The sequence below is a fragment of the Lissotriton vulgaris genome, chromosome 5 (genome assembly GCF_964263255.1).
Source record: "Lissotriton vulgaris chromosome 5, aLisVul1.2, whole genome shotgun sequence".
In the NCBI taxonomy this organism is placed as follows: Eukaryota; Metazoa; Chordata; class Amphibia; order Caudata; family Salamandridae; genus Lissotriton; species Lissotriton vulgaris.
This window is the reverse complement of record NC_141693.1, coordinates 813,839,117-813,983,295: the sequence shown is the minus strand read 5'-3', so window position 1 is coordinate 813,983,295 and position 144,179 is coordinate 813,839,117. Positions and strand designations below refer to the sequence as shown.

Sequence of the window (144,179 nt, the reverse complement as noted above, 5' to 3'; positions counted from 1 at the left end):
CTCTTGACATGTGCACACAACTATATTAGACAATTTATATGCGCAAACTTTAGCAATTCTATTCCCTTTAAATTAAAAAATTGGGAAGGGGGTACATTAATCCTAAATACCAAAGTAGTTTATTAAATACAGCACACGTTAAGTTTTTGCGCGTGGTGTTTCAGCTATTTATCAGCAGCGAATGATTGCTTAAAAACAGTGCTCGGAAAACCTAATGGAAAGTTGGTAATCGGATGTGTCTACTCCTCACAGCACCTATGCAAGAAGCATGTGGGGCGCAGCTGGCTGCTAAGAAGGAGGAATCAGTCAATAGACATACTTTATGTTACGAGGTGAAATGCCCCATGGGCATGGCGGCAGGAGGAAATCTTCACGTTTGGGATTTCTTAACGTGAGGGAACAAAAAAGCGGCGTGTCGGTATTAAGTTCGCCATATCGTTATAAAAGAATTACAAGGCTCTGGGATGAAACCAAAATGCGACTTACTTGGCTCCAAACGACTCCCTGCTCGATCACCTACAAGCGGCCACATCCGCCGCCCGTTACAAACGACGCGGAATGGAGGCATCGGGCCTGTCTTACTCTAGGGAGGAGGTGGATGCTATTCTCAGTGATACTTCTCTTTTTGCGGACCCACTAGTCGCCCAAGCCATATCCCAGACTACTGACTGGGACAAACTGGGTGAACAAAAGAAAAATAGAATCAGAGCAATATTGCATGGTACTATGATGAAGGAATACCTCAATAACAAAATGGCCCCTAAGGGACAAACTGGGTGAACAAAAGAAAAATAGAATCAGAGCAATATTGCATGGTACTATGATGAAGGAATACCTCAATAACAAAATGGCCCCTAAGGGACTTTTGGTCACCAATGCCCCACGCATTTTTCTAGAGGACAGTGTATTCAGGAAAGAATGGGCACAGATAGCCTGGCACTGTACGCACGACTGGGCTATTCTCATCATCAAGACAGCTATGCGTCTTTCTGAGGCTTTATTAATAGAGATCCAAGCCACAGAAGCCCATATAAAAGCAACCGTCACAGGTTACAAAAAGAAGCTTGACGAGTTTAATAAAGAGCTTAATGAATACAAAGAAAATCTTGCACAGTCTAAAGTAGCCAAATTTCAAAAAGATTTAAAAAGGTGGTCTTATGACAAAACGTACCCCTACGCCAACCAAGATTACGTTCCCCCAACTCGTACCAATGACGACCCAGATACTACAGCCGATTCGGACTCTAGTAATTCAAGCACTGAAAGCAGAGGGAATAAACAACGAGGCAGAGGCAGGGGTAAACAAAATCACAACCAATACAATCAGCATTGGTTCCCCTACCCACACCAAGGACCTGGAGTTTTCCATCCGAATCCCTTTAACCAACCACCTATTCCACCACACTTTGGTTGGAACCCACATTTTGCTCCCCCTCCACAACAGTTCCATCAAAATATGTATCCTCAGCCTTTTTTAGGTTTTGGCCGGAGAGGCAGGGGGAAGAGAAGAACTGGCAATCAGGTACACTGGGGTCCCACAGAAACAGTGGGGGACAATACACGGAGCAAGGCTCAAGATCATAGGCGTGGGCGGAAAATCCGTTCCGCTCGCGGATTTTGCGGATTTTCGGGAAATCCGCAATCCGCGAGATTTGCGAATTTCCCGCAAAATCCGCAAATCCGCGAGCAGCGGATTTTGCTCGCACTGCTCGCACTGTTCGCGTGAGTTCGCGCCCCGCGAATAAGTGCCAAATTGCAGAAATACGATCTTAGCAAAACTGAAAGTAACTACTTACCAGGTTCAAAAGTTCAGGCTCATCATTAGTAGCCATTTCCTGGAGTGCTTCCTGAGGGGCCCCTCCAGAGTTCAGTTGCCAGTTGAAACTATTATGTGACCCTGCTCTGAACCTCAGAATAGTTACACATATGCCACAAAGGTCCTGAATTACAGCTAAGGGAGACAAGCAGGAGCCAGGCTGGAAGTTAAAATCCATTAATCAGCCCCTAATTCATTATTGTCAGTTGGGGCAGGGCAGGTGTTGTAACTAATTTTGCAACAATGAAAGCACTTAGCAAGTGCAAAAGATCACTAATCAGGGCGCACTAAGGAAGCAGGTGCCAGCTAAAAAAATATTCTGTGACACATGAATCAGCCCCAAATTAATTCAGGTCACTTGAGGCAGGGAAGGTGTGCTTTGCTTTGCCGAAAATAATGTACACTGGACAACCAGAGGGTGTGGTGATGAAACAGAGGGTGGCATGGGTGGGCCAGAGGGTGGCATGAGTAGTCAGAGAGTGGCAGTGGTGACAGAGAGTGGCAGTGATGAAGAAGAGTGTCCCAAACAGGCTGGACACGTAGAAACAACAAGTTCGCGAAACTTGCGACCCGACAGGTAAGTTCGCAATTTGCGAAAGTGTACAAAACCCTCGCGAACTGGCAGAAACACGGGCGAACACAAAAAAAAAAAAATCCGCAAATTCGCGGGAATTCGCGGATTTTGCGGATTGCGAATCCGCAAATCCGCAAAATTCGCGAACGCGAGATCCGCAAAATTCGCTCATGCTTACAAGATCAGAGAGCCGGACCGAGCAACCAATAAGCCTGATAACAAACCTATCCAAAGTGACCCTAACCACAGACGAAATCTCAGTGTTAGAGAAGGGACTTGGGTTCATACCCACCCCTCGCCTGGATCGTTTTAAATTGAAATGCGAATTGGGAGAGTTTTTTCGGAAACTCAGATTAAAATCTTTTTTTGAACATCAAGATGCACAATTTCCAGCCACATCGGGTGACACTCCGTTTAAAAAGAAATCTAATTTCACCCCTCCAACACACCTGATACCGGCCGACATCATAACCTTTGAACAGGCGGTATTTCGGGAAGTAGAATCTTTGACTGAACCTACCTCATTCAAAAATTTGACAGCAGGAGAATTTAAGGCTATAAAATCTCTGCAAGAGAATCAAGATATTGTAAACAAAAGTGCTGACAAGGGGGGGAGGTATAGTGATCCAGGATGCCACGGCTTACGATGCAGAATGCAAACGGCTCCTAGGGGATACTACTAGTTACACTATACTGCAACAGGACCCCTCTCCTTTTTTGAAGGATGAGATTCTGGAACTAGTTTCAACCGCAGAAAGAGATGGATATATCACTAAGCAAGAAGCTGATTTCCTCACCAACTCTGAAGAGAAAGTCCCCTACTTTTACACTCTTCCCAAAACCCATAAAAATCGGACTCCACCTCCGGGAAGACCGATAGTGTCAGGGATTGGGTCCCAGTTGGAACCACTCTCTAAGTATTGTGATTTTTTCTTCAAACCTTTAATCCAATCAACTAGTACCTACATCAAGGATACAAAAAGTCTTCTTTCAATGTTACTAAATGTGCAACTTCCTGAGGAACCATGCTACCTAGTGTCCTTAGACATTGAAAGCTTATACACTTGTATCCCGCAAGACGCCACTTTGAAAGTTTTGGCAGATATCCTTGACCAAACTACATGGTCGTATAATACCTCTAAGACCTTTGTGATGGACTGTGCTACCCTGGCTTTAAAACGGAACTTCTTTCAGTACCAAGACACCTTTTTCTTACAGAAGACTGGCACCTCGATGGGCAGTACATTTGCCCCCAGCATAGCTGGGTTGTATGTTTACAACTTCGAGAAAACCCACATCTTAGCTAATTCCAACCCTTATGCTCTCAATGTTATCCTGTGGCAGAGGTACATTGATGATGTGCTTTTAATCTGGAAAGGGTCGGAGGAAAGTCTGCATTCCTTTTTTGATTGGGTCAATACTTGTGACCCCCATTTAAGATTCACACACCAATATGATCTCAATTCTATTGTCTTCCTAGACGTTACCCTCACAAAAACTGGTAATCGACTAACGAGCAAAACCTACTACAAACCCACCAGTAGGAATAACCTCCTCCATTTCTCTAGTTTTCACCCGCGTTCACTACGCGAAAACCTCCCATTCGGCCAATATCTACGAGTTCGTAGAAATTGTAGTGACACCCGGGATTTTAACAAACAACGGATGACCTCACAAATAAACTAGAACATAGAGGGTATCCTAGAAAAATCCTTCAAAAGAGCCGCAAGAGAGCGAGAAATAACAATAGAGAAGCTCTTTTGGAAGACAATGAGAAGGAAAGTGAGTCTGAGGTTCCCCTTACCTGTGTAACCATTTACAACAACATTTCTAACTTGGTAAGTCGTTGCATTGGTAAGCACTGGCAAATCCTGACTAGTAATGGAAGAAATTGGCAGAAACCACTCTTTTCATATAAAAGAGATAGGAGCCTGCATGATGCCTTGGTACATACTCGTCCGAGAACTAGCCAACCTACACAGGACACTTCTGTTTTGAATGCTTGGGGTTTGCCTTCGGTGAGTGGCCATTTCCCCTGCGGGGGATGTAGTGTATGCCATCTTACATCTACCACTAAAACACTTCAATTAGAAGAAGGCGAAACATGGCACCTACGAGGCCACACTAACTGTAATTCAAGTAATGTCATCTACTTGATTACTTGTCCATGTGGCCTCAGATACGTAGGGATGACCACCAGAAAAATCAAGACTAGAATAGGAGAACATCGTAGCAACATCCGATGTGGCAGGAACACTACCAAACTGACTGCCCATTTCCTAGAGCAGGGTCATTGTCCAAATGATGTCAAATGGTTCATAATTGAACAGTTAAGTACTAAAAATGAAGGTACTCTATACGAGAAGGAACAGCGATGGGTATATCGCCTTTCAACCCATAAATATGGCTTGAATGATGAAATACCATGGGGATCAGTTATGCGGAGATAGGAAATCAACCATCACTGCTGATTAAGTAGCTATAAAGCAGTCCATGTCCACTTACCTTTAGGGTACTGAGACCATGAACTAAGATTCCCTCCCCACATCATGGTCTGCATTGACTATTAAGTGACCAGTATTCCAATACACTGTCCTCTATGTCTCTTTTTTAACCTTATGCGGGTTTCTTTTATTGTGTAAATTTACACTGTCCTCTACTGCTGTTTCTACCCCTATGTGGGTTTCTTTTACTGTGTATATTTACATTTGACCCCATTTCACTGGGTCCCTTAAGGTATCCTTACGCTACCCTATGGTGTCGTTCTGCTATCGTGTAAGTTTACACTAGACCCTTATTTACTGGGCCCTTGGAGATATTTGTTATTTGGCACTGTTCTCCGTTTCTGTGCCCGATCACATCTGTAAATAGACGGGCCCCTTTAAGATCATGACCAGCCTTGACATGTGACCACGTACTCCGCGTCACACGCATCCCGCCTCTTTCTGTGTATTTCACCCGCGGTTTCATTCCGCGTCGTTTGTAACGGGCGGCGGATGTGGCCGCTTGTAGGTGATCGAGCAGGGAGTCGTTTGGAGCCAAGTAAGTCGCATTTTGGTTTCATCCCAGAGCCTTGTAATTCTTTTATAACGATATGGCGAACTTAATACCGACACGCCGCTTTTTTGTTCCCTCACGTTAAGAAATCCCAAACGTGAAGATTTCCTCCTGCCGCCATGCCCATGGGGCATTTCACCTCGTAACATAAAGTAAGTCTATTGACTGATTCCTCCTTCTTAGCAGCCAGCTGCGCCCCACATGCTTCTTGCATAGGTGCTGTGAGGTGTAGACACATCCGATTACCAACTTTCCATTAGGTTTTCCGAGCACTGTTTTTAAGCAATCATTCGCTGCTGATAAATAGCTGAAACACCACACGCAAAAACTTAACGTGTGCTGTATTTAATAAACTACTTTGGTATTTAGGATTAATGTACCCCCTTCCCAATTTTTAAATTTAAAGGGAATAGAATTGCTAAAGTTTGCGCATATAAATTGTCTAATATAGTTGTGTGCACATGTCAAGAGCTCATAAATGTAAATACATGTTTGTAAGGGTCCACAACTTGGATGTCTTTTTTCACTTGTACAGATTACCACTGTTTCTCCTACAACAAGGATTGAAATTATTATTGGAGGAAGACTTTCCTATAGGAGCATCGACACTGTCAGGTCGTATTGTTCTTTGTAACCACCACGTGGTCAGAGCACTTTAGCGTGCCTTGATCAGTGAGTGGTGTCATACCTGGTCCTGATGAATGCTGAGCGGAGTAGGGCTCATTAAGCAGAAACATGTTGACCATTTTTAGTTCTGTTTTTTTCACTTTACTAGGGGACTGATTGGTTCAAACTCACACAACCTCTCAATAGTCCGAAAATTATTATATTTTCAACACACTGGTTTTAATAGAGTTAGAGCTACCCTCCTATTAAAATAATTTTGAGGAGTAGTCCATACTCTTTTTAACTCACTTTCACTTTCCCTAGCTAATCATGAGAACCCAATGAAGACAACCGGCTACCAGTGTTCTACTGGGGCCTGAGGGTTCTTTTTAGCCAGGCCTTTGAGCACGTGCACTCTGCCTTCTTCTACTGATATTAACAATCCTTTCTAATAGGCAAGTAGTGCTTGCTTAAGTTCTTTACTAGCCTACTGTGTTGAATGTTTGTATTAACACTCTCTCGTTGTTTGAAATAAAATTCAGCAATGTGCACCCTATAATTTTCGAACTACTTGAGGTTGGTTTCTCCGATTTTCTCTTCATCTGGTATACGGTGGGCAGCAGTTCCAAGTACGTTCTTCTGCAATTCATGGATACATTTCATCTCATTTTAAGATCTGCATCATTTTACAAGGAGTTAAGTCTGCCTCCGTTTATGAACACAGTCCTTCATCTGTTCCTGACAACGGTGTCTACTTCGTTTATTTTATTTTTTTGTTTTATGGGGGACTGTATTTAGATTTTCATATGTATTGTACATCATTATATAAGATGCCTTATTACTTTTATGCTTAATTGTACATGGGATTTAAAATGCTTTCTGTGGTATCAGTTTTTAATTCATTGAATATTTTACATGTACAGTTAATATGTTATTTGAACATTCTAAAAGTAACTGTTCTATTGTTTATGATTCATTTTTGGGAAGCTTCATGAATTGAAGTATACATTTATTAGCCTGTGTTCTTCCATTTTGGAATGAATCCATATCTTACAATTAATTTAGATATTGCCTACTATGTGACCTTTTGTACATGATTTTAATTTAATTTAGTGTTATTTTATTTTTTTGTTTTATGGGGGACTGTATTTAGATTTTCATATGTATTGTACATCATTATATAAGATGCCTTATTACTTTTATGCTTAATTGTACATGGGATTTAAAATGCTTTCTGTGGTATCAGTTTTTAATTCATTGCATATTTAACATGTACAGTTAATATGTCATTTGAACATTCTAAAAGTAACTGTTCTATTGTTTATGATTCATTTTTGAGAAGCTTCATGAATTGAAGTATACATTTATTAGCCTGTGTTCTTCCATTTTGGAATGAATCCATATCTTACAATTAATTTAGATATTGCCTACTATGTGACCTTTTGTACATGATTTTAATTTAATTTAGTGTTATTTTATTTTTTTGTTTTATGGGGGACTGTATTTAGATTTTCATATGTATTGTACATCATTATATGAGATGCCTTATTACTTTTATGCTTAATTGTACATGGGATTTAAAATGCTTTCTGTGGTATCAGTTTTTAATTCATTGCATATTTAACATGTACAGTTAATATGTTATTTGAACATTCTAAAAGTAACTGTTCTATTGTTTATGATTCATTTTTGAGAAGCTTCATGAATTGAAGTATACATTTATTAGCCTGTGTTCTTCCATTTTGGAATGAATCCATATCTTACAATTAATTTAGATATTGCCTACTATGTGACCTTTTGTACATGATTTTAATTTAATTTAGTGTTATACGTTATCTTATGAGCATGTGACTTTCCACCTTTACTTAAAATTTATTTCACGTGGATTCGTCACCTACACATTTTAATGTATTATGGTTTTTTTAATTATAGTACTTTGCATGTGACTTGCCACCTTTACTTACATTTCTGCTGTGGATTAGCCACCTACATATTCCTATCAGTATATTGTGCACACGTTACTTAGTAGGAATTGTAATTAAGTTAAGTATGTCTCGTAGTAGATAGTACCTCTTGTGCTTTTCATTTTCTCATTTTTTTAAAAATTGATTAAATCTCTGTTACCTTCACCATGCTAGATTAGCCAACTAGTATGTCCTGTTGGTGGCATAGAATTCAATCCAAAGTATGTATTGAAACAATCTCATTTCTTTATTTTATTTAAAAAGGGGGAAGAGGTGGTCATATTGGATTCATTTATGCATTTATTGAGACTTTCAATTTTTACAATGTATGTTTCAATTTTAGAATGACCTTACTCTATGTTTACATTATTCATTTGTTTGCGTCCCTTAAAGGGGGAAGATGATGTGGTATTCTGGTTTGGATGCCATTTACCTTCCCTACTTACCTGTCTTGCTGCTTAGCCTGTATGGATGAATGGTGGAATGTTGGAGTGTGTGATGTAATGATAGAATGTGTGGGATGCCTGCTGGATGGATGACAGTTGGAAGAGAGGGCTGAGCAGCAAGAGAGCTGCTCCTGGTGGGACTTTATTGATCCTATGATTTGGACTTATAATTAATCAATAAACCTTCTTTAAACATCACATCTCGGCTAAAGCCTATTTTATTACAGAGGGGGAGTTCAACTCTCCACTTCCATGCAATATCCCTCTCTGCCCATTCATGGTGCAGATGCTCCTGATCACAGGTGTCAAGGTTTCAGATTGCCTTGTGTGACATTTTCAAAATTTCAGTGTAGGTATGAGTGACATTTCAACAACTAGGAGTGACATCAAGTAATGAAGACCAGGGAAACAAATATCAGAAATAACAGACATGCCAAGCGGCTCCCCCCACACACAGATGCTGCCTGTGATTAACTTTAAAGGTATTGGTATGATTTTCTGAACTCAACATTATAAGCAAGGGCCTTTACATTTAATTAGAACTGTACATTTAAATTCAACTTTAAACTCGAAATTATTTAGTTGCAAGCGTGACTGGAAAATCAATAAATATTTGTGCATCAGACACAAAAGCTAATATAAGCTGCTCCTTGAGTTGAGCGGTACAAAAGGGGGTGGTGATGGACGGAGCATCTGAACGAATCAAACACTCACACCCAGTCAACAGATCTGGGTTTAATCCATCACCGTTCTTTAGCCCACTCTGCCACCCCAGTTCAGACATGGCCATATGCAAATCAGTCTGACCCTGTGCCTCATGGGAACAGACCAACCCGAACTGCCAAGCCATGCCTTCCCTGGACCGGAAACAAGCTTCTGAGGACCGGTTTCTGGCATTTCAGCCGTCTTCAGCCCGGCTTGCTTGAATCCAGTGGTAAAGTGAGCAAGGGACTCACATCTGAGCATACCCTGCCAATTTATGGCAAACAAAGCGGTACAAAAGGGGGTGGAGATGCAGCACATAAGAAAACTCGTACCAGGGAAATCACTGGCTACACATAATCACAATAAATATCTCGTTAGTTAGTATTTCAGGCAGCTGCTCTATCTTTGCACGCAGATACTGACAACCCAGGGAAGTTTACTTAACACTCTCAAAGCTGACACCCGTTTACCCCAAACAACAAACATCTGCTGAAAGAAAGTATTTTTTTGACCTCCTGCCCCTGTGGCAGCTTCATGCTTTTCCGACAGGGCTCGTTAAGCAGTGTAATTAGAACAATAGATGCGCACTGCCCCCGGGGTCTGGTGTGCAGCCTCCCACTATTTTTAACCAGTTGCACGGACCTCTACCCACCCAGCACCTACCACACAGTAAAAAAAAAACAGGTACTCCACAGAGAAACCGGTAACTTTTCATTTCAAGCGCCGACTCCATCTCTGAAGAGCAGGACGTCACCACAGGAAAGGAGAAGGCCAGGGGGAAGCAGCACAGCCGGGATACTGCAAAGGAAAGGAGAACGGCACTAGCACCCCCATGCGGCTCTTGTTTTCTCTACCACCGCGCCAAATTGCCAGGCAAACTTTACAGCAATTAAATCACAGCGTGGCATGTGTTAACTAATAAAAACAAATACTGCCTCTCAATCCGGCAGCACTTACTGATGTCAATTCACGGTCGAGTGAGCTGGGGTCAGTTGCATGGCCAGGGTGGGATCCACTCCACGCCGTTCCAACCACCTGCCCCGGCGACGATGGTGAGCACTTGGCTCTCAACCTAATCTCCTTTCCCTGCCCCCGCCGCGTTTGACTGTCACTCCCCATTGACCTTTGCTTAATTAGGTCTAACAAGCTGTTACTGGCCGGGCACTGATTTAAAGTCCGTTAAGCTCGTGTATTGGGGCCGGGGTGTCTAACTTGGTTCCATGTTGGCGGGCAAGAGAAGAACTCGGAGAGCTGCGAGCTGCCACACCTATAACCTTAAGAAACGGCGCGCACCGCGCTACTGCTGCAGTGCTTATGTTGCAGCGCCCCTACGGAAATAATTTCTAAAATCCTCATCAACTTTCCCTGAACTCATAATTATCACATTTACTCATCAGTGGGGCCCATAGTACTAATTTCACTTTATGCACTTTCTCTCTACTTCATGCATTGGTGTGATTCAAAGGAGAGCGGCTGCATCATAGCGGAGTGTCTATATTCAGTTAAGCTATTTACAGAATATACATCTGCAGTTTAAATTATTATACCATGGTTCTAGTGTTAAATCAGTTTGTTTAGACACACCACCATTAGTTTCGATGGATCATGCTAGTAAAAATTAGGCTAAGGATGAACAGGACCAGCTTAATTCTTCATTTATCTAATTTTTATTTAGCAAAGATTCTTTGTCATGACTTATTTTATTCATGCAATTGTAAAATATACTGAATTTAGGTTTATTAATCAATAAATCTCAAACATTTAATTTATTAAATGTAAGCTCAGAAATTGACATTTATTTAGATTCAAAGGACACTGTTATTTAAGAAAGAAGACATCATAGTTCCCAAGTTCATCATTCTATTTCCCTATCTATCAACCTCACCTAAAAGACTCTATTCCCATTCAGGCTAAGTTCAAAATCTCAAGACAAACGGCAAAGTTCCTACGCATCAGGAATCAATCAGAATTCCGGCAGCATGTCAGGATACATCAGAAAAGAATGTTTTTTACCTCATCGGAACGCCTTCTTTTATACCCTTTTTAGTAACTAAACTATCTAATTTTCTGAAACATTTGGGGTCTCAAATGCCTCTGATTGGTCCAACCAAGGGGTGGATGAGCATAACCTCATCTCAGCTTCCGAGACTTCAGCAATTTTTAAGCTCGATTTCATGCAAACGTCCATTTTTCTACAGGCCGCAGAGGCCCATTTGGGAATTATTATCGAAACAAACACAGATAGATATTAATTGTTGAATTAAAACCCATTCTGTTTACCTCCCCCTTTACTAAGATATTCCTGTTAGTTGTTACCTAGCAAAATAAAGCACAATTCTGCAGGATTTTCTTCCCCATCTCCCAGTTTCTGCCACAAATAGACAAACAGAAAGCACATCCATGCCGCTTTTGGGTGAATTTAAAGCTGCTTGTTAGTTTAGGACGTGACAAAATCACTTTATTAGTTAATTATGGTTGCAACATAAGCAAAATTCGTTTCCCACGTGTACTTGTGTAGGTGCAATTTTACTCTAGGTTGATTAGTATTTCAAACCACTCAATTAGTTCATGTTACTGTTATGGGAGAGTGATTTTATGAGGGGTATACAAAATTTTGTTTCTACTCTCGCTCCATCAACTCCCCCCTTTGGTGATCTTATCACCAAATCTCCCACAAATTTTTGCAAAGTTTAATACAACATGTTTCAAATTCTTCAGTTAGTATTAGTCTATCATTTTGTTTCATCTATCTCTCTATTTCTTTTATACGCTATTGATTGAAATTATTCCATCTCAACATCTTCATTTTCTCGTTCTCTATCTTGTCTTCCTTCAGTCATCTTCTTTATTGATCTCTTAATATTTCTCTTTTTTCTAATCATGCAACATATTCTTAATGTTAATATCACTATTGCTATAACTATCACTGGAAAAATTACCTTACCTATACCTTACCTATAATTGAACAACCAATCTCATGTAACCAATATTTAACTGCTGTAAAACTTTTACCTATTTTTCCAAGAACACTATCAACTTCCAGTGGTTCAATTTCTTTATGCAACTCTGTAATATTTCTAATTTACTTTTCAATGTTTTGACTTTTATCTGGTATGTACATGTAACAGTGCTGTACATGTAAGGTTCCACAAACTCCTCCCTCTTTTGCCAAGATTATGTCAAGAGCAAGGCGATTCTGCATCACCATAGCTCTCATAGCAACTTATTCAGTATCTACCATTAAAGATCCTCCTGTAGTATCTGTTGACAATCGATCTACTATCATTGACAACTTTCGAATTTTGTTTGAATTAAAAGATATCCCCACCATTGGTATCAGTGCTGCAAAAATGTCACCAATTATTTCAGCTACACTCTCTCTTTTTCTACGTCTTAAAAGTTTACCTATCTGATATGTTCCTCTAGTACTTCTATCTACATGAAAGATTTTTGGAAAGACCAAGCCAACATAGCATGTCCCGTACCAATGATTTGGCAATTTGTAATAAGCCTTATTTCCACAAATAAAATATATCCCAGGAAAAATTGGATCGTTACCACCTTTAAACCCCCATCCCCCAATTATACGATATGTATCTTCACATTGACTCGCTCCCACAAAGTAATTATCATACACAGTATTGTCCCTGCGAATACAGAATTTCCCTAAGGATGGAGTGTCTATATTTATAGCATCATTCATATTCTGGCCATTCAATTTTTCATCCTCAGCTTGCCAAAACTCTGATTTGGTATGTCTCATTCTTTCATTTCTTTCGTACATAGCCCTCCTTTCTTCAACCATATTTAAAAATACGTTTTCTTCATTCCTCATCTTACAAGTCAAATTATGTCTAAAGGCATATTCGTGTGTCAATTCCGGCGTTACTAAGAAAAATTCTCCCATTACTTTAGCTGACTTGACCTTATTCAATGCATTATCAAATTTCAGCTTCGCAAAAATATCATCAGAATTGGAATAATAATACTCTAATTTCCCTGTGTTATAAAACAAACTTTCTATTACACTACATGTCACACCATATGTAAGTGGAAGGTGGTGATAGGTCACACCTTCTGAAACAGATGCTTGTAATTTCACACACACGTAGCAGGCGCTAGCATCCATAGTTCTAACATACTCAGATAGCAATCTTGAAAAAGTATTTCTAGAGAAATCGCTAATCGATTTATCCTGGTGAATTTCTAGTCCATATACTGGTGGTTTATCAGTTTTAAACTCATTCTTAGTCACATTGGATTGTAACTTCTCAAAATCGTGTCTAAAAGGAATAATAACAGCTAAAATCAACCATACTAGAATTAGCAATGCAGTGCATATCATTGACATTTTGCAACATTTTCTAAAAATTGAACACTTAGTAACTTGTTCATTAGTAGCCTTTTATTTTACCTTTATTCTCTCCTCACCAATATTTCAGTATGCAGTCATAATGCTTTTTCAAGTCTAATTTGTTTTCAATTCTTCGCAATCAGTATTTCCTTTACATTTCAATCTCAGTTCCTTTTACTCACTTTCTTTTTCCAGATCTATAACATGGAAATTCTCTTGGCTGCTTCCTACTTCTTCTATAGGAGGCAAAATTATATATGTCTATTCAGGTGATATGTATTTCTGATCTGGTCTTTTTACTCTCTTTGGCCTTTGAACTACTTCGATTTTCCTTCCCAATGATTCTTTTTTACTTGTTATCTCATTCACTTGATCTTCTGGTTTCCTTGCTTTATTACCCAGCTTGAATCTCAGTCCATCATTTTCTTTAGGCCAATTGTCTCCTGTTCGAACTTTCTTTGTCTTTGGTTCTGTAGGATTATGTTCCACTCTCCAAGCTCTTTTCCTAGAACTTCTCCTTAATTGTGCTTCATCATCACTGTCATCAGTTTCACTTTCTGTATTTTCAACAGTTTCATTTACGATGACTTTTATGATGTCTGTACCATTTTCAAAATCAAGTTTTTCTTTACTCGGCAGTTTCACTCTGTTAGGATCATCTCCATAACTGGTACTTGGAATCTCATCCTTGTCGTGAGTTAATTCCGCTTTTCCAGTGTCAGGACTTTGGTCCCTATTCTCAGAGTTTTCTGACTGCCTTTCAATACTTTCTTGATTATCAGTTTCATCTGTATTTGGTCCAGTACATTCACTGGTTTCAGTTCCTACCAAATCTCGACATTCAGGTTGATATTCAGAATTTGGTATTTCAACAACTTCACCTGCTCCTTCTGATGCAGAACTGGTATCCGATACTTCCAGATGTCGACGTTCCTGTCGAGCTTCAGTATCTGGATTCTTCTTCTGAGTCAGAGTCAGTTGTGCTTTCACCTTCGTATGGATCTTCAGGTTCAGGTACACGGATGGTGTGGCTTGCGTGAACCCATCTTTTGACTCCAGCACACTTGACTGCAGTTGTGCTGACCAGAATAACTTGCCTTGGCCTCTGCCAATGAGGTACCAAACAGTTTCTTCTTCGATGTACCTTTATCCGAACCCAGTCTCCTGGAACTAGATCATGAGCTGGTTCTGTTTCTTTCGTGTTTGATTCAGTTCCCACCTGATGGAACACAGAAGTTACCACGTCAGACAGATTTTTGCATAATCCAGTACGATGTCATCACTAATAGTTAACAGTTTATCAACTGGTACAAATGCCTGCCTCATGACCCTGCCCATCAAAATCTCATGTGGACTCAATCCAATCTTTTTGTCTGGTATACTTCTTAGGGTCATCAAAACAAGGGGCAATGCATCCGGCCATTTCAGTCCTGTAGCCAAACACATTTTTGCAATCCTGTTTTTGATTGTTCCATTCACCTGCTCAACTACCGCTGAAGCTTCTGGTCTGTTAGCACAATGTAGTTTCTGGGGAATGTCCAGTGCTTCACATATCATCTGTAGCAACTCATTCTGAAAATGTGGTCCACAATCTGTTTCAATTGTTACTGAAAAACCGTACCGTGGTATGATCTCACTGAAAAGCAATTTTGCAACAGTTACTCCATCATTTCTCCTGGTAGGGAAGGCTTCAACCCACCGAGAGAACAAACAAATAATCACCAAAGATATCTGAGTCTATTACAAGTTGGCAACTCAATGAAGTCCAACTACATTTGTGTGAATGACCTCCCTCCTGTCCTATGGTTCCCAAACTTACAACAGTTTTCCTGTTTGGATTGAACTGTTGGCAGATTAGACATCTCTGGCACAAGCTCTCAGCAATCATCCTGAATTTTGGATTGTACCAGGTTTGTCCGAACAACCTAATCATTGCATCCCTCCCAATATGGGCTTGACCATGGTACATTCGGGCCATGTTGGAAATCATGGTGTCAGGCATTACTGTTCTTTCATCTTTATAATCCCAGATTTCCTCTTCCTCTCTTTGTCTACATCCTGCTTTTAACCAAGTATTTTTCCCCTCTTCACTGGCTTCTTCCTGCATTTGCCTCACTTCCTGCCAAGTTTCAACTACTGTGGTTAGCATTAAAGGACTTGAAACATGTTCTTTTTCCCTGTCACGATTTACAGATGGAAGATTTCTAGCACAGTATTTTGCAATGGAATCAACATACTTATTTTCTCTAGTTATGTAGTCATCTCCTCTCTTGTGCGCGGCACATTTAACCACAGCAATCTTGTCAGGCAGCTGAATAGCATCAATCAACATCTTCACAAACTCAGCATTTCTGATGGTGGGTTCTGCAGAGGTTAAATAACCTCTTTGGGGCAACACTTGCCCATAATCATGAACAACCCCAAATCCATACTGACTATCAGTCACTATGGTAACTCTGATTTTATTGTGTTTTTATCTAGGAACCAGATTCAATATTACCATTTTATGCCCTTGTACGGCTATAATCAATAATATCCATATAATGGCATAAGAATCAGATCCATATTTCAGTAAATCGCCCTTTCAGTCCAAGACACGGCAAAAGCTACTTCCTTAGATTCCTAGAAAGCACAACGAGTTCTTTCAACACACCAAACCTCCAGCAACCTGGGAAATCCCCATGTGCTTTGTTTTGATTTGTAATAGAACTCCTGCGAGCACTGTAAGAACGGCCAGTTCTTAGTGACATCTTTATTGACGTCTTATGTCCAAACCTTACGTCAAACTTGGCACCTTTCAGGTATAAATATACCAACGTTGCCTTAAGCAAACACACGGTGGTGGTTTTGGAGCAGAGCAGCTATCTACTTGCCGAGAGCCCAGCAGACGCGAAAAGCCCACGGACGCTGCCCCTCCTCTTTGACGCGCTGAGAAAGACGTGTCTTTTCTCCTGCCGAGAAAATCCAGCTCTGGCGTTTCCAGCCTACCCTTGCGGGTGACTGGGATATCGAGTCCTGAGAGAGAGATACCAGACCCCCTACATTCTATTCCCAAGGTACAGTGCTGACTAAACCCTTAGAGAGAATTCTTGAGTCAGATTATTGGCAAAACCAACTTAACTTAAACTGCTCCTTACTTACTCCTTCCCACGTATTAGGCTTAGGTCAGGAACACCGGGGTAGGGGTATTTTAGAAGCACCAGTTGAGCACGTTAGCCAATGTATATATGTATGTATATATTTTATCAATTTTATCCATTTTAAAGTGTCTTATGGCTAAGAAACCATATCAATGCTTTTACAGTATTGTCTCAAAATACTCCTTTTACTGTACGTACTTTACTTTATATTAAGTATTGCAATTGTGGCAATTCATTTCTCTTGCATGAGAAGGAAGACTGCTCAATAAATAATACCTTTTATTGAAAACGCCTGTCTCTCTATTCTCTGCACTCAGGTGACACTAAGAATGCACATCTGACTGAGTGAAATAGCTGTCTATTGTTTTCACACGACTCTAGAGATTTACTCTTATTCTGCGGGAGCAAAGTTGTCATGTTATATGGTTGTCGGAAGCTGAATCCCTTCTTGTCTGAGCCAGGGAAGCTGATCCCTTCCTATTCATTCAAGAAAGTTTCCAGTGACCTCTGAGCTAGCTGTCGCAAACCTAAATTAAGTCTAACATAGTCAGTAGAGACCTAGAAGACATCAGTCTTATGTCTACACTGCTGTTTATGTTATTCCAATGCGCAGAGCCTATTGGGAAAATAGGAACTACACTACATGGCGCCCAACATTTGGTAAGGTGATAAAACTAACGCAAGACGTTAGAGTAACTGAGTTGTGCTTTTTCACACAGACCCTTTTTCCCGTAAATACTCCAATAGACGTCTGGAGTAGGTGAAAGGTTAAAATCCGCCGGAACTTAGTAGGAAGAGATTCCTATGTAGAGTTTTTGGTTTAGTCAACGTTGAAGGATACAGTGTTCCAAAATATTGTGCACCTAATCTTTTGTTTCCTTGAAACTTGATCTGCAACAAAAAAAACTTTCTGCCAGTAAAAATGCCAGATAGTGAAGACGAAAGGGAAGCAGATAGATTAGCAGCCCAACTAATGGAGGATGACACGAGTCTCCTACAGAATGACCGGAATACTATCCTCATTCCGGTCAACGTAAGAAAAACTGTAACTTTAAAACTTATAGAAAACGGACTGACATCACGAGGTGGTACAGTCATTTTCGTGATAGAGGCACACGAGTATAGGCAGACAGAAGTATTCTATTCATGGATAAACTTTCCAGTGGCAAACGCTACAACACACGAATTCCACTATTACAAAATAGAAGAACCTCCGGAAGAATACACTCCTTTCGAGGATGTGGAAATTCCACTAAATTACCAAGAGCACCTGATCTGGTTTAAAGGCGCCCTAAAACATAATGATCACATCACCACGGTCGGTCCACTAGGTAGACCAGGAGCAATGTGGCCGGTTCTAGCCAGCTACACACCACATCCAGACATCGAAAAAATGTCAGACAAGGAACTTTTAGCCCAGCTAAAATTACTAATTAAAATTCATAGACAGTTAGTCCAATGTGTAATGCGGACTGCAACAGTCCAACCAGCAATTAACATTCCACAGCTGACCCCTCATCAGGGGAACACAAATAAAATTACACCACAGAGCATACAATCATGTCTTGGTAAAACACCCGCAAAACGGGAACAAATTCTATTCTGGCTAGCACAGAAAATAACTCAAATAGAGGCAGTATTCCCGAATACTACCCCTAGTGAGAAACACAGAATTCTGACTATCTGCCTTCCAATGGGGGTCGCACCACATGTGGAGGACTGTGACACTTGTGGCACAGTCTTTGCTTCCATTAACACAAAAACACATGGTGTTTCGTCTCTGGCGGTAATACCAGATGTGCTAAGACAGATTCAAAATGAATACGGTCCAGAACCTGCTTTAACTCTTGGTATGAAATTACTGAAAGACTTCAAGCAAGTCTCTGCTATATTATTAGCCAACATAAAAGGAGAAGCAGCATCTGTGGCGATCCGCCAAAAATTGATAGAAACAGATATAGCAGACTAACCAATTGAACTTGCCAGAATCATAGAAAAATCCTATGAAGAACTAGGTAGAGATAGTTTGGGTGGGAAACCGGTGAAACCCCAACTACTTGAAAATCCTGAAAAGATATTTATTAAAAATAATCTAAACACTCCAAAAAAGAGCTGGGATGGAAATAAACAATCCACTCCCAAAGAAAAAAGATTCCAGTCCAGAGGAAGGTCTCCTCGGCGGAGGGAAAGAACTCTGAACCGAGAACACAAGTCTCCCCAAAGGGAGCCCTCTGAAAAAAGATACAGCCTTAGAAATAGGGATAATTTGAAAAAGCCTGATAGATATCAAGATAGTGATACACGTCACTCTCGATCTTTTCAGACTTCCTCGCAGAATTCGGAAAGAAGAGGACGGTCAGAACACAGGGAAGAGCACGTCAAGTCCAAAGACAAGGAACCTGCTCAAAGTAAAAAATTACAATTTCCAAGAAAGAAGGAAGCAAGTATTAAAATAATCAAACATGCCGAGGATACTGAGGACACAGCTGAAAAACTGAGGGTGGGCACAGACAATGCTAGACAACGCAGCAGAGATGACCATAGCTCGCAAGATCCTGATGAATCATCTGGTGTTCCGGGCCAATACAACTCCTCAGGGTCGAAGCGATGCTCAAATGGTATCCACCGCTCAACCGCCCAAAATCTGCATTTATACAATAAGCAGACTTATAGATGGTTAAGCGAGGGAAATATGTGAATATCAAGGAAGGAAAGGATGGGGACAGCGGGGAGGGAGATCTGTCAGAAGACACAACACAGAAAGAATAATTAGCTACACTCTTGACTCCTTTCCTTTCTATAATCAAACACAATTCTACAGTACTAACCTGTAAAGAAAATCATTATAATCAAGGATGCAGAAGAAGTGTACATAGTATCTTTCTTGGTCATGAAGCTGAAACAAACAACAACATACGTAAGGATACTAGATTAGATTCTTAGCCCATATCCTTACTGCTGGAGAAACACATATACCTTTCATGCCGAAAGAAACCTCTTTATCTATACACACTCCTACATATAAGAAAAGAAAACATCAAGCAACGGTTAAAACAATTGCCTGTAACAATAGCACCTTTTGCTGACTTTAGCCACATGAAACATGAAACTTCACTTAAATTTCAGTTTATACATAACTATGTGAATTATCTCACTGAATAAAGAAGAGAAATCCTGAATCTTCTTTCTCCTCCACAAGACCTCTAATACATCAAGTATATTTCATAAGACATTGTGCACCATGCCTTATTAGAGGTAAACATTTACTTCACTCACACATCAGAAATAATAATCAAGCTTATTTCAGTTATAACAGTGATGGCCATCAGACTATACTAAAACTTGTCACCACGATTCTCTCCCACACAAGAACTTCACAAACCAGCCGGTATTGCAAAGCCCTCCAACGAGGGGAAAGAAGGTATCTCCATGAATCCAATGTACATTTAAATGTTTTCCTTTAGCCAGCACACTGATGCATCAAAAATGACTGGCATCCGTTTCACTGTCCACAATAGCAGTCTCAATAATTCCAAAAGATATACAACTGTATTTCCCAGACTGCTGAACCCGGAATGCAGAGTTCTCAGTCCAACCGCCAAATAGTACAGACAATCACGCCCGCTCCCGGCGCACACATCTGAAGACCGGATACCATCTGATGCCGCCTCAAGGTAATGAATATAACCGAATCCTTGGTGAACTTCACCCTTACCACACTAGGAACTTCATCTTCCTATGCGGGAACCGCAGGTAAGAATAATCGGCAGCGTCCTGCACGACTCGACCGGCAATATGCGCTTCCGCCCATGTGACCCGGATACAATCCGATCACGTCGTGCGCGGCGCACATTGTACTGGGAAATGTAGTCTGCAGCCAGTACTTCGCAGTCTGTGCCCCGTAATGCCTCAATTCCCCCTAACAGTACATCCCCCTCCGCAGGGCACAGACAGGCACAAGGCTTACCAGGGAACCGTCGATAAAAGGCAGCAACCAACCTTGGGGCGTGCACACTCCCCGCTGGTTCCCATGAATTCTCCTCAACCCCATAGCCTTTCCAAGCAATCAGAAACCACAATTTTGCACGTCTCACTTTAGAGTCCAGAATCCTTGCAACCTCATATTCCTCCCCCTGATCCACCCAAACAGCGGAAGGTTTGACACAGGTATGTCTTGCAGCCGATTTCACTCTCGATCTTTTCAGACTTCCTCGCAGAATTCGGAAAGAAGAGGACGGTCAGAACACAGGGAAGAGCACGTCAAGTCCAAAGACAAGGAACCTGCTCAAAGTAAAAAATTACAATTTCCAAGAAAGAAGGTAGCAAGTATTAAAATAATCAAACATGCCGAGGATACTGAGGACACAGCTGAAAAACTGAGGGTGGGCACAGACAATGCTAGACAACGCAGCAGAGATGACCATAGCTCGCAAGATCCTGATGAATCATCTGGTGTTCCGGGCCAATACAACTCCTCAGGGTCGAAGCGATGCTCAAATGGTATCCACCGCTCAACCGCCCAAAATCTGCATTTATACAATAAGCAGACTTATAGATGGTTAAGCGAGGGAAATATGTGAATATCAAGGAAGGAAAGGATGGGGACAGCGGGGAGGGAGATCTATCAGAAGACACAACACAGAAAGAATAATTAGCTACACTCTTGACTCCTTTCCTTTCTATATTCAAACGCAATTCTACAGTACTAACCTGTAAAGAAAATCATTATAATCAAGGATGCAGAAGAAGTGTACATAGTATCTTTCTTGGTCATGAAGCTGAAACAAACAACAACATACGTAAGGATACTAGATTAGATTCTTAGCCCATATCCTTACTGCTGGAGAAACACATATACCTTTCATGCCGAAAGAAACCTCTTTATCTATACACACTCCTACATATAAGAAAAGAAAACATCAAGCAACGGTTAAAACAATTGCCTGTAACAATAGCACCTTTTTGCTGACTTTAGCCACATGAAACATGAAACTTCACTTGAATTTCAGTTTATACATAACTATGTGAATTATCTCACTGAATAAAGAAGAGAAATCCTGAATCTTCTTTCTCCTCCACAAGACCTCTAATACATCAAGTATATTTCATAAGACATTGTGCACCATGCCTTATTAGAGGTAAACATTTACTTCACTCACACATCAGAAATAATAATCAAGCTTATTTCAGTTATAACAGTGATGGCCATTAGACTATACTAAAACTTGTCACCACGATTCTCTCCCACACAAGAACTTCACAAACCAGCCGGTATTGCAAAGCCCTCCAACGAGGGGAAAGAAGGTATCTCCATGAATCCAATGTACATTTAAATGTTTTCCTTTAGCCAGCACACTGATGCATCAAAAATGACTGGCATCCGTTTCACTGTCCACAATAGCAGTCTCAATAATTCCAAAAGATATACAACTGTATTTCCCAGACTGCTGAACCCGGAATGCAGAGTTCTCAGTCCAACCGCCAAATAGTACAGACAATCACGCCCGCTTCCGGCGCACACATCTGAAGACCGGATACCATCTGATGCCGCCTCAAGGTAATGAATATAACCGAATCCTTGGTGAACTTCACCCTTACCACACTAGGAACTTCATCTTCCTATGCGGGAACCGCAGGTAAGAATAATCGGCAGCGTCCTGCACGACTCGACCGGCAATATGCGCTTCCGCCCATGTGACCCGGATACAATCCGATCACGTCGTGCGCGGCGCACATTGTACTGGGAAATGTAGTCTGCAGCCAGTACTTCGCAGTCTGTGCCCCGTAATGCCTCAATTCCCCCTAACAGTACATCCCCCTCCGCAGGGCACAGACAGGCACAAGGCTTACCAGGGAACCGTCGATAAAAGGCAGCAACCAACCTTGGGGCGTGCACACTCCCCGCTGGTTCCCATGAATTCTCCTCAACCCCATAGCCTTTCCAAGCAATCAGAAACCACAATTTTGCACGTCTCACTTTAGAGTCCAGAATCCTTGCAACCTCATATTCCTCCCCCTGATCCACCCAAACAGCGGAAGGTTTGACACAGGTATGTCTTGCAGCCGATTTCAGCAATGAAACATGGAATACTGGGTAGATTTTCATGTGCGAAGGCAATGCAATCCTAACAGCCACAGGATTGACATGTTTGATCACAGGAAAGGGACCGATGTAGCGAGGGTTGAAAACACTATATCTCCTAAACCTGATATTCCTTGTGGACAACCACACCAGATCCCCTCTTTTGTACTCAGGTCCCCGAACACGATGTTTGTCGGCTTGCCTTTTGTACACTAACTTAGCTAGCACAAGATGTTTTCTAGTATTCACTATCACCTTCTGTATATTGGTTATCCTGTCTTTCACTTCAGGAACCTGGTCACTCCTAACAGGAGAACTGAAAAGGATGAATCTAGGATGGAAACCGTATGTGCTGTAAAAGGGTGTATGTTTAGTGGAACTGTGAAGTGCATTATTATAGGCAATCTCTGCCAACCAAAGCCATTCAACCCACTGATCCGTGTTACTGTTGACGTAACTTCTCAGATACTGTTTCAAAGTTCGGTTCAAACGTTCAGTTTGGCCATCCGTTTGAGGATGGAAACTGGTTGATAATGCAGAGGAGATGTGTAACGCCTTGCACCATTCCTTCCAAAATTTGGCAGTAAATTGCGAGCCCCGATCTGAAACGATCACCTTCGGCAATCCATGTAATCTCACAATGTTTTTCAATAGTATATTAGACAATTGGCCAGCTGTAGGAAGGGTCTTGCAGGCAACAAAATGACCTAGCTTTGTCAAGTAGTCAATAATCACCAAGATAACAGTATGTCCCACATCAGAAGGTAAACCCACTATAAAATCCACAGAAAAACTTTCCCAAGGTGTTTCTGGCGTGGGAAGAGGCTGTAGTAACCCTTGAGGTTTTCCTGTTAGTGGTTTGTTCTGGGCACATACCACACAGTCTTTAATCCAATCAGGAACATCTTTTCTCACGGAAGGCCACCAAAAGTGTCTCGAAACCTTTTCAGCAGTCTTCTTCTGCCATGATTACCTGCACTTGGATCCAAATGGCACCACTGAAATGCCATACGTCTCAGGGCTAATGTGGGTAACAGCATTTGAACCCCCTTCATGTATATTCCTTGTTTCTTTATCCATTCTGGATGGTATTTCAACCACTCTCTCCATTGAAACGTTTGATATCCTTTCTTGGATTCATACAAAAATCGTTCAGTGTGTAATACACCTATCACCCTGTGTTCTTCAAAAATAGCTCTCTCTGTAGGTTTCCCAGAACTGAGGGTAGAATCCTGTCGGGATAACGCATCTGATTTTTTATTCTGACTTCCTGGACGAAAGGTCACAATGAAATGATACTCCTCGAAGAACGTCATCCACCGTAACAGTCTAGGGGTCAGAAGACGTACCGTACGTAAATACTGTAAATTACAATGGTCGGTATAAACAGTAATGGCATGACGTGCTCCCATCAACCAGTGTCTCCACTCTCCAAAAGCCTCTTTAATGGCTAGAAGCTCTTTTTCCGTGATGGTGTAGTTCTGTTCTGCATTATTGAACTTCTTAGACATATACGCTACAGGATGCATCTGTCCTGTCTCACCATTTCTTTGGGAAAGTACCGCTCCCATGGAGGCGCTAGGGGGCGCACGGCGACATGGCTGCCTGAGAAGCAGCTCCGTCGGGCGATCGCCAACTGTGGTGATTTTCGCCGCTCCCGCCTGAACAACCGGCCCCCCGATCGCCTAGCAGGATGTGCGAAAAGGCGGAGCACATGTCGGGATGAGAACCAGCCACCGGCGAACAAAGACAACCCTGCAATTCGCGATTAACCGCGGCGAGGAATCCGGGCGCCTGACAAGATGGCCGCCGTGTTGGGACATGCACACAGCGGGCGAGCGGAGACGGATCGCCACACTACTGTCCAGGAGCGGGGACGCATGGCGGAGGTAGGACTCTGAGGGCTATCCTCCCCGCTACCCCTGCATACGAAATTGTGGCGCTGCGAAGCTCCTGGTCATCATCTCCAGGCATTGGAGGCGCTGCCTGACAAAATGGCGGCGGCAACACGAAAAACGCGGGCATAATCGAGTGTTCCCTGACTCCTGTGGCAGTGGCGAGACACCAGCGGTGGCCTGCTACAGCGGAGGGGAGATCAGCTACCGGACGAGTACCCAGCGTTGTGCACAGTGTGGAGCGCTAGCGCAGAGGTGGACATCTCCGCGCTCCTGCAGGGTGAGTGCTGCTGGCTACTGGAGGTGAGCGCTATGAGGAGCGAGCAGTCTACGGTGGACAGTGCTGCATAATGATCTGCGTGGGCTAGCCTATAAATAGGAGACCTGTGGCCACTGCTGCCAGACCCCATCAGCCCAAGTGTACAGGTCGCTGCATGTTCTTGCGCCAGGGTTGGTGCCTGCAGTGAATAGCGTGTCCTCCAAGGCGACCACGTGCGAGGCGGCCCCTCCTGGTGGGGCGCTCGCGGACCCAGAACCTACAAGCCGGCGCGGACTGCGCGGAGAGACAACGCCTGGCATACGTTTGATCTGCGGAGGCATCGCACCAACGTGGATGGCTGTCTACCCAAACCACTGAGTGTGAGGGGAGCGCGCTAACTATAGAACATCGACACGCCACCTGGGTGACCAGGAAGACCTGTGATATCCACTGCCCTGCGGACTGCCACGCTGGGACCATCTCTCTGCACGGTTGGGAGGCCAGAAGTCCACCACGAGGAAAGGGTCTGCTAGGCGGCGATCGCCCCAAGGGTGGGGTTCAACACGGCGTCGGCGACCAGACAGACGAGGGCTTCTGGGTCCACGTACAGGAAGGCAACCTCCCCACCCGCGAGCATGGGCAAACCGGACAAACACCAACAGAAGCTGCCTTTTGAGACGAAGAAAACGCAGAAGTCCACTGACGGGGTGTTGGAGGAAGAGGCAGGTCAGGCGCCCAACAACAACATCGAAAAGATCCTGCTAGCGATACAATCAAACCTGCAGGATATTAATGGCAAGTTAGATAACTTAACTTGTAGAATGGACACCATGGCAGCGCGACAGGAAAAGCATGGGGAGAGGCTGGACGAGGCCGAAACACGGATATCCGCGGTCGAAGATGAGGCGCGGGCCTCCACCTCAAAGTGCGCAGATATGGAAAGGCTACTGGAGGTTATCAAGGCAAAGGAGGAGGATTTAGAAGCGCGCTCGAGGCGCAACAACGTACGGATCACGGGCCTGCCGGAGTCCACCAACACAGGCCGCATGGAAACCTACGTGGAAACACTGTGCAAGGATCTGTTCGGAGCTGCGGCCCTGTCGCCCCTCTTTATTGTGGAGCGTGCTCATAGGTCGCTGGCCCCGAAACCACCACCCGGTGCCACGCCGAGACCGATTGTTGCACGTATCCTCAATTATCGCGACAGGGACACGATCCTTCGGCTAGCGAGAGAGAAAGGGAAGATCCAGCATCAAGGGAACTCCTTGAAATTCTATCCGGACCACACAGTTGCGGTCCAGCAGGCCCGGAAGGAATATACTGCAGTGAAGACCAAATTGCGTGAGATGAACATAGTCTACTCCATGATGTATCCAGCGCGCCTCAGAGTGGTATGGAAGGAGAAAGGGACAATACTACCGACTCCGAAAGCAGCACAAGAATTTGTCAAAAGGGTTCAGCGAGAGATCAGAGACAATTTGCAAAATGGCCAACGACGGGACTCGGACTAACGATGAGGGGTTGTTTCATGGTATGCCACTGGTGAGTGTACACTTCAGTTATTAAATCATGCGTTCTAGCATGGCCTTTGATTTCCGCATTTGCTAGACTGCTAAGACTTGTTTTCCAGTATGCCCGGTGGTGGGATTGACTCAACATGCGCAGAGAGCCTGGGTGAAGAGGTCCGGTTGGGGCTAAGAGGCCTCTGTTCGGACATGAGGCTCACTACTAATTTTGCGCTGGGAATGCACTGCAACTCATGCATATCACACAGGGCGGTGTTGGCATACGCAATGGAGTGACACTATCACCCGGAGGCGATTACTTACTGCAGGCAAATGCACGATTGGCGAGAAACTGCCCCTTTATCTGAAGCGCTCTGCTCGGTATGATTGCACTATGGGAGGCCTCGGTCACGGACTGTGAGTGAGCCCCGATGCACTCTGTGCGGCGAGCAGTAAGGGTGTGAAGGGGGGAATAATGTGCCTTGATGACGAACTGTTGACATTGCAATGGGTACACACTATGCCAAACATGTTGCTCAGCCGGTGGCTTGGTTGTTGGTTGTTCGGGGGGTGGGGGAGGGGGGGGCGGCGGGTATACACCTGAACTGCGCTTCTTACAGCTTCTTTAGCATCGCCCACACCTGTACACCAGGTGGTGAGTTGTGCCCCTGGCGGACCTCTACAAGGGTATTACCCGATAAGAGTTTGGTTCTGGCACTATGTTACTGTTTATGGGAGCTCTGCATTGGTGCACTGGACGGGAATGGCTTCGGCAGGTTGGGGTTGCTGGAGTGGGTGGGTTTTGGGGGGGCGGGATGTATGTTTGTACTGTTAGGCCGTCAGAATGTGTAATGTCTTTTTGTACTGATTTCGTGTTGGTCCCCGCTACTGCTGGAACGACTGGAGCACCTAATAGGGAGCTGCTCCTGATCCTTATGCAATTGATTTGTATGGAACGCTCATGCATTATGTCATTGGTAATTGATGGGGACTAGGGAGGTGGATAGACGCAGTTTAAACGTACTAACCTGGAACATTAGAGGGTTCTCACAGCCGCGTAAAGTACGACAGATTTTTGCAAGCCTGACGAGGTGGAATGTGGATATAGCATTCCTACAGGAATCTCACCTGGCCCCACACTCACAAGCACACCTGGGGGCAAGATGGGCGGAGGAGGTTTTCAGGGCCTCGTACTCTTCTTACTCTAGAGGGGTGATCATTCTGGTGAAACGAGGGGTGGGTTTTGTGAGTCACACAGTCACACAGGACCCTGAAGGCAGGTTTTTAATGGTTTCAGGTACATTGAGGGGGCAGAAAGTTACATTGCTGAATGTATACGGTCCTAACACAGATGCCCCGGAATTCTTCAGGGAGATATGGGGACACCTACAGGAACACAATAGCGCACATATATTATGTGGTGGGGATTGGAACGTGACACTCTGTGATGGTTTAGACCGGTCAACCAATTCGGTGGAACAGCACAAGCACTCACGCACAATGGTGGGACACATGATGAAGGATCTGGGTATGGCGGATCTTTGGAGGTTGAGGTACACTGACGCGCCTGGGGCCACGCGCGTTAATGCTTCCCACAATAGTTGGTCAAGATTGGACTACTGGCTAGGCTCCTCTGATCTGGCACTATGGGTGAGACACCTGCAGGTGCTCCCTCGCACGCTGTCTGATCACAATCCTGTCCTCCTACAGCTGGACGTTCCACGATACACACCCCCCCCCTTCCAATGGCGCTTTAACGCACGTGCGCTAACTGATGCCATTTATGCCGACACGATTCTGAGGGCGATTAGAGATTACTTTGACCTTAATGCCCCATCGACTGATGATCCTGGCATCCTCTGGGAAGCATTCAAGGCCACGATAAGAGGGGTCTGTATAGGCACCACAGTAGGGGTTCTGAAGGATATCAGGACTCAGATACGCAGATGCGAACAGCAAATGAGAGACCTGGAATCCCTATATGAATCCACTCAGGATATCACGCACCTGGCCAAGCTTCGCGAAATACACACAGAACACGAGACCTTTCTAGACTCTGAAATGAAATATTTAAATCGCACGCATGTGGCTAGAGCTTTTGGGGAAGGAGGTAGGCCGGGGGCTGTGTTGGCCAAGAAGATCTGCACAGGTCGAGGCCAAACTATGATACTTAGGGTAAAGAACGGGGAGGGCGACACACAAACCCATGCTAATGACATACTGAAATGCTTTGTGAACTCATTTGGTTCCCTGTACAAATCCCAACCCACTGCTCCGGCGGATGACACCTACACATACCTGCACGACGTAGCGATAGGATGGCTATCAGATGCACACAGAGAGTACTTAGCAAGGCCTATCACGGCGGATGAGGTTAAAGAGATAATAGGCTCACTTCCGAATGGCAAGGCACCTGGCCCGGATGGGTTCACCCCGGAATTTTACAAACAATATGCAGACATACTAGCTCCACACTTAGTAGATATGTATGGCACCTCCTTTGAGAAAGGCATACTTCCCCCCACGCTACGCGAAGCCATGATTATCGCTCTTCTGAAACCATCTAAAGATCCGGAGGAGTGTGACTCGTACCGACCGTTATCTTTAATCAACGTAGACTCGAAAATTCTTGCTAAGCTTATAGCCAAGCGGCTATCACCACTGATGACTAGTCTGGTACTACCGGATCAGTCCGGATTTGTGCCCACCAGGTCAACAGCACATAATACCCGGACTCTATTTGCACTATCGCACTATCTACAACCTTCAGTCAAAGCTGTAGCGGTCATGCTAGACGCGGCGAAGGCGTTTGACTCTATTGAATGGAGGTATATGATCACTGTCCTCAATAGAATGGGGTTCCCTAAACGTTTTGTGCAATGGGTCACCCTGCTTTACACGAAACCACATGCTAGGGTCAGAATTAATGGATACATTTCGGACCAATTTGCGATTGAGCGAGGGACGCGGCAAGGCTGCCCACTCTCGCCGCTATTATTTGCATTAGCACTAGAACCTTTGGCGTGTCTGATACGACAGAACTACAGGGAATCGGCACTGCACTTCATAGCCAGGCCGCTTCACATCTCCTTATATGCAGATGACATGTTGCTATACGTCCGGGACCCGGAGACTCATTTGAACGCCATACTCAGGGAATACATACGGTTCGGGGGACATTCGGGTCTAGCCATAAATTGGTCCAAATCGTCTATAATACCCCTCACGGACACCACTTCTGAGTTTGTGGTGGACTTTCCGCTGGATTGGCAACAGGACCCTATACGATACCTAGGGGTCATGTACCACAGAGATCCGGATGAGGTGCTCAGGGCAAACTACGGAGTGGTGCTGACGAAACTGGAGGACAGTGTACAACGCTGGATACGTCTGCCCCTTTCATTGGCGGACAGGATAGCGATTGTTAAAATGAACATACTGCCCAAGCTGTTATACCTGTTTAACAACATACCAATCACTCCACCGCAGGCTATCTTCCGACATATAAACTCCTTGGTGCGGACCTTGATTTGGGCGGGTAAACAGGCACGTGTGGATCTACGGACTCTGCAACTTCCACTTGCAAGAGGCGGCTTCGGGGTACCTGACTTTCTCCTGTATTACTTGTGCGCACAGGCACAATATGCGGCGTATTGGAATCACGCAGTTCCTTACCTCACCCACACCGCTATAGAGGAGAGCGACGCACACCCTATTCCACTCACGGCAATCATCTCACACACCCGCCCCCCGCTACATGCTAGAGATATCAACACGGTAGATACCACGGTCAAAGCCTGGCATAAATTAGGGCAACTAGCACACAAGACCCCACTGTATGCACCAGCCATGATGCTACACCACCACCAGGAGCTCTCGGTAACTGGGGAGAGCGTCGGAATGTCTCTACTGGCCAAAGCCGGTATCGATAGGATGGGTGACGTGTTCCGAGATGGGGAGTTCGTGGGCTTAGACAACCTGGGTTATGTAAATAACCAAACGTCCATGTTTCGCTTCACGTATTACAGACTCACTAGAGCCCTGAGGGAGCACTACCCTACGTTCCCTTCAGAGCCGCAATGCCTTGCACCACTGCAACTGTTAATCACAACTAATGATTTATCACACCTGGTGTCTAGGCTGTATTCAGCCGCACAATTGGAACTGGATGGACAAGGGTTGAAAGCGAAAGGGCGATGGGATGCACTACTAGACGCGCCATTATCTGATAAAGAATGGGCTAACACATGCGCTCTGACACAAATACTCACACCGAATGGTAATCTGAGGCTGATTCACTTTAAATTCCTCCATCAAGTATATTATACACCAGAGAAATTGTTTAAATTTGGGCTTCAAGAGGAGGACAGATGTAAAAGGTGCAACAGGGAGGGGGCGGGCTTTGCACACTTAGCGTGGGACTGCGCCAAGGTGGGAGGATACTGGGGGCAGGTGACTACTACTTTATCTATCATGCTGGAGGAGGAGGTACACTGCACACCCAAAATCTGCTTATTGGGGATAGTACCACAGTTCAGAGCCTTGAAAAAGAAGTTCTGTGCGATAGCACTCTTATTGGCTAAGAGACAAGTGGCACAATGCTGGCATAGTCGCAAAGTACCGAAGTTAAAAACATGGTTACATGACATGTCCACCTGCCGTGACAAGTTACAAACTTACGAAGAACTGATGCCAGCTAAGTCACGACCAAAAAACATGTGGGTTTATCTAGAAGATTATCTGACCTCACAGCAGGATAATGAGGAACTTCCACACACGGACTGAATGGGTTGCAGGACTGCATGCGTGTTGATGGGACAAGTGTGAGATGGAGGCGGGGGGAGAGGGACCCTAGATGTATCGACGCGACTGCTGGGTAGTACATTAGGATTACACGATACGGCCGAATTGGGGTATGTTGGTTTAATGTTATTGTTATAAAAAGTGAAAAAAGTGAGACTCAGTTTCGAATGCCAGCTATTAACCATACGTGCGATACCCTGTAATTTTCTGGAATATGTGTAGCATTGGATTACGATGATGGTTAATGGAATAAACGTAGCGAGCCGGCCTCCGGGTTGTAGGCTCTTGCTGTGTCAAATGCTTGATTTTCAATAAAGGTCTTGCGCAAAAAAAAAAAAAAAAAAAAAAAAAAGTACCGCTCCCATAGCCACTTCAGAAGCGTCTGCTTCCACAATAAACGGAAGAGCTGGATTTGCATGAATCAAAATGGGCGCTGAGATAAACGCTGCTTTTAAATCGTCAAATGCTTCTTGCGTTTTTTCAGCCACACAAATTGTACCGTCTTCTTAGTTAAATGGGTAAGAGGAGATGCCTTATCAGAAAAGTTAGAAATAAAACGTCTGTAGAAATTAGCGAAACCCATAAAACATTGAATGTCCTTCACGTTTTTTGGACTAGGCCATTCTGAGATCACCTTCACCTTTCTTTCGCCCATTTCTTCACCAAATGGAGTAAGCATCACCCCTAAAAACTCTACCGTGGACACATGAAACTCGCACTTGCTGATTTTACAAAACAAATGATGGTTACTTAAAGCTTGGAGAATAAGGCTGACATGTTGTATGTGTTGATCTTCATGGGTGGAGTATACCAAAATATCGTCTATATAGACTACCACGATTTTATCCAAGTATTCTCGTAAGACGTCATTTAGGAAGAATTGGAAAGCGGCTGGCGCGTTGCATAGCCCAAAGGGCATCACCAGATATTCGAATAAGCCGTATGGTGTCTTGAAGGCCGTCTTCCATTCGTCTCCGTGACGCATTCTCACCAGATGGTATGCTCCACGCAAATCGAGTTTCGTAAATATAACCGCACCTTTTACTTGCTCCAGAAGTACTGAAATTAGCGGTAATGGATATTGATTCCTTACGGTAATCGAATTCAAGGCCCTAAAGTCGATGCACGTTCTCAATTCCCCATTGGCTTTCAGGATAAAAAATAATGGAGAGGCCGCTGGGGAATTTGAAGGACGGATGAATCCCAGTTCAAGGTACTTATCCAGATATTTCCGAAGATGGTCATTTTCTGGCTCGGTAAGAGCATAAATCCTTCCACATGGAACCACCGATCCAGGTTGTAATTCTATTTGGCAATCATAGGGTCTATGGGGTGGTAACACCTCTGCCTTTTGTTCACAAAACACCTCTCGATATGGTTCATAACAGGAAGGAAGTTGAATTTCCTTTTCAGCAGCGGTAGCGATATGCAACGCCTTTTCAGGTGGGTCTTGTTTCTTTATCCAACAATTTGTGGCACAGTATTCAGACTTCAGCTCAAACGTCTTATCTTTCCAATCAATTTCAGGGTTGTGTGTCGACAGCCAAGGCAAACCCGAAATCAATCCATAAGAGGGCGCTGAAATGATGCTAAATACCAGTATTTCTTGGTGGCCTGGTAAACATTCCACAACACATGGGTAAGTAGTTTGACAGATGGGACCTGTTTCTAATTGCCTACCATCCACTGCGAGAACTACTTCCGGTTCCTGTTTATGCACTAACGTGATACCCAGTCGATGTGCTTCGTTAACATCCATGAAGCATCCAGTAGCTCCGGAATCTATCATGGCGTGAGTCATACAGGGCTCCTTGTTAACAAATACTGTTACTGCAACAAAAAAAAATTCTTTCAACCCACCTTCTTCCTTTTAAAGAGAAGGGATACAAAGTGCGCTTGAGAACTCCCCTTCCATAGGTTCCAAGCACTTCAGTTTTCCGACTCAGGTTTTATGGTTGTTGCAGATACTCCATAACGGGAACGCCCTGCTTTAGGTTTTATCGGACATTCCCGAAGATAATGCCCTTTTTTACCGCAATAAATACATAACCCGTTCTTTCTTCTGTGTTCTCTTTCATCCCCAGTCAAAGCTGCTCTTACTGATCCAATTTCCATAGGCTCTGAAGCAGACGTTCCTGGATCCGATGTTCTAGGTTCCTCATAGCGTGTTTGATACCTCTCTTTACGGAAATGGTCTCCTTTTCGTTCTCTTAACCGATGATCCAGCCTCATGGACAGTTCAATTAACCTTATGCAGGTTCATGGTTGGGGATCCACCTGCGCGATAACATCCTTAAGTTCCTCCCTAAGGCCTTGATAGAATACCGCTGATTGTTTGTCTTTAGGCCAATGCGTTTCAGCGACTAATGTCCTGAAGGTATTGACATAGGTCAGAAGGTCTTTGTTCCCCTGCTTCAACACCAATAACTCTCGGTCTGCTGCGTATGTATCCGCACCACGATCAAATGTCTTTTCAAACTCCTCTTTAAAGGATTCCCAATCATGTAACAAACCATCTTCGTTTCGTACCAAAGGGACTGCCCACTGTGCTGCATCTCCAGCTAAGTACGAGATCAGAAAAGACACTCTGGCTTGGTTGGTAGAAAATACCTTTGGTTTGCAATTAAAATGCAACATCACCTGAGACAAGAATACTTGTACCTTGTGTGTATCCCCTGTGAATTTTTCAGGTGGCGCTAGGGGAATCGGGGTTGGAATCTTTACAACCATAGCGTTAGATGCTGTGTGTGATGCGCTACTAAAATCAAAGAGATTATGTTGCATTCTATCTACTTTGGTCTGCAAAGCAGCCGTCTCATTACATGAGGCGGCTAACTCGACCTGCACCAATGCCAGGGCTGCCATTACATCATCCATGGTAGCCATACCAATTAAAGCTCGCTTCAACCGGGAGGATATGATTATACGTGGGCCGATTATTCTGTTCCGGGCCAATACAACTCCTCAGGGTCGAAGCGATGCTCAAATGGTATCCACCTCTCAACCGCCCAAAATCTGCATTTATACAATAAGCAGACTTATAGATGGTTAAGCGAGGAAAATATGTGAATATCAAGGAAGGAAAGGATGGGGACAGTGGGGAGGGAGATCTGTCAGAAGATACAACACAGAAAGAATAATTAGCTACACTCTTGACTCCTTTCCTTTCTATATTCAAACACAATTCTACCGTACTAACCTGTAAAGAAAATCATTATAATCAAGGATGCAGAAGAAGTGTACATAGTATCTTTCTTGGTCATGAAGCTGAAACAAACAACAACATACGTAAAGATACTAGATTAGATTCTTAGCCCATATCCTTACTGCTGGAGAGACACATATACCTTTCATGCCGAAAGAAACCTCTTTATCCATACACACTCCTGCATATAAGAAAAGAAAACATCAAGCAACGGTTAAAACAATTGCCTGTAACAATAGCACCTTTTTGCTGACTTTAGCCACATGAAACATGAAACTTCACTTGAATTTCAGTTTATACATAACCATGTGAATTATCTCACTGAATAAAGAAGAGAAATCCTGAATCTTCTTTCTCCTCCACAAGACCTCTAATACATCAAGTATATTTCATAAGACATTGTGCACCATGCCTTATTAGAGGTAAACATTTACTTCGCTCACACATCAGAAATAATAATCAAGCTTATTTCAGTTATAACAGTGATGGCCATCAGACTATACCAAAACTTGTCACCACGATTCTCTCCCACACAAGAACTTCACAAACCAGCCGGTTTTGCAAAGCCCTCCAACGAAGGGAAAGAAGGTATCTCCATGAATCCAATGTACATTTAAATGTTTTCCTTTAGCCAGCACACTGATGCATCAAAAACGACTGGCATCCGTTTCACTGTCCACAATAGCAGTCTCAATAATTCCAAAAGATATACAACTGTATTTCCCAGACTGCTGAACCCGGAATGCAGAGTTCTCAGTCCAACCGCCAAATAGTACAGACAATCACGCCCGCTCCCGGCGCATACATCTGAAGACCGGATACCATCTGATGCCGCCTCAAGGTAATGAATATAACCGAATCCTTGGTGAACTTCACCCTTACCACACCAGGAACTTCATCTTCCTATACGGGAACCACAGGCAAGAATAATCAGCAGCGTCCTGCACGACTCCACCGGCAATATGCGCTTCCGCCCATGTGACCCGGATACAATCCGATCACGTCGTGCGCGGCGCACATTGTACTGGGAAATGTAGTCTGCAGCCAGTACTTCGCCGTCTGTGCCCCGTAATGCCTCAATGCCCCCTAACATCTGGAGACAGTGGACACGAATGAATACATTCAGGTGGAAACTGCAGATACCAGAGTTAGCGAACCTCATAAAATATACGAAATAACATTACGTATAGAGGGAGATAAGACTAGGAAGTTAAGGGGCCTGTTTTGGGATAACCTCTCAAAAGGCTATGACATTCTATTAGCTGAGAAAGACTGGCCACCAGAGTTTGTCAGGGAGTGCCCTCATGGCGAAGAAATGATTATGCCTGCCTTCTCAAATCATATTCCAATACATAGAAAATACATATATGCGAGAAAATGGGCAGTAGCTCAAGCACTTGCATTATATAAGAATCATGTAGGATGGGATGAGGACTCTCCTCCTCACAAAATCCAGTTAAAAAGTCAACCAACTGCACAAAGACAGTACCCAATTAAGCCATAAGCTGAAAAACAGGTCAGGGAGATCTCAGATCAACTTGAATACCAAGGGGTGATTGAAACATGCACCTCTCAAATGAACAATCCTTTGTTTCCTATCTCCAAACCAGATGATTCATATTGTCTAGTCTTGGACTACAGACACCTTACCTCATGTTGCAAAACATTTGCGGTACAAAATTCACACAGTGCGGCACTAATGAATAACATAGTTCGCAAAAAATACGAAACAACATTAGACATTTCTAATGGATTCTTTTGTCAAAATATCGCACCGGAAAGCAGGTATTTAACCGCTTTCTCAATAATGGGGTCACAGAAAAATTTCTGTCGACTCCCACAGGGATTCAAGAATGGCCCAGGATTATTCTCAGCAAGAGTAACAGAGTTACTACAAACATATGATGATGAGGCATTATCTTATGTCGATGACATCTATCTCACAGACGACGACCTGGATACTCACTTGAAAAGAGTGAACACCATAATACTTGGGTTCGCAGCAGAGGGTTACAAATTCAACTTTAAAAAGTCACGAATTGCCCATCTAACTGTCCTATTTTAAGGATATGAATTATCAAGTGAAGGCAAAAGCCTAGCAGAGAACTTCTTAGAGAAGTGTGCTGTACTCCAAGCACCAAAAACGCTGAAGAACTTACAATCGATACTAGGCTTCCTGAATTTAGGAAGAACTTACGTTCTAAATTATGCAGAGAAGGTTAAACCTCTCTACGAATTAATACAACCTGATTTTAAACCAATCAATTGGACTCAAAAACACACAGAAATTTTGAGATCATTGCAAACAGACATGTTACCTAAAACAAAATTAGAAACTCGCGACAACACACGCAACCTTGTAATCCGAGTCATCCCAGGAAGATGCGGATTCACGTACCTGACCTCTAATGAGGGAGAAACGGTACCAGTAGCATACAAATCACATTTGTACACACAAGCAGAAAAAACATTCAGTCTTACAGAAAATACTGTAAAGGCGGTTCAGATGGCTATAGCAAAAGAAAGACCCCAAGCCCAAGACAAAAGAATAACTGTTTTTACCGCAGAATCAGCCTTTGAGGCGTTATTCAGACCAGTTAATCTAAAAACGGTGGCACTAGATCCAAAATGGATACAGTGGGAAAATTCTCTTGCTGCAGAAGACGTGACATACTATTTTGTCCCGAACATGAAAAAATTGAATGATTTGAAATATGAAGAAGAATATCCTCTGCCAATCGAAATTCTGCCTCTCCAACAATACTCTTGTATAATCTATACGGACAGATTTGTACAACATGACAATGTGGATAATAAATCCTACAATACAGCATGCGCGATTGTTAAAGGTCGCTGGCGCTGTGGTAAATTCAGACCAAAAATAACAAAAACTGAATCACTGAGAAACTGTTCGGCTCAGCGAGCTGAAATCAGATCTTTAAAGATGGCGCTTGAAAATGCCGATCGTGAATTCCCGACACTAATAGTGTGCGATTCGCATTTCTGCGTAAAATCTTACAATAATGACTTGCAGAACTGGGTTCAAAACGATTACAAAGATGACACAGGTGCCACAATCAAGCATAAAATGCTTTGGGAACAGGTAGTTCTTTTACAGAAAGAACTACAGAAGACTCACGTGATACATACTCTGAGTCATCAACGTGATGGCGTTCACGTTGCAGGGAATTCATTGGCTAATACAGCCACAGCGGAAGCAACTCAACCGGCTTCCGTAGCCACAAAAAAGCGTTCAGAAAAATACATAGACGGGGAAACCATGCTGGCGGTAAAAACGTCTTCAAAAGGCAACTGTGCAGCACTACCCGTGAACTATCCACTCAATTATACATAAATAATTGACGCAAACTCCGTTCCTTTTGCTCAAATCCCTGGAGTGGGGGATAGAGTAATTCCAAACATGAACAGTAGAATCTTATTAATAGCAGACGCACACATGGGTGAAGGTCGGAGGCCCAAACAGATCAAGGAATCTCTGACAGAATTACAATCAGAATACTGGTGGCCGGGGATGAGCCTGCAACATTATAAATTTGCAAAAAAGCTGTCCAGACTGCAACAGAGATCGTAGTAACGAGCCAACCGGAGTATTGCCATGGCCATTTCTGTAGTTAGCATAAGGCTACCTATACGTAAAATCCAGCGTCCCAAAAATTCTTTTTAAGACTAGATTCACTTTAAAAATATGGCCCTAGTGCTTGGATGACGCCAGAACTGTTATAAAAGATTTGCGAGTCTTTATCGGCACATACGCAATTGCCATGCTACATTCTGACCAGGGTCCTGCTTTTAGCTCTCGAGCTTATAAGGAGGCCATGACCAGCATGGGCATTGAGTTGCGGTACTCTTGTCCCTTCCATCCTGAGGTAAACAGGATTGTGGAAAGAAAAAACCGAGACATAAAGCAATCTATAACGGAAAAGGTACTAGGTTCGGGTGATGGGTGGTCCAGCATTTAATAAGGGTCCAACATAGTCTTAACAATCTGCCAAGAAATTCTCTAAAAGGTTTCAGCCCACACAAACTATTGTTCGGAACTAGAATGTATATTCAGGATTTAGATAGTCAAACTTCAGTGGTAGAAGATAAGAAAAAATGCTTTGACCTCAAAGATCGTTTGGCTGTTTTACAGGACTTAAATGAAACAAGAAAAGCCCTGAGCAACATAAAGTTAAAACATCAGTCAACAACCACTGAAGATACACCATCTGTCCCAGCAAGACCTGTCCAAAGATTGGGGATCTGGTCAGAGAGAAGATAACGGTGAAGAAGGAATGTGGGCCTTCTTACAGAAAAGCAGTACCTGTCTTAGCTGTCAACGGAACAAGATCAGTTGTACTACCGCCCCTTGCTGGTAAAAAGGAGAACCGAGTTGTATCCATCGACCTGGTAAAACCACAATCATGTGGCCAATAATAAGTAGTAGGCCCAGTGGACTCCCAAGAAATAGCAGAATACCAAAATTTGCTACAATCCAAGAGGTTCAAACTGAGAGACTAATCACATTTGATAAACCTGCAGTGAATACAAAAGGACTATGCAACAATGCCATGGAACTTGTGCCTCTTGAAACCCAAATTGAAACAGTTCATCAAGAAACACCAGTCTACAACGATGTAGCCTCAGACTGTGCTAATGAAAGACAAATTGAAAAAGCAATTCCAACAATTGACAGAACTGCATCTGGCTACTTCATCAATGTCGATAACTTTTCTGAAGATCAAAGCGACCCTGAAGTAACGCCAGCAACAAAAACTTTTAAAGACAAAGTAACAGAACTCTTTGATCAACTCAAAGAAACCTATCTGAATTCTCCATGGATTGAATTTTGGATTGTGTTAGGTGTACTTTTCCTCCTGCTTTAGCTCATCATGGTACTTTGTTTGGGAAAATTCATTGAGGGAAAATACAGTACAATGGACACAGCAAGTCAGAACATCAACTTGGTCCTAAAGCCACACAAGTCATCTCACATCGAGAAAAGAAAACTATCATCAGTGAATGTCACAGCCATTCCAATACCCGGCGGGGTAGTTTGGGACAAAACGGATTACGAAATCTATGGCCCGGTCGAACTCTTGAAATATCCTCACCAGATTAAGGTTTCATTAAGTGACTTTGTAAAACCAAGTACATTCTCTGATGATTGGGACTTTGAAAGCATAAATAATATGATGTCAGATTTAGTAATGTCAGCAAAATTTACAGAACATGATTATTTTGAACAAATGTATTGTTATAACCACTATTCACATCACTATTTGCATAAATCTGCTCAACCTAGAAATGTTTTTAAATATAATCAATGGGAACATTGTGCAACTCCACCTAAAAGCAGTTCGAAAACATTCTATGAGAAATTCCCATACTTCTCAGGGTTTAACACAAGTGATGCAGAAAATTTTTATTACAAACTCTTAGATAAAACAGGGACAAAAACCATGCTGACAAATACTAAATTGATTTATTCAGAAACATTCTATGAAAAATGATTACATTTGGTTTTGATTTCTGGAAAAACAACATTGAAACAAAAACCATCTGGGGTACAAAAGAATGGCAAGTCCAAGGTTTAGAAGCATTATTTCGAGCCTACATGATCCCAGAACAAATAATGTTCTTGAAAGACACCATTCAACAGACTACCTGTCTTGGCCTAGCCAAGATCAAAGACTTAAACAAACCGTCTATTCCAAAGCCAATGCCTGATAATACAACCACAGATATTGAGATAGACGTATCCCAAATTTTACATCAAAACAGAACACATCCTGATTGGAAAAAGCGGTTAATCTGGCCAACAGACACAAATAACTGTCAAGATAGATTCCTGAACAAAATACAGGGGTTAAAAATGAGCAGACCAGACCCTAGATACTCCCAGAGACAACATCCAGGGATAGTAACAACATACAGTGTAGGGAAACTATGCCTTGAATGGCTACAAACATCCACACTGGCAGAAATTAAGCAGCACTTGACTTTACTTAAAGACTGTGCTGACTTGTGCGGTTTCATAATGGGACCACGCAAACAGCGTCAAAAACGTTTCATAGCGGCCAGTATACACGCTGCGTACAACGAAGCTTGGAAAGTGACTCAAATTGAGACAGCAGAGAAAATACGAGAAATTGATTGTATTAATTTGGAAAAATCACTTCCTGTTGTGGACAATGGGTTAATGACTCTGTCCTCCAGAATATATTCACTGGACAGTATTGTATCATCTGCTATCGATATAATAGATCAGGACTTGCTAATGTTACAACATGGTCAGTCCCAATTACGTTCTATTGTACAGCTAGGCTGGACGTTGCAAAATCTGCGTTCAGGCTATGTGCCTTGGCGTTTAATCAATACAAAGTCATTGTTCTCTATCTTTAACCCTACTGATAAACAAATCAGTTTGGCACAAAAAGGAGCGAGACTATACGATTCTGAGCATTGAAAAACGTGAGAGATTACCGTTGACAATGTCAGAAAGACCTGTCATTGATAATACACGGAATAATCACAATTCCGATAACAACTTTCCAATTTAAAAAATGCCAAGAGTATATACCAGCAGGCCAGTATGAAAAGTTGGGTAAAGGGTACATTAAGTCATCATGGAAATTACCTTATACACACACATGTTATAGTGACAAAAACCAGAATATATTTCTTAGTGGTAATAATTGTAAACGATCACTAAGCGGTATACTTCTGTGCCAAGGTATTAATTTACATGGGGCCTGTGAGGGGACTTCAAATAACCTTTCATGCCACCAGCACGGCACACCTGCAACACAAATAGAGCCATTCTTTAGACAACTTTCTAACGGGAGTTACGTTCTAATAACGGATCACAGCAGGGAAAGCATATCTCGTAAGCGTTAGTTCCATGGTCACTTGCTGTATGCAAGTATTGTATCCAAACGGCCCTACTGATACAGAGGCGACAATTTGGCCGTCCTTGAATATCTCTTCTATACGAATTGATACTTTAAGCAGAATGAAGTCTGTGCTTTTACAGACAACAGTGCCTATAACGTCATAAAAAGAAACGTATGATCTTCAAGTTGCAAGGACAACAGCAGAGATACATACACTTTTATCAACTAATTGCCCCGTGCATTTCGTAGAAATGCTAAGCTAAATCCTAAATATGTCAGATGCCAGTGGTATCGCACATGCATTTAAGACAATTTTTTCGGGACTGTTAACACCCTTCGAAGCAGTCCTGGGCATCTTTCCCAATTTTGTCCATTCGGTCTTTGGCGGCCTACCACTACTTTTGGGACTCATAGCAGGAATTTAATGTTTGACCCTTCTGCTCCGATATGGCAAGCCAAAACGCAGACAAGACTCCAGCAACAATGGAAGAAACGATCCTAGCTATACGCTTTCGGGACCGCATAACTAAAGTCCTCGGATTAGCCTGGCTAAGAGATCTGAATATGACCTGGTTTCTTTCATTCAGACCTGTATGGCAGAACTGCATCTTACCTGTGCTTCGATGTATGCTATGCGGAGAAGAATGTGTGTTGAACACCTGTCTTACACTACAATCAGCAGTACCAATGGATATCGATACTTTGCTAAGTCCTGTAACGGCTCATGCATCGTGTTGTCCCCAGCGGTTACCAATCCTGATGACGGCATTCATTGAAACTTCATCACTACGATTAGGTGGGAGTGAAGCAAGAAATGAGAGCAACATCACCCAGGTACGACCTTCTGTGAGCATTGCTGATCCTGACATCGATGATAACAATCATTCTCACGACTGCCCGGTTACAGCATTTTCATCCATGGTCGAACTTTCACCTGAAGCTGTAGACTGTTTTTTTGCACATCTGTCTGAAGTAATGTTCTCCCCTGAACAGAAAAAATAACTTTTTAAACAAATCGGCACACAGCGTTCCCCTGAAATCTGAATTCGGCCTTCAGCTTTGATAAACAAAAGCTACTGAAAACATTTGGAACTATTTTTTCCCCTGAAAACGAAATCATTTTTTCCAAATTCCAAAATATTTACCTTTTTTTGGCACATGTACTCTGCTTACAGTAGAACTATTCATAAAGAACAGAGCTTCTATTTTTAGTAATTCTAGAGACAAAATATTACCTCAGCCTCTAGCACACTTATAAGCAATTGCATTTATATGTGATGAAATAGTCTCGACCTTCTTTTCTGTATTAAGAGACATTTCATGTGTAATTTTCGCAAATCGTTCACTAAATATATATGCATCCTTTTTTTACTGAATGATTACACTGCTTAAAAAACGTACAGTACCTATAATCTTTCGTGTATTTCGCATACACCATTTCGGATGCAAAAATGTATTTTGGGGTGGGTTGGAATACACATGCACCTTTACATGTTTAATATTGCTTAGTTTTAGTAATGATGGACATTAGATCGTGGAGTGGGTATTGTGTTTTTATCTAGGAACCAGAATCAATATTACCATTTTATGCCCTTGTACGGCTATAATCAATAATATCCATATAATGGCATAAGAATCAGATCCATATTTCAGTAAATCGCCCTTGCAGTCCAAGACACGGCAAAAGCTACTTCCTTAGATTCCTAGAAAGCACAAGGAGTTCTTTCAACACACCAAACCTCCAGCAACCTGGGAAATCCCCATGTGCTTTGTTTTGATTTGTAATAGAACTCCTGCGAGCACTGTAAGAACGGCCAGTTCTTAGTGACATCTTTATTGACGTCTTATGTCCAAACCTTACGTCAAACTCGGCACCTTTCAGGTATAAATATACCAACGTTGCCTTAAGCAAATCACAGTGGTCGTTTTGGAGCAGAGCAGCTATCTACTTGCCGAGAGCCCAGCAGACGCGAAAAGCCCATGGACGCTGCCCCTCCTCTTTGACGCGCTGAGAAAAACGCTGTCTTTTCTCTTGCCGAGAAAATCCAGCTCTGGCGTTTCCAGCCTACCCTTGCGGGTGACTGGGATATCGAGTCCTGAGAGAGAGATACCAGACCTCCTACATTCTATTCCCAAGGTACAGTGCTGACTAAACCCTTAGAGAGAATTCTTGAGTCAGATTATTGGCAAAACCAACTTAACTTAAACTGCTCCTTACTTACTCCTTCCCACATATTAGGCTTAGGTCAGGTACACCGGGGTAGGCGTATTTTAGAAGCACCAGTTGAGCACGTTAGCCAATGTATATATGTATGTATATATTTTATCCGTTTTAAAGTGTCTTATGGCTAAGAAACCATATCAATGCTTTTACAGTATTATTTCATAATACTCCTTTTACTGTACGTACTTTACTTTATATTAAGTATTGCAATTGTGGCAATTCATTTCTCTTGCATGAGAAGGAAGACTGCTCAATAAATAATACCTTTTATTGAAAACGCCCGTCTCTCTATTCTCTCCACTCTGGTGAAACTAAGAATGCACATCTGACTGAGTGAAATAGCTGTCTATTGTTTTCACACGACTCTAGAGATTTACTCTTATTCTGCGGGAGCAAAGTTGTCATGTTATATGGTTGTCGGAAGCTGAATCCCTTCTTGTCTGAGCCAGGGATGCTGATCCCTTCCTATTCATTCAAGAAAGTTTTCAGTGACCTCTGAGCTAGCTGGCACAAACCTAAATTAAGTCCAACATAGTCAGTAGAGACCTAGAAGACCTCAGTCCTACGTCTACACTGCTGTTTATGTTATTCCAATGCGCAGAGCCTATTGGGAAAATAGGAACTACACTACAATTTATTTTCCCAATTCACATGCTCGAATCAAAGCAATCAATTCTGCTATTTGAGCAGAATGAATTCCTTTCAGACAAGATGCTTCCAAAATATCTGCAACTGTGCACACTGCATAGGCAGCACTCAAAATACCTTCCTCCGTTCTTAGGCATGAACCGTCAACAAACATCACATAGTCAGATTCAGGCAACGACTCATCCCTTATGTCAGGTATTGGTTTAGTGCAATATTCAAGAACATCCAGACACTTGTGATCAACTTCATTTCTCACATCAGCTTCCAAAGTATCAGGTAGCAATGCAGATGGGTTTACATTAACACAACTGGAAATTGTCACGTTGTCTGCTCCCAGAATGACCTTCTCATACTTCGTCATTCAGTTATTGGTAAGATACTGTGTCTTGGTTCTAGTGAGGAGAATTTCCACAGAGTGAGGCACATATACCCTCACAGGAAATCCCATCACTATTCATTCACTCTGTTCTAAGCTTACACTTGTGGCTTCTACTGCTTTCAAACAACCTGGAAAGGCTTTTGCAACTGGGTCTAAGACAGTTGAGAAGTATGCAATTGGCTTTCTCAGTTTTCTATGTCTTTGAATTAGTACTGACAATGCACATCCTTCTCGCTCACAGCAATACAGTTCAAACTCTTTTTCACAATCAGGCATCCCTAATGCTGGGGCTTCACACAGGCTTGTTCTTTACTGTTCAAATGCTTCCATCTCAGTTTTGTTTAACACAATAGGGTCTCTTATGTCTGATTTTATCAATCTTTGCAAAGGCTTTGCAATCAGTGAAAATCCACTTATCCACTGTCTGCAATAACCTACCATTCCCAGAAACATTCTGACTTGCCTCTGTGTTTTTGGTGGTTGCATTCCTTGTATCATTTGTATTCTTTCTGCAGTGACCTGTCTAGTTCCCTTTGCAATCTTATGACCTAGGTATTGCACTTCTTTCTGACAGAACTGTAATTTTGATGGAGACACTTTATGTCCCTCTTCAGCCAAATAATTCAATAATGCTACAGTATCTGAAATGCATTCATCTTTTGTTTTTGATGCCACCAATAGATCATCGATATATTGTACTAATACCGATTCTCCAGGAATGCTCAGACCTTCTCATGATTTCTTTAACAACTGATTGAAAATCGATGGACTCTCAGTATACCCCTGTGGAATTCTCACCATGCCGAAATATGATCTCCGAACCGGAACGCAAATGTTGGCTGGCTTTCTGGGTGTAATGGAACCGTAAAGAATGCATTGCATAGGTCAATAACGGTATACCATTCCGCATTATGCGGAATCTGGTATAGAATCACTGCTGGATTTGGTACAATTGGACAACATGGGACAACAATTTTATTTACCTTTCTAAGATCCTGTACAATTCTAAATGTTCTGTTTGGCTTTTTCAATCCCATTATCGGTGAATTACAAGGACTGCTTTCTATTTCTCTCAAAATACCTTGTTCAATCATTTTGTTAATTATTGGCGTTACTCCTTCAATTATTTCTGCAGTCATTTTGTATTGTGGAACCTTTGGGTAACTAGCTCCTTCTTTCACAGAAACTTTTACAGGATCTACACCTTTCATTAACCCAATATCTTCTCCTGTAAAGTCCCACACTTGCTCTTTTACTGTTTCTTTTAGTTCTGCCGGTATCTTTTCCTTATCAAATACTGGAAATAATCCACTTTTCTCAGCTTATATCATTAAAATTGTCATTTTATACAGGCTGTCTTCATCCGGAGTTAGGAGGTCTCTGCCATCTGGTGAACAGTATATGGCACAGTTCATTTTACACAAAATATCTAACAAGTTTTCAGAACTGCTATCACACACCACAAATCGGCGCATGTCTTTGAAATTTCCAATTTCTACTTGAACTGTTTTAATTTGTTTATTCGCTACACCTACAACTTGGATGTGGTCTCCCGAGAGAGGAAGATTTTGGACTTCTACTGATCTAAAAAGTAGAACGGGTAGAACCTGTGTCCACTAGGAATGTTATTTCTACATCATTTACCTTTCCAATCACAAACGGACCAGATTGATCTACCTCAAGAGTGGCTCCAAGCACACACTCTTCTTCCTCCCTCAGGCACCGTCAGAAACTATCGTCCGACTCACTCCCATTTGCTTCTTGCAACCAATACGGAGAGCTCACATTCACTCTGGGCAATCGGTTTACCTTTTCACCTCAGTTGAATCCTGTTTCTGCACTGTATATATGTAGATTTACACTGTGTCGAAGTGGCGGTCGTGGCACCTGACTTTGCTGAGTAACTACCTGTTGCTGTAGCGGTGGTTGCTGAATTATCTCACTCTGCATCTGTGAATTCAATGATGCATTTTCGGGATTAACTCTTGGTGGATACTTACACTCTTTCTTCCAGTGCCCTATCCTGCCGCAGTTATGACAGGTGAACTTTTTCTTGAGTTCTTCTATATTGCCTACCATTTTTGTCTTATTAAAATTTCCTTTTGATTTTCCCTGACTCGAATCAGCATTTTTATTCTCCAATTGTGCTATCTGTTGTTCTGCTACCTTTACTTGTGCCCACATCGATTTTTCTACCAGCTTCTTTTGTTTAGCTTCAATTTCATCACTACGGTATTTGGCTTGCCTCAACACTTCATCTACGGTACTTGACTGCCATCCTATTAAGCTATGCCCAATCATGTCTCCAATTTCTGGTCTTAATCCATACACAAATCGATACACTAAATGACTCATGTCTTTTTCGCTCAGTTCTTCATATCCACTGTATTGTTTAAACACTAGCAATAGTCTTTCATAAAATGCATGTACTGATTCTTTCGATTCTTGTATAGTTCTGTCTATTTGAACCCAATCTGTTTCTTTTGGTGGTATTTTATTTTTTTCTAAAACACTATTACTTGCTCATATTTACGCATCACCTCAGGTGATGGGGCACCTGTCACTTTATCACAAGGGTATTCCTCTCTTGGCCAATTTACAGTTATCTTGCACTCAGTCCACAAATCTGCAGGTACAACTATGTCAAATAATCCATCCAAATCAACCCATAACACTTTTGAAACTTTCACAAATCGATCTACCTGTCGGTACAACTCTACTGGTTTTTCTCTCAAATGGGGAAAATTATTTGTAAATGATAATATATCCTGTCTAGTCCCCGGAACATGCACATATCCTCCTCCTGGTATCTCTCTCATTGGGAACTCGTTTATGACTGTCTCTTTCTCTTTCATAGGAAAGGCCTGGCTTCTTCTTTTTTCTTAGCCCATTTTATTCTCCACTTATTCACGTCACCCCATCTACTCAACAACACAATTAGTTTCTTTATTTGGGTTATTCTTCCTGCGGTATTCATGTTTTCGATGTCTTTTTCTGTAAAAATCTACTCTGTACGATTTCTGTAATGTTTTCTGTTTTGAAAAATCCACTTCTGATTCACTAGCTAATCCTTCTAGCCGGTCATGTATAGAATTTGTTTTCCATGTAATACTTTTGGACATCTAAAAATAGTGTTATTGCTTCCAACAGTCTTTGCGAGTCTTCCTGTTCCTCTTTCCTTACTATACTTCAGTAGCCATTTCACATCTTCCCTATTTCGATGAAATACATTTCTGTCTCTCAATTCTAAACCTTCACCACCACCACCACTTTCTTCTCTGTGTGTGTTTTTCTCCATTTTCCCCCTTCCCCCATCCCCAACACTACCTAGCTTCCCCCCCCAACCCCTACTCCCCTCCGAGAGACACTCAGACATTGTCTGCGTGTGATGAGTGCATCACGCCCACCGGATTACCCGTGAAAAAACACCTTTTTTAAAAAAAATTTAGTTATGCTATGTAGCCATACTACGTAGCCACCTCCCTCTCTACCTTACACTGTCTATGCTCATATAGATAGAAAAAAAAGGAAACAAAGGGGAAGGGGGAGGGGAACATCATGAGAAAATAACATGGGAGAGAAAAAAGAAAAAAAAAAGGTTGAAAGACAAAGAGGAAGAGGCATCCTCTCAAAGAGCGAAAGTACACAGTGCAGCATGATACAGCATCTACTTATATATTTTTTTTTTAGGTCGCTCCTGACCTCGTCAGACTGTTAGGTTGTTAGGCTGTCTAGATATTCCTTAGCTTTTATCTCGGACTGGAAAAAACGAGATTGCCCATTCCAGATAACTTTTAATTTTGCAGGATTGTTTAAAAAAGCTTGGGCATTCTTGTCTTGGAATGGTTTGATCATCTGCCTCAACCTCCACCGTCTTTTGACGGTGGCGTGCCAGAAATCAGGACGAACGAAGTATGATACCCCATTCCTAGTGAGTTTTGCCTCAGGTCTTGCTTTTTCGACTACTGCTTGTCTTAGCAGAAAGCTACCAAAATATACGAAAATAGCTCTTGGGAGTGACCCTTCTCTTACTGGTTGCTTCTGCACAAAAGGTACCCTATGCGCCCGCTGAATTTCTAGTGCCCAATTCCAGTCCGTGAGTTCGGGGAGAGATTCACCAAGTAGCTCGATGACATATCTGAGGGCATCCCCCCTTTCCACCCCCTCTGGGACCACGAGAATTCGCAGGTTGTTCCGCCTCTGTCGGTTCTCATGTTCCTCCAGCATCCACTGGATATCAGTTATCTGTACTTCCTGCGGTGGTTGCCAAGTCTGACTCTGTGGCACACATCCGTGTTTCCAGATCGGTCACTAGCTCCCCAAAAGCACCACATGTTTTTTATTGCTTCCGCACTACGCCTTGTAGCTTTCTCATTGCGGCTTGGGCCTTACGGCCATCCTGTTGGGTCTCCTCACGATGAGCGGCTATTGCTTGTAGAATAGTCTCTAATGATGTTGCTGTCGGAGTAGTCTCTCCTCCCTTTGCTCCTGCCTCCGGAGTAGCTGTTAACTGGACTGAGGAGGTATAATCCCACGAGAATTCCCTTTCTCGCACTTTCTTTCTTCTCAGGACAGTCCCTGGTTTTTCCTTATCTCAAAGATCTGATTCCAGGTCACTACCGCTTGCCTCAGGGTTACTACTGTCTGTAACTTCATCAGACCACTCTCCCCCATCCGAGAGAGAGTAGAAATCCAGTTCCTTCTCCGAGTCTTTCTCTGGTTTTCCCCCTGCGCTAGCCTCTATTTCCTCTAACACAGTCTCTGAGGCCGACCCAGCGTACAATATCACAGCTTGTGAGGCCTCCTATACCAGTACCATTGCTAATACCATCAAGAGTCTCTTCTGCTTCTACACCCTCTAAACCATTGGGGTTTCTCCCATTGGCTTCATTTATGCCAGCAGTGAGGGAGTATATTCTAGTCTCATCCTCTCACAATAGTACTTCGATATCACCCCCCAACACTTTTAGCATTAGACACCTGCTCCTTTGTATGCTCGTTATTTATGTCTGAGTGAGAGACCCCTAGAGGTGCATGTGTCAGTGTTAGTTCCTCCGGTACCTGTACCTATGTCCGTTTAGGATTCTTTTCCTCACCGGGCCCTTTGGCTTCAGCCGCTCTGCGTACCGCAGGTGCTACTGATGTTGCCGCTGACTCTTTTGTCTTGCTGCCATTGCCTCTGAGGAGGTCCACAATGGTAGGACCCGCTGGCTTAACTACTGCTCCCCTCCGTTTTTCAGAGAGGGGTCTAGCCTCTATTCTTTGTGCCCACGTCGGTGTTTCTTCTTTAGTAGGTACTGGTGGAGATACCGCCACTAGAGGGGCCTTTGAAGCAAGCGTTGTCTTGGATTTTACTGCTGCCGCTATTTTTGGGGCCATCTTCTCACTTGGGGCAGCTACAGCCATAGCTGACTCCGCTTCAGTGTCAGTATCGGCTTCGGCCGCTAAACAGTTAATCTCCTCCTCCGGCAGGAGCTCTGCCGAATGCTCTGCCCGCCGCACCTGGTTTGCCTTTCTCTGCCACGCTGGGGCCGTCCGCGCTGACTCCGCTAACCCTGCCGCCTCGTTGCTGCTGCCTTCACCGCCGCCGAGAGAGTAATCCTGAGGCGCCAGGTAGCAGTACAACACTGAAAGTGCCCCTCGAGAACTGCAGGAGCTCAAAACAGCCAGCCCCACACAAGCTGCCACCTGGAGAATCCCCCCCCTGTCTCTGCGGAGTCCGTGGAGTCGGGATGCTGCAGGTAGGGTCCACTCGCATTGTTTTTTCACCGTGCTGCCACACACTCTGCCTTTTGCCTTTTCCTCGCCGCTCCTTTGTTTTCCTTAATACAATCCAGTTATGCGTTCCATCATACGCTCTCCCCGCTATTACCAACTAGCGCACAGTATTGATTGATTCCTCAGCATAACTTCACTGCAATCTGCCTTCGGGCTCCTGGGCAGCCCGAGCTACGGTCTCAGCTGACCGCCATCTTGCCTCTCACTTGAGAATAAGTATATGTTCAATAAACGTGGCAGGACTTAATGATGCAGTTAAAAGGGGTAAACTGGGAGAGTTGATTAAATTAAATACATTTGACGTAATCTGTATACAAGAAACCCACCTTCCGTGGGATAAAAGACATCTCATGGTCCTACATGGGTATAATCTGCTGGCTGCCACTTCGCAAATCTCCAATATCAGAGGGGTAGCCATATTGGCAAAAGCATCTCTGGGTCCAGTCAAACGAAAGGCAGCATCTAAGTTTGAGAATTTACAGATGGAATTGGCAGCATGGTCTTTACCACTTGTGTTATGTTGGGACATGAATATTGCATTGGATTTTACTATCTGAAGGAGATGACCGAGGAAGGTATCAAGGGCGGAAACCAAGGGTATATAGGGCACTCTCATCACTTATAAATAGTCACGGATTAGTGGATGTCTGACAGGTTAAAAAAAACATCTCAGAGTGGTGGCAGCACTTATTATTCGTTTCCACACAGGAAGTATGTCAGGATAGATAATTTTTTTGTACAGCTGAGATACTAGAGAAGGCCGAAATAACAATATTACCGAAGGTCATATCAGATCATAATCCGTTAGTTTTAGGGATTGAAGTTTCGGATGGTAGGAAGAACGGGGAAATGGACTTTTGATAAGAAATTACTAGTTAACAGGGAATATGTAGAACACATAAATAAATGGGCATACAATTTTTTTGATATTAATAGATATAGCGCTTCAAGAATAACGGTGTGGGATGCGTTTAAAGCAGGGCTGAGGGGAGAAACCATCAGTTATGTGGCTAAATCCGAGCTATACATAAGCAGAAAAGCCAGGAAGTAATGCAAAGATTGAAGTTAGCTGAAGATGAACACGCATCTTTAATTAGGCAGGGGAGGGAGACGATGCAGTGTCAGACACTGATTCAGACGCTTAAGGCAGAGATTAATGGATGGCTTGCACAGAAGGCGGTAGAAGAGTTTCAATCTCATCGCAATAGTTCATATGAGAGTGGAGAATTAGTGGGGAAGTGACTAGCACTTCGCACTAGGCAAAAATCAGTACAGAACCAAATCCTAGCTATCAATATGGGAGGCGTGGAATATACAGACCCAGAAGGCATAGTTAAAGCTTTTCAGGACTATTATCAAATAATATATAAGGAAGAAGCTGGCAGGGAGGCAAATAGCAAGTTAGACGATATCAGACAATCACTGACAAAAGATGACCTAGGCCAGATGTTAAATGAAGATCTAAAAGAGGAATTGGAATTAGAGATAACACAAGAAGAATTTGAAATAGCATTACAGAATCTGGCTACAGAGAAGGCTACAGGCCCTGATCAAATACCCCTTGAGTTGTATAAAGCATTGGGCGGGACAATACTACCATACTTGTTAGATTTATTTAAAGGGACTCAATGTAGCGGAAATATTCCAGAGTCATGGAAGGAAACGCGAATTGTTGTCTTCCCAAACAAAGGGGAAACCACTAGATAACCCTGGGTCATACAGACCCATCTCCTTAATCAATACAGATATAAAAATCTATTCTAAAGTCTTGGCGTCCCGGTTAGGAAGGGTCATTGGTCAACTGGTCTCCCCGTGGCAGCATGGTTTCATACCAGGGAGGCAAACAACTGACCATATTCAAAGAGTAATAACATTGTTCGACATCATGTCAGAAACGGGGGGCCATATGGCCATGATCCTCCTAGACGCGGAGAAGGCGTTTGATCGAGTGACCTGTTTTTTTTTTACGGGGTATTTTGGAGCTATGGGGGGTTGGTCAGCGTTTTGTCAGGGCGATCAAAGCAATGTATAGTAACGCAAAAGCTCGGATACAGGTAATGGGTAAAGAGTCAGGGGAGGTATTAATTACCAGGGGGACACGTCAGGGGTGCCTTTGTTCACCCATCTTATTCGCGTTATATAGTAACCCTCTCATAGAGATGCTCTTGCAGGCAGTTAAAATCAAACCTATGTGCACAAGGGGATATCAGACAAAAGTTTTAGCTTACGCTGATGACGTGGCAATTGTTAAAACAGATCCTAAGGAGGCATTGGATGAGATTGCGGATATTACAGGTAAATTTGGTAAATTATCTGGGTACAGTTTGAATAGGGAGAAGACCATTGTAGTATGCACACAGAACATGGTGTACGAAGATGTTAGTCGCACCCAGTTAGCGGTTTACTTAGGAGTCCGGATTACCGCTAAGGTTGATAAGATCATCAATGAAAATTTCGAATCATTAATCAAAACTATAGGTTTGGACTTAAAGAGGGTGAACGGGCTACACCTGTCAATCATAGGGAGAGGAAACTACCTGAAAAATAATGTTTTGCAAAAATATTTATACCTGTTTAGGTCTATTCCACTAATGGTAGACGAGATAATGCTCAAAAACATTAACTCCATGTTGTCTAACTTTATGTGGCAATATGGGAAGATAAGAAGGTCTATGAAACTCCTGGCACTGCCACAAGACCGTGGGGGGTTGTCAATTCCAAATATCACATTATATTATTGGGCAGCCCTGCTTCACCAAATATCCTTTTTACTGAAACATAATAGTACGGATGGGGTGCCCGATTGAAGGAATAATTCCTACAATATTTGAGCTAGCAGTAGAACCGGAAGCTGGTGGGCTAGTCCTAAGGCAAACTGAGCATAGATACTATAACAAAGTACGGTTTAAAATTATAAAAAGTGTGTGGTGTATTTGGAAGAAGATAGCAAAATTTATGGGGATCCCCAGAGTTACACAATATAGCCACAGTTAAAGATTTTTATGGTGTTCCCCAGCACCCACATTTTAGGGATCTGCAACAGGAGTATGGGATGCACTCTAACCAGCTTTTTAAATGTATACAGGTCAGGAGTATCCTTACTACATATAGACCAAGGATTATGATTGGGAAGATCCCCTTGATGAAGCTAATTAGAACTGTGTCATTTAGAATTGGGGATATCTACAACCTATTATTGGCAGAGATGCCGGATGATTTAGAAAGGCACGAGGTATCTTGGGTAGCTAAACTAAACAACACAGACGTAGATATCTACAGGAGTTTAGAACTATCAGCGGAAGTCATTTTAGCTTCAAATCTGAAAGCACAACTGTATAAATGTATATTTAACCTGTACTTTACACCGGCAAAACTTTTTCTATGGGGGAAAAGAGAGGACAACCTATGCCCTAGATGCGGTGTGGGTCCGGCTACATTGACACATATGTTCTCTGATTGTAGTGAACTAATTATTCTTAAAAAAGGGGTCTCGAGCTTCTGGGGATTGTTATTTGGAAGGGACTTGGAGCTAACTACTACATTGGCAGTCCTGGGGCACAGTAGCTCTCTTAGGTGTAACAAAGAACAAGAATATTGCTTATTCTTGGGCACAGCTATTTACAGTATAATGCTGGTTGCTAGATGGAAGGATAAGGAGCCACCCACCTTTCAGATGTGGTTAGCTAGATTACTTGGGGTTGGGAAACAAGAGGCAGCCCTATATGCATGTAGAGGGGGGAAAGCCAGAACACGGGGGGAAGAAATATGGTCTTGCATTGTGAAATGGAATGGCGAGGTACAGCAATAGATAAAAGAATGACGGGGAGCAAAGTAATCCGGTTTTGCACAAGAACCACACATTTATTTAATTATATAAATCCTTTTGTCAATCGTTTATGTCTCTGTGTCAAGATAAATAACTTTAATTAAATATCATACTTTTTAAGACAGGTTAAGAGGCAGACACACGTTCAACTACTAAACTCTCTTTTCTTCCACATGGTAAAATTATGTATGTGCTATTAAGTATATGAATTCCTGTATTTATGACTATTATGATAATGTATGTTTCGTTTCTGTAAAGCGATGATCTCTTCTCTGGTGTGAAAAATGAAATTTAAAAATAAAATTTTAAAGTAATACTTTTGCACATTAACATTAATTCATCATCCTGATATGCTTTAAGTCTATCAGTTCCAATGGTTCCAATAATTAATTCTTCCATGTCTACCTTTAGTCTGACGACATCTATACTTTGGGTTCATTATCTTTTACTTTTAGGGTTTTTAGCCAATCACTTAACTCTTGTTCTGACTGACCAATTGGGGTTTGTGTCAAGTCTATTTTCTCTATGCTCCTCTCTGGTGTCGTAGAGTCAGATTCTGCTCCAATTGGAAATTTATATGGTAAACTTTTATTAAAAGTTAAATCTGACGGTATTAAGTTACTTGATCTCTTAATTTTGGATAAATCTGGTTACATTTTTTCTTTTACTTTTTGCAAACTCTGATTTAAAGGAATGGTCAACATTGGTTCTTTTATTCTCTGATTTTCAAAAAATGGAACTACAGGACCTATAGTCATGGGGACTGTCCCAGCTTCTATGTTCTTGGTAAGTTCCTGTATCTTTTCAGTTAATTCATTTGTAGAACGTATATACTCAGAAGTACTTTGCTGCTCTTCAGTTTATCTTTCTACTCTTGCTACACGTTTTTGTACGTCATTACTTTGCAAAGGAGACCCAGTAAGTCTGGTTTCTATCACCGGTGTATTGAATCATATCTCATTTCTACTCTTTCAGGTAAATCCCTCAAATTTGAAAATTGTTTTGGGGTTTCATTAAATCTATCCTCTCTTGTTGGAGCATTAGGAGTAGTCGATTAAGAACCTGGCTGATAAGGTGGCGGTCTTCTATTTAGTATTTCTTCCAGCACCGCATCCTCCAAATCACTCGCTCCACAACTTCTCCTTCCTATGTCCGCATTATTTCTTTTCTCAGTACATTTTCGTCCTACCATGTCATCTACCAAGCTAACCGGATACATTCCAACACATATATCAGCATTTCTCCATCGACGCATTTTACTCTCATGTGTCTCTCCCCATAATTCGCGTAACCTATCCTTAATTCCGCGTGGATTTTCCAATCTTTCCCTTTCCAACTCGTGCATCTCATCTTCCCATTCAGCTAATGCTTCAAACTGTGTTGGTCTAGGTCTCGGTTCAAGTCTCATCATTTTTTCTCTTAAATTTCGCAAAACAGCAGGATTTAGAGATCCTACTTCGGGGAAAGATACAGCACCATCATTTTTAGTATATTTAGCCCAATTCTCTAACCATATACAGGTATTATATCCAAATTTTGTTGCCATGTAAGAAGCGGGCGTTTTTACTGGAGGAAGCACTTTTCCTTCCCTCGTTACTATTTCTTTATCTGGTTGGAATACATTTTTCAATCTTTTAAACCATGAATGTTTCTCCCTGTGTTCTCTGTAGTAATAATCCATATTTATTGATTGTTTTCCTGTCTTTCAAAAGATCGCTCACTCTTCTGTTGCTGTTCCATAACACCAGCCTATCACAGTCCGGTTCACAGTAGCGCACCATTTAGAACAAGATACGTCTCTTTAGTGTTTAACTAATTGCTTCGCTGCTCTCGCTGATGCACTAATCAGCCTTTACTCTGTCTTGGTCACGAGGACCAATCCCTGCACAACACTTTTGACGTCACCAGCGCTCCGGCTTCTGCAGCACCGACTGACCCCTCCTTTACAGGATTTTTTGAGAAGCCGTATTTACAAGATATACAACTGAATCAGTTAGTAACTTACACAAAACAACTCCATTCGTCTGTTTCGCTAAACAAAAGTGATAGTTCTCAATCACACAAGTATTCTGTATTTCCGGTAGACAGCGCTTACCCCTTCTCTACCACAGAATTTTAAACTCACCGATAAAGCAGCGCTTTCCTCTACCTTTACCCTTCTCACAATGTCGGGTTAAGCTCTATTACAGTCCTTGCAGTACGTTTTAAATCAGGATACTCAATGATCCCTGTACTCGAAAGCTAAGATTTTATAGGCTGTCCTCGCTATGCATTTCTTCTTTCACACAAAAAGTCCCTAAACTTGTGATGTGCGACGACACCACTTGTGATATACGATGATACCACTGCAGTATACGACAATACTACTTTTTTAAACAGACTATGCGATGTGCGACTTCACTTGCCACACTTCCTCTGCCTGCAGACAGAGGCACCAGCTTCACACAATCCTCAGAAGCCTTTTCAGGACTACATCAGGCGCGGTGCGTCCATTGGGGCGTAGGGACATAGCCCCACTAAGCCCTGGACGCACCTTGCAAGAGCAGCAGCATTACCAGCATGCACACAATAAATGATCCTTCAATGCGGGTTGCGGTTGCGGGACACACCCGATTGAATAGGGAGTGCGCAGGGGGTGGGGCTGGCTGGCTGGTCTGCTGAGTGACGGTCTGCACTCTGCAGACGTCAGCAGGCCTGGAAGTACTATGTGCGCATGAGGAATTTCGGGCTGCACCTAGCCCGAGCATGCACGTTAGAGTAGATGCTCAGACGGAATGAAGGGGCCGGGGGAGGGGTGATGCTGTAGCCGGGCCCCGTGGTATGGAAAGGCGCCAGGGCGAGGAATCAGTGTGCCCCCCTAGCCAATCCTGGCGCTGCATGCAGCGCCAGGATTGGCTGGTCCACCGCGCCGAAGGGCTGGCAATCCATTATTGGATGCCGCGCGTGGGTGGCACACTGGCTCAGGCTCAGCACTGCATGGCCAATCACTGTGTGAAACCATGCAGTGATTGGCCATTCTGGACGCGCGCGCCGTGATCTAGTGTAGGGGGCGGGGTCTCTAGTCTCAAGTCGTCGCCACGTGCACACTGGGAGCAGCAGCAGATGTCCGCCGTCCTGCACTTAGAGAGACTACTAGTCACTGAAAATCATTAATCTAGACTGACACTTAGACAGAAGTCAAAGAAGAAGAATCGAATAGTAGGTGCAGCCGTGTGTGTGCATATGACAAGAGGTTGAGGGAGAGTCTGTCGAATCAGTGAAGGGGGGAGGCAGCGGAGGGGCCCTGGCTTAATGAAGAATTTGTGTATCGTATCCAGTGCATTTATAGGGGAACTTGTGGGTCACTGATATCTCCAGCTCCTGGCATCAGCGAGGGTCCGCAGCACCGTTGCTTTCAGCGTTGCCCGATTCACGGAGGCTCCTGTGATCCTCGGTTTTCACATAACTTGACCCTAAGGAGTGCTGCAATGTGCACAACACCTTGCCCTCCTGCTTAAACTCCCTATCACTTTAAGGAATCAGCTAGGAACGGATGGCCAGGTCTTCTGCACCTTAAGTAATGTCAGAGGAATCATCATTTCATAGTCACCCTGCAAAGGCACAATGCCCGCCTTTTATGTCATTCTGTAAGCTTCAAAATTACATCAGAATTCATGAGGCTCAGCGCTTTTACGATATAACTCATTTTGAAGTCAAAGGACTTCAATATCTTGTGAATAATGATGTCACTTCCTCCTGTGGCGTCACCAGACGGTTGAAGGAATGTGGTGCATCTTCTGCTACCTTTTATGACGGGCCAAGTGGCATCTTTTAAACAAACTGTAAACAAGGATTAAATGTCTGTTTGCAAATATACTTGCCTAAAACATTTATTCAGATAACATACTGTCCTAGTGTCTAAGACCCGTCCACAATCATATCGCTTCCATGCTCGAGCGAAGGGCGCACATCATCTCTTATTCACTGCAAATTAGCAAACAGTCTGGAAGCCTGGAATGTGTTCAACATTGCCCTCAATCATATCGCTTCCATGCTCGAGCAAAGGGCGCACATCATCTCTTATTCACGGCAAATTAGCAAACTTTCTGGAAGCCTGGAATGTGTTCAACATTGCCCTAACTTTTCAGGCTGTTCGAAAACCTCAAAGTTTCTCACAGCGCCATCTGCATCTCCGATATTGTGAAGCTCTATATGAATAAAAACATGTCTTTCTAGGCACTTGATGCCCCACAAGGCCAGCGATTGTTAACACAATAACCTGCAGTGCTTCAACTCGATTATAGCGAGTCCAGTCCAAAGTCCACTCATAATACAAGGCGCCAAATGCAACCCTTCCCACAACCGATTTCCACAGTATAGAGAGCAAGCAGTCCCGGGTTCAGGAGGGGAGGTGTCAGGTGGGTGTCACATGCTCAGACCTCAACAATCAACCAAGAGACCAAAGAACTTCGATGTCCAGCCAGTGCTTGTCTCGTGTACAAAGCATACAGAGGTGTCTAATGTGCATATCATGGTTAAAGGGCAACTGGCAGCGTCCAATGTGACTACAAGAGGGGCGGGGTCTCTGGTAGTAGTTAATGTGCATTTTGAAGGCACCGAGCCTACAGCAGTGTCTACTGCGCATAACATGTGCACAGAGTATTTAGAAATACCCACTATGCATTTCATGCACATTGAACCCTCATACGTTTCTAAAGTACCTATCATGTGTGCAGTTAACTGCAGAATCCCTCACACTGCCCCACCTGCATGTCATACACTCTGACCATTGTCAGCCTCCAATGTGCATCTCCTTGTTAGAGGTTGCGATGGACCCGTTCACCGGGCAGCTTGTCGTTAATGGGGAACGGATGCCAATACCGTCAGTGTGCATCAACAATGCTCGACAAGACAGATGTGACTAGGACCTTGTCAGAGAAAGCTGAAAGGAAAACGGTATGGGCAGGCGAATTCATTCAACTTTATCAGGTTTAGTCAGAGTGAATGGAATTGTGTTGTTGTGCGGCTGTGGCGATTGTCGCATAATTAGAGACTTGCCACATAATTCATCATCTGCCGCCTAATCTGCTGATTTTAACAAATTAAAATGTGTTTTTGGCTCAAATGGTTGAAAACGGAGCTACACATATTGACGTTTAGTGGAAGACCCTTTGCAAGCTTCACTGGTCAAATTTCTATTGCTCATTACTATATTAGGGTGTTAAGCAGGTACTAATGAGGTACAACAAATGCCCAGACAGTGCTAACAAGTGTAAAATTGAAAAAAATATAAAGAAATACTATCAGAAAAGATGCAGCATTATGCTGCATAATTAGCTTTTTCTTGTTGCATAATTTACTAAGCCTGCCACATAATTTGGCCCTCCATTCTTCATAATTCCAGTGGCCCTGGCTATAGCACAGTGCAAAGTCATCCAGGAGATGGATTCTTGGGAGACAATATATCCAATTAATTAATTGGTCTGACACGCGCTTTTGATTAAATGCTGAATCCAAAAATGTGTCTTATACCATGCATGGTAAGTATTGTGCATAATGTACTGTGTTTACGGTTGAAAAGGCTGTCTTTTGTTCCCCTAGGAGGTGCTTTTAGTGTTTGGCTTGTTTTTGTCCCATGGGCCTTCCATTTGGCCACATAGGTTCCCCAGGGTGGCCCTTTGGCAGCTCTAAGCCCCATGTGCCTGACGCTCTTGCAGTTTTGACTCAGTCATAAGTTGACTCCAACACAAGGCCCAGGTTACTCCCTGCGATCATTTAGTTACCAGCGTGGAACTAAGAAGACTGAGAGAGCCCTGTATTATTATTATCATTATTAATGGTTTTTATTGAGCGCAGACATATCACCCTGTTGGGTCTCATGGCGCTGTTACGCTGTTATGTATGACATTGATTGTTGGAATAAATTTGGAATGAATGACAACACATTGTTCAGGACGGCATTTGTTTTAGCACTTTGTGAAAGCTGATAATCTAAATCATTGCGACTGACATGCCTTTATTTAATTGCCTCAAGCTGTGCATGGTGCGAGTGTGAGCCACACTGTTAAAACATGGTATTTCAAGCTGGTATTTATTTTCGAGGTGGACTCGGTGTGCCCATAACTTTTAGCCTAATCTTTGTGTGCACCATGTAGCCGGTTCTTGCAACCGAGATACACATATTTAATGCAAGTGGGTGTCTTTACCATTCAGGAGTCAGACATCACTTAAGAGGAAGTTGGAGGTTTTTCCAGCAGCATACATAAATTATTTGCTTCCTTTGACTCTGGTGGAAAGACATGCGTGATAGTCGCATGCGTTCTAATGGTAAAGGTAAGGCGTGGTTCCTAATGCTTTGTGAAGGCTGTTTCCCAACTGCTGTGCAACTTCTTTTACTCTTAGAGCTGAGATTTCCATGAAAGTCTTCTAGTCTGAATTCAGCACCTGAGCATAATAGGACGGAATGTATGAAGCTCTGTGGTTATACTGAATAAGCAGCTACCTATGTTATGCCATCTATTAATGTAATAACTGCACTCTCACAATTGCTTTATTAACCTTCCTGCTTTCTCAAATTTGCTTAAAAAAATGCACGATTTTTCTTCTTTTTTTTCAAAATTTTCTTGGGGGGGTAACCCCCCCAACCCCCCTTTTAGGGTCGGGCTCCGCTACGATGCTGTATGCAAATCACTTTGCGCCCCACCACTTTCAAATGTCACCCACCACCCCTGGACTACATATAACGTAATATGAACTCAACAGATGTTAGTCATAATTCTGTACATCAAACTCTATATATGTCACCTTATACATTATCCTAGCTAATTCTATAGCAACCAATGCTCTACTACCAAGTTTATAACTGATGCAGCTCCCCTCCGGAAATAATTTCTAAAATACTCATCACATTTCCCTGAAGTCACAATTATCATATTTACTCATCAGTGGGGTCCATAACACTGATTGCACTTTACGCACTTTCTCTCTACTTCATGGATTGGTGTGATTCAAAGGAGAGCGGCTGGATCATAGCGGAGTGTCTATATTCAGCTAAACTATTTACAGAATATACATCTGCAGTTTAAATTCTTTTACCATGGTTCTAGTGTTAAATCAGTTTGTTTAGACACACCACCATTAGTTTCAATGGATCATGCTAGTAAGAATTAGGCTAAGGATGTACAAGACCAGTTTAATTCTTCATTTATCTAATTTTTATTTAGCAAAGATTCTTTGTCATGACTAATTTTATTCACTCAATTTTAAAATATACTGAATTCAGGTTTATTAATCAATAAATCTTAAACATTTAATGTATTAAATCTAAGCTCAGAAATTGACATTTATTTAGATTCAAAGGACACTGTTATTTAAGAAAGAAGACATAATAGTTCCCAAGTTCATCATTCTATTTCCCTATCTATCAACCTCACCTAAAAGACTCTATTCCCATTCAGGCTAAGTTCAAAATCTCAAGAAAAACGGCAAAGTTCTTATGCATTCGGAATCAATCAGCATTACGGCAGCATATCAGGATACATCAGGAAAGAAAGTTTTTTACCTCATCGGAACGCATTCTTTTATACCCTTTTACTAACTAAACTATCTAGTTTTCTGAAACATTTGGGGTCTCAAATGCCTCTGATTGGTCCAACCAAGGGGTGGATGAGCATAACCTCATCTCAGCTTCCGCGACTTCAGCAATTTTTAATATGGTCTTTGTCTTTGTAAATGTTCCTGTCACTCGTGTCCTCAAATGGCAATTTTGGTCTTCTTTCCCATGCTTTTACTACTGACTTCCATTTTGTTGGCAGTCATTCAGGGTTTCAGGGCAGCCTGTCCTTGACCCATCTCATTCAGCTAGAGGCTTTGCAAGTTTTGTCTGCAGTTTTCCATTCATGGCTCTACACATGCGCAGTACACCTCAAGCTCAATTTCATGCAAACGTCCATTTTTCTACAGGCCGCAGAGGCCCATACGGGAACTATTATAGAAACAAACACGGATAGCTAATAATTATTGAATTAAAACCCATTCTGTTTACCTCACCCTTTACTAAGATATCCCTGTTAGTTGTTACCTAGCAAAATAAAGCACAATTATGCGTGATTTTCTTACCCATCTTCCAGTTTCTGCCACAAATAGACAAACAGAAAGCCGTGCATGCCGCTTTTGGATTAATTTAAAGCTGCTTCTTAGTTTAGGACGTGATGAAATCACTTTATTAGTTAATTATGGTTGCAACATAAGCAAAATTAGTTTCCCACGTGTACTTGTGTAGGTACAATTTTACTCTAGGTTGATTAGTATTTCAAACCACTCAATTAGTTCATGTTACTGTTATGGGAGAGTGATTTCATGAGGGGTATACAAAATGTTGTTTCTACCCTCGCTCCATCACTTACGTAGTGCCAAGTGCCTTATAGCAGCACTCTGCATTGACGGCTGAGCAGCACTATAATGCATGACTAATGCATTTCAGTGCGGTGATGCGGATCACCACGCTGAAATGTGTAGTAGAATACTCGGAGGCTTCCAGTGTATAACAGCAGGCGTGTTGCAATAGCAAAACAGCAGGTATCTTCAACTCAAGCTGGCCAGGCACAAACTGTCTCATCCTAGAATCCCAGGATGAGTCAGAGCCACCTACATTCTGGAATACATGACATAGGGCTAATACAATGGGAAAACATGGAAACAAAGGTAGGAGTAATATACAACAAAATGCATTAAAATCACGCCTGATGCGTGCTACTTGGTCGGACTGCATGTAATCCCAGGAGAGCAATTTTGACTGTAGGCTAATGTGTTGTTTCACTGCTTTGGTCTTTCATCTGCTTTAAACGTTTATACTAAGGGACGGTGGGAGGGTTGAGGGTGGCTATGTGCCTATTAGTGTCGAAGCCCCCATGTTCAATAACAGTTAGATATTACAGCACTCAACATAAATTTGCTGCATCGCTAAATCATTATAGGGTCCCCCAAAGGCGAGCCCGATTGCATTGTAAATGCTTGTGGTTTTTAGGGGGTAATTAAACTCCAAATCCCCTCCCCGCGACGCCCCCTAAGAAGCAACGTCATATGCAATAGTTTACATAGTCTAACCGCTTACCATCCTTATGTCGGGTTCGGCTTGTTCTCTATACTTTTCGAAAGTGTTGCGCTTACTTTATTGCTGTTCTACTGTGTTTCATTCGCCAGCTATGTCGACGCTTGCGATAGGCAGAGTGGCTTTGACGTAGAGAGGAAGTCGAAGGGTTTCGCGCGAAATATTTTTCAGGGTTGACGTGCAAAGGGAAAGCCAGCTAGATTGTTTTTATTGGTGGTCTGGCAGACTTCACCTGCTGAGTCGAGGCAGGTGCACAGCGTGCAGGGTGACTCTCCGATAGCTGTTTAGCTTCCTCGCCATCTGTTAGTTTCTAGCCAGCATGCCGGGCCTCATGGAGCGCTGCGAGCAGTACTTCGGTACGACAGACTTGTACCGGGTGTTGGGGTTGAAGGGGAAGACGTCCTGCGAAGGCGAGATCCGACGCGGCTACCATCGTGTCTCTCTGAAAGTGCACCCAGACCGAGTCCCAGAGGAAGAGAAGGACGAAGCCACACCGAAGTTCCAGGTATGAAAGAGTGCCCCCGCAGGGTTAACCGTTAATATTAATCCATGTTGCCGAAGTAATCGTACTTTTACGGATCATTCATGTTGGTTAATGTTTATTATTTAGTGCTCAAATGGATGGAAAGGGTTGGGGTGTTCTTCAGAGTCGTTAATTTGCAATTTTTAAGAGCGTCCTAATCAGGCAAAGTATTACTTAATGACAACACTGGCGCACAATAATAAAATAAAAATACGGCAGGGGCGTGCCCCCCTGGGTCAATTTATCGTGGCAAGTTAAATGCGTGTAAATGCTGGAGGGCCTGCCTAATGAGTGAACTGCTTTTCTGTACGATTTGCTTACTGAAATCCACAGACAAAAACTAGCAGGCTATGTAGCACCTTGGTAATTGGCAATAAATACTGGTAAGATCTGTATAAAAATATAAGCAGTGCAATCAGACCTTATAATTTGAAGTTTGAGTTCTACCGTGAAATACGTTTTCAGGCACCACCACTTTTATAAAATGACAAGCTCCTTTTCCCGCATCCATTTTCGCAAACATTACAAACGTTCACGCATACAAGTGTCTTTATCTATTTATTTTTTATTTCGGGGTTTGCAGCACACTTGTAGTATGTAAATATTTGGTGTTTCAGACAAAAAGCTGTTTTAGACTTTTATCCAATAAGTTTTGAACCTGGGACCTTCCATTGTCCTCTTGTTTTTTATTAAAGGATAGCTCAGTCGGCATTAACCGACTAAGCTAGTCTTTAAATGACCAGACCTCTACTGTGTTTGTCGTCAATATTGTGAGAGATTATGAACAAAGTGAGAACCACTGAGGCCCTTTTAGATTTGCCGCAACTGGGCTCCAAACATGAATGGGATCATATCTTTGACGCACGTTGCGGCTCTACTGTCACATATTGATGGAGCTGGTTGTTTGGGAATATTGTGACATTTCAAAACTACAAGTTACAGAGAATGTATTCCGTAGACGGCTCTTGGCTATACCCAACAGCCTCCCAATATTTCTCTGCCATACGGCGCTAGGTTTATGGCCCATGGAAGACAGTTTTAAACTAGCCCCGCTTATGCTGGGGTAGTTAAATTGGACGAAGGAAGAAACCCTCCTCAATCAAGAATGAATGATTGTTGATGTCTTGGTTACGCTCCTAGCATCCCATTGCTGAGGTACTCAAAGGGGCAATTTACCATGCTAGGGAGGGCTGATTGTTTTGGCTACCCGCAGAACAGCTCCACTGTTTCCAAACGTCAGTTAAAACAGGATTATTCCGTCCTTGATGAAAGGTGACAAGAAGGTTTGGTGATGGGAAAGATGTCCGGCTACCTTCTTTAGTAACAACAGATTCAATGGAGTCTTATCTTGTTTCGACTCCCAAAACCCGTAAATATTTTATCTGTGTTTTAAGTTTAACATTGCCCCCTTTTTATTTTCATACCACAGCAATGTTTAAACTGCACCCCTCCCCCTCAACCGTGCTTATGTCCCGTGTTCAGTGCAGTCTATGCTGCACTTTTTTTTCCTTATGATGCATCCAGGAGAAAAAAAAATCCTGCTGTTAATGTCTTCAAATATTAGGAGGTGCAGACCAGCCTTGCTTTACTTACAGCTCTTACAAACTGAACAGGTCTGTCTGATGATTTATAAATGAATCTATGTTGCTGTGAGAATGAGAAGCCCAGTGGGGAAATAGTACTTTATTGCAATACGTGTTGATGATCCTGTGCTAGTTTTGTCATATGTTCATAACTGAAAGTGTTTCTATAACCATTTTTAAATAGATGGATGACGTGCAGGATATTGTGATTAATATAAGCACCCTGACCATAGTTTTAGCTACCTTTCAGCATTGCATGTTTGTAATCTGACACTTTGTTTGATCTAATGAATCTTAAATCTACTTGAATTGATTTTTTTTTAAATGGATTTAGGCATTTTCATCTCTTTATGTAGATTGTCTCTTTTTTATGATTGAGATACTTGTCCCCCCCCCCCCCCCCCCCCCAGCGCCTTGAGACCCCACGGGTATGTAGCGCGCTTTATAAGTGTCACTGATTGATTGATTGACTGTATTGGTATGTTATGTTATGTTAGTTGCCCCCCAAGGACTTCCTTTTGGGGCCAATTAACACTTGTATTACTTCCAGTAAGTCCCACACAGTGGAATTGCTGAGAGGTCTTCGGAGGCCATGCCCCCTTTCTCTAAAACTGCAAACCCACTTCCTGGCACACTACTAGTTGGGGGGGATGAAGTCCACTTTACTCCTGAGGGCATAATAAGCCCTCCTGTACATCCTACACAGCAGGATTCCTAAGAGATGGTGAGAGGCCAGCTTCCTTTCACTACCACTACCACTCTGCAAACACCATTACTATTTAAACAAGCATCTGCAATGCAATAGGTCTTGCATTTACCCATGTTTGAGCTATTAGCACTGTAAATTACCATGACTTTTATTTGTTTAGTTTTTTAAAAACATGAATAAAAGGCTTTGTCATTTACAATGCCAATAACTTAAACTCTCGCAAATGCGAGACCTATTGCTTTCCAAATGCTTGAAGACATAGCTGAGTTTCCCCCTTCTATCTCCCATGTGCCCTGAAGAGCTCCCCCTTTGCTACAAGTTAAATAAAGAAGCCGGTGGTCACAACTGCGGTAAGAGCAAGAGAAACTCATAAAAGAAAATAGTGCATATAAAGTAAATAAGACATGCCATGTAACAACTGAAGTAAATGGGCCAGTCCTCATGGGAGATTACAAATGAAGACCAAGTGGTACTACGTAGGGATTAACAAGCATAATAACTAATCAGAAGCTAGTATTCACGAAGGACAGTTGCACAAGCCAGTGGCAAATGTGGGCGGGGTTTCAAGTTCAATTCAGCATGGTTCGCAGAACTGCGCATGCGCTGCCCAGGCTCGACCTAAAAACCATAAAAATTTGCTGAGAAAACATTGGTTACAGGGACGTTATAGTTGGGAAATAGAATTAAGAAAACCTTGGAGATTTACAGAAAAAAAGCATACAAAGATGTTATAGTTAGGCTAGGGTTTCACTCATACAGAACCAGTGACATTCAATAGTTATAGTTTGCTGTGACTCGCACTGCTTTTGACCTAAAAAATTACATCAATCATGATCCGATTAGTGACATCATCCAGAAAATGATTAACGCACCCACTCGCACCCCATTGAACCTTTCATACACCCACACAGTTCACAAACCCATTTACGGACCCATACCAGTACTTGCACACTCACTAATTCATAAATCTGCACACAAATCTACTCATTCACCTATACAGCCACTTATGTGTGCATTCACTCACTAATACACCCACTGACATAATGAGTCAGTCACCCATAGAGCTATTCACCCACCTACTCACCCATACAATCACACAGCCACTTAGTCACCCATACAGATATACACACATACTTACGCATACAGATACTAACACATAGTCGCATATAGCTACTGACGAAATCGCACACTTGCCCCTACCGTCACATTCACTCACACATTCAGTCACTTGTATACCCCCATCACCCACCTGTGCTGCCTTTCACAAACCCAGTTACTCCCCCATATACTACTGATATATATATATATATATATATATATATATATATATATATATATATATATATATATATAATTTTTTTTTTTTTTTTTTTTTTTTTGAAATTTCTGATGAAGAGCGAACAGGGGCACAGGGGAGCAAAGACAAAACCAAGGATGCCCCCTTAAAATTAGTATACTTCTCAGAGTTTATGGGTCATGACATGAAAGTAGGACTTTAATATGTGAGAATGCAAAATGGTGGCTACTTGAAAAAGGCTTACGCCGAAACGCATCGTCCTTGGTTTACGAGTGCACAATAAAGGATTTGTGCAAAGACCTCCTGGTGTGCCGTCTCTGTGTCCTCCTAACTAGTGGGATCCAGTACTTGTGGATAATTAAGAGTAGCGGCTGCTACTACCGACGGCATCAGCGTTGCACTGGTCGAGGATCGTTCGAGCAGCATTTTGGAAGCAAAACAAATTGAAATGATTCCGACCGCCTCCCAGTAGAGACTTTGGAAGAAGATGGGTAAGCCGTTTTGTGTGTAGGGGTGGGGGAGTGAGTTTCGCAAGAGATTGCCGACCCAGCACCCCCTTTTACACGCATTATCGTGCCTCTGCCCTAGCGCAGAAATCATACGCGCTGGTAACTTCAATGTATGGAGGCAAACGCGGCAGCCACGTGTAACTACTGTGGCGCGAGGAGATCTGCCGTTATAAGATGAGGGAATGGGAGACAGCGAGGCAAGCCGAGGCCCTGTCCCTATTTAGCGAGGAGCAAGATATCGCGCATGCAAGCGCGACGACCAGTACAGTGCCAAGTAGCGGAGACTCTACATTAATGCAAAAATTAGCGCATCTTGAAAGACTAAGTAAGCGCGAAATCAATAAGTGGTGGGAAGTTGCTTCTCTCACCAATTATGTGGAGGTTGACAGAGTCCCCAGAGGATTGAGGATAAGCATTGTACCGACCTACGACAATCCTAATAAAGACTTACTCACGGAGTGGGCACAATATATGGCCAAGACCTGTAAGGGCATGCTGGAAATGCTTGTAAAGTACGCACAAATTGACTTAGAAACGACACGAAAAGAACTGTCGGTGCTCAGAACGGAATTGGAGAAGTATAAAACTGAGAACGTGTTCGAGGAATTCATCAAGACACTCCCAAAAAAATTACAGGATTACGAGGAAACAATCAAGCAGAAAAAACAACGAAAGTTCCTCAGGGACAAACGAGATTATGCGGAAGGACGTATATTGACGTACGCCAAGAAGTACGATAAAGAACAAAAGAATATCAGAGCCAACTGGACAAGCAAGAAAGCAACAACAGTCTCTACTGGATCTAGCTCGGATATAAGTACTGACGCAGAAGACTGCACCTCAGGGATCCCTTTAGGGACACGTCCTCTGACCTTTCACCACAAGTTCGAAATCTTGAAATAGAAGAACGAACAAGGCCAACAGAACAGGGTGCAGACAAGGGGACAGGCATCCAGAGGAAAGAACGTAAGAAGAGGAAGAGGACGCAGAACAGCGGGCGAAGAAAAATAAAAAGGAGACATAAAAACAACAAAATGTGTAAACTCACAGCTAATGTCAGTGATGAAAGTAAAACCGTGGTTAATCTCTCTGACAGACTATTGAATCCCACGGAAATATCAGTGCTGCAATTAGGATTATCCTTCTGCCCCAGTACAACCCTGGATTATGTAGATACAAGAGTGGATCTCTTCCTATATGTTAGGAAATTGAAATTGATGAAACTCTACGCAACTCGAGCTATCACTAAACAAAAAGTGACAGACACAATGGGACCCTCCGATGTAAATCTGCAGGTACAGGATATGGAACTTCTAAGAGATATGTACCAGTTGGAGATAGCCGATTAGGACGAAAGAAGCGACCATGTTATCCTACAAGCTTGTGGCGTAACAAGTAGACAAGTAAAGCATAGTGGCCTGAAATTAAAGACCAAGTTTAATCCCAATGTCCTATTCGACAATATAGAGGCCTACAACCAAGCAGTCATAAATGAACTGAAAAAAATTAGGAAAAACTTTCAAAACTCCAAATGGGATAACCTAACGAAAGAGCAAAGAACCTCCCTGAAAATGTTAGAGGAAGATGCCACAATTGTAATCAAGCCCTCCGATAAGGGGGGCAACGTTGTAGTTATGAACTATAGGGACTACAAGTTGGAGGCGATGAGACAGTTAAATGACACTTCCTGCTACGAATTGATCAACTGGGAACAGTATAGAAAGACTATAAAGGAGTATCACATACTTCTTGGTGGATGGTACTACACTGGACTATTGGATACGGACTAATACAAATTTCTGAAAAAAGAAAACCCATGTATCCCCTGTATATACTCCCTCCCTAAGATCCATAAGGACCCCACTACACCACCAGGGCGTCCGATCGTGTCCTCAAATGGGGGGTTATTGGAAAGCACTTCAATATTCTTGGATTTATATCTGAATGAATATGTACGAAACCTGAATTCCTATTGTAAGGACAGCACGGATTTTTTGAAAAGATTACAGGATCTGAAATGGGAAGAGGGATATTACATTCTCAGTATGGACGTATGCTCACTGTATACGTGTATCATTCAAGTGAAAGGTGTGGAGGCGTGTATGCATTACTTGAGGAGCCGACATGTGGATTGTTGTGAGCACAATACAATGCTTCGGACTATGATGTTATATTGTCTACAAGAGAACATTTTTCTATTTGAAAAAGCGGTATACCGACAACGATCGGGGACCGCGATGGGGACTTGTTTTGCCCCCAGCCTAGCGAACCTTTTTCTAGGCTGGTGGGAGGAACAGGTCGTCTGGGCAGAGGAGTCGGAGATATACACTGATCACATCTTGATGTGGGTCAGGTATATCGACGACCTCTTCATAATCTGGAATGGCCCAGAAATATTAGCAAGGCAGTACATCAGCCACTTGGGTATCAATGACCTCAATCTCAAGTTCACGTATGCTATTAGCAATACATACTGTGAATTTTTGGATGTAGCAGTAGAGATCAGAGAGGGTGGCCTAACCACACGCCTGTTTCGAAAGACAACTGCCGGCAATGCGGTGCTGCATGCGGCGAGCCATCACCCGATTCCCCTAAAGAGAAGTATTCCCTATTGGGAGTTACTGAGGGCTCGCCGCAATTGCAGCACCGACATTGACTTTGAGACTGAACACAAAGCGATGATAGAACGCTTCAGCCAAAGAGGATACGATGGAGAAACATTAAGAATTGCCCACAATAAGGTTCAAGGTCTAAAACATGAGGAAGTCCTATTTAGAACATCTACTAGTGATAATAAGAGGAAGGGAACTCTTAGCAAAAGTCAACCCGATGCACCCCGCATGATTACAAACTTCAGTAGGGGAGCATGGGCCCTGGAAAAAGTGATGAGGGCCAATTGGAAATTATTGACATCTGATCCCATTATTGGAGGACTAGTAGGTAACAGACTACAAGTCACTTATCGCAGGGCGCGATCCCTCAGAGATAGACTGGTACATAGGTACCCCAACGAACCATTTAAAACCAAGTGGCCACCCATCCCCAATGGCTTCACAGTCTGCGGCAACTGTAAATGTGACCGCAATGGCAAATCACGTAAAGACTATAAGACAGGAACAGACCAGATAAAAACCATTAATCTTCAAATAAACTGCAACACAGAATTTGCTGTCTACGTGCTGGAGTGCCCTTGCGGCCTCCAGTACGTAGGCAGCACGAAGCATCCACTTAAAGTCAGGATTCTACAGCACCTACGTGCCATCACAAGCAAGGATCACAATTACCCGATGGCTCGCCATTATGAAGAAAGTCTTAACAGCAATAATGGAAGCCTGAGGTTTTATGGCATAGATAAAATACCCAAAAACATCAGGGGTGGAGACCGAGGCACAACTGAGAGTCAGAGAGTCTAAGAATATTATAGACATGGAGAGTAAGACCCCTAATGGACTGAACTATGGAGAAGAATTGTCATCGCATATAGGCTTCTAGAGCTCTATTGGTACAGGGCAGAGGTCAACCCGCAGTATGATGAGTGTTGTAGATATATAAGTAATCACTATCACATATTTTATCAGTGTGACTCCCCACTTCTGGTAATATCACTAAGGGAAAAGAAGAGGTAGAACTAACACAATTGTGGAGCATCGGACGGATGCCATCTGCCCTATAACCCAGATACACAAGAGGGAGAGCTGCACAGTATTCACTTAGGAGAAATGTATGTTGGTTACTAATTATGTTATGTAATGAATTTGTTATTATGGATTGTTTCACATGTTTCACAAACTCACTAGAAAAAATATCTCACCTTACACTTATCCTCTATTACCAGCACTCTAACTTCAGACAAGGCCACCTTTCCCGATTAATACCCTAGCTACTATATGGACACATAATGAAGGGAGCTCCCTTCTATAGGGCATTTTTTACCTCTGATCTGAGGTGATATAGAAACAGTGTTGACCCAAGGGAAATCATCAGTTCAGGAGAGGGAGCGCCCTAGCTATCTATTAAACTCTGATATATATATATATGCCAATTTTAAAAGGGGATTAATTACCGGACAATGGTCCCGAACCCCGCTCTTGGCATACTTATCGAACTACATTTTCCGATGAACATAGCGACTTTGTAGTCCAGAGTCGCGCGGGTGTATTGCCAGCCATAAAATTTCAACCCCCGAAAAACTATGTGATGTTGTAGTCAGGTTGATTGAAGGCAGATTATCAGTCTAAGAAGGTAGTTGAGACAACTAAGGGAGCGCCCGAGCTATCCACAAACTCTGAGAAGTATACTAATTTTAAGGGGGCATTAAACATCGGACAATGGTCCCGAACCCTGCTTGTGAGGCACACACTGAACCACATTTCCCGACGGACATAGCGACTTTTGTAGTTCTAAGTCGCGCGGCTGTTCTGACAGCCATAAACTTCAACCCCCGATAGACTATGCGGTTGAGTAGTCCATTATCACATAGCTGGGTAACACGAATAGTGTACAATCACATTGTTACCTCCATGTCCTGCCTATAAGACACATCATGGATTACCATCATTCATGAATACATTGTAACCTTATTGAAGAAATGTATATAGTATCGATTTTTTTTACTATTGTGTTTTGTTTGAATACGGAAGTATTTTCTTTCTGTTTATGGGTCATGACATGAAAGTAGGACTTTAATATGTGGGAATGCAAAATGGTGGCTACTTGAAAAAGGCTTACGCCCAAACGGGTCGTCCTTGGTTTACGAGTGCACAATAAAGGATTTGTACAAAGACCTCCTGGTGTGCCGTCTCTGTGTCCTCCTAACTAGTGGGATCCAGTACTTGTGGACAACATATCTGTCTGTCTGTCATATATAGTTAGGACCTAGTTACCATAGGAAATGCCGAACATTCTATTGGGAATAACTTTGGCGCCGATTGAGGGATCTGACTGTAATTTTCCTCAAACTTGTCTCGCTCCACTCCTTCCCTAAAAGTTGCGGGGGCCGAGATAAAAGGGGGGTCCCAAAACGTGTTTTCCCCATGTTAATTTCCATAGGGACATTCTGACAAGTCTACAGGTCGAACGGCTGAACGGAATTACACCAAACTTTGCAAAATGGTAGAGCCTAGTATGGAGTATTGCCTTCTGTATGTTTGGTGTAAATCCGTCCAGTAGTTTTTGAGAAAATTGAATGTGAAAATGAGTCCAATGCAATTTTGCATCGGACCTTTAGACACAGCTACAGCCCGAACGGCTGAATGGAATTACTGCAAACTTGGCAAAATTGTAAAGACTGATATGCAATAATTTATTTTGAATATTTGGTAAAAATCCCTCCAGTAATTGTTGAGAAAATTGACTTTTTTTCAAATTATATATCTATAGGCGGGACACGGTGCGCACACTGTCCTTACACGTGCGCGGACCTTAGCGTGCGCGCGCGGAATTCTGATTGGCTGTTGGACGTCTGTCAACATTCCAAAATAGAAATTGTTGGCAGCCATCTTGTGCCTCGGTAGACTGAGGCACAGGAAAGCAGAAAAACAAACATGTAGAACTCAAAAAGGGGGCAGGATAGAAGTTTCCTGACCCCCTAGGCCTGCTCAGGGGGTCCCACAAGGCACCCCCAGGCCCCAAGTTTTTTTTATTTTTTTCGAAAAATATGGGGGGTTCGCGCACTGTGCGTGCACAGTACGAGTACCGTGCGAGCACCCTGTGATTTTTTGAAAAAGAAAAATTTGGTTTTGGGCCTGGGGGAGCCTTGTGGGACCCCCTGAGCAGGCCTAGGGGGTCAGGGTGCTTCTACCCTGCCCCCTTTGCGTGTTTTGCACCTTTGTTTCACTGCTTTCCTGTTCCTTGGTTCTACCGAGGCTCAAGATGGCTGCCAACACTTCCTGGTTTGGAGTGTTGACACAGTGGTAGCCAATCAGCATGCATTTCTCAGGAAAGCAGCATGCTCATTGGCTGTCAACACTTCTAACCAGGAAGTGTTGGCATTCATCTTGTGCTAGGTAGACAGAGGCACAAAAGAAGCAGAGCTCGCAGCCCACACAGCTCTCGCAGCCCACACAGCTCTCGCAAAGATAATACCAGCAGCGAACCAGCACTGGCAAAAACAATAACGGTAGCTACTGATCAACACATGCAGCAGCTTGCACAACAGACATACTGATGCACACATTCAGACAGTTTAGTCACTAACCCATGCATTCAGTAAGGCACATTTAATGACTCACTCATACAGTCAGTCACGCACCTACTAAATCCTTCATCCAGACACTTATACATCCATTATGTAAAACATATTTAAACTTTACAGAAACATATAGTCACTGGATGATGTCATCAGTGTCATTTGAGATGTCATCAATGATGTCACTGACCATGTCTTGAATGATGTAATATGTGACATCATCAGCAGTGGATTGCGGGTGCGCGAAATGTAGTTAGTACAACTAACTATATAGGAGCAATTTCAATGGTATTTTAAATGCTAATTCCTAACTATATAAGGCCTGAAACCTATGGTTTTTTCAGTGAATTTGCACGTTATTTTAAATACTAATACCTAACTATATATGACCTGAAACCTATGGTTTTTTAAGTGAATATATATATATATATATATATATATATATATATTATACACATCAGACCGTAAAACACATTTTTCCCGCCACTTTTTATTTTTATACTCAAGCCGTCCAGGAACCATAGTGATACTACATGCATTCTCCCATTATGTGCTACTGGTCATAACAAGGGAGCAGCCAGAAAATTCTAATATTCCCCCCCCCCCCCCCCCCCCCCCCCCTCCCCAAAACACTTCGTACCAAAACTCTTATGGCACCAAGCAAACAAAGCAAATAATCGCAGCCCTCCCCTGAACTCTTGACTTTTCCATCCAAGCATCTATTTGTCCTTACACCCTTCTGTCCACCTGCTCATATCCACAGTTCCACCTTTACCTTCGGCCATCCAATCATTCTTTTATCCATCAGTCTTTCACCATACTGTCAGTCTGCCCATCCAGATCCAAACCTGCCCATCCCTTTATTCATTCAGCTCTTCATTCATCATTTCAATCAACCACCTTTCCATTCTATCCATCTGTTCACTTGTGCGCACATCCATATACACTTTTACTCATCCATCCACTTTTACTCATCCATTCACTTGATTAACGCTTTAACTCAATCCGCCAGTCCATTCACTCTCATCCGTCCTTTAATCTATCCATCCACCCTGCCTTTTGCTTCATCCATAACCCTTTTGCTCCGTCCGTCCATCCATAAACCCTCTCGGTCGGCTGCCAATCCATCCATCCTTTCTCTCACTCATTCACCTTTTGTCTGCCAAGTTACAGGCAACAGAGGCCCATCAAGAACTCCACCTCGTAATTAGCTGTTAATTTGGAGTTCATAACCCCAGTTTCAGCCTTGCGCTCATCCACTCTTTCATCAATCCATCCACCCTTTCACTAATGCATCCATCCGTTCATCCACCCTTTCACTCACTCATCCATCCAACCACCCAGCCATCCTTTCACTCACTGAACCATTTCAGTCTTTGCTGAGTTGCAGACCTAAGAACCCCGTCAATCAAGATCACCACCCCCTCTGCAGCTGCTGAAAGGAGGGAAGGGGATGTCCACACCCCAGCCTCATAAAGCTTGCAGTATGAATGCTCTGATTTTAAAAGCTGGGTTATTCTGTTAAATCTAAATCAACCACAGAAACCATACAATATAGCTAGTCCTCACTGACGCTATCCTATGATTTCTTGAATTTTTGTATCGAAGCTCTTTTCTCCCCTCCACAGATCCTTGGTAAAGTTTATGCAGTTTTAAGTGACAAGGACCAACGGGCAGTCTATGATGAACAAGGAATTGTTGATGAGGAAGGGGAAGTCTTAAAAGAAGACAGAAACTGGGAGGAATACTGGCGACTTCTTTTCAAAAAGGTACGCATGAAAATACATCAGTTGAAGAAACTTCCTATAAGAATAAACGCTGTTTTAAAAAAAAAATTACGTTTAAAGGTTATTTGTCATCCTGCATATGAAAGGCGTGTAATGGACTAACAAAAATGGATTTAGCGTTTTAAGGGTGTATGTCCTGCGAGACGTGAGCATTTACTGCTTGTTTGCCCTGCTTAAATTCAAGGTGAGGTTGCATGGTTTGTATTCTCTCCAATTTCCTCTGAGTGGGGAAACCAGCTGGTAAGCAAAGAGAATGTGAATAAGTTAACATTGCACAGGTCAACAAATTATTTCTTAGAGGATATATTTGTATGAGATGCCACTGTGCGGCATGTATTGTAATAATAAAATTACTATGCCGTATGGTGCTTGGGTATTAACTCTTCTGCATCTGTCTTGCTCTATTAGTTTAATGCCGGAGTCTATTACTGATGTTGCAACTTTCATGATAACGATGTCACTTTATATATTGGACAATCTGGGTACTGTGGTCGGAGGCAAGGAATCGCACAGTGGGTTGCTGAATAAACCATTCATGTGTCTACGAACGGACACGCCTTGCAAATCTCATCAATCTCTTCTTATTTGATTAGAACTGAGATTCCCTTGTAAGACTGGTCCCTGAATGGAGAAGACTGCAGTGTCTAAAGCAATGACCCCACGATTTGTGCTAAATCATTTTGGAGCAAGATATGCAAACTTAGTTGATACTGCTCCTGCTCCAACTGCCCCTTTCCCCAAGCCAGGCTAACATGCCATGATTCTTTACCTTAGTGAGAGAAGCAGTGATTGCAGAGGATCCATGTTTGAGCTTGTAGCGCAAATTGCTGAGGCTCATCAGCTGCCATCTTTTTAGGAATGGCCACCGCTAACTCCTACTGGTTCCGAATCCTCCTCTCACTACCTAAAAATCCCATTCTAAGTGGTGAACTGCAATTTGCTTCCTATGAGGAAGATACTACCGCTCATCCTGTTAGAGCTCAGGAAAACAGTGGTCACAGCCGTGATTGGTTCTAGACTGGACTACTGCAACGCCCTTCTGACCAGTGCAAGCAAACGTAGACTACCCAAAATGCAGCTGCTAAAGTTCTGATTGGACTCTCTCGTTTTGCCTCAGCCTCCAAGGCTCTCACAGAACTATACTGGCTGCCTATCGGCAAGCACATCCAGTTTAAGGTGCCTTGTGCTTCACATTTAAGGCAATATACAGCAAAGACCCACAACAACGATCACCATTCCAAAGACCCTACATCCCAGGCAGATCACTAAGATCTGCTAATAGTGGCAATCTCTCCATCCCCTAGATTTCAAAAGCAAATCGGGGAGGCAAAAGCTACTCCTATACCACCACTTAACTCTGGAACTCCTTGCCCATCTCCCTGAAAAACGAACACAAACTGCTGTAATTTAGGAAGCGCCTAAAGACCTGGCTATACTAGTAACATTACTATGGGAATAACTGCCTTCTAGTGTTTTCAGCACCTAGATACCTCTGGGTTATGTTGCGCTTTAGAAACACTTCATTTCATGTCTGTAGATAGCATTTAATTTTCTATGCATCTGGTTACGGATGCACTCGTGTAAGATGTAGTTACCACGATAATGGTTCTGAGAATATAGTCTTTGTCCGACAGGACTGTTCTGTAGCAAATGATCTTCTAATAGAACACCAAAATGTAACCTTTCTCTTGCCCACTTCAGAAGGTTCAGGGCTGTTTGCTCAGGACAATTGGTCATCTAGACCATGCAGGGTTTCTTCTTGCCTTTCTTTATTTTTCATTTTCTTTTTACAGGTGTATTGAATTTTAGGAATCGACTTGTCGTAGGGACCAAATGCTATAAAAACCTACATGTCCTGTAAAAACCACTTCCCTACGAACTTAACTTCCTCCCCCAATCATATGGGCTCATAGAAGAACCTGTGTGTATAGATATATTTGGTTTTAGTTGATGTAATACTTTGCAATACTGCAAAAAAGAACTTATGAGGTGGTATCATTCCCGTTTACCCGAAGCTACAGAAACATAACGATAAGTGTAGCTCTCAAATTTCTTTGTTCCTAATTCTTTCCCAGTTGTTTATTTCTTGCCTCTCTTTCCTCCCAGGCGAGGGACCTACTCAACTTACAGACAAAAAACACCCTGCCAAGAACACATCCCTCTGCACATACGTTGTTCAGAATACCGTAGGAGTGTTTTCACAGGAAATAATCATAGATATGTCCATTTGTCAGTGGCTTCCATTCTTTATTAGAACGTAGACTGGTTGATGTGCGACAATAATTGAATAACAGCCAACATATGTTTCACCCTCTCAGACTAATCTGCCTGGGGTTTTCTAAGGGCAATGAAAATGAAAGCCTAATGAGTTGCATTGGTTTCAAATCCTTTTTACCAGGGAGACCATCACCATAGGCCAGTGTGAAGGGCAATAATTATCCTTGTACATGTTCATGAAGTGAATATTAGTTGTTAACCCCATGCATTCTCATGATGGAATGGTTCCGTCATGATCGCAAGTGTTAGTGTGCTCGTGGTTGAACCATTCCGTCATGACCACACTTTTACAGCAGAGGATATCTCCCCCCCCCCCCCCCCCCCTTTTTTTTTGTTTTTTTTTGTTTTTTTTTTGACTTGGGAGGCGCTGAAGAGCTTTCCCCAATCTCCCAAAGCAGGTTTTTGGTTTTCCTAGTAATAACATTCACGCGCTGTCATGGAAACGAAACCGAAATTTAGCACCAACTCTCAACCCCTCCTCTGAGAACCGAAACACATAGGAGAGGTATCGCTAGAAAGGGCAAAACCTTACCTTTCCAATGGTAACCTTCCCTAGAGGATCCCTGCTGGGATTACTCCAGGCGGGCTAGCATTTCAGTTTTTCTGCAGTAGCCGCCAGTCAAGTATGTCTTGATATTAGAATAACGTTTGAACAAGGTCCGTGAAGTAAAGATTTAAGTGTTCCATTTATTTAGTAATCTCTTTAGCAGCTTTGTGTATTAGTAAATACACCAATTGGTGCTCTATTTCATATATTTTAATTATGTGCAAACTATAAGAGCTGAAATGGATATAGATCAACCATTCCATAAAGTCCTACTTTTCGAACAACTAAGTTAGTCTCTTCACTTCCTCAGTCAATATAAACTTACATTTCTGTTGCATCTGAAAATAAATGCGACCAGAAATATCCCCATATTCTAGTACTTCATTTGATGTCAGGTATATGGTCTACATTGTCTATCTAGTATTAATCATTCATAGATACCACATATACATTTTGAGAGATGAGATCCATTACAGGTGCTTAACCCCTTCGCTGCTCATGACGAGCACAGCTCGTCATGCAGCACACTGGTCGTGTGCTCATGACGAGCTCAGCTCGTCATGAACAATGGGATTCTGCATTCTTAAGCACACAGCGGGAAAGGTGCACCGCATGCATGGGGTTAAATACAAATAAATTACAAGTTGGTGAGCACAGTAGAGCTAACGTCTTGTACAGAGAGGCTAAACACAAATATATCCTGAGCTTGGATCAACAGTAAATAGTCCTTCGTAAATCAGGGTCGAGACTATCTTCTTATCTTCGTTTATAACACAGCACTTCATAAACCATCCTAGCCGACAATACGTGTTTCGCCTTTAGTGGTATAAGCCACAGACTTACTCGGGGCGAATGATAAAAGTAGGTTCTTTAAGGTCAATGAAAAAATAAATAACAAGCAGTATTCAATCACAATAGTTATTCAGCAAAACAGGTTCATGGCGAGGTAGGTCAATCGCTTCTAAGAGTCTTCAAAAATAGTGAAAACTCCAACGAACCTAAACACGGCATAGTCTTTGTTTATTACACAGCACACTTCGGCATATTCCAGCACGAGTCTCGAGCAGCGGCGTCTAGCTAGACCCCGCTGCTCGAGACTCGTGCAGCGGCGTCTAGCTAGACGCCGCTGCTCGAGACTCGTGCTGGACTATGCCGAAGTGTGCTGTGTAATAAACAAAGATAAGATAGTCTCAACCTTGATTTACTAAGGACTCTATTTACTGTTGATCCAAGCTCAGGATATATTCGTGTTTGGTTCTGTATAGTATAGATTTTTCTGTACTTTGTTTGATGGGTCGTGGGCCCCACAGCTAAAGGCAAAGAGTTTAGCCCTAGCCCTTTCAACATCTGCTTTGCTGGGTTTTGCCAAAAGGCTGGGGGCCAGGCCGATGGAAGCACTTTTGAAGGTTTATAACACTAAGTGCATCCCTATTGCCTCCTATGGAGCCGCTCTGTGGGGTTATGTTAATCAAGAAAAAATCCAAAGGGTAGAAAACAGGCTAATTAGAACATTGCTTTCAGTGCCAAAATCGTCCCCCACATTTTCTATCCATGAGGAAGTAGGGTTGGGTTACATCACAGACAAACTGAACTTGGCCCCTCTTTTATTATGGGCAAGGACATGGCTGAACCCAGAATTAACTTTAAACCATCTTATTCTGGAGGACGTCATGTCCTTGGACCATGCTATAAAAATACCCTCGTTGAAGTATTTAAAAAACACTTTTTCAGCTTTGGGTAGAGAGGAACTTTTCTTATTGCCTCGTAACATCAAGAGAGGGGACGTAAGGTGGATTAAAGTCCAGTTTACAGATAGGGCCCGCCTTAGTAGAGAGGGGAGGGAAATGATGAAACCATCCATAAGAGCCCATGCCATGTTAATTACTACCCCAACCCTGGAACCATATTTGAATGTTGTTACAAAACCCCTTCACAGATTTCTATTAACAAGATTTAGGTTTAATTTAATCCAATTCTCTCTCAATTACTACCCTTCATGGAATCACCCGAAAGATGCACCCCCTTGTGACTGTGATAAATTTTCTGAGCAGGATACCATGCATTTTACGATGTTTTGTGAGTATTATACTGCTGCCAGGAAAAAACATCTATTATCTGTGCTGAGGGAGGCTGGTTTTACTCAAGTTAGACCTGCCTTAATTTACCTCCAGATGTTGGGCAATATTTACATTACTTTTAGTGTGGCCAGTTTCCTGGCAGAAGCCTATTTCAGAAAAAAACGAGCTCCACTGAACATTTTATTGTAAATAAGGTATCTTTTATTAGTATTAGACATGATGTACTCTGCTGCTCGTACGCTTTACATTTGTTGGTTTTCAGCAAATTGGTCATTTCAGTATGCGTAGCCTGCTGCTGTAGGTTGTTTGTTAGCTATAAACAAATAGCTAATTAGTTATACTTGACCTGCCTGCTGGTCAAAGTATAACAAAAATGTATTACAACGATCGTTGCAGACCGAAGATCTCTGGGAAGTATCCCTAAAGGTTTGGCTTCATTAAACCTATTTAGCATGTGGGGTGCTAGTCGGCTCGATGCACACCCGAATGCTTCCGCCGCAAACCCATTGGGCCCCGGCGCCTTCCTCACATGCATGTCTCCCATGGCGTTCTCCACTTCCTGAACCATTATCGGTGACACTAGGATGTATCTATCTGCTTGTTCTAGAGCAGGTAGTTGCAGAGGGGCCAGAAAGTCTCGCCATTCCTGCTCTCGCCTAGTAGTGTGAGACCAATAGATTGTCTCATAGTATTGTGCAAATTCCGCCGCTATCTCCTTCCCCGTGGCCTGCACAGATCCCTGGGACCCAGTTACGTTCCCGATCCCGTTTCTTTAGCCAGGCTATCATTTTCTTGTCCTTATCCCCCAAGTCCTACACTCGTCTCTAGATTGCCAGGGCATGAGATCTCGCCTGGTCAGTAAGCACATCTCTTACCTCTTTTTCCAGGAGCTGCTGCCTATGTCGCCTATCCCGATCCTGCTCAGGGGACCCATCTCCCACATTCCCTAGGGCCTGCAGGTCCTGTTCTAGTTTATCAATTTGCGAGAGTTTGTCTTTACGGCATTTTCCTACCTCCGCCTGTACAAAATCTCTGGTCACAGTCTTGTACGCCTCCCACACTATACTATGTGAGCTGACAGAGCCTACGTTATTTGATTACGCCCCCTTCCGCGTGCTGCGCGCGGGGCAAAGCCGGGGCCAAGGGAGGGCCCGTTTCTGGACGTTTATGCCCGGAAGAGGCCGGGACGGGACACCCCTCTTGGGACTGTTGGCTGGTTTCGTTAGGACTGTATGCGGTGTGTAGTTTATTTATAAACTGTAATAACTAAAAGGAGTACAACATGGGGAAGAATAATCCAATCACTCATTCTCCTGCTCCTAAAACTGGCCCGCTACCCAGCTTGACCGCAATTGATCGCATGCTCCAGAAAACTATTGGGGTGGTGGTAAACGCGATAGAACATACTGAACGTCGCCTTTCGCTTCCACCAGGCTCACTACCCCCTTTGCCTTCCACCAATATATCAACATGTACGATAAACTACCAAGACTCGATAATGGCACCTTCCTTTGCTGCACTTCCTGGGGGTGACCACCCTTTAACAACACATGATTTCCCACTAGTTAATGCCAATTTAGAGGACTCCTTATCTGTACCAACTAGGCTATCCATGACCCCAACGTCCTTCTTAAAAGACCCTACTCTTGATTCGCCTCACCAGGTAGACTCAATAGCTAGTGAGTCTTGTGATACACCTATAAGCCCGATTTTGGTCTCTCACGCCACAAAGCGTGAATGTTAGTCCACGGGTAACTACGAGGGGGCAGAGGCCAAGGAATAACCAAAAATGCTCTAAAGTACAAGCCCCAGTGCCTAAAAAACCAACGGGCTCTGTAAGGACCACAAAACAAAAGAAAATTGCTGCTACAGATAACATACAAAAGGGGACTATTGTCAGTACTAATGTTCAGCCAAACATACCCACCACAAATATAGTTGTTGGCCCCCACATTGCAACCACAAAGAACCCTCCTACTTTTTCACCTTGCCCTTCCCGTAATGATAGTCTCTCTGATAAAATTGAAAGTGGCCAGTGAGTGAGAAAGAAATCCTGAGAGAGAAAGAGCCTCCGTGTGAAAGGCGGAAGCTTTGGCCGGCTTGAGACAACGGAGTGAGGCATTTCGTTGCAGAAGAGGAAAAATCCTGTGGGGGACTGTGCCGTTGTGAATTAGAGTAAGGCAACAGCTTGAAAGACTGTGATGCAGAATCTTGTGCGACAGCGGAGACCAGTGAGGCATTTTCCGTGCACGTAAAGAGTCCTTCTGAGGAGGGAGTGTTCGTGAAGAGTGGCGGTGACAGTGTGCAACTGCGTGAGACGAGTGACAGACGCAGTGGAGAGTAAAGAGATTCGCGGTGACTGATTCATCAAAGAAAAAAAATACTGTGAACACCATCGGCAGATTCCTCACAGAACTGACTTAAGGAGCAGAGCAAATTTTGAGGAGGAATTTATTAACAGAACTGATTTAACCTTTTCAGGTCATTCTTAAAGGGGGGAAGCACAGTAATTCAAGTGAGGTTGTAGGTTAATTTTGCTGAAGTAAGAGACCTCTCGGGTAACGGCAGGAGAATCTGATTGCAGATTCTAAAGGAAAAAAATAAGAGGAGAGGGGAACTGTTTAGGGTGAAGGATCATACGAGCTGGGGACCACTATTGTAAGTTGTGACAGGAAACAATTTAGTACATGAGTAGATTAATTCTGATGTATTGGTAAGGACGTAAATTGAAATTTATATTTGCAGCATCCGGTGGGGATGTGTAATGCTGTGAAAGTAAAAGTGAAATTGTTAGGGGAGCGACTAACTTTGAGGTAGAATAGGGTATAAGAAATTTAGCCATACACAACTAGAAGGCTGTACACTATAGGTGTTGCACAACAGGGAGTTAGAATTTTTAATTTCCTGTAGTCATCCTGTAAATGGCGGCAGCAAGCATGAATCAGCCGCCACCTTTCCTAACCGAGGAAGGTGAGCCAGTGCTGCCATGGAAAGATTGGAGAAAAGGTTTTGAGTCGTACGTGGACGCAATAGGAGCAAGTGGGTTTTCAGCTATCAGGAAGCAGAACATACTCCTGATAAATCTAGGAACGGAGGGAAGGAACGTTTTTGACCGCCTACTGGAGTTGGAAGGAGGGGTAGGTGAAGGTGAGGACATGGATATCTATGAAAAAAGTTTAAAGAAACTAGAATTGCAATATGCAGACAAAATAAATGTGGTGTTGGAAAGACACAAGTTTTATGGACGAGTGCAAGGGAAAAACGAGAAGGTAGGAAACTATATAGCATGCCTGAGAGGATTAGCGAACACATGCGAATTCAATGATCTGACAGAATCACTTATAAGAGATCAGCTGGTGAGTTGCACCAACAACAAGAAAATTCAGGAGAAGTTGTTGGTAGGTAATCCTAATTTGAGAAATGCCATAGATGTAGCCAAGAGTGTAGAACACACCGCAGAATGCGTGAAGGAAATGAACATAGTCGAGGGAAGTAAAGTAAATGAAATTGGGGGTAGCTGGGAGATTAACCGAGAAGTGAATGCAGTAAAGATCATAAAGAGCAAAGACTCTTATAGAGAACAAAAAGGAGAAGTATAAGGAAGAAGATAGGCTCAAATGTTTTAGATGCGTCAGTTCAAGACATTTAGCGAATAGCACCAGATGTATGGCAAGATCAGCAATGTGCAGGAATTGCAACTGTGAAATTTTAGTTTGCGAGCTGAACATCATCTGCGCCATCTTGTCCATTCCTCACTCGCGTACAAATATGCATGCACGGCAGCCATTTTAGGTACCATGGTCTCCCTGTTCCCGATCAATCGCCAGCGCGCTCCACTGACCCTGCGAGCATCCCCCGTGCACCCTGGCTGCCCCCGCTCTCACATGCACAAGTCATAAACCCTCTCCATCCGCGTGACTCTGCCCCCTGGGAGTCACACCCCGCGCCTGACCAACACCTCCTTTCCTTTCATGAATACCCCTCTTTTGATAAACCCTTCCTCTACGCTCGACTGTCCACGCAGACCATTCCTTTTATGAATGCCTCTCCTTTGATGACCCCTTCCTCTGAGCCAGATTGTCTGTACGGATCCCAGGCCATCACCTAGCCAGAGGATACAGATTTTTGACCTCCTACTGTATGGAGTCGCTCCTCTTCAAAAGAGCTACTATTGATCATGGCCTCCCCACCCCCTGAGGTCCGATCAGGCGCACACATTCTAAGAATCGGCGGAACGTCCAGCTGCGTGATAGCCCCCTCCTATTGTATGTGGGGTGGGGACCTCTACTGTAGATACGTGTGGGAATGTGCCTGAAACTAGGATTCCGGGGATGTCTTTTCATACTTCAAAGTGTCTTTGTTGCAATAAAGAATGCTCACATGTCATAACCTAGGGTATAAGAGGCCAGGCCTCAGAGAGGCTGTTAGAGCACCTCGAGAAGATACCCTGTTGTCTGATTTGATGTGTTCTACTCCGTCGGAATAAAACTTCTGTTTCCTGCCTTCCAGTCTCCAGCGCCTGCCTCTTTGTTTGGTAACTTGAGTGGTAATAGGGGCGGTTAACGCCGGGGAACTTTGAAAAAGGTAATCGGCCCTACCTTTTCCACAATTGGCGTCCCAAACGTGGGGCCCATCAGTGACTCGTGGATCCAGTGGGAGAGGTCCTGACGACAGAGTGAACGACTGCAACGATCGGGAGAGCTCCAGTCCGATAGACCCTCGTCTGACAGCCGATCATCCGAACTTCACTGGTTCCGAACAGACCTCTCTCGAGTGATCTACGGTCCTGACAGGGAACCATCAGGAGTGCCGCGAAGATCATGAAGAATAGAGGACGATCGGGCGCTGGATTCGGAAGACAAGAAACTGTCCATGCGGTCCGGGTAAGGTAGTGTAACGTGACAAAATTGCGAAAAGATTGTTTGATTTGGATAATACTAGTATTGAATTGTTGGTTCTTTTGGAGATTCACTGTCTGCAAACGGAGAAACAGGCTCTCTCTTTGCAAGCAGTGAAGGATAGGTAACGCAGACTTTTGTCCCCGTTGTAATCCGTCGTGCCTATCTTCCTCCCCCAGTGATTGATTGTTTGGCCCGAACTGTTGTTCGCGGATTGTTTTCTGGAGATTCTCTGTCTGCAAACAGGGAAGAACAGGTTCTCTCTTTGCAGGTAGTGAAGGGGTAGGAAACGCAGACTTTTGTCCCCGTTGTAACCCGTCGTGCCTACTTATTCTCCCCATTGATTGTTTGATTGACCGAACATAGACTGTTCGATATTGGTTCTTTTGAGGTATTCATCGCCTGCAAACAACGAAGAATAGAAATATTCTGTCTAGTCTTTGCACGCAGTGATAAGATAGGTAGTGCAGACTTTTGTCCCCGTTGTAATCCGTCATGCCTATCTTCTCCCCACTGATTGGTAGCCTGTTTAGCCCGGACCGCTTATTAGAGATGAACCATCCAGCTCCACTGGAAGGCACCCCTAATAAGGACATGTTCACTAAGCATGGACTAGTCGCTGTAGCTTATAGTAAGTTATGGCATAAATATACAAAGAAGGACCCCGAAAGTCAGTGGCCACTGATGGGTTCCTTTGATAATCATAAAATAGAAACATTAGAAGCAGCTCTTCGGAAAAATAAGACAACGCCCACCATGCTCGATAGTGTCGGCATGTGGCGCAAAGAAGCAGAGCAACAAAAGAAAAGAGAAGCAAAAGTAGGGAAAGAGTTACGAAAGGCAGCCCACCTGGCCGCTAAGAAACTAGAAGAAGAAATAAAAGAAAGAGGAAGCTAGACAAAAGCAGGAACCAGGGTCGGCAGGCCAATGCCCTGTTAGGACCCCCTCTACTACGTTCTACCCTGAGCTGCCCTTCAAACAACGGGTGAACGATGAGTTACTGCTAGGTCCTGCGATCATCTACATGCCCCCTCCATATGCCCCCTGCCAACCTCTAGTACAGCACCTGCCAGCTCTGAGTGCGAACGAGAGTGACCTTAGCGCTAGTGCCCCAGCCCTCACGGCCTCCGCACCGGCCGCATTAGTAACAACATCAGATGAACTCGAAGCTAGCAAACAACAACCAGCCAGACCAAATAGGTTGAGCAAAGACAAGCGGGATGGGATTGACAAGATAGCAAAGACACTGGTAGAACGGAAAGAGAGTGAAGAATACACGATGAATATGCACAATTCACATGCCGGTAGCCACAGACGGCATTTCATTCTACGATTCAGCTACCACACCCTGAACGCATATGAGGATAGGTATCAGAATCAGGGTCCTGCTAAACTGACAACTTTATATAGGAAGGTCGATGTTGGAGATGGGACTGAGCACGATGTGGCGGACCTCTTCATGCAAACGCTTGAGGTCTTCCGCCATCTCACGGAACAGAAACCAGAAGTTAAGATTACAGTCCCTGAAACGACTGGGTCCTCATCAGAAGTAGCCAACACTATGATGCCTATCAGAGAAGCCGCCCCCTACTGGGTTCCCCCACGAGGTCAGGGGACAAACGACGATATCAACCAAGCAAATGCAAAGGGGAGGGTTGTGTACAATTGGGTTTATCAACCATGGGATTGACAGGATATTTTAACTTTTAGGCAAACCCTGCCCGATTTTAAGAAAGAACCTGACAGCATTTTATGCCGAATTAGGCACAGCCTTGGGTTCAACGATAATGACTCTAGCGGACATTGACTTGTTTTTCGGGTTATGTCTGCCGGCTGACGTGTGGAAGCAAATCCGGAAAGCCGACCACACACATCTGTTCGGACATACCTGGAATCAACTCAGTGAACTAGATAGACAGCGAGAGCCCGGAAAGAAATCGGTAAAGGACATACTGGAACTCCCGGACAAAATAGTTCAGAAACTAAAGACATTGATCCCAGAGAAAAAGGTAGATTGGTCGATAGTCACGGCTTGTCGTCAGAAACCCCAGGAAGACGTATCAGAATACTTCTCCCGATTTGAGACGGTGTTCTCTGACTACAGTGGCCAAGACATGACCACCGCAACCGGACAACACCTATTCGTGCAAAACTATGTAAAGGGTCTATCGCAAGAGGTCTCCCAAAAGTTACAAACGAGCGAGAGTAGTTGGGGGGGCCTCCAAACCCGCAGCTATCCTTCAAATGGCTCAGTACTACGAACACCAAAAGAATGAGAATTATAGGGCAACCGAGAGAAAGAAGAAAGACTTGAAAGAAAGGGTGATGATAGCCCAGATACAAGGGGTGGCGGTCGGGAAAGAACCCCACAGGGGGAGCTACCAATCAACCGCCCCTAGAAATCCACCCCCAAAGGACCGCACACCCACTCCCTACTCTGGACGTAGGGACATAGAGGATAATCAGTGTGCATTTTGCAGAGGATTCGGGCATTGGAAGTCTCAATGTCCGGTTCTTCTGGAACTAATTAAAAATAAAGAGACGAGGGATATGACGAATGGCCCCAGGACTAGAGGGCAGGGACGGGGGCACACAAACGACACAAACAACGACAGACCAGGTAGATCGAACACGTTTGACCACCCCCGACAGAACCAGTATCAACTGTCTGACTGTGAGAGCACCCCCGACTTTGCATAGGACTGCCAGGGGCAAGGGAGGGATCCAGTCGAGCTCTGTGTTGACCAGCAAGGTCCTTACGTCACCGCTAAGGTCCTGGGTACAAAGTCTCCATTCTTGGTGGACACTGGGGCGACACGTAGTGTGTTATCAAAACGACTGATTCCAAGGGCACCCTTGTCTGGCTCACACATTACATCGATAGGTTTCGATGGAACGCCCTCCACTAATCCCCTGTCTGTACCTATCTCCTTCGACCTAGGAGACAACCCAACTGACACAACATTTCTGCTCTCCCTCAACTCCCCTGATGCTATTATGGGTATTGATTTACTAAAACATTTCCTAGCTACCATTAGGTGTTCCCCAGATGGAGTCCGAGTCATCCTGTACGACAACCCGAGCATGTCCAGATCCTACCCCGCACGACATATGTACTCTATAACTGATGCTGACCTGTCCTTGCTCGACACCCTGCCCCCGTACCTATGGGCCAAAAACGACTCAGACGTAGGGCGAATGATGATTGACCCTGTGCACATAACTGTTCGATAAGACGCAATGCTCCCGAAACTCCCACAGTACCGGATATCACCCGAAGGTGAGAAGGCATTGGTAGCGATTATTCAGACCCTGGTAGATGCAGGAGTGGTAGAGGAAGTAGTTAGCAATGTCTGTAACAGCCCTATCCTACCCATTGTTAAGAAACAAGGCGAGGGAGATGAGAAGGCGTACCGCTTCATCATCGACCTGCGAGAGGTTAACAAAGTGGTTGTGCCTCAGTATCCCGTAGTCTCAGATATCACCACCATTCTGACCCTCATCCCGTCCACTGCCACCACCTTCACTGTTATTGACCTTAAGAATGCATTTTTCTCTATCCCCATCCACCCAGACAGCCGTTATCTCTTCGGCTTCACCCTAAAAGCCTGTTTGTACCGATTTTGTAGAGCTCCCCAGGGCTACACTGAAAGTCCCAGCATTTACAGCCAGGCCCTCAAAAGACAGCTGGACGCCGTCCAGCTACCAGATGGAGTGGTGTTGATCCAATATGTCGATGATATCCTTTTGGCGGCCGACACCACTCCACTTGCGATCACGGCCACTGTCCAACTCTTGCACTTTCTTGCGGAAAATGGCCACAAAGTCTCCAAAAAGAAATTGCAGTTCTGCCAGCCTCAAGTGACATACCTAGGCCATCTCCTGTCCAAAGAAGGGAGGAAACTTACGCCCGACTGAATCCAAACCATCCTAGACACCCCTGTCCCGAAAACACAGAAGTAAGTCCGTTCTTTGGTGGGTCTTACCTCTTTCTGCCGACAATGGTTACCAAATTTCAGTCTCATTATAAAACCCCTACTTTCCCTGCTGGCCAAAGATGTCCCCTTCCCGCTCCCTTGGACCCCCGAATGTCAAGCGTCCTTTAAAGAGTTGCGAGATGCCCTTTGTTCAGAACCTGTCCTGGGAACACCAGATTACTCCAAACCCTTCTCCCTCTTCACTCACGAAAGGGAGGGATGCGCGTTGTCTGTTCTAACTCAGCCCATCGGCCCTAAACAACGCCCTTGTGCCTACTTCTCTGCCACTCTTGACCCTGTCGCCAGAGCTTTGCCTGCCTGCCTTCGAGCAGTAGCCGCCGCTGCTGTCTCTATCCGTCAGAGCGAGGGAATCGTACTTTCGAACTCCCTCACTGCTGGTACCCCATGCGGTCGACACCCTTTTGAACCAGACCAAGACTCAACACCTGACTAGCGCACGACTGACTGGGTACGAATTGACACTACTTGCACCCCACATCACTCTGAAGAGATGCACGACTTTGAATCCTGCCACACTGTTGCCCTTGCCCAAAAATGACCCCGGCGTGCCCCCTACACACGACTGTGTGACCCGCACGGACGAACAGACTAGGAGTAGAGTTGACCTCCGAGACACTGCTTTTACAGACCCTGATGGAGAGCTATGGGTAGACGGCTCTTGCATCAAACTCCCAGACGGCACCACTTCAGCTGCCTATGCGGTAACGACAGCCCAAACAGTAGTTGAGACAGCCCGCATCACACAACGATCCGCACAGGCGGCAGAGCTAATTGCCCTCACACGAGCATGTATCATAGCGGCAGGGACCACGGCGAACATTTACACGGACAGCCAGTATGCCTTCGGGGTGGTTCATCATTTTGGGCTCTTGTGGAGGGAAAGGGGATTCCTGACGTCCCACGGCACGCCCATCCTCCACGGAGATCTAGTCTCCGCCCTGATTGAAGCAGTTCTCCTCCCCAAACGATTAGCAGTGATCAAATGTCAGACACACAAGAAGGTGACGGACTTAGTCGGACAGGGAAACGCGCTGGCCGACATCACTGCCTGAACCACTGCTGAGAATAGGACGATGACACGCATGTACGTGACCAGGTCACAAGCAGAAAAATGGACTGACGCTAGGGAGACGATTAGGGACATCCAGTCGGCCAGCACCCCTCACGAACTGACAGAGTGGGCACGGGCGGGTTTAAAGGACGATGAAGGCTGCTGGCGGACAAAAGATGCAAACAAATGGTTGCTGCCTGACTCGTACCTGATTCCCATACTGACTATGGCACACTCTCCCGCACACATAGGATCTGCCCCCATGATCGAACTCATTTCCAAAGTCTGGCACAACGACAAGATCCCCGACTCAGCCAAACGCCTGGTCCAGCAATGCATTATCTGCCTGCAACACAACCCTGGGAAAGGAACTGTGGTACCTCGGGGAGGGTTTGGGGTCCCCGACCACCCCTTTGAGGTTCTCCAGATGGATTACATCCAGCTAGAAAGATGCCAAAGCCTGAAATATGTATTAGTCATCGTATGTGCCTTTAGCAAATGGGTAGAAGCCTATCCAACCCGTGATAACACTGCCATGACTACTGCCAAAGTACTACTGAGAGTTTTTCCCTCGCTACGGTCTTTGTTGAATTTTATGGAGCGACAACGGCCCCCACTTCATAGGGTTGGGTGTAAAACAGAGGTTTCATGCAGTCTTCCACCCCCAATCCGCTGGCTTAGTTGAGCGACACAACGCCACACTGAAACTAAAACGGTCAAAGATAGTGGCCACCACAGGACTTAAGTGGCCAGATGCCCTCCCACTGGCGTTGCTATCAATGCGCTCCACTCCCACTAAGCACCATTTGACCCCCTACGGGGTTGTATTCGGGCGACCGATGAACCTCTGGACTGCCCCCAAACCGACCTCCATTCACGACGTCCCGGACGTCCTACTGTCTGACTACTTGTACAAATTAACTAAAACGTTGTCTGTCATTCATCAGCAGGTGCAGCAGGCCATCCCCGATGCTTCCAGGGGTCCGGGTCACGACATCCAACCGGGAGATTATGTGCTAGTCCGGAATTTTCAACGGACGAAGAGCCTGGAACCCCGGTGGACGGGCCCCTGGCAAGTACTGATCACCACCCGGACGGCCCTTCGAGTGGAGGGGAAACTGCACTGGCTGCATGCACACCACTGTAAGAAGGTCTCCTAGACCCTGGCCACAACAGAAAACGTCGACACCCAGGAAGAGCTCCTGAACAAAGATCGGCCATCACTGAACTGTTATCCTGATACCGAGGCACTCGAACTTGCGAAATTCTCTGATCCCACTGTGCCTTCCAGGGAAGGGTATTTCCTGCGCCGAAAGGAGGGAGCTTCGGCTAAGTAGACCACGGACTAAGTTAAATCTCAGAACGGTGGCCTAAGCACAACCAAGGGTTACCCGGAGAGAAGCTAAACAAAGTCTGTGGTTCTGCCCACTACCGAGCACCTTTAAGATGATAGAAGCGCCAGATAAGATGATGGAAGCAACCGGAAATACCCACTACAGGAACCCAAAGACTGACAGTATGCACAAATCAAAGACAATCGCCTTCTTCATTTTCTTCCTCCTTTGCCTCCTCCTCATGACTTCCTTCTGGATCTTGGAGGAAAGCACGCCCGCTCATCAGATATTGCTGACCACTGCACAGCCAACCACCATGAAAGAGCATCACCAGATCTCCCTTTCGCCTCCGCTCCGAGAAAGTCGTAAGGAGTTCTGGAACATTTCCTTTGTGCAACTGTTGCACCAGCACAACCTTGCTGCCAACGCCACCAACTGCTGGATCTGCGGGTTGCTCCCGCATGCCACCGGACACTCCATCCCCTTCATCCCTTCTCCTTTCTCAGTTCATGGCTCCTGCCTTGCCTGGTTGATCCTCTTGCAAGAAAGCCACAAGGACAACGCCACTTCTGGTCAAACAGTGTCTCACTTCTACTATGGGTTCTGGCTGAACAAAACCGGAAGGACTTCTGCTCCCTTTTGTCCTTTGACCTCTGGTTCCGCCTTCCATATGGACATCCCTGCCAAAGAACGGGTTGAAATGCAGGTGCTCCATAATCCAGCTAGACCCACCTCCTACCTACGGAAACGAACCGCTGCCACTCTGACTGTGGCTCTGTCTGTTATCAATGTCACGGGCCTTGTGTGCATCGAAGGCCTGGGAACGTAGCTGGTGGGTCGCAGTTCCTGCCACATCACCAGGTCATTGGACTCAATTGATCCCCCACCTCCTTTGTTGCTTCTCCGAATATGTACTTTGTTTGTGGCACCCAAGCTTACACTTGGCTCCCGAAAGGTTGGGGGGGGGGGGGGGGGTACTTGCTACATCGCCTTCATTTTCCCCCCAATGTATGTGGCCCCAGCCAACCATCACTGGCAGAAGCGCGCAGGAGACATTGGACAAGCTGACTCCACCGGAGCGCAGTTCCTGGATGCGGTGAAGGGACTTGTTCCTCTGTGGGGCCCAATGGTAAACAGCCGCGCCATCCGACACCTGACCCAGGCAGTAGAAACGACCATCAACATCACGGCTGGCATCCTCGCTAACAACACGGCTGAGCTTCAGGCAGTCCGCCTGGTGGCTCTTCAAAACCGCCTTGTTCTGGATGTAGTTCTAGCCGACCGTGGGGGGGCATGCCGCATCATCGGATCCAGCTGTTGCACCTACGTACCAGATAACTCGCCCTCAGTCTACAAAGCAATTGAGCACCTCCACAGACTTTCCTCAGAGGTTCACCAAGAGCAAGAAGGATGGTCAATTGGAAGCTGGTTTTGGGATACTTTGAAGGACTGGGGATGGAGGTTGTTTACATTTATATTGATACCAGTCGTGATACTGTGTGGGTGTTGCCTAGGTATTCAATGCTTGCCACCTTGTGTTCACTAATTTCTAACTGCATGTGCCCTAAGACTTTGGACTTCGGAACTGAGCACATGAGTCCCCTTTGAGGTAGAAATACGTGGCCTTATGGGGATAGATCCGAATTGACAAGTTGGCGAGACATGTTAAAAGGGAGGACTGTGAAATTTTAGTTTGCGAACTGAACATCATCTGCGCCATCTTGTCCATTCCTCAGACTCGCGTACAAATATGCATGCACGGCAGCCATTTTAGGTACCATGGTCTCCCTGTTCCCTGATCAATCGCCAGTGCGCTCCACTGACCCTGCGAGCATCCCCCGTGCACCCTGGCTGCCCCCGCTCTCACATGCACAAGTCATAAACCCTCTCCATCCGCGTGACTCTGCCCCTGGGAGTCACACCCCGCGCCTGACCAACACCTCCTTTCCTTTCATGAATACCCCTCTTTTGATAAACCCTTCCTCTACGCTCGATTGTCCATGCAGACCATTCCTTTTATGAATGCCTCTCCTTTGATGACCCCTTCCTCTGAGCCCCATTGTCTGTACGGATCCCAGGCCATCACCTAGCCAGAGGATACAGTTTATTGCCCCCCTACTGTATGGAGTCGCTCCTCTTCAAAAGAGCTACTATTGATCATGGCCTCCCCACCCCCTGAGATCCGATCAGGCGCACACATTCTAAGAATCGGCGGAACGTCCAGCTGCCAGATAGACCCCTCCTATTGTATGTGGGGTGGGGACCTCTACTGTAGATACGTGTGGGAATGTGCCTGAAACGGGGATTCCGGGGATGTTTTTTCATACTTCAAAGTGTCTTTGTTGCAATAAAGAATGCTCGCATGTCATAACCTAGGGTATAAGAGGCCAGGCCTCAGAGAGGCTGTTAGAGCACCTCGAGGATACCCTTTTGTCTGATTTGATGTGTTCTGCTCCGTCGGAATAAAACTTCTGTTTCCTGCCTTCCAGTCTCCAGCGCCTGCCTTTTTGTTTGGTAACTTGAGTGGTAATAGAGGCGGTTAACGCCGGGCAACTTTGAAAAAGGTCATCGGCACTACCTTTTCCACACAACAGGAAAGGGCATTTTGAAAGAGCTTGCAAAGATAATCCAAAAGTTAAAAATGTGAATCTGGTGAGCAATAGTGATGAGTGTGAAGAAGGGTATGTGTTATGCGTTTGTAATATTGATGTAGATGCTGTTAAGAGAAATGATTTACCAAAATGTGTAATTGATCTAAAGTATTTACAGATTCTTGTTCTCAATTTACTTTCATCAATTTAAAGACATACAAGGAAATATCTGGGAAAAGAGGCATAAGGTTGATAGAACCTGATGTTTGCCCAATAGGCTACAATGGTGAGAGAATACCACTAGAAGGAATGTTCATAGGGAAAATATCCTTCAAAGGAAAAAGCACGTTAGGTAAAGTCCTTGTGGTGATAGATGGTCTAAACTTACTGGGATGGACTCAACAAAAAGAGTTAAGGATGATCCTAGATGCTACTAGTGGAGAACCGGTCATGATATCAAGTAAAAGGGAGTGTGGTGATGAGGTAATTGAAGGAGGAGAAAAGACGTGCCATGAAAATTCAATTGGGGAAAAGGAAAACTCTGAAGGAATTCAAAGAGAGTATGTAAGGCAGGAAGATATGGAACCTGCAGGGAACTCAAGTGGAGTTGTACCCATAGTAATAAGAGCTGAAGAGGGCACCAACAAAAAGGTGCTAACAAGTGAGGAAAGAAAGCAGAAAACTATGAGTGTCCTTCCTCGAGGCCAGTGGGACATTGATGGGAACATGGTCAAGGCTATGGATATTAGCACCAGGAGGGAAGGGACCTAGAGGTAGTGGAGGAAGATGAGGAAATGGTTGTAGATTCTAGGTTCATAATCTAACTAGGAGAGCAGGAGGAAGAGATTAAGGAGGGAGGAAACAAACTAAGCATCCAGGGAAGAAACTGGGATAGAGACTGTACCACATGAGATCAGGAGAATAAGTGTAGTGACTAAAACCCAGGTTGGTCAAGTAGGTTGTAATTTAATGATAAACTGAAAGTATTCTAGACAGTGCAAGAGTACTGAGAGTGAATCGACTGCTGTAAGCAAAGAAGTCGGTATATTGGCAGCTGAGGTACTTACCTCTTGGCGAGAAATATGTAAGGAGCAGAGTAAGACCTTGGGAGGCCAAAGGTGGAAGCAACGTGTAACGAGCCCCTGAAGGGGGGTTCTCATTCCTGCGGAGTGGGGGAAAAGTGCGTAGAAAAGGAGACTATCAACTTAGTAACAGTGGGTGGTCTAGAAAGGTTAAGAAATGAAGTAGCATCTCTAACATTGGTGTTGGAAAATGAGATTCGAATTGTCCTACCATAAAGGAGGAAGGGACATAATAAGGGAGTTACATTTCTACAAAGTCATACATTATGTCGCACAAAATTGAATAGAATATTTGAGAAAGGAAATCAGATGATTGTAGAGACTTCACAATTGGTTAGTAACTCTATGGTCACGTGAAGAAAGCACTTGAGTAGACATATTGGGTTGATCTAACCATATCAGCTGATGAGCTCAGGCCATCTATGGGTGCATCTGGAAAAACAAATAAGCCAGGCACTAATATAGGAATATTAAGACTTGAGGAGAAAGTGGAGAAGGAGTACTTGGTAAGGTACCAGGAAGATTAAGGAATGTCAGGTGGGGTATCTAGTTGCCACCCTAACTAGTACCGTGGAAGGGACCGGGGAGCAGGCATACAAGCAAAAGTTGGTTACCTATTTCTGTGTCACCCGTGATGTTAAAATGTTGTCTATGACCAAACTTTCATCTCGCGCCGCTACCCTGTTGAGCTGTTCTATTACGGGGTAGGAGATGTGTTGTATTTAGCCATAAAGTAAAGTTGGTACAGTCCGATTCCCCTCTAGTTCTGTCCCAGTTGGGCTGACCCATCCCTACATGTCAACGTTCTAAGGCACACTCCTGTCAGTACTTGACTGGCAGGGTTATGGATGTCGTGTTTTATGTTATCACTGAATAAAGGACTTCAAGTTAAAAGGCGTTAGTCTTTATTACAATAGCATGCCTTCGAGTTAAAGCTTAGAAATTCAATAGAATCCGCCACAGAATACCACCACCTTTTTACCTTCCCGGTCTGGTTGCTTGCCTGAAATATTATATTGGTGACATTATGAAGGTGTAACATTCCCAAATGGATCTTTGCTCAAAGTTAAGATTTTGATTTGATAGCTTAATTCTTCAACTCTGATGACCTGTCTGTGACCTTCATTAATAAAAGTGTAATATGGGCTTTCATCTAAGTTATTTGTCAGTGCTACAGCCGACGTTAATAGCTGCCTAAAATTCGAGTGCGTATACAGTGTTTTAGTAGATCTGTTGAGAATGAATAATCAATCATTTTCTTCCCTCAGATCACTACAGAAGATATTAAAGCATTTGAAGAAGAGTACATTGGCTCAGAAGAGGAGCTGGCTGATGTTAAAGAAGCTTATGTGGACTTTGAGGGAGATATGGACCGCATTATGGAGTCTGTGCTCTGTGTTACCTATAAAGATGAGCCTAGGATAAGGAAGATAATACAAGCAGCCATTGATTCTGGAGAGGTTTCTGCCTACGATACCTTTGTAAAGGAGCCTAAGAAAAAACGCACGGACCGTAAAAAAAGGGTAGGATTTATTTAGATAACAAGATAACTTTTATTTTTGAATTATTTTCCAACAAGAAGAGGGCTTGAAGACCAATGGTAAATGAGTAAGTCAATTTCTTATTTTAAACTGGCATTCTCAAAAGCCAGAGTTTGACTCCAACCTACACCCACCTTCACTCAAATCTTTCAGAGATCGGTGTTACATTTTACACGTCAGTGCTAACCGACATTTCGCCAGTTTTGCATGACATTTCCTCATTTGGGATATATTTCTTTGTGGTGGTACATGTTTGCAATATCAATTCTGATCTGATCTGTAATGATGTACTGGCAATCACTTGCAGACAAGATGTGTCAAATGGGCTTATTTTTTTGTTTTTATATTCACATCCTTCATGTTGAGTAATTCTTCGACCTAATTTACCATTGTTTATCTTTAATGTATATTTGCAGGCCCTAGCAGAAGCAGCAGAAGCTGAAGAGATGAAGAAGGAACTTGGTTTAGGCGAGGGTTTGGATGATTTGTCGGCATTAATTCAAGTAAGTTCAGAATATTTTTTTAAATCGTTGGGAAGGTTTCTGAGCTCAACATATATGTAGTGTAATATTGGACGATGAAATACCGGGAGCCGACGAGCCAATCTGCATGCACGCATTGTGCTTGTAGGTATCGTTATAGGTCTTCAAAGGGAGCATTCTCCCAACTCCTAGTGTCCCTCATGTGTACTGTAGGACCTGGGATTTTTCTTAACTTGATGGGTAGAGGAAATGGTTCTATTGCCCCCTGCTTCTTCAGAAGCATCCTGTTTACACTTGGCTGTCTAGGTTCCGCATTGATTTTTACTGAGGAAATCTCAAACATTTTTATTTTATTTATTAAAATGTGTATGTATTAGGCCCATAACTATACAGAGGGTAAAACCAGCTGTTATTGCCTGTGAGTGTGGGCACTAATGCTTAAGTAATTTGTTGAATTTAATGAATGTATAGTTAACTGCTTGTGAAGTTCTAAACTTACAGGTAGCATTAAAGATCTTTTTTCTTATTGTGTATGATATCTGTTGGGAGGGGTGTGGTTTGGATCCTAGTTGTTCCATCACCAAAAACGGACTGGATTACGTTGTTAGTGTGATTATTATTTTTTTTTTTGCAAGGATATAGAGTGCAGAACCCTGCTTTACCTCGGTTTGCTGTCTCGAGTAACTCAAAAACAGACTCTAACCATAACTGCCGTCTTGTTTAGTGGTAGATGGTGAAAAGGCTAAATAGTTGTCCGCCGTTAGTTCAGTTAATGCATAGTCTGTCCATGTAATCCAGAGGAGAGAGCACAGCCTGCATGAAATGTTACTACTCTTTCTTTTCCAGATTTCATTTTATTGAAGTTGCATTTATGAAGCACTTCATTCACCTGATTGGAGTGAAGGTAGATAATGAAGCATTATAGAAACTATCTACGTTTCAGCAGGAGAATGAAAAATGTCCTAGCTAATGGAACGTTTCAGTTCCATTAAGGACTCTGAGGCGAGGATTATGCTCCTCTTTCTCCACTTTAATTTAACAGCCATTTTAACAGTAAATCTATCCACGTTTCCCAGAACCCCAGGGAATTTTTTTAAAACGCAGTCCAAGTTCCATTAGGGCCCAGAATCCACCATGTAGCCCCTCCTCTGTGTCCTGGTTCTCCTCGTTCGTCACACCATTAGTATTTTTCCTACCCCCTTGCTTTCCAGTATCTCCTCCTGGAACCAAAAAAGTTAAATCGGTACTATAAATGGACTTGAAGAGAATTGAGTACATTCAAGTATATCAACATTTCTCAACCGAGAACATCTACTATTTATTCAGACATAGACCTTTCTAAACGGAGAAAACCTTCTATTTACCCAAGCATCTGGAGTTTGGAGCACATGTGTAAATATCCAAACAAACCAAATTACTTACTGTGAGAAAGTGGCTCTATATAAACTGGACAATAATGAAGTACAGTGTGTATAGAGTCCACAAACCCCAAAGGTATAACTGAGGTTAAAGTCAGGACTGACCTTACACTCAAGTGTTAGCTTGATTGAGCATCAAGGCAGTACCAGAGGGCAGTGCAAAGCATTTGTTGTACACACTCAGTCAGCAAAGGATTTCACACTCAAAGACTGAACTCCAGGCAATTGGTTTTTATATCCAAAGATATATAGTTTTATTTTTAGAACCAACAGGTATCTTCCATCTCTTCTTCAACAGCTACACTTATCAAACTCTCACTTTCTCTACACTCCCCTTGCCCAGCAAAGAAACGTAACTCTAGATCATTGCAAACATTTTTTACATCCAACACTGAACCATGCAAAAGAGCTGTATTAATTTCATTTAGACCTAATGCAGGACTTTTCAAGTAGTATAATCTAACTAACGTCCGCATTTCGGAATGATGTACTGCTAACATTCTTAAATGATTAAAACGACTTTGACATACTTTCCTAGAAAGACAAGCCAGAGAATGAACTTGCAACACTGTATTTTTTCTCACTTTGCAAGGATCCAGTCCTTGTACTATCTTGCTCTTCTGTTTCACAGTTTTTCTTTCCTATTCTCCTAAGACATTTAATCAAATAGCAATAAATTCCTGACGTATACTACTACAATCCCATGTAAATACTGGAGCCTGGGAACGTCTCCCTTGAACTTCCTCAGCTGTTACTACTTCAACATTTCTAGGAACAGTCTTCTTTTGTAATTGGACAACCATTTTTCAGTTTGTAATAACGACAACAGGTATCAACAGCATGCACTAATATATTTTGTTGGAAATAGCTTTCTTCATTAAAAAAAGGTTCCGTACTAGAAGTATGCTTCCAGTCCCCGGAAAATATTTAACAAAAATTCGTTCTATTTACAACTCTTTTTCTTTTATATTTGTCCTTCATAGACTACATTATTGTATTTAAAGTTTTCAATCTTTTTAAAATTAAGATGAACAATTATCTTTTCAATTCAAATGCTTTTTCAATGACACTTAGAATCTCCTTTTTTGTTTGTAAAATGCTGATCTTTTATATATTCCATTTTTTTAGTAAATTTTGGAGTACTCTACTTTTATAAATATCTTTTTCGAATTTCAGAAATTTGTTTTTCTCCTTCCAACAGAATTCTTTTTTCCATAATCCAATTTTCCAGTTTTTAGGTCGAGCTGGAGATTGCGTCCAGCTCGACAACTAAGTCTCCTGGGAATCTGAGACAGGGGTCGGGCACGCACGGCGATTGGTGTCTGTTCCTCTTAAGCTCCTTTTCAATTGAATCTATCAATGGTAAATAGTTATCCGCAATAATCTTATTCACATTAGCATTCACCCTTACACCCAGATACACCGCTGATTCCACATATCTTTGATCCAGCTTAGTGATGTTATTCGTGCATATGATCTGTGTTTTTTCCTCATTCAGGCAATACCCTGACCGTGCACCGAAGTCCTTAGCCAGCTGACCTATCTTGGCCATAGCTTGTTGGAGGGCCGTTGTTATAATTGCCAGATCAGCGTATGACAGGAGTTTGGTAGTATGGCCATTGAGTATCACTGGGATGATCTGTTCAGACATCAGAATTTTTTGTATAAGAGGATCGATATACAGCGAAAATAAAATCGGGGAGCAGGGGCATCCTTGCCGGGTCCCCCTTCTGATTATTATTTCATCAGAGTTTTGACCTATAACCATAACCCTAGCAACCGGGTCACCATACATCGCCTTGATTGCCCTCATGCTCATATTCCCAAAACTTCTTCCGACCAAGATCCCCCAAAGACATTCCCAGATCACACGGTCGAATGCTTTCTCAGCATCAAGAAGGATCATTGCCATATCTCCACCCGTGGCAGCATGGGCATCGAATAATGCTATAGCGCACCTTATGTGATCCGTAGTGCCTCGACCTGGCACAAACCCATGCTGCCACAGGGAGACCAATCGACCGATGACCCCCAGTCTTTTCACCCGGACCTTGGAATATAATTTTGTGTCCGCATTAATAAGGGAAATCTGACGATATGAGCCTGGGTTATTTTTAGGTTTACCTTTTTTATGAAATATGACAATGTTTGTCTCCTTCCAGGTATCGGGGATTAGACCTGAGCATACTATACCAATAAATAGATCCAGCAGGATTGGGGCAATTTCCTCCTCTAAGCACTTATATACTTCCAGGGGGATCCCATCAGGACCCGCAGCTTTACCAGCTGCTAGTTCCTGAAGCGCCATCTTTATCTCAGTCAGGTCACGTTCCAACATCTCCCTACTTCTTTCGTCTAGTTCTGGGCCGTCATCTTTGAGGACTGGACTTTGTACAGTCCCCCCCCACCCTCTTTATCATGTAGTTTTTGGTAGAAGGTCTGAAAAACTCAGTATTTCCTTAGGTTCAGTATATTCAGTCCCATTTTCCTGTATACTGGAGATCAAGTTTTTAGATCTCTCCTGCCTAGTCCGGAGTGCTAATGCTCTTCCTGCCTGTCCCCCCCCGTCTCGTATCGCTTTGCCCTAAAGGACTGATACTCCCTAGACTCCTTCTGCGTCACTACCCCCTGGAGATCGGCTTTGATGGTGGCCATTCTGTTTAAACTTGCCTGACCATCAGCCCCCTGCCCTATCTCTTTAATATGTTGTGCTTCTACTATTCCTAGCTCCCCAATCAGAGTTTCAACCTTCATCCTATCCTCCTTCCTCAATCTGGCTGAGCAGCCTATTGTCTCATCCCTCAGACGCCTAAAAGTATCCCAAACTACATTGCGAGAAGCACTATACCGATTAATCTCATAGAATTCCCTAGTCCATTGTCTTATGTCTCACAAACCTATCATCTGCGAGAAGCTTTCTCTCAAATGACCAGTTTGTTTGCCGCCTTTTAACATTATCTACCACACATGTTGGGATCAGTGGGTTGTGGTCAGAGATGTACTTGGGTAATTTCATGATGTTAACTTTACAAAGCTTATCTGAGGAGAGCAGGAAATAGTCCAATTTGGAGTATTTCCGATGCGGGAAAGAGAAATAGGTAAAGCCCGGTTCGGTAGGTTTTTTCACATTCCAAACATCCTCAAGCCTATGCTATCTCATGAGTGAGGTCGGGGCCCTAAACACTTTTGGCTTACATCCTGAATAACTACCTGACCTATTCCAATCAGCCGAAATATTCATATCCCCACACATTATGATCGGTGTCTGCCAACTCTTCCTCTAGGATATCAAACACTTCCGGGTCATCATAATTTGACCCATACACTGTACACAGCAGATATCCAAGGGTCAAACCGGCTATTGCCCATCTTCCTGAGCTATTCGCCTTCCCTCTCTTTGCCCCACCTAGACTGTTTGGCAAGAATAGCCACCCCCTGACCGTTTAAGTTTGTGATGAGCTGGCCAATATCATATATATATATATATATATAATTTTTTTTTTTTTTTTTTAAATCTTTTTATTGAAACATAACAGCTCCATCGAGAGACGCATCAAATCGGCAGCGGAAGTGCTTTGGCAGGATCACAGTATATGAATACAGAAATGAAAAGTCCCCTTCAACTTCCATGCTAATGGTTCATCCCATGCTCAGGCCCCAACGAAGTCTAATATTTACACCAAAACATCCATTGCCCCTAATATTTAATAGATTTTTCCTAGCCCATGGGTGGTGGGTTTCTTGCACACAAAGAATATCCAGATTATTATATCTGGCGAAATGACCCAATCTCTGACGCTTTCTCCAATCATTTAGCCCACCAACATTGATGGAGCAGATTTTAATGTGTGACATAAACTTGTATTATCTTTCCCTGATAGTATAGAGGACATAGTCTTGATTTATCGATTGTTGTTGTTGAAGTTCTCTGCCTGAAACCCGAAACCTCTTTGTACCAAAATATCTCATTTTTTGCTTCTTCCTCCATCCCCTCCCTCCCCCTCATTCCCACCATTCTCCCACCCACCTTCCCGCCACCCCCACCCACGCACCCACTCAAGTAAGGCGCTCAGACCTAGTCTGTGCACGCGATGGACAGGCGGTTAAAGCGATGGAGATAAAAGTGCTCAAAACTGTCCATAAGATCCATACCCTGGATATAAATAAACCGCCAATGAATACCTGAATGCCAAATGATAACCACATGCCACACTTCATGCAGCCATAATATCGTGCTGAAAAAATAATACATTTGGCCTGTTAGCAGGCTTATCAAGACTTATCAATATGCAATTACACATCCTGTTCAGAAAAAGTTATTTAGACAAGCTCATGCCCCTTGAGAGTTCAAATATTCTTTGGCTTTCACTTCAGACGTGAAATACAATGTTCTGCCAGCATTGATTATTTTCAGTTGTGCCGGGTTGATCAAGTAAGCCTGCATCTTTTTAGCTTGGAAAGGTAAAATCAACTGTCTCAACCTCCATCGCCTCCACTGTTATGACAGAAGTCGGGCCTGACAAACGATAGCCCTCCAACGGTCTTTCTTGAATCTGGTCTCGCTTTTTCCGATATCGCTTGTCTCAACAGAAAGTTGCCTAAGAATATCAGTATCGCTCTAGGCTTATCCCCTTCCTTTGGATGTTTATTTGGCTTGAACGGGGTGCGATGAGCCTGCTGTATTTCCTCTGCCCAGTTCCAACCTGGTAGATCTACAAATGCTTGCTCAAAGAGCTTAATGACAAATGCTCTTGCATCCGTCCCTTCAGCCCCCTCCTGTACCCCTAGCACCCAGAGGTTATTCAGTCTTTGTTGGTTCTCCAGGTCCTCCAGCTTCCATTGGATGTCCGTTTTTTGAGCGTTTTGGGCATCTACCTTGGTAGTGGCTGCCGCTGACTCTGCCAAACCTAGAGGAAAGAGTGGTCTCAACGGAGGCACTCTGTCACCTAAGTTGACACACACTTTGGACAGTTTCCTCACAGCACCTTGCATCTTTCTAACAGCGGCCTGTGCCTTACGACTTTCCTGACGAGTTTCTTCCCTGTGTGCAAGGATCTCCTTGTGGATCACCTCTAGGAGGGACATCTGTGCGGCTTCCCCATGTGGGCTCCCAAGTAATGGAGTAGCTGACGAATGATCCCAGCTAAGCTCCTGAATTTTAATCCCAGCAGGTGGTCTTGCTGCAGATATGTGACCCAAGATCATGTTCTGGCTCACTTTCTGTATCCAAATTACTACCTTCCTGTTCAGAGCTGTCCTCCTCCGACCACTCACCACCTTCTGAAACGAAAAAGAAGCATTTGCTAGGGGCTTTCTCCTTGTCAGTTAATTTTTCAGGGCCAGGATGATTTACCATATTATCCAAAATACCCTCCTGAAGCAGTGCAGGTTCCATTTTAGATTTCGTTGCCTCCTTTGAGCCCAGATTTGCAGCCTTTGTTTTCTCCTGCCCCCTCCCGAACTACTGTTACTTCTTTCCTTGAAAGCGTATCATTAGGTTGCCGATTAGGTTGCCCATCAGTCTTTAAGTTGGTCTCCATTATGCTGGAGAAGGGTTCAGTAGATTCAGTAGGTTCAACAGTTAAACCTGGCGGAGGGGAAGGTGTGGCTACCCCCCCCCCCCCCCCCACCACCTCGGCATCTACACCTGCGAAGACCTCTTCAGCCGCTTTTCCCTGCCCCTATTTCACTGACAACACAACAGCTTTAGGGTCCTTTTCTTTACCCTTTTTAGCAAACATCTCAATGATAGGGGTACCAGCCGGCTTAACTTTGCTCCCAAGTTGGTGCTTCCTTACCGGGGGTGTCTGCTTCACCTGATGGATATCCTCTTCATCAGCCTCTGCTGCAGCTTCGGCAGCGGCTTTCCTTTTAGCTGCGGCTTTAGAGGTCGTATTTAATTATGGCGCCATGACTTCTTTCCGACCTTTGTTCCCGCTGTTCCCGCTATTCCCTCGGTTTCGCGAGCCTCTTGCCACTGCAGGGATCTCCTGCCTGCTCCATAGGCTCCGTGAGCTTCGTGGACTTCGTACCGCCGGGCTCCTCCCTTCTGTGTAGGCTTTGCCTCCTACTGCCAGCACTCTCACCGCTAGCGTTAACTCCCGGAGCAATCGTCCAATGGGCCCGCGGCAGGTGAGAGGCAGGAACATGAGTCACTCGCCGATCACCGATCTCGCTGTTCTCCCCCTTCCACCGCTCCTTGCTTCCAGATCCGAACAAAGGCGTTTAAAAAAGGGGTCATGAACAATTTTGCCAATATCAACTTTCTCCAGACCGATTTCTATGCCGTTTATTTGGTTTTCATGAAGCATTCTCGTGAAAGACCAGGGTTACTCGCTCTTCTCTGCCGCTTCACCGCGCACAGCCGTTCTACACAGCCACCATCTTGCCTCGAGTCGTAGTATTCAAAGTTTCCTGGGCCGGACTAATTGAGAATTGTATTTCTGTCAGTCACCACTCACAAGTATCTCTGTTTCAGATAAGTTGAGTCCAAGTTATTTAGTTAAAATACTATTTTTACTGCAGTTAGATTGAGGAATGTGTCGGGAAATTATACTATAATGCACGTGTTACTTTATGTGAAATCTCTTGTCTGGAATATCCAGCACCACTATTTTATATTCTACGGTTATAATGGCTTTGCTATATTTATTTCTTATTGTTGAATGTTGTGTTTTTGTTCTTGTATGTCTTTTTTTTCTTTCTTTTCTATAAGCCAAGTAAAGTTTTTTTACTTGCCTACTTAACATACATAGGTCAGTGGGTTAGTTGGCATCGCTTGTTTTCAGTTTCAGAATCCATTGCTATCTGCTTAGTTGAAGCATGCACGGTTGAAGGGGCTTTGCTTTAGAATTGTTATTTCTTTTGGTGAGGTGGAGTTTCAGTATAGTTGATTACATTTGTCAGATACTTTTAGTCCGCCTAGGAGGGAGTGATGAACCATGTAAAAAATGTAGACGTACATTATAACATCAGTTATGCCATTACTATCCACCGTTTGTGTTTTTTTTTTTTTGTTGCTTATTTCCCTTACCAAATCATCATAGATGGATATAGTGCAGATTTCTTGCCTTTCTCAGAGTGGCACCTGTTAGCATGTTTCAATGGCATAACGAAAGCCCCTGTGGTGCTGGCCCCCCTTCGGCACTGGCAGGTCCCTGGCTTCCGAGCTCCAGACAGTCTGAAGTGTGGGCCCCCCTGCATGTACTTTGCCCCCCCCCCCCCCAAGTTTCGTTATGCCACTGTTGTGTCCCCTCAAAGTAGCAGATATGAGAGCATTCTGCTCTTTCAATGAGTTTTCCAACTTTTGTACATAAGTCAAAATATTGTCACCTTTATCTTGCTTTATTTTCTTTATCTCTTTTGCAATAAACCTTTAGGATCATGCAAAATTGATAATAATTAAGAATAACAACATAACATTATAGGCTTTGTATCTCCTTAATCAGCTAGGACTGTTGAGCAAGGGGGTGGGTGGATTAAGGTCTGATTACTTATCAGTAATCTTCAGTACTACTTGTCCAGGATTTCCTTGAGTTCAAATCCTACCCCTTTTCAGTGCTTGGTTAGATCCAGATGAATGGGAAAACAGCAAGGGTAATGATGGTAGAGAGGGGATGGGCTATATAGACCTAAACTACTGGCATAGCTCTTTCAAATGCTATAGTTTTAAAGGGCGTAGACTTCTATCAAGAGTAAGACCAGCAAGATGGCGATGTGCACGGACGTGTAGTCTCTCGGCTCCCCGATCCTTTGTTCCTCTCGACGAAATCCTGTCCTATCTCCTGCCACTGAGCGCTACCGAGAGGACGGGTAAAGTGAGCTGCGTTGGATGGTGCTCTCCCGAGGTCCCTGCCTGCCTGGAAATCCGCCGGATTGCCGAGTAATCAGCGGCGTCCGTCTTTACCCCCGTGACTGTGACCCGAGCCGGGAGACGGACATGGCGGCTGCCGGAACAACGAGGAGCTGTGAAAGCGGACTGTCCCTGCCCCCCTGACGGGCGCTACCATCTGCTGCTGCCTGCGCCTGCCTGTCGCTTGCACACAGAGCCTGCCGACCGGGAGTTTTTCACGGGTGCCTCCGTACCGGGACCTTCAAGTAAGACAAGCTGCGCCACCTCCATGATGGCGGACACTTGAATGCTACGAGTCCCTCACAAGCCTGCTCCCGCTCCGCTGCTACCATCGCGGGGCTTTTATTGCGCGCTATCCACTGCTTGCAAGTCCGCCCTGGCATAGTGACCTGTGTCCTCGCTGTTTTGGCGATACCTGTGCCTCTGCGCCCCTGTATCTCCCCTGGTGGAGCCGATGCAATGGTGGATCTGACCGCGCTTAATGCCAACCCTGCCTCTGACTATAACTCGACTCTGCTGCAGTGCCCCGGGCTCTATCCTGCCATGAGGACCGCGCCTGTGACCGGGGCGACGATGGAACCCCCAGCCGCTCTGACCTATGGCTCTATTCTTGACGCAATTCGCGAACTGCGAGCAGAAACGCGTGTGGGCTTTCTTTTGCTGTGTGATAAACTTGAGGCTGCTACGCCCGGGGCGGATTACACACCACCGGTCTGTTTCCCTCGTTGTGACGCTTTGTCTATCCTGACTCCAGACCGGGCTACAATGTTGCCGCAAGCGCCCATTAACTTCGTCAGTGCTACAATGTTACCGCCTTCATCGGAGCCCATGGTTTTTGCCGAGACTTTGTTGCCTCTGGGACTGACGCCACGCACCCATCAACCACTTAATCTACTTGCCCATGCTTTTTTGACTCAGCTTGTGACTTTCCTTCTTTTCCCACTCTGGGAGAATCTGCTGGCGCTATTCCGTGGGGTCAATGGATCTGGTCGAGGATGGACCCGTCCATTTTGTATTGCAACACCATCTCCCTGCCGAGAGCGGCCATCTTGTCCCTTTGTTCTGCCAGTGGGGATTGCCCTGCGTGGACTTTGGCCGAGGGGTCGAGTGCGGACTGGCCAGGGTTAGCTGATTCCTCCTGAAGAACTGTACATTCCTGGCTGGCGTGGGTTCGATTGGTGGCGCTCCTTCACTGTGTTCTAATGTGACTCTCCTTGTTTTATATGATGCTCGCAATTCATTGTTTTTCGCTGACACGCATGAGGGGATGTGACGAATTGACTTGAATGGCGGGTGGGGTCTCGGGAAGGGCCACCCTTTCATTGCGGGTTGTTATGGAACTTGTGATCTCTCCCTATTCTTAATTCATATTACATATTCTCTATTCGCTTTGCTACATAGGGAGAGGGAATTCCTGTATGGTTGGGGTGTCCGGGAGACTTAGGATTCGTTTGGCTCCTCCCCCCATTTTTTCTTCATTGGGAGGTATAGATTAGATTTCTCTATTCTTCCTCCCTATATCACAGGAGTTATGCTTAATTTTTCTTTTTCTTCCTTATTAGGGATTATTCCCTCTTTTCCTCTTTTCTTTGTCTATATTTCGGGTTCTTTAGTGGGCGACAGACACTTTGCCGGGGGGGGGGGGGGGGGGGGGGCAGGGTAGGCCATAGCCTCCGCAATGGTGTAAGGTGGGGGGAGATTTTTAGTTTTATACATTGGTTTCTATGGGCCTTATTTTTTCATCTCTCTGCGCTTTCTTATCTAATTTCTGTTCTGGGTCCGATATAGGGGTTAGGAGGGAATGGGCTGAGCTGTAAATGGCGTAAAATTACTGCACGATGATCTTGATGTTTTCCTCTGACCCGCCATACTGCCTGGGTAGTAACTTTCACGGATGGTTTCATGTTATGCTCCTGCCTGATCATGTTGTGAGATAATCGTACGGACTCAGTTCTCCTTGGTCTCTATTCTTCACTGCCTTATATTTACGTCCAAAAAATTTAAAACTAACCTTCATTACTCCTGTTTCTCGGCGACACTAATTTACTCAGTGTACGGTTAATTGATTGTTGCTTATCAACCCTGATGCCGCTGAGAAATCATATTGCTTGCTTCTGTGCTCAAAAGTCATGTGGCCGGCCTGATGGTTGTAGGCCCGTATTTGTTCTCTTTTCATGCACAATAAAGGTTTACAAAAATTTTAAAAAAAAAGAGTAAGACCAGCTCAAGTAGGCAGGTGACTAGGAAGACTTGGAACATAAGTAAAACATTACTGGTAAGTAATCTGGTCCTTACAGTATTCAATTCGCTACACGATTCACGAATGGGATAAATTCTTCTTATGAATTTGGCCCAAACTATTTTAACCTCTGAACTGGATCCACCCACAAATTCTTGTTTTACACACAGCACCAACATATGTAGTTGCATTTCTGTTGTGCAAACTGAGCTATGTAGCAACAGAGTATGAACCAGTGGGCAAGAACCTAGTTTCTGATTCTGCATTCTGTGTAGATTAAAATATTGAATGGTCACGTTCCCATCTACTGGTGATTGTGGTGCTCTTTGAAATGTCTAGTTTCTTTGCGGTTAGCAGGCAAGTCTGAACAGCTTTGTGGCTACAGATTCCCAAAACTATAGATGGCATGCTTCTGGTCTTGTACCTGTACAAGGCAAATCTTCACTAAACTCATGCAGAAAAAACATGATTTCATCACCGGTAACCACATGTTAGAGGCATGTGTGTTGTAGATCTACATGCTTTGCATACTCCTGCCATCTAGTTATGGGGCCGGCTGTTTGGGATTTTATTTTTTTCCGAAGAGGTCTTTTCCAGTCATGAGGTAAGATGACTCCTCCTTTCGGTAATAGTGCGCATGAGCATTTACTCCATTGTTTTCTTTCCGCCATCTGGTTTGGACGTGGTTTGCTGTGCTCCGGGTCGAAACCGTTCTTCGGGATCCCTTTGGTTCACAATTTATTGTACCCTCGTCTGTATAGTTTCGGGCGTGTTTCCCATCCTCCACGTGTCAAATCAGTAACATCTCAGTTGGATCGACAAACCTCTAACCGTGGACTTCGGGCCTAGCCAGTTCTCGACTTCCACTCAGAACCTGGAGTAAATTCACTGATGGAACGGACTCCGTTTCAATTCTGCCCTTGGCACCACTCCAAGTATCTGCACACTGACCTCCACAAAGTTTGTAACCTGTGTTTATCTCCAGAACACATGGAACAAGACTGTGACGCCTGTCGCTCATTCCGCTCAAAGAAAACTCTTCGAGACCATCTGGCTCTACTAAAGGAAATGCAGCGCCAAAACAAAGAAACCCCGATACCTTCAGAGAGGGTATCGAACAAGAAGAAATTGAAGCCTTTGCTGCAGAAGAGACCTTTGCCATCCAAGATTCAGATTTTTGAGCTGGAGATAGAATTCAAATATCAAGACATTCAAGCTGGTCAAGGTGCAGTGAGTACCAAAGCATCTTTACCCACAGAACCCATTTCCATAAAACATAAGGCTTCTGAGCCACCAGTGCTATCTGGCCGAGACTCTGCTTCTAAGGCCCCACACTCCAGCTCTGCACTGAAAGTACATGTCAAGCGTTCTGGCAGAGTTATTTCAACACGCAAACATTTGGCTCCGAAGGACAAAGAAGCCAAATCCAGCTCTGCACTGAAAATTTTGGCAACGAAAAGATGCTCTTAAAGGGCCTCTAGTGCCAATTTTGGAAACTATGCAACAAAAGCTAAATTCAAAACGGAAAAAACTGCATATAAATCTAAACACTGGACAGATTATAGTAAGGCCAGTGATGTCCTTATCCAAGCGAAAGATGTATACTATTCATCCCATTTCTCATACCCCTCCGCCTTAATCACCAGTACTTATTGTACCACCTGCAGACCCCCTGGATAGGGCTTCCCACATATAGATCCTGATACAGGGCATGGGGGTGACCATTTTGGACTTCCACCAGAACCAAGGGATGATTACAGTGTAGATCCACCTACAGACAGACCCAGATCTATATCCTACTAAACCTTCCCCTCCTGATGACCATACTTCTTACCAGGAGTTGATTTCTAGAGCAGCATCATATTGTGGAGTTGCTTTACATAAGGAATATTTGGAAGATTTCTTATTTGAAACATTAGGAACCACACATAGGACAACTTCATCATTGCCTATGTTAAAAGGTATGATGGGGCATGCTGATGACATTTTTAAGGACACAGTTAGGGCATGTGTTATAACGCCTAGAGTGGATTAAAAAATATAAAACCCCACCATCTAGCGCCAATTTTTATTAAGGGCCAGCTTCCATTGGATTCCTTAATTGTGTCCAATGCTCGTAAAAGAGCAAACTCCCAAACCACAGGAGAAACACCACCTCCGGATAGAGTCCAAATTAATAGATGCCTTGGGCAAAAGAGTAGCTGCACAATCAGTCAACCACTGATGTATAGCCAATACTCAAGGTCTTTTGGCTAGGTATGACCGGGCCCACTAGAACGAAATGGAGGAGTTACTTCAATACCTCCCAGAAGAACACCGGAAAGGAGGGCAAGACCTACTGCAAGAGGGAAAACTTCTTTCGAATTGCTCTGTTAGGTGTTCGTTCTAAGAAGACCTGCATGGTTATGGATTTCTGGTTTTAAACCAGAGGTACAACAAGCTACACGGAAGGCCCCATTTGATTAACATTTATTTGGTCCTCAAGTGGATGAATCACTAGAAAAAATGAAAGATAGAAGTAGCGAAATCCATGGAGGTACTACAGTCTCGGGTTCCTTTTGTCGTTCCTTTTATAGGGGAGGCTCAAAAGTAACTCCACAGATGGAAACACTACAAAAATCAGACTCCATCCACCCTCCCCCAGAGGGTTCTACAAGGGAGGTTATAAGAAAACAAGTTCAAAGGAAGAGGTAGAGATACACTAATATGTACTACTCCATCTCCCAATAAACTGTGAGTAAGTATCAATCCCCCTTTACCTTCGTACACCTGTCTAGGGAAGATTGCAACAGTTTCTTCCCATTTGGCAATCAATAACATCAGGAAAATTGGTATTTGACATCATCCACCATGGTTATTGTCTGGAGTTCACAAACCATACCCCCAATATTTCCACCTCTCATTCGCAAACTCTTGAAAGCACCAGCAACTGCTCCAACAAAAAGTACAAGCTCTTCTAACAAAAGTAACTATAAGAACCAGTTCCAATACAACACCAAGGACCAGTGATGTATTCACTTCACTTCCTAATGCCAAAAGAGGATGGATCTCTACAACCAATATTAGATCTTCGACCCCTAAATTTATACATACTATCAAAGCACTCCACATGGTCACACTTAAAGTGCTTCCCCTCTTACAACAAAATGAGTTTGTTGGCACTAGACTTAATGAATGTGTGCCTACTTTAACATCCCGATTTACCCAGCTCATTGCTAATACCTCTAAACTGATAATGCTTTCCTGCTACCACAAATCTAAGTGCTCCCATTTAGTGTAGCTACAGCACGCAGAGTATTTACCAAATGTCTAGCAGTAGTATCAGCTCATCTAGACGATTGGCTCATCAAAGCCAACACTCCTATTAAGTGTTCATAACACTCTCAAATTACAATAAATCTCCTTCGCCAAATGGGTTTTGCAAGAATCCCATCTTCAATCTACACAGCTGCAACCATCTCGGAGCTATACTGAACACACAGGTTTAGCTTATCCCAATGCAGCCAGAATTCATAATTTCCAAACACTACTTCTGCAGTTTCAAAGCAACCAATATCTGACCGTAAGAACTTTCATGCAACAGTTTGGACTTATGGCATCAAGTCCATAGTACCTCAGGCAAGATTGAACATGCGTCCTCTACAGGAATACTTATCAATGGAATCTAGCACTGGGTCAACTAAAAGATCTAGTTTTGAACAGCCGTACCCATCGTGCTCTGAAGTGGTGGAACCTAAAACCTACCAAAAGGATGGCCTTTTATCGACCCTATTCCACAAGTCGTGCCCACAGCAGACATATCTTACAGGATGGGTTGCCCATCTTTAACATCTAACTGTTCAGTGCCTCTGGTGCACCAAACACAGAAAACTTCAACTACCTGGAGCTTCCAGCGGTTCATCTAGCGCTCCAAGCGTTTCTACCTCACCTGACCGGGAAAGTTGACTTATTCCTGACAGACAATATGACAGCTATGTACTATACACAAAACGGGGGGGGGGGCAGATGGACACACACGCCTCAGTTATCATGCCTCTCAGACCATTTGGCGTTGGGCAATACATCACAAAATCCAGTTGTTAGCAGAACACCTCCCAGGAACGGACCGCCAATTTGCCGACCACCTCAGCAGGATGCAGCAACTGTTCCAAGAGCAGGAAATCCACCCTCAAGTTGTCCTCCCATACTTCCACAAATGGTGGTTTCTGCAAATCAATCTCTTCGCAACAGCAGAGAAATCAAAATGCTTAAACTTCGCCTCCAGGTTCCCACGCCCTCTATCCAAAGTCCATGCCTTGTGGATGAATTGGTTAGGAATATGTGCATACGCTTTTCCACCTCACTCTTCCGTTTCTGGGTCGGAAGCTCAAACGTCTCTCACCCTCATTCTAGTAGCTCCCTCATGGGCTTGTCAACCAAATGTCATTTACTTACTGAAATGCCCATGTGGCAAAGTATGTGGGAAAGAGGGAAAAATAAATATAAGGATTCATGGTTATAAAAGCAATATCTGCACCAAAAAACATGAAATCCGCTGTTGTCACTTCGTTGAACACCACCACAAAATCAGACAATTGAAATTTTTGGTATTGGAAGTCACAACCAGGATGGAAGGAAGAGACAATAATAACCATTTACACCAAAGAACTTTTGGATCAAACATCTCGACCTCTTGGAATTTCTATGCTATCTGTAATCGTTGTTTGCTTGGGCACAGTTTGCTTGTTTGATTATCTATTGTGGTCACAGCTTCTTGATTTTCTCACATAATACTTTGTCTACTTCCTGAATTTTTTCCGTTACGATTTCATTTACTGCATTTCATGACTGTTAATTTTTGATTCACACTTAACGATTCTCATTCATTTGCCTCCGTTTCGTCCCTTGGATTCTTTCTTATTTTACCTCCTTTTCTTAATTTATTCCCAATTCATTTAGATGCATTCTCCAACTTTGTCCACCTCTCACTTTTCTGTTTATATAGTTCATATCTTATGTATACATTGGGGCTACTCTTTATATGGCCGCCGTTATCTGTTCCCTACTATTCACGTTATTTAGTGCACTTTCTATTCATTAACATATAAGGTGGCCTTTTTGAGTCCTTCTTTCATCTTAATTAAACCTGGAAGCAACATGGGATATACTTACATCTTTTTAGTTGCACTCCCAGTGTTTGTTTGTTTGGACCGAGGAAGCTGGTTACTGCTGGGAACTATCCTTCACTTATCCTCTTGTAACTACTGCAAGAACATTCAGTGTTTGACTTGTTCATGAGACACTGCTCTGAACATTTTCACTGAACATCTAGCACAGCTTAATGAGTATTTTTTTTTAACTCTGCATAACTTATAAAGCTTGCACATTCACGCAGGCTTTTATAACACATTTTCAAATTTTGGCATGTTTAAGCTTTCATTCTTACTGCAGTCTTCACAGCTAAGTACTTTATTCAAATTCACTGATTGACGTGATTGTTTTGCATGTTTTTACTGAACACTTGGTACCTTATTAATGAGCATTTTTTAAATTTTGCACAGCGTAGAAGCATGTGCTTTTTCGATTTATCACTCGGGTTCACTTTTTGTTCAAGTCCTTGTGAGAATTTCATGTTGATCATATAACTGGAGCCTCCAGTTCTCATGGAAAATTTTGATAGTGTTTTCAACCTATTGCATGTGATTATTATTTTTTTTTTTTTTTAACACCAAGCATGGCATGTTATAACTATCTTAGCTTCATTTTTAGGAAGGTTTCCACATTATATTTTCTTTTCTTTACACCACAGCATTGTCCCTGATGCAGGGCGATATGCTCGAAATGCATTGGAATGCATAAATGGAGGCAGGTTATCATTCATTGTGGAATGATCATAGATAACCTCGGATTACACTTGTTTGTCATGAATCGCCATGGATTGAAGATTTAAATTCATGTAGCATTGGATAATACAGTTCAATTATTCAATTGATCTCGGAGTACTTTTTTCTTTGTGACCTTTAACACACTAACTCCTCGCAGGTCTTCGATTGTGCCCAGGGGACTCACTCAATCACTGGGTGCGCTACCATATTGTCTCCTCTTCCATGGTTCACCTCACTTCTAGAACTTTTAGTAGTTCCACATCCGCAGCTTCAGCTCCCCTCAGACCTTCTGACACAGAACCATGGAGAAATCATACATCCAGACCCCAGGGAGCTCAGCCTAGGGATTTGTCTCCTAAAGTCATAGTTTGGATATTTAAATCTACCATCTGATTGTATAACTATTCTTAACCCCTCCCATGCTTGTGACGATCTGAACTCCTCATGGAGTACAGTGGAGCTGCACTCATGACGAGCTCAGTTAGTCACGGCCGTTGGAACGTTCGCACGCGAGGCTAATTCCCCCGCTGTGCTGAACGTTCGAAAAAAAACTGGTGCGGTGCGGTGGACTAACCCTAAGTTCCTTCCAAAAGTAGTTTCTGCTTTTCGTATTGACAAATCAGTTGAGTTGCACGTTTTTGTGGGGTTTTTTCTCAAGCTGATTCAGTAGCAGAAAAGAGCACTATTAGCACTATTAGATGATTAAAGAGCATTAGCCCATTGCATTGATAGGCCAAAAGATTTTTGGTAAACAAAACTGTTTGTTTCTTTTTTTCTCCCTCATAAAGGGAAACTTATTTCAAATTCTGGCATTTCTAGATGGATTGTTGAATGCATCCAAACATGCTATATTAAAGCCAAAATATTCTTCTCCCTCCTAGAGCACATTCAACTCTTGAATTAGGAGCATCCATGGCCACCTTGAGTAACATTCCTGTAGCTGATATTTGTAAAGCAGCTTCATGGTCTACACCACACACATTTACCAATCATTATTGTCTGGATGGATTAGCACGTCAACAAGCCACTGTAGAACAGCAGTGCTGACAACACTTTTTCAAACGACTGCAACGCACACTGATTAGCGACTGCTTTTGGAGGGTACTGCTATACAGTCTATTCAAAGCATGTGTATCTACGGCACACATGCCTCGAACAGAATATTTTACTTGCCCTGTAAGCATCTTATTGGCATGTAGAGCTGTAGATTCACAATCACCCTCCCTCCTGGTCACCAGTGATCATTGCAGTTATTATTTACATCACATGGAAATCTCTATACATCACTTACTTACTCCATTCTCACCCTCTTGTGGGAAAACAATCTAACAATGGGGTGTATCCCCATGTGCGCTGTCACCGAAAAGGAGGAGTTCCCTTACCTTATGAATGGAAAAGAAAAACTAGCAAACATCTGGACCCAATATTAGATGGCAGTAGTATGCAAGCATCGGACTACACAGCTCTAGATGCCAAGAACAGATGCTTACAGGCAGGGTAAGTAACATAATCCTTTTGCATCTAGAGCTGACCTGCATTTGCATGCAAACCACCTAATTTTTACTAAGAATTGATACTTAGGCCACAGTCAGAAAACTTGCACACAGTGCAGAAGCCATGAGGGAGTTATGCCTAGATAGATTAGTAGTCTCATTACCGTCGTTGTGGCCTACCTTGGCCACAAAACCTTTTTACAGAGAAACAGTGTAAAAAGTCAGCCAGACACATCATACACCACTGTTTATCTCTCAACTCTTTCCCAAACTAAATGTGCTTTTTTTTTTACTCTGCAAATCATTTAACACCGGTTTTTCCAAATGTAGAAAGCGTTAAATAAGTAGCGCATATGTTTTGTGCAGTTAACCTTCATAATTGCTTGAGCACATACATGTACCAGTAGTGTACAGTTTACACTATGTATTGCTCTCCTAGGCTTATTTTCGGAGTAATGCAAACAGGGTTTAACCATCTCAAAGGATACAGTTCAGTTAAAGCTGTAGCTCATAATGGGATACCTGTCCACTAATCTGCAAAGGTAGAAAAGTTTGCTGGTTTCAGCAAGTGTCATGCTGTGATGTAATGTTATGTTATGGGTAACACTAAACTGCATTGTGTCATAGACTAATACCCTTTATTCTTCATCCTTGTTAGAGCAGACAGAAAGACCGGAAACAGCAAATGGACAGCTTTTTGGAAGACATGGAAGCAAAATACTGCAATACCTCTAAGAAGTCTAAAAAAAATACTGCCACAAAGCGTGGGAAAAAATGAGCAGTATTCAAACGCAGCATCCATTGGAGGCTCAATTTGGCATGACAACACTTTGTGGAACACAAGTGTCACCTGGTGGAGCACCATTCTGAAAGCCCTTCTTGCTTTAGGCTTTCTAAGCACTTGAAGATTGTTAAGCATAATTTATTTTAAATGCCTTGTTAATTGCGTACAAAGGCTGAAAGAATAAATGGCTGGACTGGATAGTAATTGTGCTTTGTTGCAAAGATCTGTAATCTGGAACATTTTGACTTTTTGACTGCATCTGTATAGCAGCAGAAGCATTTTGTCACAGTCTCACATAGTTACTTGTTGGTCTGTTCAGATCAGTCTGATTCTGAGCAAATGTTATAATATTTTTTAAATAAATGTTTTTTAAATCTGATCTATAGTTTTGAAGTAATTTTTAAAGCATATTACCTGTAGGGATCACTTAGGGCAGAGGTCTTCAAACTTTTTGATGCCGAGACCCCCTTGTAAAACCTTTTTAATCTTAAGGACCCCCTTCCAACAAAAGTTTCTAGAAACTGGTACTCCTCAACATCAACAACTATCGACAACCATAAATGCGCCTGTTAGACCTCATCACATCCATCCATCCATCATTCATCCACCCACACTTTCACACATCCATCCATCCATCCTTCATCCATCCATCCTTCATCCATCCATCCACCCTTTCATCCTTTCAACCATACATCCATCCTTCATCCATCCACCCTTTCATCCTTTCAACCATACATCCATCCTTCATCCATCCACCCTTTCATCCTTACATCCATCTTTTACCAATCCACCCTTCCTTCCATCCATCCATCCATCCATCATTCATCCACCCACCTTTTCACACATCCATCCATCATTCATCCATGCAACATTTTATCCATCCATCCATACATCTATCCTTCATCCACCCACCCTTTCATCCATACATCCATCCTTTCATCCATACATCCACCCTTTCATCCTTCCATCCATAGATCCACCCTTCATCCATCCACCCTTTAATCCATACATCCATCCCTCATTCACCCACCGTTTCATCCATCCATCCATCCATCCACCCATCATTCATCCACCCACACTTTCACATATCCGTCCATCCATCCATCCTTCATCTATCCATCCACCCTTTCATCCTTCCAAACATACATCCATCCTTCTTCCACCCACCCTTTCATCCTTCCATCCATACATCCATCCTTCATCCTTTCATCCATACATCCATCCACCCTTTCATCCTTCCATCCATACATCCACCCTTCATCCATCCACCCTTTCATCCATACATCCATCCCTCATTCACCCACCGTTTCATCCATCCATCCACCCATCATTCATCCACCCACACTTTCACACATCCGTCCATCCATCCTTCATCTATCCATCCACCCTTTCATCCTTCCAAACATACATCCATCCTTCATCCTTTCATCCATACATCCATCCACCCTTTCATCCTTCCATCCATACATCCACCCTTCATCCATCCACCCTTTCATCCATACATCCATCCCTCATTCACCCACCGTTTCATCCATCCATCCATCCATCCACCCATCATTCATCCACCCACACTTTCACATATCCGTCCATCCATCCATCCTTCATCTATCCATCCACCCTTTCATCCTTCCAAACATACATCCATCCTTCTTCCACCCACCCTTTCATCCTTCCATCCATACATCCATCCTTCATCCTTTCATCCATACATCCATCCACCCTTTCATCCTTCCATCCATACATCCACCCTTCATCCATCCACCCTTTCATCCATACATCCATCCCTCATTCACCCACCGTTTCATCCATCCATCCACCCATCATTCATCCACCCACCTTTTCACATCCATCCATCCATCCATCCATCCATCATGATCCATCCAACCTTTTATCTATCCATACATCCATCCTTCATCCATCTACAGTTTCATCCTTCCATCCATAGATACATCCTTCATCTATCCACCCTTTCATCCATCCATTCACCCATCATTCATCCATGCACCTTTTCACACATCCACCCATCCATCATTCATCCATGCAACCTTTTATCCATCCATACATCCATCCTTCCTCCATCTACCATTTCATCCTTCCTTCCATCTATCCATACAACATCCTTCATCTAGCCACCCTTTCACACATCCATACATCCATCATTCATCCATCTACCGTTTCATCCTTACTTCCATCCATCCTTCATCCATCCACCCTTTCATCCATCCATCCTTCATCCATCCACCCTTTCATCTATCCATCCATCATTCATCCACCCACTTTTTCCACACATACATACATCCATCATTCATCCATGCAACTTTTTATCCATCCATCCATAAATCCATCCTTCATCCATCTACCGTTTCATCCTTCCTTCCATCCATCCATCCTTCATCCATACACCTTTTCATCCATTCATCCTTCGTCCATCCATCCATCCATTCACCCTTCATTCATCCACCCACCTTTTCACCCATCCATCATGATCCATGCAACCTTTTATCCATCCATACATCCATCCTTTATCCATCCACCCTTTCATCCATTCATCCACTCACCTTTTTCTGTGCCTCTCTCATGAGGGAAGGGCGTGGGGGGTCAGTATCTCTCTGTGTCTTCTTCCCTCTTCCTCTCTCATGGGAGGGCATCTCTGTGCCTCCTTGCTGGGGGCGGGGGTGGGGGGACAGGCTGTAACAACATCTCACCTAAAGAACAGACTCTCAGGCACATTTCTCCCGCACAGGCGCCAAGTATGAGGGTTTGTGCTTTGTGCTTTACAGCCTCCTCCCCCAGCCACCCTCCCCTGCCCGCCATCCCTTCCCCTCCTCGGCTTAAACACCTTCAGGGATACACACAAACATGCACCCTTACTTCACAGGTCTTTAAAAGACCTTTTACTTTTAATGAGGCTTTGTTGTTTTTCACAGCTGGGTGTGAATTAGGCCTGCCGTGAGCACCATCAATCAGCCCGACGCCACTAAGGCAAACTGACAATCTGCGACCCCCTTCCCAGGACTCCACGACCCCCCTGGGGGTCGCGCCCCACAGATTGAAGACCCCTGACTTAGGGTATAATGCCCAGTGGGCTGTCCAACTTTCTAAAAATATGAAAGTAGATGTGTTCTGGCGCGCTCCAACCCTGAAGCACAATTTCCAAGATTTATTACCCTGTCACAGTATGATTTGGTTTTGTGTGTGCATAGTCAGTGAAACGTGTGCCCACTATAACCTGCTATTTGCAAGACTAATTGTAATAAGCATTCCTTCATGCATGTGTTACAACAGTGCAAATGTTACATTTCATGAGCTGCAGTGTAACTACTGGAGTAGAAACTGTTTTAAGCCTCACATATTTAAGAATAAGTTTACTGATAAACAATGGAGAAGGGTTTTCTAGATCTTAATCTAAAGATGTAATCCTTAAATAACCTCTGCCATTGGTCGTATGGACCTTTGTTCATCGACCAAGATAAGTTGAAAGGAGCAATCAACATCAAATCATGTAAATGATCAAATCATTTTTACAGCTTTATTACACTCAATAGAGAATTTGTGTAAGTTAAATGGTTTTTATTAATCAATCCTTTATTTAACTTTATTCAATAAGTATAAGTCTTTTAAACCTAATCAATAGAAATGAATAATCCGGTATTTGATATTTCAATATAAGGTCAAATACAATATTCGTAAGTATGACAGTTAAAATTGAAATAATCCTACAAGCGTGTTCCATAAAGGAATATCACTAAACTACATTTTGAAATTGATTAGAAAAAGTCAGTTAAGAAACCCAATGAAGAGTTCTGACAGGAGAATACATGCAGGAGCTTAAATCCCTTGCACTTCAATAACCCTCGCATGTGCCTATTCTGCGGAGACCCATACTCACCATACTTACCGGCCCCCGCATACTGCTGCTGCCGAAGGTGGGAAATAATGTCAGCCAACAAAGCCTGGTATCCGTAGTGGTCGTTGTTGGCCGCAGTTTATTAATAACCAAAGACATATTAATAACACAAACTGGTATCAAGCAATCTTCCATTTTTGAACATTACTCATCAATCATAATTGGCATATTACACATTATGACACCCTCTTCTAGTAGCAGGTGTCAGTCTCTTTGTGCCCTCCTTAGTTCGAAAATGGGGCTTGTACACAACCAGTTTGTTGTCAGTCTATTGGTGCTCCAGTGGTTGGTTGCCCACGCCTTCTGCGTGTTGTGGAGGGGAGCTTTACGCTTTCCAGTCGGGAGTTAGGTCCCCAGCTCGCTACCAAATTGCGCCCTGCCGTCCGGCCGGGTCTGGGCCGCGAGTGCCGTCTCCTCCTGCTACTCCCCTCCTTTATGCCGCCACGTCACCCTGCCGTGCGGCATTCAAAAGTGAGTGGCCATCCTCTTACACACCGCCCGCCGGTGTGTTTTCTTAGCCAACCAGTGTAGGATTTCCGCTAACGCCCCTTCCACTATCCAGCACTGCGACTTTTGCTGTTCCTTAGGTGTGGGTGGGTGGGCTTCAGTCGTTGTTGCTGTCGCGCCGATCTCCCAGCTCCTCGAATGCGATGTGCTTCTGCTGGGAGGGCGGCGTCGCTTAAATCCTCCTGAGCCCTCCATGCAGGCCTCAGGTGAGTCCCCCTGATTGGGGGGTTCAAACAAAGCCAGGTTGACCATTGGACGTCCTTTGGGGGGCGCCAGGTCAACAGGTCACTTCCGGTCGGGTGGCTGGTGCGCACCCCGTTTCCGCTGGTTCCTGTGCGCATCGAAGCGCCCAGAACCAGTTTTTCCCGCTGGTGGCACCACGAGGGTTATGGCGCCGGCCTTCGAGCCTCCCCCACCCTTCGGGCGGGTGCGGCGGCCTCTGCAATAACCCTCGCATGTGCCTATTCTGCGGAGACCCATACTCACCATACTTACCGGCCCCCGCATACTGCTGCTGCCGAAGGTGGGAAATAATGTCAGCCAACAAAGCCTGGTATCCGTAGTGGTCGTTGTTGGCCGCAGTTTATTAATAACCAAAGACATATTAATAACACAAACTGGTATCAAGCAATCTTCCATTTTTGAACATTACTCATCAATCATAATTGGCATATTACACATTATGACACCCTCTTCTAGTAGCAGGTGTCAGTCTCTTTGTGCCCTCCTTAGTTCGAAAATGGGGCTTGTACACAACCAGTTTGTTGTCAGTCTATTGGTGCTCCAGTGGTTGGTTGCCCACGCCTTCTGCGTGTTGTGGAGGGGAGCTTTACGCTTTCCAGTCGGGAGTTAGGTCCCCAGCTCGCTACCAAATTGCGCCCTGCCGTCCGGCCGGGTCTGGGCCGCGAGTGCCGTCTCCTCCTGCTACTCCCCTCCTTTATGCCGCCACGTCACCCTGCCGTGCGGCATTCAAAAGTGAGTGGCCATCCTCTTACACACCGCCCGCCGGTGTGTTTTCTTAGCCAACCAGTGTAGGATTTCCGCCACGCCGCAGGGAGGCGCACGTCTCACTGCGGCTCCCCCCCTGCACCTGGTTCGTGGCTCCCACCTTTCTCCATCTTTCGTTTTTTTTTTTTTTTTTTTAGTTGCAACCTGCGAGTGACATTGCACCCCACAAGTTATCCCAAAACACCTTCATCCCTTTTTCGGATAGGTGTACCCCGTCTTGCCCATAGAGCTCTGGGCGGCCCGGGTGGATGAGGCCGTGCCGAATTGATTCCAGGCCATTGGCGAGGCAGAACTTGTGCATTGCCACGTTTAGCTTCCTCCTTGCGTTGTCGACGGCCTTGTTGGAATCGGCACCTCTCCAATGTTTCCTGCTGATCATTTCGGACCAGACCACCGTCGTGGGTCCCAGCCACGCAGCTGTCTTGGTGAGATCCCTTTGGATGGCTTGCCCGACAGCTTTTCGCCCTAGCCGGGTCAGGTCATTGCCCCCTAGGTGGATGATCAGGACGTCAGGCAACCAGGCCGAATCTGCCATGAGGCCGTCCAGCGTCGGCAGTAGCTGCTCCCATCTCATGCCTGGCTGCCCTATCCACCTGATGTACGTCGCTTTGGGCCTGCGTATGCTGCTGTCCCCCTGCCGCCACCAAGACTCCATCCGGGACACGAATGAGTGCCCCACCACCCAGACCAGCTGCGGGCGTCCCCCTGTCGAGAGAAAGCATTCCGTTAGGTGGCTTTTACTGCGCACCGTGTGCATTCAAGAGAGGGCGGGGGTGTGTTGTCACCCTGCCGTGCGGCATCCCAAGGCAACTCCCACTCCTTCCCCCCCTCCCACCTTCGGGGCTTTCTCTCCCTTTTGTCCTTTTTTTTTTTTTTTTTTTTTGTCTTTCCTCTTCACCCCCTTTTTTTTTTTTTTTTTTTTTTATACGAGGTGAGGGCGTATGTACGACTTGTACGCCCTGGAGAGCCATCTGCCCACTGCCTGGATCCTGTCCTCTGGCATGCCATGCTGCGATGCCGAGGTTGCTGCGCCGATCCTGAAAGAGTGAGAGGCGAACGAAGCCGCGCAATACCCGGCTTTACCAAGGCCCTGGCGCATTATGGCTGTAAACTGGAACTTGCTCAGGTTCCTCCCGTCCTTATGTATGAAGAGAGGGCCATCGCCAGCTGGTCGAGCCCCCATGTACCTGAACAACCAGCATACCGCGCAGAGCCCCGACTCTGGTATGCAATGGAGACGTATCGTCGTCCCCCTCCTTGCCCTGTCTGTTTTGGACTGTCTCAGCGTTAACTCCACTGCCCTCTCCATTGGTTTAATGTCTCTTGCCTGCAGGCATTGCTGCGCTGGGCCCGACTTGCTGGGGGCTACCAATTCGCTGACACGGAATGCTCCAAAGAACGCCGTCGTGAAAGCCGCCCTAAATAGCAGCAGCTCGTACTCATCCGATATTAAGCCTGTGAGGGCTTCAAGGAGCTGACCCAGTTTGGCAAAATCGATGGGACGCCTGTTGTCCTTCTTTTTTCCTTCAACCCTCCTCCAGCCTTTTAAGGCCGTCTTTAGATAGGCCGAGGTAGTGGGGTCCTCGCCTGTGTAAAGCCTCGCAAAATGGGCAATGGCGGACAGATGCGCCTGGGCCCATGATCTCGTTTTTTTCGACTCGAATGCCCATTGCACGAATTTCTCGACCGCCGTGCGAGTCTTTGCCCCGTTTTCCAGCGATTTTAGGCCCCCAACTTTCATAACTGTGCCCGCGTATGTCCTGTATCTTCTGCTAGCTTCCGCGGTGAGTGATTGGCCTACTAGCCATGATAAGTCTACTCCCCCAGGTCCCAAAGGGACGATGGAAAGGGGGTCATCTCCTTGTCCGCCCCGGGCACCAGTTCCCTGAAGCGCTTCATTTGGGACCGCGAGAGTGCGTCTGCTGCCGAGTTCTCTGCCCCTGGCACGTGGCGTGCTTTCAGCTCCAGGTTCCCTTCCAGCTGTAATTTAATTAACCGTCGCATTAGCCTCAGTGTGTCCGGGCATCTCGCTGCGCCTCTGTTAATGGCCTGCACCACTCCCATGTTATCTGACCAAAGGGTGAGTTTCAGGTTTTTTATTTTCTCGCTCCAAATGGTCATTGCCACAATGATTGGGAACAGCTCGAGAAACGTGATGTTCCTGGTGAGCCCCTGCGCATGCCACTCGTCTGGCCACTGGCTGGCGCACCAGCTGTTTCCCAGGACTGCGCCGAAGCCAAGGCTTCCAGCCGCGTCCGTGTACAGGGCTATCTGTTCGGCCGTTACCCAACCTGCTCTCCAAATCAGCACCCCGTTGAAGTTCTGTAGGAACTCGTCCCACACCCGCAGGTCCTGTTTCACGCCTGCGCTCAGTCTGATGTGGTGGTGCTTGTGGGTGACGCCGGCCGTTAGCCCTGTTAGGCGCCTTGAAAATACCCTGGCGGGCGGGATTACCCGAGCCGCGAAGTTGAGTCTACCTATTACTCGCTGGATCTCCCTCAGGGTGGCCTTGTCCCGACCCCGTAGCTTCGATACTTCCTCGCGAAATTCCTTTACTTTGCCTGGAGGCAACCTGGCCGTTCCCGCTATAGAGTCCAATTCTATGCCCAGGAACGTGAGACTTGTGGTCGGGCTTGTAGTTTTTTCCTTTGCGAGGGGGACTCCTAGAGACCTGGCTAGCTCCTCGAAGGCTGCCAATGTGCTTGCGCACACTGAGGAACCTGCCGGACCCGTGAACAGAAAATCGTCTAAGTAGTGCAGTTTCCCCCCTTCCTGGTGCCGGTCATGCAGCGCCCATTCTAAGAAGGTGGCGAACTGCTCAAAGTATGCGCATGATATCGCGCATCCCATGGGCATGGCTTTGTCAATGAACACGTCCTCTCCCCATTGGAAACCCAGTAAGTGGAAACTGGAAGGGTGGACCGGCAGTAGTCGGAACGCGGATTCAATATCGGCTTTCGCCATAAGAGCCCCTCTGCCTGTCGCCTTCACCAGCTCGATTGCGTCGTCGACTGACGCATATCCCACTGAGCAAGCTTCGGGGTCGATACCGTCGTTCACGGAGGAACCTTCCGGAAACGAAAGGTGGTGTATCAGCCTGAATTGACCTTGTTCTTTCTTGGGGACCACGCCTAGCGGGGAGATGACTATGTCTCCTTGTAATTCCTTTGGGATAGGGCCCTCAACTCTGCCCAGCTTCACTTCTTTCTCAATCTTGGCGCTAACCACTTCGGGGTGCTGGCTTGCCGACTTCAGGTTGTTCGCCCCCGCCGAGGGGAGCGGGCCATGAAATGGAATAACGAAGCCTTGCTCGAAGCCCTCTACCAGTGACCTGGCCTCTGCTTTGTTCGGGTATTTGTTTGTTAATCTGCGCAGCTGTTGTGTAATAATGGGGGATCTGGCCAGCTGGCGCCTACGAATGTCCACCAGTCCCCTTTTTTCCCCTGCGTTGGGGCTAACGCTTCTTGCTCTTTTCTCTCTTCTCCCTTTTCGCTTCACGTTTGGAACCTTTGCATGCGGAGGTGGCATGCTTGCCCCCGCAGGTCGCGCATGCGTGTTGAAACTTACAAGACGAGCCCCATGAGCAGTCCCCCGCCTCGTATCTCCAACAGATCGCCTTAGTTGCGGTTGGGGAGTCTGATCTCCCGTTCGACCGCTTTTGATAAGAACCACTCTTCCCTTTTTGGTAAGAGTTCCGAAAGGGCTGGTCGCCTTTTCCGGCCCAGGTCCTAACGTCTTTGGCTGTGAGCATCTTGTGGATGAAGCCGGAGACATCCTCCTCATTCCACTCCATTTCGGGGTGCCTCTGCATTTTTAATCTAAACCCTTTATCGTATTCTAGCCAGGCATCCCCTGGGAACTGCCTCTGTGCTAGGTGGATATTGGCCTCGTACAGCCACAAGTCAGCCGCGCAATGGGGGAACCTCTCCACTATAATGCACGCCATGATTCTGAAGGCGTCTAACCAATTCTCGAAACTGCGCTCTTTTCTGGCCCCACGCCTTTCTCTCCTGTCCTCTTCTTTCCTGTCGCACGTGGTTAGATCGAGACCTTCTAGCTGTATTTCAAGCAGCGAAAATATGTCGATGAATTCTTTGCGCCATATCCTCTCTTTTACCGCTAGGGGGATGAGACATGCCAGGCCGGTGGCTTTCGTAGTCAGGGACGCCGGGCCGGGGGATGGCCTGATGTAATGATCGTTGACTACCCCACTCGGAGGTGGGCTTCCTGCAACGGGGCCGTAACCCCAACCGGGCAGCGGGGAAATCTGTTCCCCCTGGGCGGACAAGCTTACCTGCTCCTGCACTCTTGTCTGACGGGCCCACCCCGGGTCGACCATATGCCACGTGAGACCTGCCGCTTCCTCCGCGCGCTGCTCCCTAGGCCCTGGTACCCCCTGCCCTATGCCATTAAGTAGCCCCGGCGCTAGCGATTTCAGACATTCCCTTACGATGTTGCTAATATGCTCACCCTTTTTCTTTTTGTCGGTCATCTCGCCCTGTTCACTGCCCTCCGGCCTCGGCGTAAGGGGTTTCTGCCGCACCTTCCTCGGAGGGTTCCTCTTCGATGTTCTCTTCATCGGCGTGTTTTTCAGCTTCTTGGGTGCGGAAGGCCCTGGTTCTTCGTCCGCCTGTCCAACCGGTCTGTTCTCTTTCCCCTTGCCCAGGTGGGGGTGAAGCCAGTCGTCGCCGTGGATGGCCGATAACTCGCGGATCTTCAACAGTACCTCCGCCATCTCGTCCGGCTGGCCTTCCGACATGTCGTGAGTCTCTGCGCACTTGTGTGTGGCTTCTTAGTTTCCCGCGTCTGCGTCAGGCCGTCTGCCGGGGGCACAGCTGACTGCGTGTGCTTATCCCGAGCCCTGAGCTTGCCGCGGTCTTTACCTGTTGTTGCTTCGGGGGAGCTGGCACGGCGCGCCGCGCTCCGAAAGGCGTCCTCGGTGATGATGACCTGGATCTTCTACCGGAGTCCCACCGTCTTCCCGCCTCGTCCTTCGCCGCGTCGCCTCTCTTCTTCAGTTGTTCTTCAGTCGTTGTTGCTGTCGCGCCGATCTCCCAGCTCCTCGAATGCGATGTGCTTCTGCTGGGAGGGCGGCGTCGCTTAAATCCTCCTGAGCCCTCCATGCAGGCCTCAGGTGAGTCCCCCTGATTGGGGGGTTCAAACAAAGCCAGGTTGACCATTGGACGTCCTTTGGGGGGCGCCAGGTCAACAGGTCACTTCCGGTCGGGTGGCTGGTGCGCACCCCGTTTCCGCTGGTTCCTGTGCGCATCGAAGCGCCCAGAACCAGTTTTTCCCGCTGGTGGCACCACGAGGGTTATGGCGCCGGCCTTCGAGCCTCCCCCACCCTTCGGGCGGGTGCGGCGGCCTCTGCAAATAAAGTAAATGTCAAGCCTGAAAGTGTTCTCTGCTAGAAATGAGCAGATGTATAGTTAAGCAAGAAATTAGATGTGGTCTCAAGAAACCAGAGACGGATTTCCAGTAAATGCGAGTGAGAAGCTGCTCCTATTCTAGGAACGCGCGCTAATATAAACACGTTGAATTGTAAATTGAAACAAATTTTACATTTACAACATACAATAAGATTCCACTCTCCAGATTCTCTCATCCTCACAATGGGCTACAGACAAGTCCTTGAAAAGATACTTTGTGCACATTTTGCAGTTCAGACAGTTCTTCCCTTTAATCATTCATCCTGTTGTCTCATCTACTCTGTGAGAACCTCACCATTTGTAATCTAATACATAACCAATTCCTATTTACTAACTAACAGAAGGATTCTGGAAAGTTACAGTATCTGCAATAAAAAGAAAAAGATCTCATTCAATACAGCTCAATGTGAAAAGCAGGTCTTTAAATGCTAATGTACTTTGCGGTTAACCCCTTCCGTGCGGCTGCGATTTTCCCCGTGTGCGGCCGCCGGACGAACAGGGGCGGGCCGTGACGAACCCCAGCCGTCATCAGCACACGAGCACCGTAGTGCATGACGGCTGGGGTTCGTCACCAGCATGGAAGGGGTTAATATACATCTACGTTTAGGCTAACTTGGGTCAGTACATTTCTTTTGTTTATTTCTACTACTAAAGTATGATTGCTTACTGCTAAATTTATTAAACCTAATGTGTGTATTTAGCATAGACTCTTGCACTTTTCAGATAATTGTGTTTTTGTTTGTAAGATGAGGAAATTTGCTGCTTCAGTTCCATCTCTGATGGTTGAATAACCATCACAATTTTCCACAAATTCTCTAAAGTACACCTTCCTGTGTCATTGTGAGAAGTTGGCCTCGTATATGATGTCTCCAATTCTGGGGGCACCTTGTATCAGTCCAAACAATCCCTTATGGTGGTGGTTGTAAGTCAACCTTATAGACAAGCTATCCCAGGGATAGCATGGACTAAGCAGCCTTCAGGCTAAACTCAAGAGGGCATGTGAAGCCAGCTGTTTTAACATATGCAATCCTGTAATATCAAATGAGAGGACACCACACAAGTTATATATTATAAAAATATATGTATTTATTACTAGAATAATCCTCTGTACTCTTTAGGAGTATAGAAGCACATAAAACATATGAAAGTTGCACAATTATGGATGAGGCCAGGGGCCACTCAAACATATATTAAAGTGGTATAAGTATCACTAATCGAACAGTGGTAAGGCCTAGGGCCTTGGGAATCACTGGGACTATTCGGGACTAGCAGTAATGAAGTCGGGAAAAGCCCACGGGATTCGGGTGCAGCGCTAAAAGCACACGCATGCACCAATGCAAAGTCAGAGGTGTGTAAAAGTTATCGAGTTAGTTTTAGGAGTCTTCCGACTGGACTAGAGGTACCAAACTTTAGACTTGGACACTAGATGTGTAAGCCACTACAGGAGCACTGGCGTTCAAGAGTTACCTCACCAACAGGAAGCGGGTGCACAGGTGCAAAGTCGTGTCAGGTTTCGTCGTGTAGATCTATGGAGCCTGGAGATGAAGACGCTGCAGGCGGCCAGAGGAGAAGTGTCCGGTGTGATCCAAGGGTGGATCGAAGATATAGAGTACCTGAAGGCAGAGGGGACAGAGTCTGGGTCACTCAGCAGTGACCAGGGGTGAACCAGGCAATGTCTGGCGCAATCAGGTGGTTGTCGAGAAGCTTGTCTCTGCTGACACGTGGACTCTGGGGCACCAAGCATGTCCAGGAGTGGATCACGAACTGTCCCACGAAGGCTCTCGCTGTCGGCGGTGTCTGCTTCCGGATTGGAGCTAACAAACCTTGGCAAGTGCAACCCACGCAGGATTCGAACATCGCTTCTTACTCTGACCAGCAAGGTCAGAGCGGGTGCTCCTTTTCAGGGGAGCAAGGGCCAGTCTGGAGCAACCAGACTAGCAGAGCAAATTCAAAGGTTCGACGGTACTGGGGCCGCTAGCCAACTGGCAAGCGACCGGACCAAAGCGTCGAGCAGAAAGATGCAAAAGGGCCCCACGCAGCACACGGTGAGTGTGGAGGGGAGAGCTTTGGCGCAAAAGCTGCTCGTGGCTGGGGCTTCTCAAACCCCAATGCACAGCGTCGAGGGAGCCTCGGGAGCTGCACAGTCAGCACTTCGTAGTTTTTCCAAGATGGCCGGTCCCACGCTTCAGGTCGCCTCCACGGGTCTCAGACTCGCTGGGACTGTGGATCGGGCTGTAGGAAAGCGGGAACGCTGGGTTTCGTCGCTCGAGTTCCGGCAGGAACTGCAACCAAGCAAACTGTGAGGCACTGGATGGTGCCTGTTTGCACAGGGTGGTCACTCCTTGACCACAAGGTAGATTCTTCAGTCTTCCACGTCGAGTGGGATGTCGAAGGGTCCAGAGTTTCATTTTATAAGTTTCAATCAGGATAATCTAATGTGCGTTGGCACAGCTCCTACCTTTATTCCAAATCAAGGGGCTGGATTACCTGCTAGGTCCCTCCTATGGGTGGGACCCAGGAAGGGGGTGGTTACACCCCTTTCCCGTTGTCCAGTTTCACGCCAGAGCTGGGGCTAGAGTGCCCCAGCACTGGTTTGAACTGGACTATGCGTGGGAAGCCTTGTGCTCCAGAGGCAGTGTCTAGTTTCATTCAACCCTCCCTGCTACAATCCATAATCTCCTGTCTGGGGTGGTGTGACACCTCCCTGTGACAGGATATCTATTGTCCAGGCCTCCCCTGCCGGAGATTCGGTCAGCAGCAGGAGGCCAGACTCGTGTCTGTGGCAGCAGCATCCATTTTGTGATGAGTGAGTGAGGAGTTTCTTGTATCGCGCGTACTTAGCCCAGTGGGCGTCAAGGCGCCTAGATTAAATACAGCAACTTAAGACCCTACCTAGTCCTATTTAATCATGAGTAGGCCTTCTTAAAGAAATACGTTTTTAGAGCCTTTTTGAAAGAGTCGATGGAAGGGAGAGTTTTTATCTCCATGGGGAGGGAGTTCCACAATTGCGGAGCGACGACGGAAAAGGCTCTGGCTCCCCATCTGACAAATTTGATGCGGGGGACAGCTAGTTGACAGAGTCCCGCAGAGCGCAGATTTCTTGTGGGGACATAGCGCGAGAGAAGAGAGCCAATGGCACTAACCGGACCATCCATCAATGCTCTGTGGGTGAGACAGAGAATTTTGAAGGCGATTCTGTGCTGTACCGGAAGCCAATGAAGCTCCTTCCTGGCTAAGGTGGCAGAGGAGGCTTTGGGGAGATTCAAAACAAAGCGTGCTGCAGAGTTCTGAAGAGTCTGCAAATGGTGGATCAACCCTTTGTTGACTTCCATATAGAGGGAGTTGCAGTAATCCAGTCTCGAACCTACCAGGGCGACTGCAACCTGTTTACGCGCCTGGGGGGAAAGGTACCCACGGATTTTGTTGAGTACCCGGATCACACCACAGCAGGTGGAAACGGTCCTGTTGACTTGCAGGGACATAGAGAGTGAGGTGTCAAATATCACTCCCAGATTTCTGGCAGATAGGGAGGGAGTGGGGCAGATGCCAAGGGAAGTGGGCCACCACTCGCTCGACCACAGATTCTGGTTCTTCCCAAATATCAGCACCTCGGTTTTTTCACCATTCAGCTTCAGGGAGTTTATAGTCATCCAGTCTGCCACACACTGCATGCAAACCCTGAAGCTGGCGGCAGATGTACTAACCGAGGTGTGAGCAAGAGAGACCATAATCTGCGTGTCGTCTGCATAGGATACCACCTCCATCCCCTGAGATTTAATAAGTCTTGCAAGGGGGGCCACATAGATGTTAAAGAGGGTCGGACTTAGGGCCGACCCTTGTGGCACCCCACATTGCAGAGACTTGGCAGGGGAGAGGTGGTTCCCAAGCATCACTCTCTGTTCCCTTTCGGTCAGGAAGGAATTTAGGAGACTCAGGGCCGATCCAGTGACACCCGCCTCCCTTAGCCGAGATGACAAGATGGCGGGGGAGAGGGTGTCGAATGCGGCCGTGAGGTCCAACAGAACTAGGACCGTGGTTTGGCCAGAGTCCACCTTGCGTCGGATGTTATCGACCACATAGGTAAGGGCGGACTCTGTGCTGTGGTGTTTTCTGAAACCGTGCTGAGTGTTATCCAGGTATTCAGAGGATTCGAGAAAGGCAGATAGATGGAAATTCAAATGCGACTCAAGCAACTTCGCGGGTGCAGGAAGAAGCGAAATGGGCCTAAAATTTTTCAGCATGGCCGGGTCCAGAGTCGGCTTCTTAAGTAGCGGTTTGACTATTGCCTTCTTCCAGATAGAAGGGAAAGAGCCTTGAGCGATGGCCTTATTTAAGACGTCAAGCAGAAGAGGAGAAAGGCAGATTCTACACTCTTTCAGTTTCTTAAGGGGTATCGGATCAAGGGGGGAGGCCGATTTAATTTTGTCAAGAAGTGAATTCAGAGATTCAAGGGATAGGGAGGGGAAAGTTGTGAGTAGTTGTGATGCTGGGGCTTTGGTTAGATTTAACCTCGTTTAAGCAAAGTAACATGTCTTCTCCCTCTAGAAGGGTGGAATGCTACCCCCGTCGCCAGGACTGGCGAGGGGGTAGTATTCCAAAGCGTATGACCCTTACACAACATGTTTTGATAAAGCCAAACCAAAGTTAGCAAGTAACCGCAAGGATTATAATGCACTTAAGAGTATATGGTATGGCAATATCCCGAAACAGCTAAGGGAGTTGGTCCCAACAGCTGCAGACCGGCTCAGCTCATAGAGCACCATCTCACATAAAACCAAGCACTCTGCCTCCAGGATTGTTAAGGCCTGCCATAGGAGTGACTTATAGGTATATATATGTCCAGATATAGGTATACTATATCTAAGCAAGGGGTGATTACACCACCTTGCCCCAGCTGAGTGATCAGCCAGTTGTCAGTTTGGATAGCCAGCCAGGGGTGGCAAAAGATATGCTGCAGCCCCTGGTAGGCCTTGGATGCACCTATGCCCTGGGTGCCTATAGTACACTGTACAGGGGCTGATAAGGTGACCCAAGCCAATTAGTTATGCACCTAGGGTACATGGAGTCCATTTTAAAGAGAGAGCAGATAGCCTGGGACCCTGATTAGCAGGATCCCAGGCCAACTAAGTCGAAAACCAGCTAAACACAAGGCAAAACAATCTGGGGTAACCATAGTCAGGTATACACCTTCCTGCAGTCATCAATTTTGTTTGCAATTTCCTTCAGCTTTTTGTGTGCCCTATTCCTTCTATTTCTATGTATTCTTTCTTTTCTTTGTTAAATAACATCTAAAACCTATATATTAATCAATGTAAATAATGAATATAGGTTTTAATATGAATACACTCACTAGAGTTGTTAAACCCTTATCTATAGCAGAAGCACCTTTCCCTAAAGTGCCTAACACTAGTGTTTCTAATTCAGGGGATACATCAGAAATATGCTTTGTAAACTCTTCTACCTTGCTACTCTCATCAGGTATGTATGAAGAGCATTTAAAATATTACAGGCTCCTCTTCTGCCAGCAGTATATCAGAAGCTAATTGATCTTGCAAGACCATTGATCGAATAGCCACTAATTGTGTGTTAACTGCTAGCAAAGCACCAGATGTACTAGTATCCAGCTTGTCTATTAATGTAGATAGTTTTCCAATATCCTCGTCATTCAAAACTGCTACTGGAGAAATGATCGCTCCAAAGATGTCTCCAACTAATTGTCCCATCAATTTTACTACATGTGTCTGTGAAATGGAGTCGTTAAAGCATCTATGCTATTTACATGATGCATGTTGGGAAACCATGCTAAATAAGAAACCCCTTCTCAGTCTGCAGGCAACTGAAAATATGCATCCAGTCACAAACAAAACCGACTCCAGGAATAACTGCCTCTTTCACTGTTAAAATTTGAAAAGACACTAACCTATCCCAATATGTATTTTTCTAAACTGATTTCTCCTTTTGCAAACGCATAGTTTCCTAATTAATTTCAATTCAGGGTATATTATCTTGTATTGATCTTCCTCCTTCCTAACATTCTACTGTGTAGTAGTTTTTTCAGGAATTTAAACCAACTTCTGATCTAGTGTTGGATATTATGGAGGTTCAAATGTGTTTGATCTCCGTTAATTGAAAACTTCATCTGTTGCGTTTGTCATGTTCTCTCTGTATTAAGTCCATTCGGGTGCAGAATACCTACGACAAGGTATACTTGCATCTCCTTGGTATCTGTTGATCTTCTCCTGACTTGTTTACACCACTGGATTCTGTTTCTTCAATTATGGTTTGTGGTATGCATTCAACTGACACCCTATAGCTCAATTGTCTTGGCCATTCCAAACTGCATTGTGGTCTTTTCCCTCCTCACACTAGCTTCTTCACCAGCCTCATTTGTTTGCTCTGGTGGCAACCCAACAGGGCCTCTATTATCAATTCTTCTTTTGCTGTGGATACTTCCACACCACTTTATGAGATTTCAGGAACTTGTACAGGTGAGGAATTCTGCTGTACTTCACCCCAGACATCCGGTCTTTCAGGACATATAGTCTTGGACTTTGTTCAAAGATCACGACTTCAAGTGGGCTTCTCACCCAATTTGGTAGCGTGGTACATTTCATGTCAGTTTTGGTGACCAGAATCACCTGGTAATGGCCTTACTACCTTGGCTCCATCTAGGATTTTCGAACATGCTTTTTGATAAAAACCCAATCTCTAAGGTGAAGGTTGTAGCTCCGAGCTGTGAGAAACGCAACTCGCTACATCAGCTAACCCTTTGCAGTAGTCGAATCTCAGGTCATCTGTGAGGTTCACAAGCACATTTGCAGGCACACCAGGCAGTTGCTTAACATGTCCCATGAGTGCCTTCTGGGGCGAGATAATCCAGTCCTCCTGTTGAGTTCTTCGGTGACCCATCAAGAGCAATGGTAAAGCATCTGGCCATTTTAAAAAGATAGATTCACAAACTTTGGCCAAACATGGCCTCTGTGTCCATTTAGCTGTTCAACTCTACCTGAAGTTTCTGGATGATAGCTATAAAGCAATCTCTGTTCCACTGGAAGTGCCACAAACCGCATTCAAAGGACCTCCTTGTTGAAATGGTTCTCTGTCTGACTCGCGAGAAACTGAAAATTCGAACTGTGGAAAGAGTTCTCGTAACAGCAATTTGGTGAGACTGTAATTCTTCTGTGCTGAGTAGGCTTCCAACCATCAGGAGAAAATGGCACACTATTACCAGGATATACCTCGGCCTGTTGAAACCAGCATCTTGATAATAACCAACTGCATCCTGTTAAAGGGTCCTCCTGAATTTCCAAGGTGTAATTCTACAGGGGTTCTCCTCCCTTCGTTCATCTGCTGACGTGTCACACACTTTTGCCTTGGCTTTTCAGTTAAAACTCATAAACCAATTCTGCCTGAAAAATGTAACATTGTGTCTTTCACCAAGGTGCGCAGGGCCATGGAGATGTCGAGTCATGGGAAAGGATAGGCTTTCTGCCAACACTGGTCTTCCATCTGCTGAAACCCAAATATATTTGCATTTTTAAAACACCCTGCTTGGATCCATCTTTGCTGTTTTACCTCTGAAACTGCTTTCTGTAACCTTCTGATTTCTTCCTACATATCAGCCACTGATAGCATTGAAACTGTGGTGTCTTCATCAGATTCTTTTGTATATTCAGTTAAATGAGCAGGCCACAATTGCACAATACCGTGCAATTGTGACAGTCATTGCCACTTGTGTGGGCTGTACATTTAACAGCAATTTATTGTTGCAATTGTAAAGCCTTCAACAGTTTCATCATGTATTCTGTTTCGGATCAGTGATCCAGACTGTCATGAATCTTCTCTGTGACCACAACTGCCCAGAGTCATGGACCACATCAAAGCCATACTATCTGTAAATATAGTTGTTGGACCTGGCAGCCTTAGGGTGGTTTTGCCTTCCTCTTACACCTTTTCTGACATTGTTTTTGTTATTGGGGCTAAGCACACTTTTCCACTGCTAACCAGTCTAAAGTGCTTTTAATTTACTTAGGGGAGTCCCTTGTAAAGTGCACTACATGCTTTCAGGGCCTGTAACTTAAATGCTACTAGTTGGCTGCAGCGCTCATTGTGTCACCCACTTAAGTAGCCCTCTAACCATGGCTCAGGCCTACCATTGCAGAGCCTGTGTTTGCAGCTTACGCAGCCATTTAGACCTCTTGCCAGGCCCAAACCTTACTTTTTAGGTCTTGCTGAAGCAATGCTTAAGCCTTGTTTTCGGCGAGATTAGTAAGCTGATTTCAAAACTCTACCCACTGCGGATCACATACAGTTCATGTGGGTCAGGCGCGTGCACAGCAATTTGCTCACCCGACCCCCTCCCACAAAGCAAGACCAGAATATCAAAGCCATTTGCCAGCAGCCACTTCACGCACTCCACAGGTCTTAAACAGCCCTCTCCCCTGCTTCCCCCCCCCTCATACTTCAAAGCTGCCGCTCCCCCGCCCGCCGCATCAGACTTCAAAGGAATGCCCCTCTCTCCCTATACAGTGTCTTTCCCTGCTCTCGCGTTGGTCTGGCCATGTCTCGCATCTCCAGCCCCCTCCTCCCAAACAGTGTCTAGGCCCTCCCCAGCCGCCCCACCCCAGCCCCCTCCATCGCTGGTTCACCCTTATCTCCCCCTGTCTCTTGTTACCACGCAGGCTGAGCTATGCTGCTCACATGGGGTCTCTCGCCGCTCGAGACTACTGCCCAACGGATACCGGGTTCCCATTTGTGGCATAATGTTGTCGATCGCAACCTGCCCATTATGCATATTTTGTGCCTTATACCTTCAGGCACAACCCGCCTGAATTATATATCCCCCACTCCGCTTGGTTTCAAACTGTCGGTTCGTCTACTTTCAAGCTGGCAACCATTACTTCCTCGTCCTCTCAAGCTTGACCAATCTGTACCGCGGTTCTCACTCTTCCTTGCCCTGGCCTATTGAACCTATATTTTCCGCTTGTGCCTTACCTCTTTAGGCACACCCCGCTCCTTATTTTATATACTCCTCCATGCAGCCTGGGCTGGACAAGCATGTGACAGAGATTCCTTCTGTTCTGTTAGCACCGTTGCTGCTCACACGCCCAGTCCTTTCGCTGTTTACCGCGGGTATGGTCAGGTTGTCGTAGTGGAGGTTTAAGTCGCCAAGAATGGAGAAATTGGAGCAGCCTGCTGCCAACGTGCTGATAGCGTCCGGAAGGGCCTCCCTGAAAGCCACATCGCTACCAGGGGGACGATAAATCAGTAGGCCCGAGAAGGCAAAATTGGGCGTAATTGAGATCTTAAACAACGCACTTTCGCAGCCAGTAATTTTTTGCCCACGCCAGTCGCACGGGTAACAGGATTTAACCGCAAGCGCGATTCCCCCTCCTCTAGAGGATCGGTTAAGAGTATAGACCGAATACTCAGGCGGGAAGGCCAAGTTGATAACGGCCGTGTCGGTCTCTTGTAACCAGGTCTCCGTCAAACAGAAGACATCCGGCGACTCCTTACCTATCTGGTCGAAAATATCTTGGTTATGTTTTACCATCGACCTGACATTCAGGTTCCATACGCAAAAATTTGAGCGGGAACTAATTACAACAGCTGCAGGGGCGCTACTCATGCACGTGATGGGGCGGAAAGGTCCAAAGTCCACCTCCCGCAAGCCCAAGAGTAAGGGCCACACAGCGGACCTACCCGCGGAGCATCACAGCTTCTATAACATTGCCCAATGGCAAGTAGGGTGTCCCTCGAATAGCGCAGCATTATGACCCCTAAATAGTACACGTAGGTTCCAGGGTCCTGCCCTGCCCAACGCGTCCGAACACGGACGGGCGCAGACGGGCAGGACTCTGGCACGACTCCGGCTAAGCGAGGGCACCCCCGCTGCGCGATCCCGCTGCGCTAAGGGAGGAGCTTTAAATAGATGTCTCTCGCTGGCTCCTGCGCAGTAGAGCGCACGCAAATACTGGCACCTAAGCAGACACCCACACCACTCCAAGATGGCGGCGAAGATGGATCCCACCCCAGGAACCGGACCCGCTCAAGTAGCGGTGTAGAACTGATTATGGTGCAGGTAAGTGGAAAGTTAAAAACAGGGGATACTAACCCAGGAATAAAACAAATTGTCTGTCTGTCTGGCTAACTCTGTCTGGCTAACTCTGTCTGTCTGGCTAACTGTCTGTCTGGCTAACTGTCTGTCTGGCTAACTCTGTCTGTCTGGCTAACTCTGTCTGTCTGGCTAACTCTGTCTGGCTAACTCTGGCTGTCTGGCTGGCTAACTGTATGTCTGTCTGGCTAACTCTGTCTAGCTAACTCTGTCTAGCTAACTCTGGCTGTGAGAAGTTGGCCTGGTATATAATGATCACTAATTCTAGTGATCACTTTGTACCATGCCAAGCAACCCTTATGATGATGGTCGTAATTCAACCTTGTAGACCAGTTATCCTAGTGGTAACGTGGACAAAGCAGTCTTAGGCTAAACTCTGAAAGGCATGTGAAGCCAGCTGTTATACCATACACAACCCCCTTGAATACCAAATGAAAGGGACACCACACAGATATATATTGAAAATATATATTGATTTATTAACTATAAAATCCCCTGGACTCTTTATGAGCACAGAAGCACAAGCGTTAAATCACAAGACAGTTTAAAATACACAAAAGTTGCACAATATGGATGAGCCCTAGGGGCCACCTAAACCATATACTAAGAAAGTGGTATAAGGGATACCAGGAGGAAAGTGAAGAGGCCTAGGGCCTTGGGAATCGCTGGAGCTATTCGAGACTGGCAATGACTAAGTCGGGAAAGGCCCACGGGACTCGGGTGCAGTGTTCAAAGTGCACGCACTTTTCAATACAAAGTCTATGGTGCGTAAAAAGCACAAAGTTAGAAAGTTAGGAACCTTCCGAGTGACCTACGGAGCTGAAACTTAAAACACAGGCCCTTGGGATGTGTACCAGTGCAGGAGCACCGGCGGAGCTGAGTTACCTCACCCACAGGAAGCGGGTGCACAGGGTCGAAGTTGTGTCGGGTATCGTCACGCTGGTCGATGGTGCTTGGAGCTGAAGATGCTGCAGGCGGCTCGATGAGAAGAGTTCCGGTGGATCCAAGGGTGGATCTGAAGATGTGAAGACCTGAAAGCAGAGGGGACAGTGTTCAAAGTCACTAGCCAGTGACTACCGTGGAACCAGATTGGAACCAGGCCATGTCGGGTGCAAACAGGCGTTGTCGGGTAGCTTCTTTCTGCAGCCACGTGGATACCCGGGGTCGAGGACGTCCAGGAGTCGGTCACGAGCTGTCCCACGTAGGCTTCTCGCTGTTGGCGGTGTCGGCGACCTGATCGGAGCAAACAGGCCTTGGCAAATGCAAGCCACGCAGAAGTTGAAAGATGCTGTTCACTCGGACCAGCAAGGTCAGAGCGGGTGCTCCTTTTCACCGGAGCTTGGGTAGGTCTGGAGCAACCAGACCTGCTGTTTAAATCTTCGGGTTCGTCGCCAAGATGGCCGCTGGCCGCGTGGCTAGTGGCCGGGATGGCGCGTCGAGTGGCACAATGCAAAAGGGCCCCACGCAGATCGTGGAGATGCTGGAGGGCTGATCTTCGGTGCAAGGGCTGCTCGGTGGTGGGGGTTCTCAATCCCCAAAGCACAACGTCGAGGATGCCTCAGAAGCTGCGTAGTCAGCTTTTCGAGTGTCTTTCAAGAGGTCCGGTCCCACGTCACTCGGTGCCTCCACGGGTCCCTTCTTCGCAGGGACTGTGGATCGGGCTCTGAGAGGTCTGGGAGTCTGGTTCTTGTCGGGCTCTGGGCTCTGTCTCCGGCGGGGGGAGGCGGCGGCAAAGCAGACGTCGAGTTGCTGGTTGGTACCTGTGTTCACAGGGTGGCCACTCCTAGGCCACAAGTGAGATTCTCTTCAGTCTTCTGTGCAGCAAGATGTCGAAGTCCAGTCTTCTTCTTGTTTAAAGTTGATTTCGGGATGATCTGCTGTGCAATGGCACTGCTCCCCCTCTTATTCTCAAACTGGGGGTGGATCACCTACTAGGTCCCTCCTCTGGGAGGAACCAGGAAGGGGGGCGGTTACACCCCCTTTCCTTTGTCCAGCTCCGCGCCAGGACTGGGGCTGGAAGGCCCCAGAACCGGTTTGGACTGGCCTATGCACGGGGACACCTTGTGTGCCCCGGGCATGTCTGATTCTATTCAGCCCTGTCCTACCCAATACACAAAATCCTGTCTGGGGTGGTGCTCGCACCTCCCAAGGCAGGAAACCCTTTGTCCAGGCCACCATCTGCCGAGTTTCGGTCAGCAGCAGGAGGCCAGACTTGTGTCTGTGGTGGCAGCGTCCATTTTGTGAAGCTGAGGCTCTGTTTAACTTTAACCGGGGTTAAGGCTACACACATGTCGTGTCCCTCTAGAAGGGTGGAATGCTATCCCCGTCGCCAGAATTGGCGAGGGGATAGTATTCCAATTCGTATGACACCTTACTCGACATGTTTTGATAAAGCCAAACCAAAGATAGCATTTAACCGCGAGGATTATAATGCACTTAAGAGTATATGGTATGGCAATATCCCGGAACAGCTTAGGGAGTTGTTCCCGACAGCTGCAGACAGGCTCAGCTCATGCCAGAGCACCATCTCACATATTTCCAAGCACTCTGCCTCCAGGATTGATGAGGCCTTCCATAGGAGTGGCTGATAGGAACATATGTGTCCAGTTTAGGGTTAGGCACAGACATACTGTACCTAAGTAAGAGGTGGTTACACCGACTTACCCCAGCTGAGTGATCAGCCAGTTGTGTCAAATATGGAGGCCAGGCCAGGGGTGGCACAATGCGTGCTGCAGCCCCTGGTAGGCCTTGGATACACCTATGCCCTGGGCACCTAGGGTGCACTATTACAGGGGCTCATAAGGTGAACCAGTTCCAATTCGTAATGCACCTAGAGTGCATTGGCAGTAATTTAGAGAGAGAACAGCAGGCTGTGGGTCTGATTAGCAGGCCCACAGCCACATTAAGTCCGAAACCAGTGAAGCAAAAAGCAAAAATTTGGGGTGACCATAGGATAGCAGACCCTACTCTCCTACATAACCCCCCCCCCCAAACGCAGGGACATTAGACTAACCTTGACCAGTTGTGTCTTCATGTTGTAAGTGGAAGTACCTGGAGAGACCATCTGCGTTGCCATGGTCAGTCCCTGGGCGGTGCTCCACTGTAAAGTCCATCCCCTGTAGGGAAATGGACCACCTGAGTAGTTTGGGGTTTTCACCCTTCATCTGATTCAGCCATAGGAGGGGCTTATGGTCGGTCTGAATCTTGAAGTGAGTGCCAAATAAGTATGGTCTCAACTTCTTCAGGGCCCACACCACAGCAAAGGCCTCCCTCTCTATAGCTGACCAACGTTTCTCTCTGGGGGTCAGCCTTCTGCTAATGAAAGCAATGGGCTGGTCCTGGCCATCTACATTAAGCTGTGAAAGCACTGCTCCCACTCCCAACTCAGAAGCATCTGTTTGGACAATGAACTCTCTTGAGTAGTCAGGACTCTTCAGGATAGGTGCAGAGCACATGGCCTTCTTCAGGTCATCAAATGCCTTTTGACAGATTTCTGTCCACTGAACCTTTTTGGGCATCTTCTTGGATGTCAGATCATTAAGAGGAGTCACAATGGACCCATAGTTCTTAACAAACTTCCTGTAGTACCCAGTCAGGCCCAAGAAAGCTCTGACCTGAGTCTGGGTAGTTGGAGGGGACCAGTCCTTGATGGTCTGGATCTTACTCTCCAGTGGTTGAACTTGGCCTCCACCTACAAGGTGGCCCAGGTATACAACCTTACTCTGCCCTATCTGGCACTTTGTTGCCTTGATAGTGAGGCCTGCCTTCTGCAGAGCCTCAAGCACTTCCTTCAGGTGGACCAGGTGATCCTCCCAGGTGGAGCTAAAGACAGCAATATCGTCCAGATAAGCTGCACAAAAGTCATCCAACCCAGTGAGGACTTGATTCACCAACCTTTGGAAGGTGGCAGGTGCATTTTTCAAACCAAAGGGCATCACCACAAACTGATAATGCCCACTAGGGGTAGAAAATGCTGTCTTGGCTTTAGACTCCTCAGCTAACCTGATTTGCCAGTAGCCAGCTGTTAAGTCAAATGTGCTCAAATATTTGGCAGAAGCCAACTTGTCAATGAGCTCATCTGCCCTTGGAATAGGGTGTGCATCTGTCCTGGTGACAGCATTGAGTCCTCTGTAATCCACACAGAACCTCATCTCTCTCTTGCCATCTTTGGTGTGAGGTTTGGGGACCAGAACCACTGGGCTAGCCCAGGGGCTCTCTGAAGGCTCAATGACACCTAATTCCAGCATCTTTTGCACCTCAGTCTTTATACAGTCCCTGACGTGGTCAGGTTGCCTGTAAATTTTGCTCTTTACAGGAAGACTGTCACCAGTGTCCACCACATGTGTACACCAGTTAGTCTGACTGGGTGTCAAGGAGAACATATGCCTGTATGCCTGTAGAACTTGTCTGCAGTCATGTTGCTGATGTTCAGTGAGGCTGCCACCTAAGGCCACACCATCAACTGAGCCATCCTCAGGGTTCTGAGTGAGCAGGTCTGGGAGAGGGTCACTCTCTTCCTCCTGTCCCTCATCTGTAGCCATGAGCAAGCCCATGTCTGCCCTGCTGACATATGCCTTCAATCTGTTCACATGGAGCGCCCTGTGGGGGCTCCTGGGAGTTCCTAGGTCCACCAAGTAGGTAACCTCTCCCTTCTTTTCCAGAATTGTATGGGGTCCAGACCATTTGTCTTGGAGTGCTGCTGGGGCCACTGGCTCCAACACCCATACCTTCTGTCCAGGCTGAAATTCAACAAGGACAGCCTTTTGGTCATGCCAAGCTTTTTGTAATTCTTGGCTAGCCTCAAGGTTTTTGGACGCCTTTTCCATGTACTCTGCCATCCTGGAGCGGAGACCAAGTACATAGTCCACTATGTCCTGTTAAGGCTTTTTGAGAGGTAACTCCCATCCTTCCTTCACAAGACACAGGGGTCCTCTTACAGGGTGCCCAAACAACAATTCAAAGGGGCTGAAGCCAACCCCCTTTTGAGGGACCTCTCTGTAAGCGAACAAAAGGCAGGGCAGAAGGATGTCCCATCTTCGCCTGAGCTTTTCAGGTAATCCTTTAATCATGCCCTTTAGGGTCTTGTTAAATCTCTCAACAAGCCCATTGCATTGTGGGTGATAAGGAGTGGTGAACTTGTAGTTTACACCACATTCCTTCCACATAGCTGTCAAATATCCAGACATGAAGTTGGTACCTCTATCTGATATTACCTCCTTAGGAAACCCCACTCTGGAGAAAACTCCAAGTAAGGCCCTGGCCACAACAGGAGCTGTTGTGGTCCTAAGGGGAATTGCCTCTGGGTACCTGGTGGCATGATCCACTACCACCAGTATGAATCTGTGCCCAGATGCTGTAGGGGGATCCATTGGACCAACAATATCAATCCCCACTCTCTCAAAGGGAACCCCCACCACAGGTAGTGGTATCAGGGGGGCCTTTGTTGTTCCACCTGCTTTACCACTGGCTTGGCAGGTTTCACAGGAGCGACAAAACTCCTTGGTGTCTTCAGACATGTGAGGCCAGTGAAAGTGAGGGACAAGCCTGTCCCAAGTCTTGTTCTGGCCTAGGTGTCCTGCTAAAGGAATATCATGGGCCAAGGTGAGTAGGAAGCCCCTAAATTGCAGAGGTATAACCAACCTCCTGGTAGCACCAGGCTTGGGGTCTCTAGCCTCTGAATAAAGGAGTCCATCGTCCCAATATACTTTATGGGCACCTTGAGCATTCCCAGCAGCCTCAGCAGCAGCCTGCTGTCTGAGGGGTTCAAGAGAAGGACAGGTTAACTGAGCCTGCCCCAAGTCTGCCCTAGAAGGTCCCCCTGTCCCCAGAAACTCAACCTG

The 144,179-nt window shown here is 44.7% G+C and overlaps 1 protein-coding gene across 1 annotated transcript; it reads left to right on the top strand.

The window, feature by feature from the left end:
- Positions 1-63,265: 63,265 nt before the first annotated feature.
- On the top strand, positions 63,266-117,753 carry DNAJC9 (DnaJ heat shock protein family (Hsp40) member C9). The gene is made up of 5 exons (XM_086922294.1): positions 63,266-63,755; positions 75,687-75,827; positions 96,970-97,224; positions 97,659-97,745; positions 117,249-117,753. The coding sequence occupies exons 1-5, from the start codon at positions 63,570-63,572 to the stop codon at positions 117,366-117,368; spliced, it is 789 nt and encodes a 262-aa protein (XP_086778420.1). The 5' UTR covers positions 63,266-63,569; the 3' UTR covers positions 117,369-117,753.
- The last annotated feature ends 26,426 nt before the right edge of the window (positions 117,754-144,179 follow it).

Excerpts from the sequence above, each read along its gene's own strand:
- DNAJC9 (XM_086922294.1), top strand. The coding sequence starts at position 63,570 with ATGCCGGGCCTCATGGAGCGCTGCGAGCAGTACTTCGGTACGACAGAC. Across the intron at positions 97,225-97,658 it reads GCACGGACCGTAAAAAAAGG|GCCCTAGCAGAAGCAGCAGA; the intron begins GTAGGATTTATT and ends GTATATTTGCAG. Across the intron at positions 97,746-117,248 it reads ATTTGTCGGCATTAATTCAA|AGCAGACAGAAAGACCGGAA; the intron begins GTAAGTTCAGAA and ends CATCCTTGTTAG.